We start from the raw sequence: 144,179 nt of genomic DNA on the forward strand, positions 1-144,179 counted from the left end.
TCTACTTTTTTATAACAGCAACCTTTCTATCAATATCAAACAAAATAAATGTTGTCCTTTTAGCACAGATATCTCCAGTGACTATCAGAATAAATCTGCAGCATTTGTCTCCATTGCCATGTTGTTAAGGGTTAAAGTGCAACAATTATGGCAGGGCACAAATGCAAACAAGATTAACACACAGCCAGAAAGGATTCACAGGTTTAAAGCTTAACCTCCAATAACATGCATTTCCAGAAATGTAAAAAAAACAAACAAACCTATACTTGGCTGATATTACAATCACTACATTATACTCCAGAGCCCATATCTAGACTCCTGGTGTGCAGGAGGTAGTCTCTCCTTACAGTAATAGGTGAGAGATTAGTAATATGTGAGAGACAGTAATACAGAGTGTGTAATAAAGAGTGTGTAATTCAGGCAGCAAATATAGTGCAGGGATTGGTTTGTGTCCTGGGTAACTCTTTAAACGAAACCAGACAAAAGAAACAAATAAATCTGAAATGAAATGCACTAAGAAAAGCTAAACTCAGAGATTGGCAGACAAATAAACAGTATGGAAAGGAGACAGACTCTGCCCACTTTGCTAAAATTTGGGCTGGAAGCTAATGGTTTCTGTGTTATCTGAAGCGGATTTTCAGGAGATGTGATATAAAGCATAATAAAATAAAAAATACAGACAGCCAGACAAACATGCAGCCAGACACAGATAAATACAATGCCATAGTAATACTCACAATGTATCTCCCTAGTTGTCCAAGCATTTCATTTTTTTAAAAATCAAAAGTAAATAGAAATGAGAAATAACAAGACCTGTTAAATTAGCACAAGTGATGTTGGTGCCCATAGAATCCCTTTAACTAGCTCAGTTCCAAACAGGATATCTATTTTACGAAGTGCACAGCCACATCCAAAAATGAGAAGTCTTTTGACAAGGAACCCATTTTGTTTTCAGGTCACACTGTTCGGTGAATTCAGCAGGCAGCATTCCTAGTTATTTGCCCATGTTGTTTGATTTACAGCAGCTATTAGATTTGATGAATACTACAGAAATAAGAATTTGTGTGTTTTCAAGGTGCTTTCAGTTAATAATTGAATAGAATGATAGCAGCTACCACACAAATAGGGACTCTCTACCCTATAGATTAGTACAAAAAACATGACACATGACACAACCTATAATACCGGTCTTTTACCACCTCCCCAAAATCCACAAAGATAGGATAAAACCTCCAGGGAGACCTATTGTATCTGGGATTGGGTCAATTTCCTGCAGACTATCCCAGTAAGTAGATAGGTGTCTCCAACCAGTGGTTACCAAATGTCCTAGCTACCTGAAGGATACCTCCAATATCCTCCAAGTTTTAACAGATCACAAGTGGAAGGAAAATAGTTTTTTGGTGACAGCTGACGTTAGTTCGCTGTACACCATTATTTCTCACAATAAAGGGTGTCAAGCGACAGAAATTTTTTTACAGCAGTCAGGAACATTTCCAAGTGGACAAATTGATTTTTTAGTTAAAAGTATCAGATGGATACTGAATAACAATTATTTTTGGTTTATCTTTTCTACTTACAGATATGTGGAACGGCGATGGACACGAGGTTCGCGCCAAGCTATGCAAATTTATTCATGGCTTTGTGGGAACAAGAATTAATTTACCAAGATGGTAGTTGGAGCGCAAACCTCGTTGCCTATCACCGTTACATAGGCGACATATTTTTTATTTGGCAAGGGGATGAGACATCCCTGATATCTTTTTTGGACCATCTGAATAACAACGATTGGGAATTAAATTAGTCTCGAATTATAGCAAGATTCTAGTGGAATTTCTGGACCTACAAATCTATGTTGAGGATGCAGGTTTGAAGACATGTACTTTCTTCAAACCTGTGGAAGTTAACAGCTACATTGGGGAGAATAGCTGTCATTTCTCCCCATGGTTGCTGAATGCACCCAAAGCGCAATTGCTCAGGATAAGGAGGAATTGCACAGAGGAATGCAAATTCCAGGAACAATCCCACAAAATTATGAAAGATTTTAGAGAGAAGGGATATAACGAGACATTGTTGGGGAAAGCCCTTGAAGAAGTCAAAATAAAGGACAGAAAAGATCTAATTAAATATAACACTAAAAATAAAGGAGAACCACAAACAATAGGACTTATGTGACTTTAACTGTAAAAGTAAAGAATTTAGAAAAATAGTCTCTAAATATTGGCCAATTTTAAGAAATGACCCCCTCCTTAATAGTATTCTTCCGGAGAAGCCTAAGATTGTATATAGAGGAGTAAAGAATTTAAGAAACACCTTAACATCTAACCATATACCCCCAAAAAGATGTAATAGGGACTTTTTCAACGAAACAAAAGGGTTTTATGGTTGTGGATACTGTGGCGCGTGCAAGAACTCAAAAAGTAAGAACAGACTAGTAAAAGAATTCTCACACCCTCAAAATAAAAAAGTTATGTTTAAGATCAACAAGCTTATTACTTGTCAGTCCACGAGAGTTATTTATCTCTTGATATGCCCATGTGGACTTGTATATGTAGGACGCACTAAAAAGAAAGTTGCATATTATAGTACAGGAACACAATAGGAATATTAGGAACAACTATGAAAAGCATACATATCTCCTTACATTTTAAAAATAAACATAATAGCAACCCCACCCTGTTAGAATTCCATGGAATTCAGAGGGTATCACCCGATTGGAGAGGGGGAGATTTTATTAAAAAATTAGGCCAAAGGGAGATGCAATGGATTTTTAACCTGAATACCATGCAGCCTAATGGTCTCAATGATGATTTTGAGTTATGTCATTTTTTAACTTAAATTATTTTTTATTAGTATGTTTCATACATTTTATATATTTATTCTATGGCCATACCAGTCTGAAAATGCCTGATCTTGTCAGATCTCAGAAGCCATCCAGGCTCAGGCCTGGTTAGTACTTGTATGGGAGACCAACTAGGAACCTACTATATATTTATATATTTTTTATATATATATATTTTAATTTTGACATCATCATTGAACATAAGCTGCTGATACAATAGAGATCTATTCAATAATAATCAGCATTTCTCCTAAAAGAGCACACTCCTATTCACCACCTGTCTTTATGCATGTACTGTCACTTTAAATGAAAAACACTAGATGGTTTTTATTTTTTGAAATGTACATTTTATGAATTAACTTGTAAGCAATATACAATAATACTATCCCCCTTTCTCCCTTCATTTTTTCATTTTTTCGTTTATATATCGCTCAAATTGAGCATCTGGTTTGTAAATAGGAACAGACTTGGTTGAAGGAAGGGCATTTTGCCCAACTTCAAAATGGACGATATGGAACTGTGAGCCCTACATTGAAAACACGCCCAATTTGTGATGCGGCACGTTACGCTTTGGGTCACGTGACTTGCCCCGAGACTGGAGCATTCTCATTACTAACACAGTACAGCTGTTCATGAAAAAGGACGCCAGCGGATTGGAGGGAGGGAAGTTTGAAGGACCACACAGGAGGAAGTACAAAGTATTTAAACAAGCAACAGCAGCAACTCTATTACCGATTGAAAAAGCTGTCTGGGTACAGTGAAACATGTTTCGGCTGGAGGATTGAAGATTCCACATTTTATAATTTCTCACAATTTTGTTCATACCTTATTTGTAAGTTTTTACTACTTTATTTACCGTATATACTCGAGTATAAGCCGAGTTTTTCAGCACATTTTTTGTGCTGAAAAACCCCAACTCGGCTTATACTCGAGTCAGAGTCTGTATTATGGCAATTTGCATTGCCATAATACAGACTGGGGGAGAGGGGTGTTGGCAGAGCTGTACTTACCTGTCCTGCAGCTCCTGTCAGCTCTCTCCTCCTCCGCGCCGTCCGTTCAGCACCTCGGTCAGCTCCCAGTGTAAATCTCGCGAGAGCCACGGCTCTCGCGAGATTTACACTGTGAGCTGACAGAGGGAGCTGAACGGACCGCGCGGAGGAGGAGAGAGCTGACAGGAGCTGCAGGACAGGTAAGTACAGCTCTGCCAGCACCCCTCTCCACCCCACTGAACTACCAATGACACTGGACCACCAGGGAAGGAGCCCCCCTCCCTGGCCAGCTAGCAAGCAGGGAGGGGGGACTAAAAAAAAGATAATAAAAAAAAAATTAATAATATTTAAATAATAAATAATAATACAAAAAATAATAATAATATAAAAAAATAAGAAAAAATAATAATTAATAATATATCAAATGCCCACCCCCACCAACACATACACAAACACACACTGCATCACACACTGCATCACACACTCACACTTCATTCATATACACACACTGCACTCACACACACTGCACTCACACACACTGCACTCACACACACTGCACTCATACACACACTGCACTCACACACACACTGCACTCACACACACACTGCACTCACACACACTGCACTCACACACACTGCACTCATACACACACACTGCACTCATACACGCACTGCACTCATACACGCACTGCACTTATACACACTGCACTCATACACACACACTGCATTCATTATATACACACACTGGAAATAAATATTCAATTAATATATACGCACACACACTGCACTCATACACACACACACACTGCACACACACACTGCACTCATACACATACACACACACTGCACTCACGCACTGCACTCATACACGCACTGCACTCATACACGCACTGCACTCATACACGCACTGCACTCATACGCACACTGCACTCATACACACACACTGCACTCATACACGCACTACACTCATACACACACACACTGCATTCATTATATACACACACTGAAAATAAATATTCAATTAATATATACGCACACACACTGCACTCATACACACACACACTGCACTCATACACACACACTGCACTCATACACACACACACTGCACTCATACACACACACTGCACTCACACACTGCATTCATACATGCACTGCACTCATACACGCACTGCACTCATACACGCACTGCACTCACACACTGCACTCATACACGCACTGCACTCATACACGCACGGCACACACACACTGCACTCATACACACACACTGCACTCACGCACTGCATTCATACACGCACTGCACTCAGACGCACACTGCACTCATACGCACACCCTGCATTCATACGCACACACTGCATTCATTATATACACACACTGTAAATAAATATTCAATTAATATAATTTTTTTAGGATCTAATTTTATTTAGAAATTTACCAGTAGCTGCTGCATTTCCCACCCTAGTATTATACTCGAGTCAATAAGTTTTCCCAGTTTTTTGGGGTAAAATTAGGGGCCTCGGCTTATATTCGGGTTGGCTTATACTCGAGTATATACGGTAATAAATTTTGTTTTATATTTGGAATCCATCTTCCATTGTTGCTGCTTAAAGAAGGGTAGTTGCCCCCTTAAAGGCACAGACACCTACACACCAGGAGCCAGGTATAGGGCTCACATCAGGTGAGAAGCCACTTTACCTGCACTATTTGACATTGTACATTGGGATTGATCGCACTAGGGGTTCTCCTCTTCTCCTTGTTTTCTCTCTCTCTCTCATGTATGCATAAGGATCTCCAGACGCCTAGAGAACCGATTGGGTACTGTGTCACCATAAGCACACGCAGGCCATTGAGAGCTGAGCCTATCCTATAGGACTCTGCTACATGTGAGTGAGACCATATAGAATATTCCCTCACTGCAATTATTGAAAACGTTATCTGCACTATTTCTTGCATTTACATTTGTTTCAGATTATCGCTATGAGTCACGTTTTCCATACATATGTATGTTAACCCATATGGGTGAGTCAACAAATTTGTAAGCGCTCCACATGCACACCAGTGGTGGTTTTTATTATTAATTTCCAATACTGAGTGTGCACTTTATCTTTTTTTGATGAATACTACACCTGTTCAGTCTACATGTGGTGAGTAAGAATCAAATTACAGAAATGATTGCTTTTATCAGAAGCATCAGATGAACGTGACCCTGTTTAGATATATGCTTTCTATACATGCATGGTCTTGACTTTAATATCATTGAAGAGGATGAAGGGAGCCTTACAACAAAATTAAAATGTACTTTTATCATGTATATGATGTGACTGAGAACCAGCTAAATAGATTAACCCCTTCGCTATGTTTCCAAACCTCTGGATTGTGTATACAACAATGTTAACAATTACAAGTTAATGTTCTTTTTAATAACCACCCAAACAGCAGAACTTGAGTTAACATTACAGCACTGAATCTGCTGTGATCCCCTGCAGCTGCACAGTCTGGTGGAAAGATCTACAGATTTGTAGCTGTGCAGGTCTGAATCAATGGCTAGGTGCAGATCACTACAAATTCCCTTGCCAGTGATAAACCAGAAGGGAGCATTCACGGGGGTCTGCACCCAGCGAAAGTGCAGACCTGCCTGACAACCAGCAGACCACCAGGGTGCACACTGGACCACCATAAAATTGAATATTGCTTCCCTCCTACATGCCTAAAAGTTAATTAAATAAAGCCAGCTTGAGTTCTTTCCATAACGAGTCACTAGACTCATTACAAGTTGTTGCTGATTATCTGTGTACATTCTTGATCATAATTATAGGCACCCTTTTCCCTTTTTTTAGTTTTTAAACCAATTTTTCTCATACATGTTAAAATGTAGTACTTGTTTTCTTGTGGGGTTCATACCATTCAATGCTACATTATAGGAGACACTTCAGGGCTCCATAAAATGTGAGTGCATTTCTTCTTATCTAATATCCTTCTGCTGAACATGCTACACCATATTATTCCATTTTTTTTCTTGGGATCTCCTGCCACATCCATTAGGAATTAACTATTTCTGAAACAAGCACCATAACCACAATGCCAAAATAAATCTAGGTGTACATGTGCACAATTCTGCCAGAACACTTGAAAATATTAATTGGAGCAAAAATCACAAGTCCCGCACACACATTTGAACTAATTTATTACCTGCACAAATGCATTACTCACTGAATCATTTACTAAATATAAAAAAAAGCTAATAAGTAGTAGGAACACTCAAAACAGCATAACCACTACAGTTCAGCATTGTGGTTATGGTGCTAAAACTCCCCTATCACTCCATTGTAAGAAGACAACCTGGAGTGTTCCTTTAGTACAAATGAGTGCAGATTTTTAAAATGTAAGTTTGAAATGTTGCAAGTTGTGGAATGTCTGATGGAACGTGCCTTCAAAATAGAGGATAAAACAGATAAATACAGATGGGGAGAGAGGGCGTCTTAATAGTATTATGTATGTTGAATTGTATATGCCAATCTGAATTGGAGTTACCATACTGGCAGACTGTATCATTTATGATTGGATTGAAATAATACATATATTTCAAAGATGCTTCCTTACTGCTGTTTATTAAATATCTCTCTCCCCAACATATTCAAACAGGCAGCATCCCCGAGGCCATGCTGTAATGTGATTGATAATTCTTAAGACAGTGTTCTAAGGAAAATTGTATCTTATTTTACATATTACCTTTCTTACATCACCCTTTTCACCTGTAATTTTCCACATCAGCCTTGTTTTTATAACAATTGGAGATACAGTCATTGGCTATGTTGTCGGCGTGTTGTTATTGTGTCTGACATAAATGCATATAATGCATGATTATATAAAATACATTTTTATTCATTCATGTGCCAATATAATGGGAGATTCTGATGTACAGATTTTAATATACATAAAAGGGTTTATAGTAGGCATCTCAGCTAGGTAAGTAGCAAAACATAACAAAAAACAAAAACAAATTACAGCTTTATATGGCAAGATGAAGGAAAAATATTTTATCAGTACATGCTATTTAAATTGGGAAGACAAATAAAGTTACTTAGCACAGTGTGAGGTAAAGTTCTATTGACCCAGCTAACATTTTCTAAACATTATGTTATCCCATTCTATATGTCCAAAATGTTGTACTTTTTCATTTTTTGAATGCACAGGAATTCCTGCATTATTCTTCTGCTTCCTCCTTGGCTACATTTATTCCTATTTGTTCCATCTCCACTGTTTAAAAAGATGACAGGAAGTAGGTATGCACATGCTATTACTGATCACATACACTTCTACTTGTAGACCGTGTGTGTATGGTATATGTACAGATTGTTTGTAGTGGACATTATAGATGAAATAGCTGTTACTTCATATCACAAAATAGGCAAAAATAGGTTCACAAAAGCTCAAAAGCCAAGCAAGATCGGTTTTATAGCAAAATACCAGTAGTAAGTGCAGTATCCTTTGCCTTTGCGATTTAACATTTTTCCACAACAATGCTCCACCCTCCATAATATTAAGCAGCCCACTCAGAACTGGATTACTCATTAGGCAACATAGAAAAAGACTCCTCCCAGGGTCTGGGCTAAGATACTGGCCTGCATCACTTGACCAAGTTTTACGCAGTCTGTGCCCACAGAAGCTCCTCTAGTGGCTGTCAGTATGACATTGAAGGGTCAGGGGACACGGGCATTGTAACCAGACCAGTTCATGGAGATAAAGTGATCTGGGTGACTATAGTGTTCCTTTAATAATAAAGACATGGATAAAGGAATCAACGTTTTCATTTGACATGGTGATTGTGTGAATGCAATAAATTGTTTTCCTGCAATAATAATATACCTTGAATGTTTAAAACCATTATTATAGAATGTTCTTCCTCGCCTTTCCATTTTCAGTTTTCCAGATTCCTTAAAAACATTCTCCTTCACACTTGCCCCACCTGATAACAGTGATGAATTACCTTGGTGCCTAAAATGTCACATATAGCACCTAATTCATTTAATGGTGGTTAGATATTGCTCCGTTTTGTTTTTGGTTTTTGACCCACTTACTTTAGACTGTAAGTTTGAGCAGGGTTTCCATCACCACTTGTACCCCTAAATGCCATATCCCTAAATTTACTTGTGTTTTCAAACTGTACCTTGTTTGCCTATTAACAGTGCAAAATAATATCATTGTACTTTTTAAGTAAAATTAAATAATTGTTAATCATATAAAAAGCAATTGTAATTCAACGTTAAACTGTGAATTGTTCTTTTTATCTCTATGGAAAATTCAAATACAAATTCATAAAATGAGCATAACATGTGCATGCAATGAATCTTGATTCTCAGTGAAGTCAATTTCTCCCACAGTAACCCAAAAAATAAAATATAACAAAAACAAAATTGAATAAAATAAATACTAAAAAAGAATGGTCCCAGTCCTGTCCAATATCCAGTTTGTTGTGTATTGTATCTGCATAGCTTGTCACTCAGTACAGCGCTGATACTTTGTTTGACAGATTATACAGTTTCCATGGCTTTTTAGAATTAAATATTCCAGGACTGTGATAATTTATTTGTTTTGTTTTTACACTGTATTTTCTCTCTGCGCAAAATTTTACCTTTATAGAAAAATATAGCTCTCACGTAGCGGGAAGGGACAAAACATTTTGACATTTTTACCATCAAAATGACTTTGAAATTGGCTTTTCCTGGAGAAAGTTTCCACAGAATTGGGTCATTAGAATGCAGTTTTCTTTAAATTACTTTTAAAATGCACTTTGGAAAGGGTATTGCTGTATTTTAAACTGGCTACAAGCAAACTCAGATTTTTTTTTTATCATACTACAGTTACTGGTACAGATTATTAGGTCAGTAGAAAACTAATTAACAGCATATACGGAAGAAAATAGATACATTTGTACATGTTTGATATCATTCCTTTTTCACAGCAATGTGTTTACAGCTATCAGGTTTTGTATGTACTTTCTTAGTAGTTTGTTTTTTATTTATTTATGTATGTAATGTATGTATGTAATGTCATTAATTTATGTAATACCTTGGTTATCATGCACAGTCAACACTAGAATAAATATTTTTCAGAAAAACAAACAACTTTAGTAGATTTTTTTCCAAAGAACGCAATTACTCAACCAAGCTAACAATATGGTAAACTACAAAAATACAAATGATTACACACAGGGCAAGTTTGTTGCACTCATAGAGAATCCTCAAAAATACATCAGAATAAAATCGTAGAAAGATACTAGAACAGCAGTCCTCATGTATGCTATTTTGGTCCAAGCATGTGAAAATGAAAAAAAGTTGCGCGTGAACAAAGTATAAAAAGTCCAAAATCTGAGCATGGGACCACCAGCAGCTGTTGTACAGGGGAGAGACCACCAAAGAAGCTGACCCTAAAGAAAGATTAGAGAAGCCCTGGGAGCTTTTTGCACTTTCTCAACATTGACATTTGAGAACATCTGAGAAATCAACCGGAGTAGTGCGAAATGCATCCACGGCTTCTCTAATCTTTCTACATACATCTAGTGAGGAGGGAAGTAGAGTTGGTGAAATATAAGACCAATATCTACTGTAATTATGAGGTAATGACCTCTACCATTCCCTGAAGGAAATTCACTGATTGTCTTTCTTGGTATTGAGCAGACAATGAGTCAGGATTCAGTACCTATAGAGTCTGTAACTCGAGATCCACAGGTAAGGTATAGGCAATGTATCCAGCCAGTCAAGGGTAATCTAATAGACAAGATAGTAAAAGAAAAGAGAGAAATATAGTGCCTCGGTTGTGAACGAGGAGTCACTGACAACCTACTTAGCCAACCCCTCTCCCATTAAAACTGACTAAAAAGAGGCAAAATACATCAGAGGAATATCAAAATATTAAAGTGCATGGTGTGCTAGATTAGTGCAAGGCAACTACAGCTGCATGTAATAGATATTGCACCTGGAGTGCCCTGGTTCTCCTCCATTGTAAATAGTCAAACCGCTTTTTGAATGGTTTGTCTTTTTACCTGGTGTCCACCAGTGGCTCCACTGCTAATGCTGGAGAGATGGAAATTCCGAAGCTGATTGCTTTCTACTGATTGCTCTCAACCAATAAGACAAGCTCTGCTAGGTGGGAGCTTGCAGTTCTCGAATGTTAGTAGTGGAGGCGGAGAGACCCCAGGTAATGAATTAAAGCATTCAAAAGTCATTCCTATACCCAGGCGAGGGGGAGACCGTGGCAAACTTATTCTTAATAGAGAGACACAGTGGATTTTCCAGTTAAATACGATTGCACCCAAAGGACTTAAGATGATTTCCTATCATTCATTTCTCTAAAAGTTGAACCCCTATGCAATAAGGATAATGTTTTTAATGTTTTTTAGATATTAATATTTGGTACATTAGTTCAATACTAACATTGTCTTCATGTACAAAAGTAGATGGTCTTTGTTAATATTGTACTAATATCATGATGCACATGTTTTACTTTAATATCCAAAGAATAATTTTTCCAGCACTTTCATTTTGGAATCATAGCACTTTATAAGATGGCAACATCACTTTTATATATAGCATGTTCTATAATGATAGCACTTTAATAAGTAGGAGTCCCATGCTCCAGAACACAGCTATCACTTTATTAATATATAAAGCACTTTATAATAACTTAGTAAGCACTTTAAGTTAAGTACGTTTGGTCCACTTTAAGACCTCTGAAGAAACTTAAATTTGACTTGATACAATAAAATGCCATCTCCTGCTATACTCTGTAATGGAGATAGGTTAGCCACTACCTATGTTATTAATTATATATATATATATATATACATATATGCCCATTCATTTTAATCTTAATTTTAATTTCCAATTTATCTCCTTCCCTTTCCTTTCCCATTGTTTCCTAGATTGAAGCACTGTTTTGGTTGAGGTTATAGGGACAATATCTTCACTATGGCTTGCATGATTTATAGCCAGGTAGCTATAACAACCGGGTATACACTTGTTTCACATGCATGCTACTTCCTGATTCCAGCACATGTGATTTTCGTTACCGCGGCAACGTGTGACGTCATCACGGCATGTGGTGGCGTGGCCTCGTCCGCGCATGCGCACGGGACAATGGGGGACACTAGGGGCACCACACCCACTATTCTCAGCACCAGGGGTAAGTCATTTTTCACTAATTCTACCTATGTTTACTGTATATAAATGCACTGTTTTACTCCATTGTCTATGCCTGATCCTGATGAAAGTCCCTGCTGGGACTGAAACGTTGATCTTATTTTTAATGGATTTCTAATAAACTGTAAGTTTTAACCTTCAAAAGTCCGAGAGTGCTGATCACTACCTGTATATATATTTGAATTTTCCTGGATTTTAAGCACCCGGCAAACAGTTCACTAAAGTGTGAGTGCAAGGACTTTCTACATTTTTGTTATATATATATATATATATATATATATCAATCATTAACCTTGTGATATCAGCAATTTGGTCTTGACTTCAACATGGGTAAATCCAATGCCTAATTGTTAAAATTCAGTGATGTAAATCCTGCAGTTTTTAGCAAACTAGAAACACATTTTTAGTGTGTTGCTATTATTACCATCCTTAATAAAACATTTCTTCATTCAAATCTAGATTATTCATTCCATATTCATTTCCTGCAACCACCCATATATATTTACATTTTTTTTTTTATATTTTTCCATTTCTCAAGTGAAATCAAAAGGAGTTCTCAACGAATAACAACATTAGGAAAGAAATGAAAGATGACACAGGAAAGAGTTAAAAATAAAATAAAAAAGATGACGTCATCCAAGAACCAGATAGATAATAAGATGAGGTAAAGAAAAAAGATAATAACATGCATGGAAGGAAGGATAAAATAACCTCTAAGCCATCATATGACAAGCTAATACTCTTCTACACAATAAAGAATGTATTTTCACCCTAAGGACTTATTCTCCAATCCTTTACTGGAACTTATTGGGTAACATGTAAAAACACAAATAAAAAGCAAATGCTAACAATAAAGAATATATGAATACTTTAAAATTTGGCAACAGATATGACATATGGAAGGAAAAATAGAACTGTACAATGATATATATAATTTACTGATCCGAACAGCCATAGTTCATTTCTAATAGTACGAGAGATCCACTGGGGTAACATATCTTTTTAAATATACTATCAATACTAAAATAATGTACCTCTCCCATTTTGCTGCAGGGGAAAGTGCAATATTTTTGTAACCTTTTAACCCCTTTTGTGTTGTTTCTTTTGCTAAACCTTAATATGTACCAGAGGCTACTGAGACACGACACTACACCATTACAATATTAGCATAAGGTATTTTTATTGAATCAGTAACATATACCTAAGTTTGCCACATATGCTACACAAATCCCACTAGTTACTGTAGATAAGACAGTACAGATCCCCTTACAATTTCCCTGAAAAAAAAATATCCTCCCTCTTCACATTTTCTACTCTGTAAATATATAGTGGACTTTAGAAATGAACAAAATGGTAGTAATCTTATTGCAAGCTTCCAGGACAGATAAAAAGACATACCATTTGTTTATAGTAGACATATGGATGTCTCTCAAAGTACCATTGTAGATGCAACGGTGGCTGGTAAAGTTTAAAAAAATGGTGAGTTGCTAAATGGTGGAGCAGAAGCCAACCCTATCCAATGACTGTTTGGACATTTCTCATTTAACCCCCAAAACCAACGTTCTCAACCCCTGACTCTATGAGATGCCAGCCATGTTTAACACATTAAACCTATATAGGGTTACTTACTAGAGTGAGAATTCAAAGTGATTTTCAAACTTAATCTCTAATTCAGCTGTGCTTCCAGTTCAGATACGTTGGTCTTAAATATGAAATTCACGTTGAATTCTCACTTTAGTGAATAACTCTGATAGATGCACATATTTGGAGAGAGACCTGGTTCCATCCGTATGGCAGCCCTGAAAGGCACAACTATATGCAGGCACATTACAAAAACAATGGGAAATTTAAGAAATCTCGTTATTCTTTTCTTACGTTTTTACAATTTTTCTTAAATGTAGTATGTCTATTACTTGTTTGTTTTAAACACTAATATTGTTATGTTATATAAAAAAATGTATCAATAAAAACTATTTGAAAATAAATCTTGTTAGTGCAGGTCAAGCACATCTATGGGTTCTCCATCCAGTTACTGGGGAATTTTTGTTTTTCAAAAATACCCCAAAATCTTGACATAGTTAGTTGCTCTGGTTCTTGTCTGCCTCGCTGGCCATCAATAAGGTTGGGGGAACTGAAGAGTTTTTATTTGCTATATTTATTATACTTTTATGTATCATATTGTAGTGAATCTTTTAGTAATTACCTGGCTAAGTGACTCAGTGTGCCTCTCCTACCTGCTGCCCTTCCTCTGTTAAGGGAAATCATCTAGTATGTTGTATCATATTTTTTTCTTAATTATTATTTTCATTATTTTATTATTTATAAAGTGCCAGCAAATTCCGTAGCGCTGTACAATGGGAATGATGCCACACTGATGGCAAAGTCAATGCCACACATTTTGCCTCTTTTGTTATGTTACTATCTTTGTTCGCAACAATTTTCTTCCTCTGTTGTTTTTTCCCTAACAATGTCTATAATTCTCTTTAAACAAGTTGATTGGATAATATATGTATTTATGCTAAATACACTTTTCAAGAGAAGTTAAAACCTTAAAAGACATTGTCTATCCCGGAGTAGCAGGTGAAACACTTTTTTCTTTCCTTATATGTTTAACATACTTGTCCTATGTCCAAGAGGGCTGGCAAAAAAGCAGGGGCACTATAGGCTTGTTTTAGTCTGCTGGCAAGGGCTAGTACATGGAACTGTCTTTTTGGGACATTTCTTTTCAGTCCCTGACCTATTGTGTTTTAAACACCTCTTAGTTATTATACAATCAGAACATTATCTCCCAGTGGTGAAGTGTGGGTATTACACATGTGCACCATATTTTGAGCAACTTATCAATTAGGCTACAGCACATTTGTTTTTTGCTGCAGCCCTGTGACGCCCCCGAACTACTGTCGATAGGGTGTTTTATTTTCCACTTAATTTATTTAATTTGAGTATAATCCCTTAGTAGTGATGTGTGGGTATTACTCAAAGGTATTATATTGTGGGTGACCTATTAAAAAAGCCAAAGCACATTTGTTTCTTTCTGCAGCCTCGTGACGACTTAGACGCCTAGTGACCTTAATAGGGTACTACACATAGGGATACGTTTTTATATAAACATGAACTGAACATTTTTCAATACTTGTGTGTGAAGTTTTTTGTTTTTCATACCCACTTGCATATCCAGCATAGCAATAACAAAAGCTATTATAATCCTGAGTCTCCTAACAGCTCTACTGTTTGCAGTTCTGCATTTTGTTATCAAACTATGGATTACATGTGGCATATCACACATTTCCATTTTGTTCTCAGACTGAACGCTTATATATTTCCTACTTTACACTCAAATACTGTTTTTACATATTTTATATTAAAGGAGCTTATCATCCAATTTGATGGTGGTCCTGGAACAAACTCAGACCCTTAAGGTTTGAAGACCTTCAAGCCCTTATTTATTCATTATTATTTGGCATCACCCATAAAACAAAAACAGATGCATGTTACTCAACATTGCTTACTTTACTGGATATAGATAAAACAAGCTACATGCTACAATGAGAAAATGTCTTGGGGGGGTAAATAAAATCCATATACAGATGTGAAATAAATTAGTGAATGCTCTTCAGAATATTGGTACTTGTACTTAGCATCTAGAGCTCAAATGAAAAATTGTCTAAAATTTTCCCTTCAGCTTCAGTTCAGTTCCGAAGATATAGGGCCAATATTGGTACAATCTACCATATATGGTACCAAAATCCACTTCCTATTGACACTCAGATAAATGTTCATAAAAAAATACATTTTAACCAGTGTTTAATCCTGGTGTTGCCCATTTCCCTAGTTGGTTTCTTGTGTACATTCACATTCTCCTATATAGCCAGAAGATAAAAGTAATTAATCTATGAAACTGTGATGGAGGTGATATACACTATTGTTCACAACTAAATAATTGATGCCATCTTATGTCATATTGCTGAGGCATCTAATCAGAGATATTGAGACTGTATGGTTTGGGGTAACTCTTTGTTCTACTTTCATGGAATAAGATTAACGTTTAAGTCTCATAATAATCCACATGAAACAATTATTGAGAACACTATTGTGTAAACCTCTTTTGTGCATGAGCTATCCTGTCTACCTATGGCACAACCAACTCTCATGTTCCATGCCACTTATCATTTTTATAGCACCATATTTCACAAAGCTTTGCATACTATATTGTAATACAACAAGGTTTGATATACAAAGTAATGTTGACAGAGACAAGAGGTAAAGTTTCAGTCTGAATTTACCCACCCCCCAGGCAATTGACACATAGCTTGCCTTCTTTAAATAATGGCAAGAGCCATGTTCATGCTTAATTTTACCACATTACATATTTGCATAACTTTCTTTACTATAAATCTCCAGCAGCACAGATCAATCAAGTAAGTTTACACCAATCAAAAAATTAGTAACATCCCATATATAAGATAGGACAGCCCCCAAATCTTCCTCTTTCTTTGATGTGAATGGAGATAGTCAATTTAATAGGAACAAAGAACTGATGAACTTGATAAATGTCCGGTTAAGTCTGGCAACAACTTTCTTCTGCAGCCGGAACTTGTCCACTTGGTATTACATGAGATTCACGGTAGCCATTTTGTATTTCCCCTATAGGCGACCGGTGATGGCAGAATCCAGGATTCCTGTGGGGAGAAGCTCCTAGTCTGGAGACTGCTGTGAGAGACGCAGATAGCATTAACAGGGTCTGCAGAATATTCAATAGATTTTCTACATTCACACTTTTTCAGGTGCGAATAGTTTTTTCTATCTCTTATGAAATACACAGTGGCATGTCTTTTATGTGGCTAAATGGAATAAATGGATAGTGAGTGGCTAACTGTATGGGTTGTGAATTTCAGATTATACTTGTGATTATACGTCTGGTGTGCAGACTGCCTGTCCCAGCTGCACGCAGGGGTGACCTCTACTGTCATAACACGCCCAACAGCCCTTCCCCGGCCACAGGCCTGTTGCTAGAAACTCAGTGTTATCCCTGCCAGCAGTACCAATTATTACCAACGTGCTATAGGTACCTCCTATACTTGGGACTTAGGGGTTCTCCCTTTGGCTATTGAAGCCTCTGACGCTTCCACACAATTATATGGGTTTGTTGCCCTTATACAATCTGTTGCAATATAACCAGCATTTAAACGGGCCCTCATTGCATAGTCTCTAGTGGGGATGAATTAAAATACCCTGATACCAGGCTACCCCCAATTGTTAGGAGCAAGGGGTCTACCCACCAGGCCTTGCTTATGCAAGCGTCCAAACATATACATCCTTTTCCCAAAGGACAACACTGGGTGTGATCATGTCGCATTCCTCTCCACAAAGCCAAGATTTCCAGGCGATGATCCATGGCAGCGTCCATGGAGAAGGCGATAACAAAAATGCTAGCACAAGTTCCACCTGAACCTGCTATACAGGCTGTGATGCCGACACTGCATAATGCGGAAGATATGGGCTCAGAGGCTCCTTCCAAGGCATCAGGGAAGACTCCTGCTAAATGCAGTAAACATGCCACTCAACCAATAGCACCCCCACCAGTGCTATCCTCAGAGGATGATGATATCTATCCCTTGACTGCTCTGGATGTCATTGATGAATGGCGCGCAGACACCTCTGAATCAGAAGACGAAAGTAACTTGCTGGACATGCCCGCTTCTGACTCTAAATATGTAAAAGAATCATATGGTGACAAGTTCTTCTCCGAGGAGGCACAGGACTCTTTCTTCACGGAAGACGGAGGGCTGTTTCTGGACAAGGTAGCGAATGATCCGCTACCCTCGGTCCTCAGAATGGACCCTACCACCACATCTGATAAAATTTGTCCACTACTAAATATGCAAGCCCCTAGAGCGAGGGGTGCACACCCGCATGAGAGTGGAATGCCCTCGCCCAATACTGCCAGACAAAATGGCACTTACACCCAAGTTTGACCAAACGGTAGTGGTGTTTAAGTTTAGAACTGTCCCGCAAGCCTCGCAAAGGGGTTGAGAAAGGCCAGAAGGCGGCACAGGACAAACTGCTGGACCTGCTAGGCCCTATCACAAGAATCCTATATTTCGCAGATCTGGTGTTATAACAGGGGTCCCAACTCGACCCCAGTATGATCAGGGAATAGGCCTAGCGCAGCATATGCATGTTGGGCAATGTCAACGCTGCATTAACAGAATGTATATGAGTAAATATTACTTGCTTACTGTCATGGTACTTAGATATTTAACTATTTATATTGCTAGAGTCGAATTTATTAATATATTAATATTATAATGTTATTATTTATATAACGCCAACAAATTCCGTAGCGCTTTACATTGGGTGGATGAACAGACATGTAGTTGTAACCAGACAAGTTGGACACACAGGAACAGAGGGGTTGAGGGCCCTGCTCAATGAGCTTACATACTAGAGGGAGTGGGGTAAAGTGACACAAAAGGTAAGGATAGTATTAGACTAATGACAGTTGCAAGAGAGGAATCAGTTGGGAGCTATTAACAGTTTAATTGATACGCTTTTATGAAGAAGTGGATTTTTAATGAAGGAGTGGGGACTGGGTGAGCATCTAACGGAGGAGGGAAGTGAGTTCCACAGGAATGATGCAGCCCTGGAGAAGTCTTGAAGGCGAGCATCAGAGGTGGGAGTATGGACAGAAGATAGACGTAAGTCTTCAGCAGATCGGAAGGGCCTAGACGGGACATACTTGTGTATTAGTGAGGATAGATAGGTGGGAGCAGCATTATGTAGAGATTTGAAAGCAAGAACCAGAATTTTAAATTGAGCTCTAGATTTTATAGGAAGCCAATGTAGGGACTGACAGAAGGGTGAGGCATGGGAGGTGTGGGCGGAGAGGAATATGAGCCTCACTGCCGCATTCATTATGGACTGTAATGGCGCAAGTTGGGAGCACGTAAGACCACTGAGAAGCGGATTACAATAGTCAAGGCGAGAAAGGACATTGGAATGGACCAGCACCATAGTCACATCTGGCGTTAAGTAGGGTCGGATGCGCCCAATATTTTTGAGGTGGAAATGACAGGATTTGGCGATAGACTGAACATGAAGCGTGAAGGAAAGGTCGAAGTCAAAGAGGACACCTAGGCAGCAAGCCTGCATGGTGGAGCTGATGGTAGCACCATTGACTTGGAGGGAGACAGACACAGGAGTAGCAACACTTGAGGGAGGAAATAATTGAATTTCAGTTTTGGTCAACTTGAGTTTAAGGAAGTGGGCAGCCATCCAGTTAAAAATAGCAGAGAGGCAGTCAGAGACACTAGTCAAGAGGGACGGGGAGAGATCAGGAGAGGACAGGTAGATTTGCATGTCATCTGCATAGAAATTATATTGGAAGCCAAAGGAGCTAATGAGTTTACCAAGGGAGGCAGTATAGATAGAGAACAGTAGGGTACCAAGGACTGAACCTTGGGGACACCAACAGAGAGGAGTTGGGGAGAAGAAGCAGAGCCAGAGAAAGAAACACTGAAAGAGCGCTGGAAGAGGTAGGAGGAGCACCAGGAGAGAACAATAACTTGTAGACTGATATTGCAGAAGATGAGAAGAAGCTGTTGATGATCAACAGAGTCAAAAGCTGCAGACAGGTCAAGGAGAATTAGGATAGAGTAGTGACCACGAGATTTTGCAGCGGGTAGATCATTGGATACTTTGGTCAGTGCCGTTTCCATAGAGTGCTTAGTGCGGAAACCAGACTGAAGCAGGTCTAGCAGAGAGTTAGACTCGAGGAAATCTGTCAATCTTGCATACACAACTCTTCCAAGGATCTTGGATGCAAAAGGCAGTAGCGAGATAGGACGGTAGTTGGATGGGAAGTTAGGGTCAAGGTTGGGCTTCTTTAGAATTGGGGTTACAGTTGCATGTTTGAAGGGCAATGGAAATATTCCAGAGGAGAAAGAGAGATTGAGAATTTTAGTGAGAGGTGGAGAAAGAGAAGAAGACAGAGTACGGATGAGATGCGAGGGAATTGGATCTAGGGAGCAGGTGGTGGGGCGGGAGGACTGGAGCAGACACCTCTTCCACTGTAGCACGTGTGAATGAGCATAGAATAGCAGAGGGAGTGAGGTTAGGGGAAGTATTGTAAGGGGAAGAAGAAAGATGAGAGATCTCTTCCCTGATTGTAGAGATCTTGTCAGTGAAGTGAGTTGCAAAGTCTAGGGCGGTCAAGTTAGTAGGTGGAGGAGGAACAATAGGGAGAAGAAGAGAGTTAAATGTGTGAAATAGTCGTTTGAGTTGCGGGAGAGTGTGGTTATGAGGATATTGAAGTAATTTAATTTTGCAGAGGAAAGAGCGCAGCATAAATTGATAGTTGAGAAAGTCAGATGCACAGTGACACTTTCTCCAACAGCGTTCAGCAGTTCTGGATCATTTTTGGAGGTATCGAGTCAACTTGGTGTGCCAGGGTTGTTGTTGGGGGTGCCTGCTGTGTTTAAATGTAGGAGGTGCCATGATGTCTAGTTGAGAGGAGAGGATGGAATTGTAGAAGGAGGTTGCAGAGCTAGGACAGGTGAGGTTTGAGATAGGTAAAAGGAGAGTTTGGAGATTAGTGGAGAAAGGCTCTAGGTTAAGACATTGGAGGTTTCTGTGAGATTGATGTTCAGACGGTGGTGTCAATTGGGTCTTAGGTATGCCGATGTCAAAAGTCAGCATATGGTGGTCAGATAGAGGAAATGGGATATTGGAAAGATTAGAGTCGGTACAGAGATTGGTGAAGGCAAGATCAAGAGTGTTTCCTGCTGTATGGGCTGCTAAATTGGACCATTGCGTAAGGCCAAAGGAGGAGATTACAGAGAGCAGACAAGAGGCATCAGTGCAATTGGGGTTGTTGATTGGGATATTGAAATCCCCAAGTATAAGGGAAGGAGTGCTAGATGAGAGGAAGTGGGGAAGCCAGGAAGAAAAGTGCTCAATGTATAGTCTAGGATAGCCGGGGGGGGGGGGGGGGGGGGATGTATATGATAGCAATTCTTAAAGGAGTGAGTTTAAATAGGCGGACAATGTGAACTTCAAAAGAAGAAAAGGATAGGGCAGGGGGAGTTATGATTGGTTGAAAGGTACATTGAGGGGATAGAAGGATGCCTACACCACCTCCTTTACAGTTGAGTATGGGAGTGTGAGAGAATTGTATCCCACCAAAACATAAAGAGGCAGGAGTAGCGCTATCAGAGGGGGACAGCCAGGTCTCTGTAAGTGCAAGTAGTGTGAGTGAGTTTGAGATGAAAAAGCTGTGTATGGCTGTTGATTTTAAATTACTGCAGATGCAGCAGACGTTCCAGAGTGCACACTGAATGTTGGTAAGTGTCCATATGCAAACATGGATGGGGATGAGTGAAGTGGGTGTAAGGAGAGATTTTTATACTGAGGGAGAAGGAGAAAATAAAGAGGAGAAGACAGATCATTGCTAAACTGTGAAAAAGTAAATTGGAAATAATTGGAATATCAAGAGCAGGTAAATATAAAGTTTTATGCGTTAAGAAAGTGCAGTAGTGTACTAATAAGAGACAGTGTGTACACCTGTTTTTACTTATCTAAAATTTGGGTGTGACAGACAATCTATAAATGTAATAATGAGCATGGGTATATATGGATGCTGTTCACAGTATATGAATTACATGAAGTTCACTACAAGTTCCTTTCACTTGTTTCTTCTTCTTTTCAGTATGAAATAACATGGAATACCAAGTGGACAAGTTCCGGCTGCAGAAAAAAGTTGTTTCCAGACTTAACCGGACATTTATCAAGTTCATCAGTTCTTTGTTCCTATTAAATTGACTATCTCTGTTCACATCAAAGAAAGAGGAAGATTTGGGGGCTGTCCTATATTATATATGGGATGTTACTAATTTTTTGATTGGTTTAAACTTACTTGATTGATCTGTGCTGGTAAAGATTTATAGTAAAGAAAGTTATGCAAATACTCGCCTCCTGTCATTACTAAAATTAAGATTACAAGTACACTACATTAGCATAATCTACAATTTGTTTGGATCCATGAAATCCAAAACCTTGCATATCGTTTATTTGTTGGTTTCTTTTCTCCTTATCATTTTCTTTTTGTCCCTTTTGTACATTATGTACGTATACGTGGGCAATGTGACGGACCTAGTGCTGGCAGTGTTTTCCTTTACACAAAGCCAAGACAGCTAATGAAAATATAACCTTTTTTCAGGAAACATATTTGAAATGAGGAACTAATCCAAGCTTCAAATCTAGACATTTTCCAATTGCATATCACAAATGTTATGGAGCTAAAAAGCTAGGTGTCTTCTTTCTTATCAGCAGATATGCAGTGTTTATCTTGGTTAAAAAAAGGTAATAGAGAAGGTAGATACTTATTTCTTCAAAGCTATATTAAGAATGACCCTTACATTTTGGTCTCCTTTTGTAGCCCACAAGACCATCAGATTGAGTTATTTGACAATCTACTTGTAACTACACCTGCTAACAAATTTGGCAAGGTCATTTTGGGGGAGGGGGGGGGGGGGTGACAGCAATTTGTTATTAGACCCCAGCCTAGAATCATCATCCTCTGTAATTGATCCTACCTTTACAAAATGAGACCAACTGCCAAAGCAATGAATACAGTTTTTATGTCATATGGTTATATTGATCCAGTGAAAGACTACTCATATCCACTCTCTAGTTTACAATATCTATACATGAATAGATAGATTCATATGACAATCATCTCTGTTAACTAGAGTAATCCGAATCCATCACCATGCGTTTGTTGGTTCAGTGTCCATTCAGGAGTTTGCCAATGTGGCGACTTGATGAAAACTTACTTCAGGAGAAAATGTAACTGAGGGTAGAGTTCTTAAGGGCTTTGCATGTGAATGTCATTAATTCAAATGGATCCTGAAGGGTACGGGAAGCCAATGTAAAGACTGGCAGAGGGGTGAGGTATGCGAGGTTTGGTGAGTGAGGTAGATAAGCTTTGCATCTGCATTCATAACAGATTGGAGTGGGGCACTGGTGGTTTAGGGTCAATGAGGCCTGAGATGCAATAGTCAAGGTGTGAAATAATGAGTACATGAATAAGTCCCTTTGTAGCATCTCATGTTAACTGGGGTGAATGCATGTAATATTTTTAGGATGGAAGTTGATTTGGATACAGATTAGATGTGTGGGAGAAGGTGACGTAAGAATCAATTTATTTTTTTTCAGAGTTTTGTTGCACATTTGTATATATATATATAAATTGAATATATATATATATATATATATATTCAATTGTTAATATTTCTCTTTTTTTCTGTACCATATTATATACAAATGTTAATAATAAGTAAATTAAATTAGTTCTCTTCTCCTGCAACATGAGTTTCTCTTTTTAGGTTTTTATCATTAGGAAAGAATCCTGATACAATGATACAATAGTACGAAATGTCACAAAGTAATCATCATTAGACGCTCCTCCCATGAGTAGAATTGTAATGTTCATTTGGATTATGCTCATCCCCATGATGTAGAGTGTGATGTTTGTAGCTTTACTCTGGGACTAAAAAAAAATCTATTATTGAGGCAGCCAGGTAAACCATTAATTATTGACTGTCCAATCCCATTTGCCTTTAATGGCTGCATGGACACAGGAATGGACAAACATTTTTATTTTATGTAGCCATGAGGAACTAGTATTTGCTGCATTAATATCTCTATCTCAATGAAGGGGTCTGGGTGCCATGCCCTTGTTTGTTTAACCTGGCAACTGAAAACATTGCAGTTTTGCAGGAATGGTAATGTTTTCATCAAACGGTTAACACTCCTCTTGTGGCTGTCAGAAGGGCAGCTACTAGAGGTGCTTTCATAACTATAACCAATTTAAATTGGGTTATAGCTCAAATTACTCTTATTGCGTAATGCTGGTATTTAGCCACTAGCCTCCCAATTCTTCTTTATGGGGAAGCATTGGATTGGCTGAGATCATCAACATTGATGATCTCAGTCAAAGAGGTGGAGTAACAGTAAGAAAAGCAGCAAGAGGGGGATGGGTGACGACCAAGATAGGTTGGAGAATACTATAGCTTTAAGAAAACATGTTTGTATTACTAAAGCTAGTGTCCCTTTAATATGGTTTTCCGTTTGTACTGACTGCAGCATTGGAAAGGTTAGTTTAATAGCTGATAGAAAGCTCGACTCTGGTTAAGTGAGGGTTTATGTCTTAGAAAACACATTTTATTGGCTGTCAAGATTTGTAGAGCGGGTTCGTGCAGACTCAGAAGAGGCAGTAAATTCACATGGTAATTTTATAGTACTTTAAATGTTTTGTTTTCTTTTTACATACATACATTTTATATAACTTACGCGTACTTTCTGAGTATTATAGAAGATAAATAACCCTGGTAAATTTAATGTTGCCAATTTTTCCCTGGCAGAATCACAGTCTTCCCCCCACACCTTTAGTTAGCTGGGTATTCTCCGAGTGAAAAAAGGGAACTGAGACTACAAAGAGTCACATGGTCTGAACGGTCTGCCACTGAAAACAATTAATCTAAATTATTCTGGGCATAAAAATGTTTTTAGTGGCAAACATACAGAGCACAGATTCCTTTTGAACTGTACCTTACTTTTTTTTTTAGCTCTTAAACCTAATCTCTTTAAGCAAGTTGCACATCATTTATGCAATAGCAGAGATTACTTAGAAATGCATGCTTTTCTGATTCATAACACCTGTTTTCCTTTTGTGTGCAAAAGGTGACCTCCAGGGGTGTCTCTGGAATCCCAACAAAAATCTGGAGCATCGATTGAACTGCCTGAAGGGATATAACAGAAGATTTTTTAAACATTAGTGGATAATTCTTTGAAGTGCAGCGTTTTGTGAAAACAAAATATTGCCTATATTTTATCACAATGCTTCACCTATAGATTTCACCAGATACAAAGTCTCGACATGTTTTTCCAGTGATGCATAAAAATAACAAATGTCCTAAATATAGGTTAATAGTTATATCAATATATTTAAAGCCGCTTCCAATATTGCATAGAGATAATGTATTACTAACAAGTATTATTCACTGCTGGAGAAACATGAGATGTAAAATAGGATTGATAAATATACATTGTACTTTATAGGAATATTTTCTAAAATGTACACTTTTCATAGGTAAAACAGTCCTGCAGTCTGTAAAGGTTTATACAAGCCGGCCAGTGCCTGCATTTATTTATGTGTTTGTTCTGTTTGTCTATTTGACATACTGTGGATCCAGAGCAGAACAATGAAACAGCTGTGAATTTAGTTTTCTTCATTTTTGTACTTGGTATTTTATTTGGATGCACGGTACTATAATGCCTTTAATAATTAACTTCTCTGGAAGTTACAGCATTAAATGAAACATTGAAAATCGCCTGCAACAGGTGTAAATGTTTTCATGCAATATTCTGTTTTCTTTTACATTTATATCAAAGATTTAGCAAATTATTTTGCAATCCTGCTTAGTCAAGGCACAGCCAGGGCACACAATGCAAATGAGGAAATAAATATTGTTTCATTTCTTCTTTCTATGTCCACTATTAAGTGCAAAGGTCAAATTTTATACCAATAACTGACAGAGAGCCACGATGGAGGTGCCCCATAGCAGGATAAAGTGTGGATTTCTACCTTTAATAATATTGTTGGCGCTTGACAAATATTTTTGTTAAATTTAAGAGATAAGTAAACATTATGCTAAACAGTGTGGGTTGCCATGGTCCTCTTTAATAATTGGCAATGCTGTCTTGCTACAGTTTGCTTAAAACCTAACACAAGGTAATTACCCCATCAAACAAACACTACATTAAATGACAAGACATTTTATGACATATATATATATATATATATATATATATATATATATATATATATATATATAGGTAATACAATGTTAAACCAAAATCTGCACACCAGTCAAGCCATAAGACTTGCTTTTCCCACAGAAATCACAAATTTGCAGTGATGCTACTACCGCAAAGGAGGTGAGCATATGCAAATTAGTTTAACAAAGAATCACATTTTTGCCTCATTTCATTTTAAACATGGATTCCTTTGAGCCTGTGTTTACTGTATACAACAGCTTTGAAACACAACTTAGGAAAAGATGCAAAGCCAGTGAACCACTCATGGATAGCTGTTTCATTGTTCATGCAAATCAGCAGTATGAGGTTGGTTACTGGCTAGCTTTGAGGCTCGGAGGTACTTGCCACAACCAAAGCAGTTATGGTGGGGAAAAATTGTGATTGAAAACCCCTTCCACCTGAAGTCTGTGGATAGTTAATACAATGTTAAAGCAAAAACTGCACACCAGTCAAGATATATATATATATATATATATATATATATATATATATATATATATATATATATATATATATATATTATAATAAAGTTATACAAACAGTATAAACATGATAGAATCAATTAACTTTGGAGATTCCATCAAATGTAATTCTCTGTCAAGTCAGAACATGTTCAAACTGATATTCTATTGTGTTCCCCTGCATAGATTCACATTAAATGAATGGTTAATGTAAGGACAAAACCAACAGAGACATCATTAGAATGGGCAAATATGCAAGAGGAATAATGCATATGAATTTGCATTTCCAATGCTCTTTCCTCTTGTTCCATCAGTGATTCATATTTCTTCCATTGTTGTTGTCTTTTCCCTTGTTCTCTGTCATAGATTTGCGTTCTCATGATTACCACTCCAACTAGTTTAGCATGTTTGATTTAACCCTCCCAATTGCTCTCTACCCATGCTCTTATGTTTTCTCACTCCCTTCTCTCACAACTATCCTTTCCCTTTGCAGCCTCTTAACCAGACTTAAACTTCCCAGAACACCAACTGATGGGTTCACCATAAGTTCAGTAATGAGTTTGTGGTATGCAGTAGACAAAAGAGAAAGGAGAGCATTGTAGGAGTTATCAGACGCCAAAGCCTTTCTACCCCAAGGATCATTACAGATCATGTTAACATGTAGTCAAAGCTCCAGAGCCTTCAGTGGCTTCCATAAAGATGGGGTAATTTTGCACATCATGTTGTGAAGACTGTTCTTTATTCTTTGTATAAGCTGTGTTTACATTGTCATAACATGTTCCCCAATTTTTGGGACCATGTCAGTTATTTAGAACAAAACAGCTTGGCTGGAATGCCTGTACAAGACTCATGTCAGGCGTTGTTAGTGACATCTGAGAGTGGTGAGAGAGTCAGTCGCATTATTTGATTCCCATTTTTGAAAGCATTGGGAGTTAAAGAGACTGTTTAGTGACCAAAACAACTAGCTGTCTATTACTCCCCAATGCTATCCGGGAGCTTCTTTTATATTTTATTTTATACTATACTTTATATTTTACTTACATTACTTTATATGAAAAGATCAGTAATATAAATCCTGTCTGAAGAATATTAATACAATATTACATTTCTTGATTGTAGGTCCCCCAAACCCTCTTCTCTTTAAAAGTTAAAGGGACACTATAGTCACCAAAACAACTTTAGCTTAATGAAGCAGTTGTGGTGTATAGACCATGCCCCTGTAGTCTCACTGCTCAGTTCTTTACCATTTATGAGTTAAATTGCTTTGTTTATGTAACCCTAGTCACAAGTCTAAATACTTCCTGTATAGAGAGATCTAATGTTTAAACTTTGTTTAATGCATATTCTGTTTAATTTAGAATGTCTTTTCTCCTGCTCTGTGAATAGACCTTTATTTAGAAGTATCCATTCTGAAGACTTAAAAACTAAGTGGCAAGTCTGTAATATTTCCTTTCCCCCCCCCCCTCCTTCTACCTTATTAGTCCGTATATCTAGCAAGGACCACATAGAGCCTGACATATTAAAGCTCATCTGGTGGGTCTATGATATGTATATATAGACTCTAAGACTGACTTTCATTAGGAGGGACATAGGATTACATATTCCTATCTATTATTTTTTTTTAGCTATTTTGACTTTAAAGGGATACCAATTTAATTACTATTACTATTATTATTTTTTTCATGATTTATTTATCTCTTTTGACTACTTGACTATTTCCAGACATTTGCAGTCTGTGAATAGCTTGCCAGAACCTACAGGAGCCTTCTGTGTGTAATTGAAGTTCAATTTACAGTGCAGGAGATAAAATCTTTTAACGTAAGTTACATCTGATTAATATTGAAACCATTTTGTTTTCATGCAGACTGCATTAGTCACAGCCATGGGAGGTGTGGCTAGGGCTGCATTGGACAGAAACAAAATTGATTGTTTATTGTATCAATATTTTACTTATCTCATATTGATTGTTCATCTAATTATCAAAATATTGTCTTTTTATCTGTTTAATAATAAAGAAAATGCCACTGTATGAATGGTTATTAAAGTTATTGTCCACATTATTTCACTTCGTTCAATACTGTATTTATTAATGTTGCTATGAAATAAAGAAGTTTGGGTAAATATTGCCTTGTGTCCTTTTCTGGAATTCCTGCATTAAGCTACTAATTTAAATCTACAATGTGCATTTTATGGCAGTAAAAAGTACAATAGACACAGGTGTATATAAGTGCTTTCTCTGAGAACAATGGGATGACCAGAATTGGTTGAGAATTCTGATACACTTCCTGGTCTATTACCAAACTTTTAATTTGTGGCTTTAAAGGATAATTTAATGACAAATAACTTACATTACCGGTTTCCCTCGTAATGCATTAAAAGAGATGAATTTAAGCACAGAATACCCTTTAGATTTTTTTTAACAATGGAAAAGAGATTTAATTTAGTTCTCTTTAATTTACCCCTTTGTCTTTATATTTTGCACTTTGCTGTGTCTCTCATAGCATTTTAAAGAACAAGAAGGCATTCTACGAAGCCAAGTATAGAGGTAATTGAAACCTTACAGCATAAAGTAGCAATTTTTTAATTTATTGTGGCAGATATGATAGTAACATGCAGAACATTATTCTTTAACATGTGTGCACCTTTTTTTTCAAGTATTCATTTGTTTTATCGTAGGTATTAATGTAATATAAAAAAGTAGAAGAGTTTCAAAGTGGAATTTACAACATGGTTTTATACATAATTTCTCCGCATTGCATCTTTCTCATTCCATATTCCGTCAAAGTGGAACTGATAGAAAAATCTTGGTTGCGGTTCTTATTTTAATATTATGCTTCTTCTCCTCTGTATAGTTCCTCAAACAATCCTAACTTTAACTTTCATGCTCTGAACTGTGCTTTAAACTGTGGCACCTTTCACCATAAATATAACCTTGCAATGTCGAGCAGGTATAAGCAGCTGGTGTGGACATAATCACTCCAAACAGGATCTTTAGGCACACTTGAAGGAGCAAAGGTTACACCTTGTTAACATTATTTAAACTATACCAGATGGTTTTATTTGGAAATTATAATAAAGGAATATTCATTCTCTCACTAAACAAATGTAATGCTGTTAATGAAAGAGTTCCCTTTACTAGAGGTGAGAAGGCATGGATCATCCAAGTACAAACTCAGGAACATCACAATTCTAGACTCGTTCAACACAATATCCCCAACATATACTAGCACTAGAAATGTTATGTTCCAATGTATACAATGTCATATTGTCTGTTTAATTGTGATGTTGGAGAAAGACAATGATAATTAGTAGTGTGCCTATAAATGGCCTTCATTTATAAGTAGAGATGTCCCGAACAGTTCGCCGGGAACTGTTCGCCAGCGAACAAAGCTTGTTCGCGGTCGCCGCGGCGGGTGAACATATGCTATGTTCGGTCCGCCCCCTATTCGTCATGGAGGTGGGAGGCTCTGGGAGGGTCTGCTGCTGATTGGCTGGTATGTGTCTGCTGACTGTGAGGTACAGGGTCAAAGTTTACTCAATGATGAAGAATAGGGGGCGGACCGAACATCGCATATGTTCACCCGCCGCGGCGACCGCGAACAAGCTATGTTCGCTGGTGAATAGTTCCCGGCGAACTGTTCGGGACATCTCTATTTATCAGCTTTATAAGTTATTTTATATTTTTGGATAACTTTAAATTTTTTTAAAAAAATTATTAAAATAGCAAAACATTGAGCACATATGTAAATTAATTGACACATAAAATATAAAAATATCAAAATATTTTTCAAAATATTAAATCATTTTAAGTTTATGCAAACATATTAAATCAAGGCCAATGTTAGATTTCATTTTTTTTTATTTTTTTTTAGGGTTTTAACAAAGGCAAAATATAACTGTTACTCATATTTTAATATAACACATGATATCCAACAGTTAAAATAACATATACACTGCTTCCAAGTGAGAGTACCCTCAAACTATAGAGTAGTCAAGAAATAGAAAAAAATATGGCGAATGCACAATGGCACATCTAATATGAACCTCGCAAGTTAAATCTTTTCTAATCTAGATTTTACTGGGACATTTTTTGAGATCAAACCTCCTCAGCTTTCATGGCACTGAATCCTCTTCTCCTCTTCTGCTTCCTTACCTCATTTGTCTTCGGCTAAGGAGAAGTATTTATTGAAATCTCTACATGTGACTGTTTTGATTTTGGGGACCAAAAGTATTTTTAGTAACTATTTCAGAAACATTAACCCCTTAAGGACACATGACATGTGTGACATGTCATGATTCCCTTTTATTCCAGAAGTTTGGTCCTTAAGGGGTTAAAAAAATATATACTAAGACCTTTATCACTTGCAACAACTGTCATTGTACATTGTTAAGGGTGCAAAATTATCTAACCAAAAAATGATGTTTTGCTGTTTTTATTAACGTGTTGAAGGATATGACTATTAATGAGATCAGAAAGTCAGAAAGGTTTAAGGAAGACACCGTGTACTTTTTTCAGGCCTTGGCAATTAAGTTAAAAACAACTTTGCTTGTAAGTAGACTTGTACATGGCAGAAATAAATTGGTTTGTCTGAATTACTTTATCTAGGAAAAATCTTGTTTAGTTTGGGTAGAACGATAGCTGTCCACGTGGCGGTTTGGCTTATCTAAATATTGCCCATGCAAAATATTCAGGGAAACGATTTGGATGAACCAAAAGGGTATGAAAATGAGACAATCAGTGTAATACAAAGTGTATATAACATAAATATCACATATATATTTTGCATTTGATTCACAGATCAAGTGAGAAAAAGTAAAACGCAGAAGGAAAAAGAGGAAAAGCAGTAAAAAAAACCCAAAACAACTGTATTTTTATATGTTTACTGTTCCTACCTTTCCCCCTATATTGGTTACTTGGTATGTATAAAATCAACATTTAGTGGTTGTCCCCTAACCATTAATCATCTTTTTCCCATCAATCTTTTCTCTTTTTTGCACCACCAGTGGAACTCCAAATCACAAACAACATCAAACAAACATGCTTGTTCATTGTGTGAGTTGTGTGGTTATACTTCCATATGGTGCTTCAGAGTTACAGAGTTCAGATGACCGACCAATTGCCCTAATTCTGGATGAATTGCAATACCAAAATGAATACACACATCTACTTGAAACCCTGATTAGCACTCAAAGCATTAATTTCATTTTATAACGTAGGGTTTCTCAAATTTTCAATACTTTCGGAAACAAAGGTCCCCTTTTTTTGTGTGTTAAAGTTTGTTTACTACTGTATTAACTTTTTGGGAGAGATAGCAATCTTCTGAATCAGGGCCATCTTTAATATGGATTGGACCCTGGGCAAACATTTGCTTGGGCCCCCTGAACCCTGTCGTCCCCTCCCTGGCATGCAATCATGCCCCCCACCACAACGCAGAGGCGGACGTAAAGTAGAGAGGGCTCTGGTGCATGAATTATTTTGGGCAAGAGGGGGCAAAAGGTAGATCCCCATCTGTCATGCAACTCCAACAATGCTTTGACAGCTGGGGCGCTACCATTTTCCCATGCATGCAGGGTTGTATTTAGCACTGAGCAGTATTTGTGTGTTTGAGTGTAAGCATGTTTTTGTATGGAGTATGTTTGTGTGAATGTAGGGGTGTGTTTGTATGTGGAGATGGCATTTAAAGGCAAGTATGCATTTATGTGTAGTGTTGGTTTATGAATACACTGGTGTGTTTATATATAATTTTGTTGTTTTAAAAAGAGGTGTGTTTATATGTAGTGTTGAAGTTTGAATGCAGGTGTGTATTTGCGTGTAGTGTTGAATGCTGAGATATATGCACAAATACACATGCACTGTCACAAACACACACACACTGTGATACACATACACACACAGAAACAATTGCAGATACACAGATACACACAATCATACAGATGCAGCTATACAGACACATTTACACACACTGACACACACACATACAGACACACAACCTGGCACACATGCAACACACAGATGCACACCCGCACACACACGCAGATACACTGACAACATACAGATACACAGACACACACAATGACAACATACAGACACACAGATACATAACCTGACAAATGCAGATACAAACACTGACACACATGCAGATACACACATTGGCTACATACAGATACATGCACAGGTATACACACTGGCACACACACAGATGCATACATACTGACAACATACAGATACACACTGACACACACACACACACACTGTGACAGACATACTGACACTGTGACAGACATGCATACTGACACACACACAGACTGACACACATACTGACACACACAGACATACAAACTGACACACAAACTGACACACACAGACATACTGACATACACACAGACATACATACTGACACACACACATAGACATACTGACACACACACACACACACACACACAGACATACTGACACACACAGATAGACATACTGACACACAGACAAACATACTGACACACACACAAACATACTGACACACACACACACATATTGACACACACACACAGACATACATACTAACACACACACATACATACTGACACACAGACAAACATACTGACACACACACATACATACATACTGACACACAGACAAACATACTGACACACAGACAGACACTCTTCAGTTTCCTACCTTTGAAAGAGGCTTCCTTCCCTGGGGTCCAGTGTGCTGGCTGGGGTAGTTGGGAGTTGGGGGACTGGCTCTCCTTGCTCCCCCTCCTCACTGGATGCTGGCTCAGCAGCCTCCCGCGCGGCCCGATGTCTTTGAGGTGGGAGGAAGTGATTTGCGGACGTCACTTCCTCCCATGCAGCCGTTAAGCAAGGGCCCGGTCGCGATGTTAAAGGGCCACAGCGCCGACCGGACCCCTGCTGGAACATGCTCACTGGGTGGCCCTAAGGGTATGGGCCCCGGTGCAGCCGCAATACTAGCACCGCGGGCCCATTAGGTAGGGAAATATTAAAACAAAAATTAAAAAAAATTATTGCAGGCGGCGGGGCCCACGGGGCAGCTGCTTTGGGCCCCCCATGAGTAACTGGGCCCAGGGCAGCTGCCCAGGTTGCCCCTCCTTAAAGACGGCCCTGTTCTGAATTACATTTTGGGACTTATTTATCAAGGCAAAACTGTAGTAATTTTGAACCAAAGAGCCATATTTTCAATAAACAGATTAAAATGGTAAAACAAGTTTAGAGATGATTGCTACACATTTAATTTGTTTTACCATTGTTTTTTTTTGTCTTAGAAATTACTTTTTTGTTTCTTACATAGTTAACAGAATACATTTGTATTCTAGGAGTTCCACCATTTTAAAATATCAGAGGTAGCAGTTTTATCATATGCATGCAATGCTGCTGGTTATAGGGAGAATGCCTACTACTGATAATTTAAGCTGTAATTGTGAATGAGGCTGATTAACCACTTCTATTGCAAATTTTTATGATCATCACAAAATATGGTTAAAAAATGGAAACCTGGAAACCAATCAAGACTAAAGAGTTGGCATGTTACCTGACTTAAAAATCCAAGGGTTGAGAGCAAGCACCTACTTTTATATGTTATTCAAACAGCAGAATCTTTAGAGAACGATTAATAATACCATAAAATACTGATCCCATGCTATGGTCGTGCAGGCTTTGCTTACCACCTATATATGATAACTGGCATTCACATATGTATTCTGCTTGTACTCAAACACCTGCACTCACTAGACATATGTCTGCCTCTGTTTATAACATGCCTGTGTTTATAACATAGCTCTTTTCTTTATAATCAAGACATGGAATGTTATCACAGGTGCTAAATGGAGAAGGTCACAGCACATATACTAATCTCCTCTTAAGCTGTTCTAATTATCTGTGGAGGTGTCTTTGTGTGCCATGAAATGTCTGGTAAAATCGCCATTGCTTGGTAAATATCTTTAATTGCGTCAATCTTGATATGTTGTGTTTTTGCCTGAAAAAGATGTTTCCTTCAAAAATGCTAAACCGCTTTAATAAATATCTTCAAAACTTTGGAAATATCAATTGACGATACAAATCTATGTATAGTAATGATTTAATTTGTCAATTAAATTGTTTTACCATTCAAGACATTTAGAAATGACAAATTGTGAAAATTGTGAAGTGATGCCTATTATTATTTTATTATAAAACGAATGTAGAAGATAGATATGCCAAATGCTCTGACCTTTAACTTTGGTGTCCATCCTACAATGGATAATAAAGACTACAGAATAAGATAACGTCTGAATATCACATTCTTCCTCCGTTGGAGTTAGCAAAATTTCATTTAAAATATAATTAATTTTCCTAAATGCTATCTTCTTATATGCATTAGAAAATCAGCTATGACATTATTAATATTTATAAGTTCCATATATTCTTTTCACCATGTATAGTAGACAATACATGTCCAGCCATAGGGTTTTTAAAGACTAATTATGTGTGCATAGGTAATTCTACTTCTGATCATTTAGTTAGCAAGGACAATTATTTGAATTATAATATATATGGTTCCACAGCAGAAAGCACTGAGAAGCACCTCTCAGGGATTTAGGAATAGTCCCTCTCCTAATAGAAGTTATCATGAGAACCATATTGGAAGTTATTTAACCCCTTAAGGACACATGACATGTGTGACATGTCATGATTCCCTTTTATTCCAGAAGTTTGGTCCTTAAGGGGTTAAGGAGACCATTAAAGGATGAGACAGCCTTATATAGTCTGCATTGGAGTGGATCTGAACTAGTCAGGCCAGGCTTATGTCATGGCTATTTGCCGATCATTGCAGTCATTGTCAAGTTCATTCCATATATCTGCGACATTCTCAAATCTAACCAATCTTAATTAATTCTGCAGGTTCCATTTATGTTCTTATCCATTATTTTTTTTTTTTTTGCCATATTAAGATGCAAGACATTTAGTTTATTTACCACATGACTAAATTGGAAACCTGTAATATTTTGGTTTAAAACAATATACCCAACGTAACAGCACACATATGAGTATCGATGTACTGAATGCAATCATACATTACATACTTTAAGAGAGTTGTGAACTCAATAGTGTGGGTTCAGCAAGTATAAGTGCATTGGAATCAGATTTCTATATTTTCTTTGAAAGAGGAAGTACACTTGCTGACTGAAGAAAGCAAGGTTGTATACACTGAGTCAAGAGCTGATTCATATAGTACGGACTCTTATTGTCTATGGCATGAAGGTCAACAAGGCAATTTTAAAATAGATTAGGAATAGCCAGCCCGGAGAATGGAGAATGCATTATATAACATGAATGCATGGATAGCAGTAGTGGTGGCCTAGAGCAGCATGTTTCTTATGACATTTTCTCTGATCTGAACATTTAATTCAGTTATGGATTCTACCATCCATACTGGATAGTCTTACTATACTGAAATCCCCTGGCCTTTGGTGTCACTTGTAACTGAGATATGCAAGATGATTTCATTATGATAAAATATGCAACCTTTTTTTCTTGCCTCCAGAAGATAGTTTAGGCTATAAAAAAAGGCTGTTTTAGTGCTATAATATTTCCTGAAGCTTGCATGAAAATCATCTTGATTTTTATTGCTAAAAAGATGGGCATCCAGTTGATCCAATGCATATTTTCAATATATTTCCCCAAAAAGAAGAAATTTGAATTGAGGTTTTGGTATAAATAAGGTATATTTAAGGAGGTGAATCACAACCTTTCCTGTTTGATCTTAAAATATTTTGTTTTCCAGTTATTCCAGGCTAACATTAATCTATTGTTTCAACATGTGTATACTGGTGATATGTGTAGAAGCCAAGGCACAGTCATATGTAATGGGATGCATAATGTAAAATGCACTGAAATGGGTTTAAAGTCCATCATAGAAAGTCATTTTAGGAAAACAGTAACAATGTGTCTGTGTGGTATATGGAAGATAATTTAAACACAAAAGATATCAATACTTATTCAAATATGATTGGAAAGAAAGAATAACTTCAAAAAACATTTCCTTTAACCCCTTAAGGAAACATGACATGTGTGACATGTCATGATTCCCTTTTATTCCAGAAGTTTGGTCCTTAAGGGGTTAAGTAACACAAACTTTCCTTTAGGTAACAACATGTACAAACATAATGCAGTTTTTACAACCTTAAATAAAGCTGTAATAGCAATTTTCTATGAAATTGATCTTCCAACGTTTGCATGTAACTAACAATTATAATAGTTTAATTATACATTTGTGTTTAAATGAGCCAGTTTACGCAGACCTATTTTAACACGATGCCCTAATTATTAGATCATGAAAACATTTAATTTCAGACACTATTATCTCTTTAATTGTTTCTGGAATTAAATTATACAGCCAGGCCACATTTTGGAGGAGGTTATCACAACACTAATTCTACATTACTGAAATGGTTAAAACTGTAACTACCACCTTTACATAGTGAGCAATTAAGTTATTAGTAAACATACCTACTCTTCACTCACACTATAACCATTTAGGATGCAAATTAGGATGTGTACAAGTGATATACAAATAGTGTCTTCTCTTTTTTCCTAGAGCAGAAGGAGTTAAGACAACAAGATTTGCATAGAAAGAAGAAGAAATGGTGAGATGTGATGGCAGAGATTTCAGTTTAGAAACCATCAGTTTCCAAATGCTGGACTTTGGAGATTGCTGAAACTGTGCTTTATGTTTATCACATTAGAAACAAACTCAGACTAAATTTAGGCAGCTGGACATCATAATGGAAGATGGACAGTTCAGAATAGCCAGGGCCAGGACAGAGATGTAGCCAGGTCAGCTATAATATCACTTTGATGCAGGCTTGAATACTGCTGTTGTTGGGAATAGCAGAAATATTAGACCTGCAATTTACCATGACTCCCAACCGTTACTATTTCGGCAGGGCAGTCACAATTTTCAGGTCCTGCCCCAACTTAATTCTCTGATGTCCCGCTTTTGGGGACACCAGGGAACTGCCCCCAACAATCATATCAATCATGACACCCATAGGTGTTTTTATTTTTACAAACTTGTTTTTCAGCTTCAGTAGTACAGTGAAGCTGATTGCTAAACATGCTGAAGTTTGAAGGACTGTGCGGGACAGAGACTGTCCAGGGAGAGCGTGCCTGATTCAATGAGGTGACTGGCTGTTTGGATTTTGTAAGAGTCTCTTACCTCATATATTGCACAATGGTTTTAAACTAGTCAACTGTGATGCAATTTTAACACTACATGTTATTTTATGTCACACAAGAGGAAATACACACATCATGTGAAAAGTCCCACTTTATATGGATTTGACTTTATATACTGATAACTGAAGCTGGGTGTTTTTTTTTAATTACCACTCTACACCAATCTTATTAAAGTTACCTTTCTCATATATAACTTCCTTTCCACCACTCCTGGAGATGCTATAAAGGTGTATTGGATATAGAGTGCAATGAGGTAAGTATAAAAAAACACTTACTTTTCCAGCACTTCTAGGTGTATACCTCTGTTTAATAATATGTTCTGCTCTCTCATGCGCCCATGTTCTCAGTATTATTGGAATTTTCATGATATGCCTTGATATCCTCACATATGATATAAATACAAAAAAAAAAAGTTTCTAGCCAGTATACACTTTAAAAAAATAATTTAAAAAAAGCCTATGGGGGAGGGGGAATTCAATGTGCCCTGCACATTTAGAAGATGTGCTACCATTTACCTGTTATGTCTCTTACCTATCTCCTGTCACCTCATTTCCCCACTTCCAGCAATCTCCCTTCACCTTATATTGTCTCTTCCTTTCTAATCTCTCTCTCTCCCACTTTCCCTTTTGCCTCTGTGTTAGGAAGATGTAGCTTCACATCCACCCACTCGTCCGAAGAGATTCAGTGCTAAAGAGTTCCAACTTTGGTGTGACAGCCCCTTAAGCCACCCTTTAGCAATGTGCCTGGATGCATCGAGAAGGATCTTGACAGAGAAATGCATGCATTGAGTTAGGAGGGAAGCGCTTGAGAACATATATCCTGCATCAGTGATAACAATTTTGCCTTCCCACATAAAAAACAAACAAACAAACAAAAAAAAAAAAACCTTACTGCAGTCATTGTCATAGTAAACACCAGCTCAATTCTTAGACAGGCAAATTGTCTTTACTAATAACAATTTCTGTCCCAGTGGAATGGGAAAGGATAGTCTGTCTTTACTGAAAAAAATAGAATATATTAATGTAAAGCTGAACACATTTACTTGTAAAGAATATAAGCAAAACTTTAAATACATTTAAATTAGCAAAAATTATTAAAATATTTTTGTTCTGAAAATATGTGTATATAATAGCTTGCATTTTAGTGTACTTATGGTTTCAGATTTAAAATAGATTACAAACCGGTAACCTCTGTACAGACTAAAATGGAATCTGAATTAAAAAAAAAAAAAAATCAAAGCTGCTTTGTGAATAGGAGAAAAATAATGTTGCAATTGATGGAGTTGTTGACAAACTAATTTTATTATGCATAAAAAATGGGAAGCATAGAATGAGATTAAATGAGATACCTATTTTTATTGAAATATGATACATTATGCTTAGGGCTGACTTATCAAAGTGTCTTACCTCAGTATATACATTTATGCATTTATTATTTTACATTTGATGTAACATTTCACTGTCAACTTTTGTGTAATAACAGTTTGGAAATTGCTGTTACTAAATAAATTATAACAACAAGCTTCTATCAGATGTCTTTTTATGATAAAATATGCTGTTCATGTTTAAATATACTTTTTATTTTTTAATGTGTCACATTTTCAAAAAATTGTTGAGGAAATGCAGGGACTATTTTACCCCTTTATCAATGAGTTGATTTTGGTTTAAAAACAGACATTGGGTTCATCACGAGAACATTACATGCACAGTTTTGTCTATTAAAGACTGATCAGAGATATTTCAGAACTAATGATATGTTTAAACAAGTCTTATATATAATTTATTTCTACATCTTTTGTTAAAAAGAGTATTGTACAGGTTAACGGTTAAAGTTTGGGTAGTGTAGGGGATCATGGTTAATGTTAAGGTAGTTTATAGTTTAATAATAAGTGATAGTGTGGTGTAAAGGTTAATAGATTGTGTACTGTAGTGTATTTAGTACATTTTAAGGGGAGGTATTTTCTATAAGCGCACCAATAGGATATCCATGTCTGATGTGATGAGAAGGACTGACATTCCTGACGGCAGCTGGGGTAACACCCACTAACGTCAGGCAGAGCAGGACATGTATGCCCCAGTTTGGCCTGAGTTTAGGGGCTTTAAACTACTGTATTGGTTCCCATTCATTATGAGGAAATTATAGCATGAATTATGTCACAATCTGTGCAGTGTTTGAAACTTGATGATAGATAGATAGATAGATAGATAGGTCGGAGGAACGGGTGGGCTGACGGTGGACAATAGAGAGAGAAAGAGAAAACGAGAGAGAAAGAAGTAGCTTGATGGATATTTTATCTTAAGTTAAGAATAAAAAAAAAAAAGATAACCCCTTGATAATAACAAAATACCAGAAAAATACAGTAATATGACTCCAAACATTTTGGAGAGTGAAAATCTGATTATGCTAAATGATAAGACAAGTGAAATCTAAAGTAAATTGAATAGTGTAATAGTTTCCTGTAGCAACAAGAGGAAAATGAAACTAAGGATTGAAGTGATGGAAAATAAATAGGAGTAAAATGAATCACTGTAATCAATGCCAAGGGGCTCTTCCATGTTCTAGGTAAATAACTCACAGTGGATACTGTTGGACCTTACACAATAAGTCAGCAACATATTCTTTATTTCTTTATTTATTTCTGAACTATTTTCCCAGGAATGAAGCCACTCTCAATCTCACGTATCAGCTGTTAAATGTTCTTAATAAAAAATGTAGAATATAGAAATTGCAAATCATAGAATATTCAGTGCATTTAAAAAAAAAGAAACACAAGCAACTCAGATTTTGCCATACTAATAGGTTTTGTATGTATGTTTTTATTTACCATGTTTGTAATGTATTTCCACATAATACATTACTTATTACCATCAAAGAGATACTCTGAGCACCAAAACAGCTTTAGCTTAACCCCTTCACTACCCATACCTTTTTCAATGAAAAATATTAGCATGAAGTGTATTTGAATCAAGGGATGCATAATTAGCATATAAACATATCGCAAAGCTCACCTTCTTCAAACTTTTCAATTACTGGGTCTCTGCGACTCTGTCCTCTCATGGTTTTCCTCTTATCTCTCCAAACACTCATTCAGTGTTTCCTTTTCTTATAATACCTCTTTCCTTCATCCTGTCTTGGTTGGAGTACCCCAAGGCTCTGTCCTTGGTCCCCATCTATTTTCTCTTTATACTGCCTCTATTGGCAAACTTATTACCTCATTTGGATTCCACTACCACCTGTACGCTGATGACACTCAGATACATCTCTCCTTCCAGGACCTCTCCCCTGCCATCCTGCAACGTGTCACTGCTTGCCTTTCTTCCATCTCTGACTGGATCTCCTCCCGCTTTCTTAAACAAAATCTCTCTAAAACTGAGCTCCTTGTCTTTCCTCATCCTGATACTAATCCTCCTCTTTCACTCTCCCTTCAAGTTAGTGGTATCCACATCAGTCCATCCTTGCAAGCGTTCTGTCTTTGTGCCCTACTTGATTCTGACCTCACCTTTGAGTCTCACATCCAACATGCTACCAAATCCTGTAGACCAAATGGAAGACAGGTGAAGTACCTTACGCGATTCCTCCAGCAGAGGAACCAGGGCACTCAGCTCTAAGCCTGTTACGTGCTGCCTTGCTAAGGGGGCATCTCTCCCAGGTTTCCAGGTAGCGGGCCACATGGTCCACTGGAAGTCACCTTGCTGACCTTGGATGAAATAGGTCATCCGAGTCGAACAAGGGCTCACCCAGCGGGTCCATAAGGGCAGTCACCGCAGTGATGGGTGGATCAGCCCCAGGGTAAAGTTAAAGAGGTCAAGACCCATGTCCCCGGTACCATTCTCTAAGTCACTACCAAACTCAACACCAGCCTCCTTACTAGACCCGATTTCTGAGTCGGAGTCGCTCTCAGTCTATGCTCCCACACATTTCCACTGCCGTGCCCGTTCTGCCTGGCATAGAAAGGCTCTTTTGCATGGATTGGACATGCTTTCATGGGTGACCTGAGGTACGCCATCATGGTGTTTCTGGAGGCGTAGTTTGGCTAGATTTTCAGCTAGCCTTTCTCAGTGCGTCCCCAAGTGAATCCACCTCTCCGTGGGCCCCTGTACCCGAAGGGCAAACAAACAATTCCTGGGATATAGTCTGGGACAAAGCCAAAGACATTGAACCCATAGCGGCCATAATGGTGCTGGTCACAGACCGTTGGAGTGCCAAGGACTGTGTGTCTTCCCTGCGGGGAGCAGGGTGCTCCACCGAGGGAGGGGAGCCTGCAGTAGAGAGGGCATCTCCCAAAAGTAGAGGGGAATCTATCTCCCCAGAGGTTGGGGGGCATACAGGCACCTTAGGCTTAGGCATGGCATGCAAATAGTTTAGCAATAGGCTACTGTGAATAGTGTCAGGAAAAAGCAGTGCAAGTAGTTAGGGTTAATCACCCAAACTAGCAACCCAGTAGAAGGGACAGAAGGGAACCCACCAGGGCCCATACCAGCAGTTAGAGACACGAGGCAGGAAGAGGTAGGGGCAGGTAGAAACCGAAAGTAAACAGAGTATAAATCGTGAGATTGTGTTGAAAATAATGTTAATTTGCATGAAATAACTACCGAACAGGTTAATTTGTATCGTGAATAACACGCGTTCACGAATCGAATGCACCTAGTAAGGTAAACTAGCGAACGCAGCACCAAAAACAGCCGAACGGTCGGGTAAGAATCTGCAAACGAACAGCGTTCGCGACCAGAACAGAGCCAAAAAATCAATACGCATAAAACTACCCAGCGTTCGCATGCTCACTGCCGAACGTGGGTCCCAACAAGGTACGTATTTGCCCAAAAAGAGACGCAAAATACTGCCAAAAGAGCTCCAAAACGGACCTGGTAAGGAAACAAGAGAGAGATACTCACGCAGGAAAAGACAGAGAAAGAATGGGGAAAAATCCAGGTTCTGCAGAAGGGAAAATACAAGCACTAAAGCAAGGTGAAATATGCCGGGGGGTGGGGGAGTGGCCTCAAATAACAAGGGAAAGGAAGAAAACCTTTAGCTGGTATGGGACCCTTAGTACAGAATAAACCACAAATACAGAAAACAGGTACAAAAACCCAGTAATATAGTAGTACAAGCTCAAGTAAAGTAATAAGAGACAGAAAAATAAGCAGTGCAACTAGAATCTCTAGAGACAAAAAAAGTTGGTATTTAACTGACCATGGAGCAGCAAAGAAAGAGGAAGAGTTAAGGGAGGTGCTGACTATTATACTGCGACTTGGTATGGAAGTGGCTTATATCACTATGTATACCATATTTTTCTTACTGTTTATTTGTATTCTTTGCTGCTGTTGGTGGACAGTATAGAAAAGGATATGCAATATGAGCCTCCGTGTCTTGTTATAAAATTAAATTTTCAGCAAATACAGTATATTAGCATTATATCAGTGATCGGTGGCTACTGGCAGAGAAATTAATTCCTCTAAAGTCTGGTAATTATATTGAGTATAAATGAGTGTAAGTGATGCTTTATGGACTAGATTTTAATCTGTAAAATACATGAAAATAAAAATGTTCTCATTTCATTTAGGCAGTGAAGTGGTTAATGAAGCAGTTTTTTTGCATATGCCAAAAGTTTAATTAAGCTAAAGTTGTTTTGATGCTTACTATTTCTTGAAATATTTTCTGTTCTATATAATGTCTTAAATATATGATAATATAATGAAAAAGGCAGTTTACGCTTTAACCCTGACTGGCAAAAACATAAATCATATATAGATTTATTTTCATACTGTGAGAATAACGCATTTTACCAATGCTGGAAACCACAAAATGTATTTCACATTATTTATAACAAACACCCATTGTATCGCTGTAAAACCCAAGATAATTCAGCAGTGTTTATTTCTAAAATATTTAATATATCTAACTCAAATTAGTCACGTAGACAATATTTTAATAGTTTCCTTTCGATATGGTAAATATATTGATTCGTGTCACTGATTTATTCTTATTGCAATTTAATCTGTTGAATTATTGGGAAAAAATGGTTATGTGTTTATGTTCTTATGGAAAATGACAAAAAAAAAAACATTGTACATTTTCATATAGTTAATCTGAAATTTGAGTATGTGCATTAGCACAATGAAATAAAATTGGCTGCCTTTACGTAGTTACCTTTTTTTTATACCTTTTTGTGGAATGAATAAAGATAATTTCAAAGTTCGTTTTTTTTACCTTCATTTGGATCAACAGCATAAAGAGGCGTGGGAAAATCTGAACTAGATAGGCCTCTACCTCTAATCTTATATCGGCTGGTTAGAACAATGGTAACATTATTGCCTGACTAGAAAACTCAGATTTGTTTAAGCAGGGCCTTACTCACCCCTTTTTCTTATTGCAAAGTTCTGTTGAATTTGTTGGCGTTGTAATAATACTAACAATAATAATTCATAACTAACAACAACAATAAAGAAGGCAAAAACCTTCATTTGACATAGGAGATAGATGCATTTGGTATTGTTAGATCCCTCCACTTTGCTTCAAACTAAAAAAAAAAAGTAAGACTTTATTACAGAATGCTTATGCTAAAATGTCGTATAGTAGATGGGTGGAGTGTTACATTTTCTGGGTGTGCCCCAAAATCCAATTTTTTTGTGTAAATTTGGACTTCAGACCAGATTCCTATTGGGCTGAGCACCCCTCCCATCTATAGGTGCCCCTTTGTAGGTGACAACAGGAAGGCATAAATTGAGGAATCTCTGGAAGCAGTTAAAGTTGTAACTGTTGCAAGTTAACATGTAAATCTCCCATGATAAAATTAGTGTACATCCCACCAATATTGGGGTACTGTGACGTAGTGGTGGGCTTGACACAATATAGCCATATGGTGTAACTGAATCCTGCTAAGATAGGTAGGTACGTCCGACAAAAAACGGTTCTTATTACTCACCCAAACGTGGCGGTTCAACCGCCGGCGATCGATGTTGGTCCCAGTCTGGGGGGACTGTCTGCCAGCCCAGAGAGTCCCCCCTCTGGAAATTAGGAACCCACGGGCCATGTGCATTTTTTTTTAAAATTCTTTATTTTTGGTGTAGATTTGCATGTAACATCCGTATATACTTTTACACCATGGTTATATATAGTGGATAACATCGCATGTAACATTATGTCTTAGTAGTTATGTTGGGTTAGTGTATTGCACATTTTTGTGGGTATGGTGGTCTGTTGGGTTGTAACGAACTGGTCGCTATTAGGGGTAGTTGACCCCCCCCTTTGTGTAGTGCTGCAGGGATTGTGTGCCAGTGATGGAGCTCGATCGAGGTCATTTGGGTCTAGGTAAGGGGAGAGTTGGCTTTGCAATTGCGTTGCCTTCATCTGGTGGGGGGTCTATGGGTCTTCCTAGTGTCTACATTATTTTCTGGGTAGGTTCCCCCTTTGATGAGTGGGATATCTATGGGAGATAGTCGCTAGTGTGGGCTCTGGCTTTTGGCCCAGTTCTGGAGTTCTGATCCCATGTCCCCTTACTGTTCCTTCTTTCCTGACACTTCTGTGCCCTGTGTGGGAGGGGGGGAGGGGGGGAGAGTCGCTAAGCGGTGTGTGCGTGTTTTGTATGCTGTTTGGGTGTCCCGGCAAAGCATGTGTCGGTGGGTGTGTATATGTATGTAGGTAAGGAAGTCGGAGAAGTATCACCAAACATGTTAAACATTTTAAAACTGTGATAGTCTCTTATATGTCTCTGCAGCTTGGGTCTGCTGTTTTCAGGTCGTCGGTCTACTATCTCCTCTGCGGACAGATGAATGTGTATCGGTGTCAGAGTTCATTTGAGGCTGTGTGCCTGGCATTTCGTGGGTGGCGGCGTGACCTAGAGGTAAATTCAGTGTCGCCAGGAGCGCGGGGGCGTCTGCGGGGTCTGTGGCCTTGTAGTGCTTCCCTTCTTTGGTGACCCATATTGTGTGTGGTGTTGCCCATCTGTAGGTCACCCCTTCTTTTTGTAGGGTCTGCGTGAGGGGCTGCATGGCTTTTCGCCACTTTAGTGTGGCTCTGCTGAGGTCCTGGAAGAAGGAGATTTTACATTCCTCAAAGGTATTTGGTGTTTTCCCTTTGCTCGCCGCTAGTAGGCTTAGCTTGGTAGACATCGATTGACACCTAAGGATGACGTCACGTGGTGCAGTTTTGGGGGCCCTTGGGGACTTGGTAATTCTGTATGCCCCATCAAATGCAAGGAATTTGGCCTCTTTCGCTGGCAGTAAGGATGTCACTAACCTTCTCACGAAGTGTGGCAATTCTTCTAGGGGTGTTGTCTCTGCTATTTCTCGCACCTTTATGTTTTTTCTCCTTCCCCTGTCATCCAATATGTGTATTTGCCTGTTCGTTTCAGCTTGTGTATCTTGCAGGTTTTGCACCCTGTCGCTGAGTGCTTGCAGTCCCTTTTGTAGGTCTGCCACGTTTCCCTCAGTTGTGTGTGTGTGCCGTTTAACGGCCTGTACATCTGTTGTGAGGGCTGCCAGGTCTGCCTCCCACATTGCCCTAAGATTGTTTTGGAGGCCGATGAGCATGTCTTGGAGTTCCCGTTTTGTTGCCGGGGCTTCTGTCACAGGTGGATATGGGGTCTCTCTGTGTGCCGGTCTTGGACTTCGGCTTGCGGTCCCGCTGTCGGCTCCTGAGGTCGAGGGTTCTCGGGAGAGTGAGACCTCTTGCGGTGCCGGTACCGTCGTGGGGGTTGCGTGTTGCAGCATCTGGCATATGTACTGCTGCGTTCCAGTGGTAGTCGCGAGTGACTTTTGATTTCTCCTGCCCATAGTGCCTGCCAGCAAGGTTAGAAGGTCTGGTTCGTCCCAATCCTGGAGGCTTACGAGTGCGGAGGGCTGTCTACTGGCGTGGTAGGCCTTGGAGCCTCGGCTCTGTCTTTTTTTCCCCGGGGTGTGGAGAAAAGGCATTGGCAGGTTCGGGGTGATGTGCTGCTGCGGTATCTGCCCTTTGTTCGGCCAGGTGTGCTGTGATGCCGGAGATATTTGGTGGATTCTGTGTTTTTTGTTCGGAGCTATGTAAAATGTCGTCTAATCAGTTGCGCTGCTAGGCTCCGCCCCTCCATGTGCATTTTTAACACACAAACAAATATAAATTTGTAACTAACTTTGGCCAGTGGCTACTAAAAAAGACTGGACATACCCGATATTTTATACACTGCGATGTCTATTTTAAAAAAAAAATATGTACATATTTGATGTGATTCAGAGATTTATGACAGATAACAGTGTTACAATGTCACTATTAATACATTTAAAAAATATATATTTTAGGTGGGTGGAGCCTGAATGCCGCCGTACCCTAAACGAAGATAAAACAACATTAAATAACCCCCCTTCCACCCTGACCAACAGAAACTACCCCGAGACCATATGGGGAAAAAGTCGATGAAAACGACTCCACACAAGCCCACCTCGGGGCTCACGATAGGGGAGATATGGAGGCAAACACGTGGCGGCAGCAAATCTAACATGGCGGCACTGCACGGCGGGTGCTCGGACTTCTCCGAGGAACTATCTGATGACATGGGGGAAGATTATATGCTGACACCCAATTACAAACCGGGGGGGACGCAGCGTGGAGCTGGCACGGACTCGGAGCCTGTAACCACAGCGGTCCTTAAAACGCTACTTGCAGACCTAAAGAGGCCTGACAGGCCGCATCACCACTCTAGAAGGAACCACACAAGCAGAGGCCCAGGACTTATCCAAATTACAACAATCCATACTAGAGCAGAACCAGCAATATGAACGCCGCCTCGCGGCACAAGAAGACTCCAGACGGCAAAACAATATTAAGATCAGGGGAGTCCCTGAGGAAATCCCGGATACAGATTTTCCGAAAGTTATGGGGCACCTATTGCCAGCAATCCTGACATGCAGGCAAGCCTAAATACCGGCCCCAGAGGGAGTTTTCAGGGTCCCCAAACCGGCCAATGCTCCAACAACAGCCACGAGGGATGTAATCCTCACCCTCCGCAACAGAAAAGAAAAAGCTGCAATCCTCTCTGCCCTATGGGGAAGGACCCCCCTTCGCTTTGAAGACATGGAACTGAAGTTCTATACAGACCTGTCCGGAGGCACCCTAGCCTGGCGCAGGTCACTTAAGCCGTTCACCACAGTGCTCCATCTCCAAAACATTGAATACCGCTGACGGTCCTCCAGGGCGCTGACAGTAGCACATGGGACGACCACGCAGATCATCCGAGACATACAGGAAGAGCCCAGGCCCTACTACAGACTCTGGGACTGCATCATGAACCTCTCACCCAGGGCGGGCCGGCTAATAACACCCCAGCTACCCACACCTGGACAACGGACAAGACCGCAACATTTATCCCCCGGGGCTCCACGCCAGTCTCCTATGCGGCAGTCACCTCTTAAGGGCAAGACTTCACTCACCTCAAGGTGAATCTGATATAACACTGGGCACTGCGAGGATTTCTATACATAGTAGCCACAACCACCCACAATACCACATTTTTGCCTGACCAACTACCAGGACAGCTTCAACAGTCCTATAGACTGTCAAATCTGACCCCAAACCACAGCCAGCCACATGGCTCTCATACAGACTGCCAAAGTTAGCCCTGACATATAGAAAGCTGCAAGTCTGTGTTCACAGGGGCTTTTAAATCCTAATACCTCTAGCAGGAGCTGGATGACCGGGACACTCGTCACCACAGATGAGATAAGCACCCCACATTTCCCACTGTTTTTATTTGTGACTGTTTCTGACTTGTTACCTCCGCAGGACTTTAGGTTACTTTTACATCACCGTGCTTCGTGCTTGCCACGGTGACATCTATGATATAGTAACCCATGTTCACAGGCCTAACGAAATGACAACGATCCCACTGTGTTTTTGCTTATAGTCTATCACCCACATAATGTTTGGTGGTGTACAAACTTGCAAATATCAGGGCTAGTTTATGAAGTGAAATACTGTCTCAATTGCAGTATATTCTTCTTATTATTACTATAATATTCTTATTATTTAACCCTTAGAAATAGCTGTTTCAGATAAGCTTGTAAAACACAAAGTTAGCAACTGATTTTCTGCTCTCCAAGTTAGCGTAATAACTATATGTTCGTTAGTCAGCGATGATCTACAGTCAGAGATTTCTTATGTGGCTACGCTAATTTTATTAAAGACACGGAGGCTCCTATTATGCTTCTCTTTCTTTAATACTCCCTCAGCAGCGAAGAGAGATATATGCAAAAGAGATAAAAAAGAACAAATAACATTAGCATATTGACAGTGCTATCATGGGTATCCACCCCCTTAGTATATAAGGTGTAGCACTTCCTGCTTCTTCCTCTTTCTTCGCTGCTCCCTCAGATAAGTACACTCTATTTTTATTTATGGTGTGCTCTGGTGGGTTTAGCTTGTGACATATTGTATTGATTTACTTTACTGTTGGGATAGTCTCTTCTATTATCCCTTTATCCCACCTTTACATACTCTACTTGTTTATTTACTTAATTATTATTTACTTAGGTATTTTACCTTTATTGCTGTGTTTCTACCTATCCACTGTGTGACCGGTCTGCCCTCAGTTCACCCTCTGGGCTCTGCTGTTTTCTTTTCCCCTCGCCCCCCCTCCGGGTGGGGCTCTCCCCCCGGTCACACACTACCGGGTTTCGCCGGCGGGGCTCGTCTAACACCCCGCGGCGCTTCCCGGCACTATTTGCTTTGCCGCCGGCCGGATCTACTTCATCCGCGCGGCGGTTTCGTTTCCCGCCACTCGCGAGTGGCGCGCATGCGCAGTTTGCTCGCAGCGGCCATTTTTTAGGTTTCTGTCGCCGATTAAGGCGACGGCCATTTTCTGAACCGTGTTTCACGGATTTCGTTCCTCTCACACACTGGTTATCGTTGCTCTCTCCTCTCCAGACGGGTAAAGTCTTTTCCTACCCTCTCTGACTTGGAATTACCCTCCATCTCACTGTCCTTTCCCATCCTGTATCTGGGTTAATCAATCCTGATACTGCCTGTCAATTATATTTTCATTTATTATTTTCTCACTTGCACTCATTATCCACCATGCAATCTGGTGATAAGTTCCCTCGCAAACTTAGCCCACCTATGACCAATACTAATCCTGACCCCCAGGTTGACCCTGGACTGATGGGCTCAGAGGAATTCCAATGCCTTCTGGACACCACCATGTCCAACTCTATCTCTAAGGCCATATCATCGGCTATGTCCTCTACCATATCTGACTCCATTGCACTCGCACTCAGGCAAGTACAGCCTCATACTACCCCGGACTTGGCCCAGGCCCCCCCTGTAGGGACACTACCGGGGCGCAAGTCATTGGGCAAGCGCAAACACACACAGGACCCCCCCCACGCAGGTTGATCCTGCTCTGATTGACATGCCTCAGGCTGCCCAAGATGGCGCGCAACAACCGCGCAGTAGAGCTTCTGGGAGAGCTACGGCTACCAGAGATTGGAAACGGGCAAGAGCCCAAGATATAATGTCTGACTCAGACGAGGAGGGGGATGAGGGGTCTGACGTCCCGTATTCAGATCCGTACGAGGACGAGCTCTCAGAGGGCGAAAGCCTCCAGGGAAAACAATTCCCCTTAGCACCAACACGTGCCTTGGCACATTCAGGGGCGACCGGGGCAGATACTGAACGCGACCCTAAAGAGGTTCCGCTTTTCGATCCAGACAACCTGAGACACCCACGCTCTGCTGAGTGGGAACCCTCCGAACATATCGCCCGATATCTGGCCCTCAGGGTGCGTAAGTCCCTCTCTCAAGAGGGCCGTAATAAATTAAAGCGGCACTGTCATGCCGAATTCCGTTTTTTTTTTAACCCCCCTCCCGCCTCAACTACATCCAATCGACCCCCTAGTCATCCCCAAATGCCCCTATGCCCCCACATTACCTATTTTTTATTCTTTATTTTCTGCCCCGATCTTTATTCAGGGCGCCGCCATCTTTGTGTGGGTAGGTGAAGTCCCTGTGGGACACGTCATCTACCCACACTACACAGACTGTGAGATTCCCGCACATGCCCAGTGAAACATCTGGACATGCGAACGGGAATTTCATCTATTCATTCATTCATCAGACAGACGAATGAATGAATAGAAAAAATCAGACGAACAAACTAACACTGTGAATCAGTGTTCGTTTGTTTGTTCGGTTTATTACAAGGAGGGAGCTACCGGCGTGCAGCTCCCTCCTTGCATTATGTAAAGACAGAAGCGGCAGGGAGCAGTGCTCCCCACCACTTCATTAGCCCCCCAGGTCCTCCCCTCACTCTATGGGGGTCAATATGACCCCCATAATAGCATAAGGGAGATTCAAATCTCCCCAATGCCCCTACTCGCTATACCGCGAGTAGGGGCATGTCCACTAAACAGTGAGCAGCCTGTGGCTGCTCACTGTAAAAAAAAAAAAAAAAAAAAGGGTAATAAGGGGGGGACGGGGGACCTACTGTCCTCCCCCGCCGGCCCCCACCCCTGGACGGCGGGTGGGGGCCATAATTGTAATAAGGGGGGGGGACACCTACTGTCCTCCACCCCCCGGCCCCCACCCCTGGGCGGCGGGTGGGGGCCATAATAGTAATAGGGGGGGGGACCTACTGTCCCCCCCCCCACCCCCACCCCTGGGTGGCGGGTGGGGGCCATAATAGTAATAAGGGGGGGGGGAAACCTACTGTCCTCCACCCCCCGGCCCCCACCCCTGGGCGGCGGGTGGGGGCCATAATAGTAATAGGGGGGGGGGACCTACTGTCCCCCCCCCCCGGCCCCCACCCCTGGGCGGCGGGTGGGGGCCATAATAGTAGTAGGGGGGGGGACCTACTGTCCTCCCCCGCCGGCCCCCACCCCTGGACGGCGGGTGGGGGCCATAATAGTAATAAGGGGGGGGACGGGACCTACTGTCCTCCCCCCCCGGCCCCCACCCCTGGGCGGCGGGTGGGGGCCATAACAGTAACAAGGGGGGGGACCTACTGTCCTCCCCCCTGGCCCCCACCCCTGGGCGGCGGGTGGGGGCCATAATAGTAATAAGGGGGGGGATCTACTGTCCTCCCCCCCTGGCCCCCACCCCTGGGCGGCGGGTGGGGGCCATAACGATAATGGGGGGGGACCTACTGTCCTCCCCCCGCCCCCACCCCTGGGCGGCGGGTGGGGGCACTAAGTAAATTCCCCCCCCCCCATCAAGGTGACTAGGGGTGCCCAAGCCCCTAGTCACCCACACCCCACCCAAATAAAAAATGCCCCTACCTACCCCCCTCACCCTAAAAAATAGTGAGGGGGGAATAAAATTGCTAACCTGTAAAGTAAAATTAAACTTACCATTCGACGTCTTCTTTTTTCTAAAATCTTCATTTTTCAGCCCCCAAAAAAGGCCAAATAAAAAACCATCATAGCCGTCAAACTAAAAATAAAATAAAAAACCCGAGCGCAAAAAAAAAAACCCGACGAAAAAGAAAAAACCTGAGCGCACAAAAAAATAATCCATCTTCACCCATGGAGGGCTCCGCGCAGACTGAGCTCCGCAGGGCGGGGCAAGGCTTATAAAGCCTTGCCCCGCCCTGCAATTAGCTTAAGAACACTCTGATTGGTGGGTTTAAGCCAATCAGAGTGCTCTTTGTCATTTTACAAGCGTGGGAAAGTTCTTTGGAATTTTCCCACGCTTGTAAAATGACACAGAGCACTGTGATTGGATGGCTTGAAATCCATCCAATCACAGTGCTCTGTGTCATTTTACAAGCGTGGGAAAGTTCTTTGGAACTTTCCCACGCTTGTAAAATGACACAGAGCACTGTGATTGGATGGCTTGAAATCCATCCAATCACAGTGCTCTGTGTCATTTTACAAGCGTGGGAAAATTCTTTGGAACTTTCCCACGCTTGTAAAATGACACAGAGCACTGTGATTGGATGGATTTCAAGCCATCCAATCACAGTGCTCTGTGTCATTTTACAAGCGTGGGAAAATTCTTTGGAACTTTCCCACGCTTGTAAAATGACACAGAGCACTGTGATTGGATGGATTTCAAGCCATCCAATCACAGTGCTCTGTGTCATTTTACAAGCGTGGGAAAGTTCCAAAGAATTTTCCCACGCTTGTAAAATGACACAGAGCACTGTGATTGGATGGATTTCAAGCCATCCAATCACAGTGCTCTGTGTCATTTTACAAGCGTGGGAAAATTCCAAAGAACTTTCCCACGCTTGTAAAATGACAAAGAGCACTCTGATTGGCTTAAACCCACCAATCAGAGTGTTCTTAGGCTAATTGCAGGGCGGGGCAAGGCTTTATAAGCCTTGCCCCGCCCTGCGGAGCTCAGTCTGCGCGGAGCCCTCCATGGGTGAAGATGGATTATTTTTTTGTGCGCTCGGGTTTTTTCTTTTTCGTCAGGTTTTTTTTTTTGCGCTCGGGTTTTTTATTTTATTTTTAGTTCGACGGCTGTGATGGTTTTTTATTTGGCCTTTTTTGGGGCTGAAAAATGAAGATTTTAGAAAAAAGAAGACGTCGAATGGTAAGTTTAATTTTACTTTACAGGTTAGCAATTTTATTCCCCCCTCACTATTTTTTAGGGTGAGGGGGGTAGGTAGGGGCATTTTTTATTTGGGTGGGGGGTGGGTGACTAGGGGCTTGGGCACCCCTAGTCACCTTGATGGGGGGGGGATTTACTTAGTGCCCCCACCCGCCGCCCAGGGGTGGGGGCCGGGGGGGGGGCAGTAGGCCCCCCCTTATTACTATGATGGCCCCCACCCGCCGCCCAGGGGTGGGGGCAGGGGGTGGGAGGACAGTAGGTCCCCCCCCTATTACTATTATGGCCCCCACCCGCCGGCCAGGGGTGGGGGCCGGGGGGAGGACAGTAGGTCCCCCCCCCCTACTACTATTATGGCCCCCACCCGCCGCCCAGGGGTGGGGGCCTTGGGGGGGAGGACAGTAGGTCCCCCCCCCCCCTATTACTATTATGGCCCCCACCTGCCGGCCAGGGGTGGGGGCCGGGGGGGAGGACAGTAGGTCCCCCCCCTACTACTATTATGGCCCCCACCCGCCGCCCAGGGGTGGGGGCCGTGGGGGGGAGGACAGTAGGTCCCCCCCCTCTTATTACCATTATGGCCCCCACCCGCCGGCCAGGGGTGGGGGCCGGGGGGGAGGACAGTAGGTCCCCCCCCCCTACTACTATTATGGCCCCCACCCGCCGCCCAGGGGTGGGGGCCGGGGGGGAGGACAGTAGGTCCCCCCCCCTTTATTAACATTATGGCCCCCACCCGCAGCCCAGGGGTGGGGGCCGGGGGGGGAGGACAGTAGGTCCCCCCCCTCATTATCTTTATGGCCCCCACCCACCGCTCAGGGGTGGGGGCCGGGGGGGGGGGACAATAGGTCTCCCTCCCTTATTTTACTTAACGGCCCCCACCCGTCATTTAGGGGTGGGGGGCAATATATATATATTTTTTTTTCTACAGTGAGCAGCCACAGGCTGCTCACTGCTTACTAGACATGCCCCTACTCGCGGTATAGCGAGTAGGGGCATATTATTTACTAATACTAAGTAATCTTTACTTAGTATTAGTAAATTTGGCTGAAAGACCAATTTAGGTCTTTCAGCCTTTTAGTAGATAGCTCCCTGATACCGTGGGAATTAGGGAGTTATCTACTAAGCGGCTGCAAGATGCAGCCACAGCAATGAATAGGATCGGAGTTTCATTCATTTGAATGAAATTCCGATCCGAACAAAGTACCGAATTGCATCCTAACACCAATGGAGAAACAGTGCTCATTCTGTTAGGATGCAATTCGGCAGTTTTGCCGGCGTTCTGTCTAAGTGACAGGACTTTCGGCAATACTGACAGGAAGCATTGTGGGAACAGGGAGGAAAGCTAGGGATCATGGGAAAATTGCTCTGACCAGCGGAAATGAAGCACACTTTGCTCCTCCGCTGGTCAGAGCTTGTCAAGCGGAGGAATCCTCCATAAGACAGAGTCCCTACTTTGTCTTATGATTTTAAAGAAAACTAAAGAAGAATGGAAGAAATGAATAACAGATCCCGAGAGAGGGGGAGAAGAGGAAGAGATTGAGGAAAGGTAAGTTCGGCATGACAGTGCCGCTTTAAGAGCAGAATGCCCCCGACCAATAATTCCTGATGCTGTGGCAAAAACCCCAGAAGTGGACCCCCAGATAGCCCAGTTTCTGGCCAAGACAGGCTGGAAACCTAAGAGGGGACTGGTCTATTCCCTCCGTAACTGTCAGGACAAATTCCTCGACACCCTGGGTCCCGTTACGAAACTTTATGAGATGCTGGAGGCAGCTCAGTCGGGTGAGGCAACATTAGACTTTGAGGTGGCATTTGGCTGGCTCCAACGCCTGGTCTGCATGATAGGCAACGCCAATACGGCCATGTCTACGGAGCGCAGGAAGGCTATCCTGCTAAAAATTGAGCCTAAACTGGCTAGCATGGCCTCCTCTGAACCAGGGGCCGCAGCTAAGGGTCTGTTATTTGGCGACTCCTTCGTCAAAGATCTGGGCTCCTATGTAAAAACCTTCACAGCCCTTGACAAAGCCCAATCATCTATAATGAGGGTTTTCCACCAAAAGGTTTTCGGTGGGGCCGGGAGAGGTAGGAGCCCTCGAGGTTTCTCTAGACCGGGCAGAGGCTCCTTCAACACACAGAGGCAAAGCCAGGAACGTTCCTATACACCATTATTCCCCTCTCGAGGAAGAGCTTGGAATGCCCGCGGCGGCAGAGGAACAACCCCAGGAAAACGCCCTTATGGTGAGTATAATTTTTTCCCATTTTTCCCATATAAATGTGGGGGGCAGATTGGCTTTGTTCTCACAGACTTGGGCCACAATCACATCCGACAGCTGGGTGTTACAGACTGTAGAGGGTTACCACCTAGAACTGACGGGTCTTCCCTTTCAGGATTCCCCTCCACGGGTACCACACATGCCACAGTCACACCGCGACCTCATCTCCGCAGAGATAGAGGTCCTTCACAACAAAAATGCCATAGAGGAAATCCCTCTAGATACCCCAGGTTTTGTAAGCAACCTGTTTTTGGTACCAAAGAAAGGCGGGGGTGTCCGCCCGGTTATCAACCTAAGACCCCTCAATGCCTTTATCCAATACCATCATTTCAAAATGGAGGGCATACACTGCCTCCGAGACCTCATTCTCCCAGGAGACTGGATGGTGAAACTCGATCTGCAAGATGCGTATCTCACAATCCCGATAACTCCAACACACAGGAATCTACTACAATTCCAATGGGACACAAGGAAGTGGCGCTTCCGCTGCCTTCCCTTTGGTCTATCCTCCGCCCCCTGGTGCTTTACGAAAGTATTGAAACCAGTGGTTACATTCCTCAGATTACACGGAATTCGTCTCATTATCTACCCAGACGATATCCTCATACTGTCGGGGACAAGATCTCTTCTACTATCACATCTGTCGTGGACTCTGCACCTCCTACAGAACCTAGGCTTCCTAGTGAATTGGGAGAAATCGGTGCTACAACCATCTCAACAGATGGAATTCCTGGGATTCCGAGTCGATTCGGTACAACAAATTCTATGTCTCCCTGCGGACAAGATGTCCAGCATCAAGAAGGAGATCAGGAAGATAATGCACCGTCCAAATATCTCCCTGAGACAACTGGCCCGAGTAATCGGATTACTAGCGGCCTCCATACAGGCGATCTTCCCGGGACCACTCCACTATCGGGCATTACAACGCCTGAAAGCTTCTTGCCTACGGAACGGGCAGTCATACGAGTCCAACATCACTCTAGACGAGGAATCCAAGGAGGAGCTGGACTGGTGGTTAACCCACATGGAAGCATGGAACGGACGAGCGATCTTCGGTTCCACTCCGGATATATTAATAGAGTCGGATGCAAGCTTACATGGCTGGGGCGCGCGCTGCGGCTCCATCTCCACAGGAGGCAGATGGTCAGTAAACGAATCGTTCCTCCACATAAACTCACTGGAACTACTGGCAGCCTCATTTGCCATACGCAGCCTCACTCCCAGGGGCGTCTCTTGCTTAATCCTCCTCAAGTTGGACAATATCGGTCAGATACATAAACCATCTAGGAGGTACCAAATCACGCATCCTGGCGGTTTTGGCTCGAGACTTCTGGCATTACTGCTTGCAAAACAATGTGTCGGTGACCGCGGAACACATACCAGGCCTAGACAATTACGCCGCGGACTGGAACTCCAGATACCTGAGGGATCTGGGGGATTGGAGACTCCAACCGAAGGTCTTTTCCAAGATCGCGCGGCTATGGGGTCCATTGAGTGTGGATCTCTTTGCATCCAGACTGAACACGCAACTTCCTCAATTTTTCAGCTGGCGACCGGACCCGGAAGCCTTGGCAACAGATGCTTTTCTTCAAGACTGGACCGGGGGACGAGCATACGCCTTTCCCCCGTTCAACCTGATTGCTCGGACTCTGGCGTACATTCGACGGTTCAAAGCAACAGTAGTTTTGATAACACCATGCTGGAGATCTCATCCCTGGTTCCCTCACCTTCTGGAAATGGCAATCGATTTCCCACATCTACTGCCGGATCACACGTCCCTGTTAACCAATCCGGATGGGGAGAACCACGACCTGATAGAACGGGGAATCCTCCGTCTCATGGCATGGCTCCTTTCAGGGGACCCTGGGAAATCATGGAAGTTTCGAGAACAACTACCCAACTCTTGCGAATGCATGGGCACCAGGAACACGGCGCACATATGCTGCGGCATGGAGAGTTTGGTCCGATTGGTGCCTGGAAAAATCAGTGGATCCCATATCAGCTCCTGTGAAGACGGTACTAGACTTCCTCACTCAATTATTCGAATCGGGCAAGGCGTACAGTCAACATCTACAGATCGGCTATCTCGGCAGGTCACGATAATGTAGACGGAAGTCCTCTCGGACAGAACCCCCTGATCTGTCGTCTACTCAAAGGCATATGTTTCGCACGCCCTCCAAAATCCAGATACGGGTCCTTTTGGGATGTCAACATTGTGTTCAAATTCTTAGAAGAGTGGCCCGACAACTCGGCACTCTCACTTAAACATTTGTCTGCTAAATTGCTCATGATTTTATGCTTACTATCCTGTAAACGAGTATCAGATGTACAAGCCTTAGACTGGCAAGCCCGCACATTCACTCTGGAGGGAGTGTCATTTGATATTTCACGAAGAACTAAATCAGCGACTAAGCATGTTTTCTATCCACGCCTCCCGAACCAACCGAAGCTGTGCCCAGTACTGTGCTTGAAAGAATACGAATCCCGTACTTCTTCCCTCCGACCACCAAACGAAGGCCCATTGTTTATTTCACTAAAGAAACCGCACCTCCCGGTATCTACACCTACGCTTGCCCGTTGGGCCAAGTGGTTATTAGCTTCAGCCGGGATAGACGTAGCAGTTTTCTCGGCCCACTCGGTGAGGGGCGCTATGGCTTCTAAAGCATCGACGATAGGATGTCGATTAGAGGATATCCTGAAGGCCGCAGATTGGTCTACGGAATCCACATTCTGGAATTTCTACTTTAAACCAATCCAACATTTTTCGGAAAGAGTTATTGCTCAGCTTTGAAAGAGCATAATAGGAGCCTCCGTGTCTTTAATAAAATTCCTAGATTTTACTATTAACATGACGTAAAGTCATGATTTTATTAAAGACACGGAGGCGAGTATTATTCCCTTCCTGCCGTCCCTGGGTGGAGGGATTGGATTTGGCACGGATATCCACCTCAGAGCGGAGGTAACCTTAAGTTCAAACTACCTTTTTGCAGGTTTTCATACATCCCTCAGGTAAGTCGCTCTACGTGCTACTGTGGACATAATCTGATAGATATCTTAAGTTTGACGACATGACTATAATGCTGTACACATTAAGTTATAACCTTTGTGGGGATATATGATACAACCAGTCACCAACCGAATATTACCATATTTTATCCTTTCATTTTAGCCTGAATTATACTGTCAAGGTGTCGAAGTACCGATACAAAGTTCTACAGTCCATCATCAAAGAATGGAATTTTGACTACCGCCCACTGTTCCTGTTCGGGCCAAGTTTATCGTTCAGTTATGGATCTGGTCTTCGCATCGCAGAAGAAAGAGGAAGAAGCAGGAAGTGCTACACCTTATATACTAAGGGGGTGGATACCCATGATAGCACTGTCAATATGCTAATGCTATTTGTTCTTTTTTATCTCTTTTGCATATATCTCTCTTCGCTGCTGAGGGAGAATTAAAGAAAGAGAAGCATATTAGGAGCCTCCGTGTCTTTAATAAAATCATGACTTTACGTCATGTTAATAGTAAAATCTAGGAATTCCGTATCATACTTCTGGTAAGTACAATGTTTCTCTTGTGACAGCCGACAGCTGGTAGTCAGGCTTCTATGCTGAGGTGTCTTCTAGCCTTCATGGGCCACTCTTGCATGCAAAATTTAGCTTTCCTAACAATGTCTTGCACTTTAGATTGTCCCCAGGGACCCGGACTCCAGAAAGCTGAACCAGCGATATAAAGGCACAAAAGTATAAAAGCATATATGTTTTGTTTTAGTTTAGGCTCGTTGCCCACCTATGCTGCATATCTCTTCAATGCAATAACTTGCAGCTGACCAGCAAGCTAATATAGAGTACCTAGAACCAGCCTGTCTTACTCACTTGAATGTATATATATGCATAAGCTGAGATGTAAATAGACAAACAAACACTACTCAGAACAAGCATAGATGTTTAACCCCTTAAGGACCAAATTTCTGGAATAAAAGGGAATCATGACATGTCACACATGTCATGTGTCCTTAAGGGGTTAAAGACATAAACCGGGGGATACCATTGTGACTATACATGTTAGTAATACTAACCCAGCGGGTGACGTGCCGCAAACAGCTTATTCACTTTACTATGTATAAATGGCATGAAAAATGAGGCAAGCAAATCTTATATATTAATGTTTTCTTATTAGTATACAAGCCTGATGACTTCACCGTGATGCCTCAACCAGTTATGTGTCACGTCCTGCTCTGTTCTGTGGAGATGTCTGGCAATGGCTTCTGGTATCCAGTACTCTTGTTACAATTCTTGTTTAGTTTTTCTTCTTTTTTTTTGGTTTTCTTTTCCATGTCTGGTTTTCTTTATGCCGGGATTTCTGGGTTAATTCCTATAGTCTGTCCCTGGATTTTCCAGTCTCTTGGATTCATTTACATGTTTGTTTTATGTTGCCACACCCGTTTGTTTTCCATCATTCCTTTTTGTTTCAGTGTCCTGCAGGCAGCTACTCACGGCTTCTGACCTTTCTTGCAGGTAAGTGTTATATATGTGTTCTTTGGAGGTTTTAGCATACATTAGGCAGTGTAGGACCTGCCAGATATGGGGCACATTGGCGTTGTTGGCAGGCTTATGCAATGTATGATCATATAGTGTGACTAAATCCCCATGATTTCCATATGTAGTACTTAGTTATTTCTCCTCTTGTTTTGCCTGTTATCTTGTCTTGTTTTAGTTTGTATACCCAGTCCATGTACAGTCCTGTCCAGTCATGCTGATGCCGTTGGGGCGAAACAGGCACTGTTGTACCTACCTGCATACCAAAAATAGCAATGTCCTACTTGTACTTGTAGCCCTATAACTTGCAAAAAAAAGCTACGAACATGTTAACATTGGGTATTTCTAAACTCAAGACAAAATTGAGAAACTTTTTAGAATGGGTATTTTTTAGTGGTTGTAGATGCATAACAAGAGTGGGGGGGTCAAAGTTCGAAAAAGTAATATCATTTTTTTATAGTAAATTATATGATATGAAAATAATGGAATCTTTAGAAAGACCATTTAATGGTGAGAAAACGGTATATAATATGTGTGGGTACAGTAAATGAGTAAGAGGAAATTACAGCGAAACACAAACGTGCAGAAATGTAAAAACAGCCCTGGTCCTTAATGGTAAGAAAATTGAAAAAACGGTCTGGTCACTAAAGGGTTAAGGTAGTCTTGTTATAAAAAAAAAAAAAAAAATTATGAGCGCTGTTCTTTAATCTGTGTTTTGTATAGATTTTGGTTTCATTACGGCAGCACCACTACTTAAAAATGCAAGTTCTGGGTGCGCCCCAATTCCCAATTTTTCGATGCTGAAGTTTTAAACTGCTTCTGAATTGGAATTAGGCCATGGTCATTGTTCTAATGAGCTTTTCAGTTATTCCTAACGGTATCTTTTTAATAGAGTGGTGCATTGATATTGCATTTAGGATTAGAATTTGTTGATAAAAATGTCCAACACTGTTTTTTGTGCATCTGTGTATTGTGTGAAATATTTTCTTACCTATACTTCCATTAAAAATTGGAGTTGTAATTTAAAACGCTTAACATTAACAGAGTTATTTACTAAAGTGAAAATTTTAAGTAAATTCTAAGTGAATTTCAAACTCAAGCTACAGTAGCCAAACTAAAAGCATAGCTGTCTTAGATCATTTTTCTATTTTTGCTATTTTGACCTTAAATTGTAATATCACTTTGAGTTCACTTTGAATTCTCATTTTAGTAAATAACCCTGCAAGTGTTTTTAATCCTGTAATTTCCTGTATTTATAAATTTTCTCAGATATATAACCTCTTTTTTTTTTTTTTTTTTACTAATCAAAAAGTATAAACTGTTGAGTGAAGTTGTGTCCATTTCTTTTCAGCCACGTGGAGTATTAATTGTTTACAAATAGCAATAATCTCACTGTCAGTTTGTACCCAGATTTTCTATGTTTAATACTGATATTTATTAATTGAGAGGTTGCGATGCCTTAAAAGAAATTACATTCTTCCATAAACTCATGATTACCTTTAGCAAAAGTGGGAGTTTTTGCAAATTACAATCCTCTAGGGATGTTTTCTTTTCTTTTGACATCTCTTTCCTATGTTTATATTCCACTCTTGATTTTGAATTCTTTTTAAAAAAATTTTTTCAAAACTTTAAAAAGTTTTAACACTTTAGTATAGCTCCCAATATTATGGTTGTAATTCTCACTATCAAAAAAAATGAATCATCATTATAGCAAAATGTATTCCTGTCTGTGTAAATGAACATTGTTTGCCAATAATTACAACACTCAGAATTAAGACTAGCAGCCATAACATAAAAAGAAACAATCTAAAGTACAAGTCAAGTGAACAGACATTTGTAAACAATGTGTGAATTGCTCACGAACACCTACACACAGCTGCGGAAAAGCTTGTGCCAAATTCCCTCGAATAGTGCCATACAAACAGTGTACATTTGTATCAGAATAGGTTCTTTGCTAGAAAATATATAAAATAAATAAAATGTACGTAATTATTTTATCATGGGAACAGATCGAAAAATCAAGATCATATATAGTCCACATAACAATTCCGTATATTTTCAACATTAGGCTCTATGTTGTAAGTGTCATGGGAAAAGACATCTACTGCAAACATGCGTAAGCTGGTCCTTATTCTGTACATGTCATTACATGGAGATATGTAAAACATTGTCAAGTTTCTCTGTGCAAACAGATTAATTGCTTATATAAACGTATTTCACTTCATTTTCTCATTACAAATTTATTATATGGCTTTGGGTACTGCTGAAGCCCTCTCTGTATGCTATCACTTGATGATTGAGGAATATCTTCTGATGACCTTGTGATGATGTGTTTGGTTCATGGCATATCAGACTTCTTTCTTTTCATTTTCTTCTGATGAAGGAGTCCATATCCCCACCGTCAAACATGGATGTGGAAACAATATGCCTTGGGGGTGTTTTTCTGCTAAGGGGACAGGACAACTGCACCGCATCAAAGGGAGGATGGACTGGGCCATATTCCATCAAATCTTGGGTGAGAACCTTCTTCCCTCAGCCAAGGCATTGAATATGGGTGGTGGATGAGTATTCCAGGATGACAATGACTCAAAACACACAGCCAAGGCAACAAAGGAGTAGCTCAAGAAGAAGCACATTAAGGTCCTGGAGTGGCCTAGCCAGTCTTCAGACCTTAGTCCTATAGAAAATTTGTGGAGGGAGCTGAAGGTTGCCAAACATCAGCCTCAAAACCATAGTGACTTTGAGAGGATCGGCAAAGAGGAGTGGGACAAAACCCCTCTTGAGATGTGTGCAAACCTGGTGGCCAACTACAAGAAATGTCTGACCTCTGTGATTGCCAACAAGGGTTTTGCCACCAAGTATTAAGTCAAAGGGGTGAAATACCTTTTTAGCTCATTGACATGGAAATCAATTTGTAACTTTTTTGACATGCGTTTTTCTGGATTTTTTTTTGTTATTCTGTCTCTCACTGTTAAAATACACCTACAATTAAAACTATAGACTGATAATTTCTTTGTCAGTGGGCAAAAGTTCAAAATCAGCAGGGGATCAAATAATTTTTTCCCTCCCTGTAGGTGGTATGTGTGTGTCAAAGTAGCATCCACATGAATGCCAGGACCTAAGGTTCCCAGCAGAACATTGCCAGAGCATAACACTGCCTCGACTGGCCTGCCTTCTTCCCATGGTGCATCCTGCTGCCATTTTGTCCCCAGGTAAATGATGTACACACACCCGGCCATAAACCTGATCTAAAACAAAACATGATTCATCAGACCAGGCAACCATGTTCCATTGCTCCAGACCAGGCAACCATGTTCCATTGCATGTTCCATTGCTCTATGGTCCAGTTCTGATCCTCCCATTCCATTGATGGCACTTTAGGTGGTGGACAGGGGGTCATCATGGCCACTTTCACCTATGTGGCTACCCAGGCCTATATGCAGCATACTGTGATGCACTGTGTGTTCTGACACCTTTCTTTCATGGCCAGCTTTAAGTTGTCAGCAATTTGAGCTACGGTAACTATACTATGCGATTGGGCCAGACGAGCTAGCCTTTACTCCCCATGTGCATCATTGAGCTTTGGGTGCCTAAAAATATGATGCCAACTCACTGGTTGTCCTTCCTTGCATCACTTTTGGTAAGTACTAAGTAGTGCATACCGGGAACAACCCACAAGACTTGCTGTTTGAGAGATGCTCTGACCCAATCGTCTAGCTATCACTATTTGGCCCTTGTCAAAGTCACTCTGTTCACTTGCACATTTTTCCTCCTTTCAATAACTGACTGTTCACATGCTGCCTAATATATCCACCACTTGATAGGTGCCATTGTAATCAATGTTATTCACTTGCAGCTGTCAGTGGTTCAAATTTTGTAACTGATCAGTGTAGAATACCCTTGGTACACAAAGCCACCAAACAGTCACGATTCCTAAACACATTTCACTAAATCAGAGAAATGTACTTGTATTTGACTAAAATCTTGGTCAACATTATGTCCCTACTAATATCCTCTAGAATGTTAATAAAAGCTTGTTGTTAACTAAATAAAAATGTATTGTGAATTAGTTCACTAATTTACTTTAACTCAGCTTTGACTTCTGAACAAAGTTACCTACAGTCATTCTTTAACACATTGGAAAAGCTTGGGCTCAATATCCATGCCTATTACTATAACCTATTAATGTAAACTTGGTCCCCAAAAACACATTATTGTTTCGACTAATCCTATTTCTTCTGAAATTAATTATACCTTATCATTTATTGATTTATTGAGAGTAAAGAAAACAATTCTTCCCAAAAGAATGAACAAATCCAAATCAAATCTGGAACAATTAAGGAAAGCATAGATATATCTAAATATAGTTCCTTACTAAAATGGTATATGAAGTTAAAGCGACAGTAGAGGTCACCAAAACAACTTTAGCTTAAGATTAAGCAGTTTTGGTGTATAGATCACGCCCCTGCAGTCTTACTGCTCAATTCTTTGCCATTTAGGAGTTAAATCATTCTGTTCATGCAGTTCTAGTCACACCGCTCCGCATGTGACTTGCACAGCCTTCCTAAAGACTTCCTGTAAAGAGTCATCTAATGTATACACTTCCTTTATTGCAAATTATTTTTCATTTAGAATTTCTTATCTCCTGCTCTGTTAATAACTTGCTAGATTCTGCAGGAGCCTCCTGCATGCCATTAAAGTTCATTTTACAGAGCAGGAGATAAAAAAACTTTTAGAGTAAGTAACATCTGATTAAAAATGAAACAATTTTGTTTTCATGCAGGCTGTGCCAGTCACAGCCAGGGGAGGTGTGGCTACGGCTGCACAAACAAAAACAAAAGTGATTTAACTACTCAATGGAAGAAAATTGAGCAGTGAGACTGCAGGGGCATGATCTATATAGAAAAACTGCTTCATTAAGCAAAAGTTGCTTTTGTGACCATAGTGTTCCTTTAAAGCCAAAAGAGCTTCCTGAAATATTGGAAGGGTAACTTATTAGACTGTGATACAAGAAAACTCCTCATATTACACACCCCATATCTATAATAAATAAATAAAGATTAGTTCCTAGTGGAAATACAGGAAGAGCACACCAGAAATGCTAATTTCTTTGATTTAAGTATAAATGGAGATATACCGTTTTTTAAGTTTTTTTTATTTTTTATAAAAAGAAAGGATGAGTATTTATTTGTTTTTCCTTCTCATCATTGGTAATTTTAAATAAATTCTGTTTCTTAAATGCATGATCAATTTCTTAAATAAATTATCATGTAAGCTGTGTATTTACTTTTTTTGATTGCTGTTAATTATATAAATTAAATGATAAATATCCCATGCCTTTTTGTGCTTTTACTTGAACATTATGGAGTTCTGTGGATCCACTAGTTAATGCTAAACATAAAAACAACATAAAAAAACAACATAGAAGTATCTCAAAGTCAAATTATGCTCTGTTTAGGTTAATATTAATAATATTTTAGTTTTTCTTGAGTTCAGTTTTTAGGCACAACATAACCTCTAGCTTGTCATGACATGGGAGATAGCAGCACTCTAAAGTACTCTTATACTAGAATAGATTTTTATTTAAATTAACTTCACACAATGTCTATTGTGTGAGCAGTTTGCTATTTTAAGAAAATCAGGACCATTAAGATCTTGAGGATACAAGCTCTAGCCTATTTTTTTTTAAATTCTTTATTTTTTATTGTGCACAAGTTAACAGATCGTTCTGCACTGTCACAAAAACAAATGCGAGAACATGCATAATTCACAATGAAACATGTCATATTAAGGTTTATACATTTAAAGCGAATTCTGAGTTTCATTTTGTTTAGTCGGCACATTTTTGTATTAAGGTTAATGTACGTTTGAGACAGTCGTGTATATTGTGATTGAAGTAGTTTGGGCTTAGGTCAGTCATGCATATCCTGTATGTTTTGTTACATGGCAAGCAAATGGTATGTGAAGCTCAGATATGTACGGTTATATGTGTGCTTAAATACAGTGTGTGCCTATGTGGCTTGAGTATATAACAGGTGAGGTAAGCACAGATAGTGCCAGGCAAGCGGGCTTGTCGTCAGTAAATTAGCAGGTGACAGGCAATCTAAGAGCTTAGCTGAAGCTTGTGTGAAGGCCTTATACAGTCGTTGGAAGGCTATTATGAGATTGCTAGACAAAACGTAAATAAAGAGCATGGCTAAACAACGTAAATAAAGTAAATTAAAACGACCAAGCAGTGGATATTACGTTAGAGTTCCATGTTGTTAGTAAGTCCCGGTTTAGGAGGCTGCAATATGGTTTCATGTTGGATCTCTTTCAGCCTTTACCCTTCTTAGGGAAGGGTGACAAGGATGCTTGGAAGTCCTGCTGGTGCAAGGCAAGATGCGGTATTGTAGGTTTCGGTGGTTGTCCCCTCCACCTGCTGCTGTGGGAGCCTGCATTGACATTGCAGGTGAGCAGTGTCTCTGACTAACTTTGTGGCTCTCCATGTCAGTGTCTGGGCTCGGTGCAGTGAGGGGAGCTTGCTTGCCTTTAGTTGCTTTGCGGTTCTCGATTTCAGGCAGGGTCTGGCGGGTGCCAGCTGGCCCCCTCGCATCACTGTGCGGCGTGGTCTTGCCTGGTTGTGTGTATGCGGGAAATGTCTCCGTTGTCGGCGCCATCTTTTAGTTCTTGTTGGGCGGGAGACGCCGCGGCTGTGACAGGTACGTGCGGGATTTTGCTGGGTAGGTGTACCAGTGCTTTGGGCTGCCGTTCTATCTGTACCTTTGCCATCTGCCGTCCACTCGTTGTACTGCTGCTGTTAGGGAGTATCCTGTGGAGGCTCTGGCCTCGCCGCCTTTACATGTGGCCTCCGCCATCTTGGTGACAGTGCCAGGGGTGTGCGTCTTGGCGGCCCTGCAGCTTCACCTGTCGTGCTTGCGGTGGTTGGGTCCTGAGCGTGGATGACTCTGGTGGTATAAGCCTCTGGACCATTTGGGGGTTGTCCAGACCCTTCTTTGGCAGCGTGCTGGATGTTGAGTGATTTCTTTTGTGCCTTTCTGACTGGTTTCCAAATAGGAATAAATACCCAGTGTGTCAGGATTCTTAAAAAACGATTTATTCCAAAGAAATGTAAGAACAAGATATATATAATAAAAAAAATATACTTATCACAGGTAATACTGGGTAGACTCAATAGTCCCAAGTTCAAGTTGATAGTCCAAAACGCGTTTCGCCTTCTCATAAGGCTTCCTCAGTTGGCTGTTCTGTATTCCGTCTGTTCCAATGGCTTTTTAAATGCCTCGTTTGCCGGTTTCACTGATTTCGTCTTTTACTTCTGGGTTTCGTCACTTCCGGTTTGCGTCCTTTTGGAACGCAACGTGCGTTCCAACATCAGTTCCGTCATCGGACTTCCGTGTGTGGGCAATTCAACAAGCTTTATTGATATAGGGAAGTGTCCCATGTATGCGAAATACTTCATATAGGAATAATTAAGTAAGGACGTTCGCATATTCATGTAAAATTAGTGAAATATGGACTCATACATATAATGTAATATTCATATTAATAAAAATGGATTTAAAAGGTGGTTCCTTACATTTTTCGACACAGTGTCCTGATGAAAGCTCCTGTGAGGAGCTGAAACGTCGATTTTGTTCCCTTCGAAATAAATGAAGATTTAAGCAACTTTCAATCCTTGAGTGCCGGTAATTTTGTATCCTATATATATATATATATATATATATATATATATATAAAAATAAATATCATTTGTATCTTGTAATACCTTTTTTATTGGACTAACAGAATTGTTTAATGACAAACTTTCGGGAGAACCTCCCTTACTCAAGTCTGAAGCATTTCTGAGCAAGACGACACATAGAAGTTGAGTTGTGATACAGGGGTTAAAACGACATGAGTGTAGATAAGACACAGGTTTGATAGAAAATAGACAACATTTTTACAGAGGGTCGTAAATATCTTTCTGAAGATCAGTGAGGGGAAGAGGGAGATAAAAAACAAACAAACAAGCAGACAGTGCAGAAGATGGTACACTTTATAGATACACACACAAATATATATATATATATATATGTGCAAACACAAACACATATGCATACACATACATGCACATGAACACATATACACAAATATAAATGCACACTCACATATATAAGCATACATGCATAAGAGTATGGGAAAGCAAGAAGTACAACTATATATGTATATGTATATTTTTTACACAATTTAATTTTTTGATGATTGTATACTTATAAAATGCAATCTTTATATGTTTGGTAAAATGAAAAGGCTTCAACGAATAGCATTCTATTAATATATTCTACTCTTTGATGAACTGATGTGTATTACTTTATAAGAAAGAAGCAGTGTTGACTAATTAGTCTATCCTATTAGTATCAATATATATCACCTTTTTAGGAAATTTGAAGTCTATGGCTTTGAATATTAGTCAAGGAAATGGCAGTTGAGGCAGTTTCCCTTCACTTTCTCTCTTCAACATAGAAATGCCTCAGGCCTTCAATATTTAATCGAGCTTGGTTAGCATGTAAGCCCTCAACACCACTTAGCTCTATTTTTCACACATTTTACTTAATAACATCTCAGATACATCATTTTTTACACACACTCCCAGTTATATACACAAGCTAAAATATCTAATTAGCACATGTTCATCTTTATTCAGAAATTGAACTAATTCTTATATTCTAGAATGCCTAATGGAACAAGAACTCATATACACATTGTGAGCCTTAAGCTAATATTTATGAAAATGTCCTTGTTATTTCTTGTCTTAAAGTACTTTTATTTTTACATAATGCCAATGTGGAGAGTGGATGCAAGCAATATTTATTTATTATTACTTATTACTTATTTATTATTACTTATTACTAATTTTCCACACATTTCTCAAATTACAAATGTTTAGTGTAGCATATTATTGTCCATCTACTGCTATAAATTTGTAACAAAAGCAAAATAAATATAAAACACACATTAACGTGCATATGAGAGGTGAGGACACTGAACAGTGCACTAAAATAACATGATCAAGAGGTCGTGGAGGCATTAAAAGCAACAAGAAATGTGGAGCAGTTTTTGAAGGTCTCCACTTCCTACTTCCTTAACCTTAGCAGTAACCCAAACCTTAAACCTCTCCCTAACCATAACTCTCGCTTTAAACCTAGATTATTATATATGCAATTATTATTATTTAGGTTTAGGGCTCGAGTTATGGTTAGGGAGAGGTTTGAGGCTTGTGTTAATGCTAAGGTTAAGTATTTACGAGGTATAAAAATAAAATAAAAAGCAGATATCCACACCCTGGTATCGTGGATCTGGACACCTCCGTGGTAGCTCAATGTCAATCATTGTCATAAGCTCTGTCCTCTACACCTAGCAGTTAGCATAGAGAAGGAATACGCAGAAGAGAAGAAATTAAACAATGTTTCTATTTCTCCAGTTTGTCTTCAATGTTTGCTCTTTCTTTGCCTTGACCCAACTAGATTAGGAGCATCACATGAAACAAGAGGATACAACTTTGAGGTGATTTTTCAATGGTTTATCTAGTTGTGTTATGTCCAGAGAAGTGGCGAAAAAAGGCAGAAATTAGACATGGGGCTATAGAGTAATGGGAGGATATATATTCCATAGGACAGTTATCAAGCGGTAACGTCAGTTCTTGAATTGCAACACTCATGATGTTTGGCCAGTAAATGACATCCAGCTTGTTACCGTTCTGTACCTTTAAAAGAGATTAATGTAAATAGAATTAACCAATTATTCTCAAATTAGTGGTATTAAAGTTATAAATTACCAAAGGGAAGTGATACAGATTTTTTACTGTGATACGACCCCATTGGTGCAAGTATTTATCCAATTATAATTCAATTGCCATTAAGCTGTTATTGGGCTGCATTTCCCATCATTTCGTAATGCCTGGCAGAGAATTGTGTATATTGTGGTCCATCATCATATCAAGCATCAGAGATGGAAAATAGTGCTTATTAGTGATGTACCGAACTGTTCCGGGGCAAATAGTTCCCGGCGGGCGAACACATGCGCGGTTCGATCCGCCCCCTATTCGTCATCATTGAGTAAACTTTGACCCTGTGCCTCACGGTCAGCAGACACATTCCAGCAAATTAGCAGCAGACCCTCCCTTCTAGACGCTCCCACCTCCTGTACAGCATCCATTTTAGATTAATTCTGAAGTTGCATTCTAAGATAAAGGAGTGTAGCTGCTGCTCATTTGATAGGGAAATTGATAGCTAGGCTAGGGTATTCAGTGTCCACTACAGTCCTGAAGGACTCATCTGATCTCTGCTGTAAGGACAGCACCCCAAAAAGCCCTTTTTAGGGCAAGAACATCAGTCTGCTTTTTCTTTCTTTTTTTTTTCTGTGTAATGTAATTGCAGTTGCCTGCCTGCCAGCTTCTGTGTCAGGCTCACAGTGGATACTGTGCCCACTTGCCCAGTGCCACCACTCATATCTGGTGTCACAATAGCTTAAGCTTGCATTTAAAAACAATTTTTTTTTTACTGTAATAGATTGAATAGCAGTTAGTTGTCTGCCAGCTTCCGTGTCAGGCTCACAGTGGATACTGTGCCCACTTGCCCAGTGCCACCACTCATATCTGGTGTCACAATAGCTTAAGCTTGCATTTAAAAACACAATTTTTTTTCACTGTAATAGATTGAATAGCAGTTAGTTGTCTGCCAGTTTCTGTGTCAGGCTCACAGTGGATACTGTGCCCACTTGCCCAGTGCCACCACTCATATCTGGTGTCACAATAGCTTAAGCTTGCATTTAAAAAAAAAATCACTGTAATAGATTAAATAGCAGTTAGTTGTCTGCCAGCTTCTGTGTCAGGCTCACAGTGGATACTGTGCCCACTTGCCCAGTGCCACCACTCATATCTGGTGTCACAATAGCTTAAGCTTGCATTTAAAAACAAAAAAAATATTTTCACTGTAATAGATTGAATAGCAGTTAGTTGTCTGCCAGCTTCTGTGTCAGGCTCACAGTGGAAACTGTGCCCACTTGCCCAGTGCCACCACTCATATCTGGTGTCACAATAGCTTAAGCTTGCATTTAAAAAATATATATATATTTTCACTGTAATAGATTGAATAGCAGTTAGTTGTCTGCCAGCTTCTGTGTCAGGCTCACAGTGGAAACTGTGCCCACTTGCCCAGTGCCACCACTCATATCTGGTGTCACAATAGCTTAAGCTTGCATTTAAAAACCAAAACATTTTTTTTCACTGTAATAGATTGAATAGCAGTTAGTTGTCTGCCAGCTTCTGTGTCAGGCTCACAGTGGATACTGTGCCCACTTGCCCAGTGCCACCACTCATATCTGGTGTCACAATAGCTTAAGCTTGCATTTAGAAACACATTTTTTTTTACTGTAATAGATTGAATAGCAGTTAGTTGTCTGCCAGCTTCCGTGTCAGGCTCACAGTGGATACTGTGCCCACTTGCCCAGTGCCACCACTCATATCTGGTGTCACAATAGCTTAAGCTTGCATTTAAAAACACAATTTTTTTTCACTGTAATAGATTGAATAGCAGTTAGTTGTCTGCCAGCTTTTGTGTCAGGCTCACAGTGAATACTGTGCCCACTTGCCCAGTGCCACCACTCATATCTGGTGTCACAATAGCTCAAGCTTGCATTTAAAAACAAAACAATTTTTTCACTGTAATAGATTGAATAGCAGTTAGTTGTCTGCCAGTTTCTGTGTCAGGCTCACAGTGGATACTGTGCCCACTTGCCCAGTGCCACCACTCATATCTGGTGTCACAATAGCTTAAGCTTGCATTTTAAAAAAAAATTCACTGTAATAGATTGAATAGCAGTTAGTTGTCTGCCAGCTTCTGTGTCAGGCTCACAGTGGATACTGTGCCCACTTGCCCAGTGCCACCACTCATATCTGGTGTCACAATAGCTTAAGCTTGCATTTAAAAACAAAAAAAATATTTTCACTGTAATAGATTGAATAGCAGTTAGTTGTCTGCCAGCTTCTGTGTCAGGCTCACAGTGGAAACTGTGCCCACTTGCCCAGTGCCACCACTCATATCTGGTGTCACAATAGCTTAAGCTTGCATTTAAAAACCAAAACATTTTTTTTCACTGTAATAGATTGAATAGCAGTTAGTTGTCTGCCAGCTTCTGTGTCAGGCTCACAGTGGATACTGTGCCCACTTGCCCAGTGCCACCACTCATATCTGGTGTCACAATAGCTTAAGCTTGAATTTAAAAACAAAAAAATGCTTTCACTGTAATAGATTGAATAGCAGTTAGTTGTCTGCCAGCTTCTGTGTCAGGCTCACAGTGGATACTGTGCCCACATGCCCAGTGCCACCACTCATATCTGGTGTCACAATAGCTTAAGCTTGCATTTAAGAACAATTTTTCTTTCACTGTAATAGATTGAATAGCAGTTAGTTGTCTGCAAGCGTCTGGGTGTCAGGCCTTCAGCGTGTACTCTGCCAACCTCTGCAAGTGCACTTTGCCACTCAAATCTGGTGTCACAATAGCGTGCCTTTAAAAAGCAAAAAAGTTTTTCACTGTAAGCTAATAGCAGTCAGTGTCCTTCAAGCGGGTGGCAGGCCTTCAGCGTGCACTTTGCCACTCATATCTGGTGTCACAATAGCGTGCCTTTAAAAAGCAAAAAGTGTTTCACTGTAAGCTAATAGCAGTCAGTGTACTTCAAGTGGGTGTCAGGCCTTCAGCGTGTACTCTGCCAACCTCTGCAAGTGCACTTTGCCACTCATATCTGGTGTCACAATAGCGTGCCTTTAAAAAGCAAAAAAGTTTTTCACTGTAAGCTAATAGCAGTCAGTGTCCTTCAAGCGGGTGTCAGGCCTTCAGCGTGCACTTTGCCACTCATATCTGGTGTCACAATAGCGTGCCTTTAAAAAGCAAAAAGTGTTTCACTGTAAGCTAATAGCAGTCAGTGTACTTCAAGTGGGTGTCAGGCCATCAGCGTGTACTCTGCCAACCTCTGCAAGTGCACTTTGCCACTAATATCTGGTGTCACTATAGCGTGCATTTAAAAAGAAAAACGTTTTTCACTGTTATAGATTGAATAGCAGTTAGTTGTCTTCAAGGGGGTGTCAGGCCTACAGCGTGTGCTCAGCCAACCTCTACTAGGGCACATTGCCACTCATATCTGGTCTCACAGTAGCTTGCACGCATAGTACCACTAATCCAAAAAAAAAAATGACAGGCAGAGGCAGGCCACCCCGCAGGGGCCATCGTGGTCACACGTGCAACAATACCTAATTTTTCAGGCATGTGTACATGCCTAATTTTTTGGCCCTCTGGTGCTGCACTGTTGCTTCAAAAAACAAACCAGAAAAAAGGCGCATAACAGGGATTAAACTGATAGGAATAGTACTACTAACACACCACTCCTATCTGGTGGCACATTAGATTGCACGCGCAGTGCCCCAAATTTGAAGTAGGAGGACCGAACAAGCATCTTTTTCCATCTCCCGGTTCCTAAAATCGATGCCATATACACGTCCCCTGATAGGGCGCCAGCTCGTTATTATCTTGGGCGCCAGCTCGTTATTCTCTTTTTCACTTCACTAGGGACACTTTACTGCACTATGGGCACTTATAGCCCTTCTACCTATCCAGCATTTCTGGAAACTAGCTAAGAGAAAGGGTGGCTGTTTGTCTGTGATACATTTAACTTTATATCACCTTATTGACACTTTATCTCTCCGTTCTCCATACTCTTTGCCTATACCCATCTATTTAGAGGGAATTTTCTTGCCCCTGCCAATATTATATAATAGGTAATAGTATTACCATTATTACACAATTAGGTCTCTGAGGACAGGGGTCAATCCATATCTGCCAAGTGACCCTATGTAGGGGGAACAGTCCCTATTCTGCTCTGTGTCAGTGTGTATCAGGGACTCTGAGGACAGGTGCCAATCCATATCTGCCAAGTGACCCTATGTAGGGGGAACATTCTCTATTCTGCTCTGTGTCAGTGTGTATCATGGTCTCTGAGGACAGGTGTCAATCCATATCTGCCAAGTGACCCTATGTAGGGGGAACAGTCTCTATTCTGCTCTGTGTTAGTGTGTATCAGGGACTCTGAGGACAGGTGCCAATCCATATCTGCCAAGTGACCCTATGTAGGGGGAACATTCTCTATTCTGCTCTGTGTCAGTGTGTATCATGGTCTCTGAGGACAGGTGTCAATCCATATCTGCCAAGTGACCCTATGTAGGGGGAACAGTCTCTATTCTGTTCTGTGTCAGTGTGTATCATGGTCTCTGAGGACAGGTGTCAATAAATATCTGCCAAGTGACCCTATGTAGGGGGAACAGTCTCTATTCTGTTCTGTGTCAGTGTGTATCATGGTCTCTGAGGACAGGTGTCAATAAATATCTGCCAAGTGACCCTATGTAGGGGGAACAGTCTCTATTCTGCTCTGTGTCAGTGTGTATCATGGTCTCTGAGGACAGGTGTCAATCCATACCTGCCAAGTGACCCTATGTAGGGTGAACAGTCTCTATTCTGCTCTGTGTCAGTGTGTATCAGGGTCTCTGAGGACAGGTGTCAATCCATATGTCAAAGTATCAATATGTCATATGTCAGGTGTCAATCCATATCCATTGTGATTTAGGAATGTTAGGTGATTTATGCCCTTTATGGATTTAAACCAGACTCTGCATCAACTGTGTAATCTTCCATGGGAGTTTTGCCATGGATCCCCCTCCGGCATGCCACAGTCCAGGTGTTAGTCCCCTTGAAACAACTTTTCCATCACTTTTGTGGCCAGAAAGAGTCCCTGTGGGTTTTAAAATTCGCCTGCCCATTGAAGTCAATGGCGATTTGCCCGGTCGCGAACGTTTGCGGAAGTTCCTGTTCGCTGTTCGCGAACGGAAAATTTCGTGTTTGCGACATCACTAGTGCTTACCGGTACAAAAGAAGACATCTGCTAACTCGCACTGTCACTATCCCAAGGTCTTAGGGAAACCCTTGCTTGTGTATTTTTTCTTTTTGTTGGTCGTTGTACTGCAGTTCCATTCGTATTTATTTTTAAATCAATTTTTATGTCATAAAAAGAATGTTACAGAAAGTTTTTGTTATCCAAGATTTCTTTTGCACCCTCATATGGCACTTTAAACTGTCTACATCTTGTATTCTTAAGTGTTAAACCTGTTAAGCAGTTTGTTTTATTAAAATGGAGTAAAACATTAAAATAAAACAAAAAATGGCCAGAGAAGTGAACATTTACCTTTACTCTTAGGTGTAGGGTTAGACTTCCTTAAATTTTAAAACAGCTTTAACAGATACATGTTCTTATCTACCCAAGACTGGTGAAAGATGGACAATATAGCAGAAAATTGAGGGCCTATCAGTTATCTTATTGTTCATAATTGGCTGGGATCTCATGAACCAAATAAATGATCCACGACAGGAATTGGGGCACTGCCCACATTGAGATTGTGCCAGGAAACCAAAAATATATCTAATAATTATATTTTCCTCCCCCAACTTCACTTTAATAGCGTGGCTGACTGGCATTGAATTGACAATCCTGAGAGTGATCATGCCTTCTCAGAATGCCTCAATAGGACACCGGCAGCTGAGTTGAAGGGGCAGGGTATGATGTCATATCCTTGATCTGTCAGCGCTCAAAGCTGACGGTGCCCCAGTTATGAATTTTGAGAGAGCATGATCATTCTCTGGACTGTCATTTTAATGGTATTTGGCTGTGCTACTAAAATGCTATTTCTGGGGGACACTGGCATTTACCTGAATCTGCCCCTGTTATTGCTGCAACGGAGCAAAGACATTTTGTTGTTTTTTATTGTCTGCCATGTTTTCTCCTTGTTTTATGCGAACTCCAAAACATATGCAGGAATAGGTGAGGTGCACTAGGAAGTACGCTCTGAATCCATACTAGAAAAAAATTAAGGAAGCAGGAATATGAATGAGCATAAGGCAATAAGGAATAATCCAAATTAGGAATCATTACAGGATGGAACTCAAAGCCAAATGAACAATGATACATCAGACGTTAGGGGTTGTACGGTTTAAAATAGGGAAACAATGCTGTGTCCAGTGTCACACAGAGAGGCACAAGCAAGCATGTTGCCTAAATGATGTAGCATGTTTACAGAATGTGCAAATTTAGGTTGCATCTGTCATCTGTCATAAGTAACATGAAATGCCACGTGCGCTAAATCCATGAAATACTTGTATTGGAAGCATACAAACCAAATTAATTTTAAAAAGTGCATATATCATGTTTATTTAAGTCATTTAATGCAATAATTTGTATTTTGTAATGTTAAATTCTTGTTTTTTGTGTGGCTTAGTTCAATTTCATCCGCATTTTAGCTATGTGTGGTTAGTCACGTGTGCACTAATTGATTCACTTTTGTACTATTTAATGGACCATCTGTGTGCGGTAATTAAGGTCTACGATTAAATGCTGCATGTGAAATGTTAGTTTGAGTGATGCATTTCTTTTTGTTTTATACTTACAGCTTTTTGTAGCTCATTTAGCAGTGTGGATTTTACCACAATTCAGTAAATGAATAGTTTATATGTAGGTTGTTCATTATGCTTTTTGGCACTTTTGCTTTGTGTTTATTTCACCATTATTAACCCCTTAAGGACACAACTTCTGGAATAAAAGGAATCATGAATATTTCCGTCATGTGTCCTTAAGGGGTTAAACACTTTCTTTTAAGTTTATCTTTTTATATATATATATATATATATATATATATATATACATATATATTTTTTTTATTAAAGGCAAGTAGGGCTGTCTTATTAATATCATCAGATAATATCAATATACAAATCAACATTTAGTGGCTGTCCCCCTATCAATCATTTTTTTCACATCAATCATGTCTTTTTTTTTTTTTTTTTTAGTGCCACAGACGGAACCCTGAATACCAAATCAAAGGAACATGCTCAGCCATTCTACTAGTTGTTCAGTTATACGTTCACATAGCACTTCGGAGATACGGAATCCAGATGCAAAACAGATTAGGCCATTTTTGCTAGAATCGCAATTTGGCCAAATCCGAATGTGCAAGTCTAATAGGTATGCATAGTACAACATCACATGTGAACAAAATATTAAAAAAAATAGACATTTTTGTTTTCATTGTTTTGCTTATAATAATTTTTACACAGCTAGTACAACTATAAAAAAACGTTTCAACCTATTTTTACTTATTAGTATTGATTGTTCAAATTCCCTATATGTTCATCATTTCAAATATGTTTTGGAAGTTATAGGGCAACTATTACAATGAGTGAATTATCATTAGTTATGTGTCTGCAGTGCATACTGAGTTGTAAGTTCATGAAGTATTTTTCTATTTTTCAAATTCAAGACATTTTGTGCATGGCACTCATATTGATTTAAAGCGGCACTGTCATGCCGAATCCCGTTTTTTTTTTAACCCCCCTCCCGCCTCCACTACATCCAATCGACCCCCTAGTCACCCCCAAATGCCCCTAAGCCCCCCACATTACCTCTTTTTAATTCTTTATCTTCTGCCCCGATCTATATTCAGGGCGCCGCCATCTTTGTGTGGGTAGGTGAAGTCCCTGTGGGACACGTCATCTACCCACACTACATAGCACTGAGATTCCCGCACATGCCCAGTGAAACACCTGGACATGCGAACGGGAATTTCATCTATTCATTCATTCATCAGACAGACGAATGAATGAATAGAAAAAATCAGATGAACAAACTAACACTGAGTATCAGTGTTAGTTTGTTCGTTCAGTTTATTACAAGGAGGGAGCTACCGGCGTGCAGCTCCCTCCTTGTAATATGTAACTATAGAAGCGGCAGGGAGCAGTGCTCCTCGCCACTTCCTAAGCCCCCCATGTCCCCCCCTCACTCTATGGGGGTCAATATGACCCCCATAATAGCACAAGGGAGATTAAAATCTCCCCAATACCCCTACTCGCTATACCGCGAGTAGGGGCATGTCCACTAAACAGTGAGCAGCCTGTGGCTGCTCACTGTAAAAAAAAAAAAAAAATGGTAATAAGGGGGGGGCCTACTGTCCCCCCCCCGGCCCCCACCCCTGCGCGGTGGGTGGGGGCCCTAATAAAACAATAAGGGGGGGGGGACCTTCTGTCCTCCCCCCACCCCTGAGCGGTGGGTGGGGGCCCTAATAAAACAATAAGGGGGGGGGACCTATTGTCCTCCCCCCCTGGCCCCCACCCCTGCACGGTGGGTGGGGGCCCTAATAAAACAATAAGGGGGGACCTACTGTCCTCCCCCCCCTGGCCCCCACCCCTGAGCGGTGGGTGGGAGCCCTAATAAAACAATAAGGGGGGGGACCTACTGTCCTCCCCCCCCTGGCCCCCACCCCTGCGCGGTGGGTGGGGGCCCTAATAAAACAATAAGGGGGGGGGACCTATTGTCCTCCCCCCCGGCCCCCACCCCTGAGCGGTGGGTGGGGCCCTAATAAAACAATAAGGGGGGGGGACCTATTGTCCTCCCCCCCTGGCCCCCACCCCTGCGCGTTGGGTGGGGGCCCTAATAAAACAATAAGGGGGGGGGACCTACTGTCCTCCCCCCCTGGCCCCCACCCTTGCGCGGTGGGTGGGGGCCCTAAATGACCCCCCCCCCATCAGGGTGACTAGGGGTCCCAAGCCCCTAGTCACCCCCCACCCAAAACATTCTATCCCCTACCTACCCCCCTCACCCTAAAAATAGTGAGGGGGGAATAAAATAACTAACCTGTAAAAAAAAAAAAATTAAACTTACCATTTGACGTCTTCTTTTTTCTAAATTCTTCTTACTTCAGCCCCCCAAAAGGCCAAATAAAAATCCATAAACCCGTCGCACTTTAAAAAAAAAACAAAAAAAAAACGAGCGCAAACAAAAATTAATCCATCTTCACCCATGGAGGGCACGCCGCGTACTGAGCTCCGCAGGGCGGGCCACGCTGTGTAAAATGACACAGAGCACTGTGATTGGATGGTTTGAAATCCTTCCAATCACACTGCTCTGTGTCATTTTACAAGCGTGGGAAAGTTCTTTGGAATTTTCCCACGCTTGTAAAATGACACATAGCACTGTGATTGGATGGTTTGAAAACCATCCAATCACAGTGATCTGTCATTTTACACAGCGTGGGAAAGTTCTTTTGAATTTTCCCACGCTGTGTAAAATGACACAGAGCACTCTGATTGGCTTAAACCAACCAATCATTGTGTTCTAAGCCTAATTGCAGGGCGGGGCAAGGCTTTATAAGCCGTGACCCGCCCTGCGGAGCTCAGTACGCGGCGTGCCCTCCATGGGTGAAGATGGATTAATTTTTGTTTGCGCTCGTTTTTTTTTTTTTTTTTTTTTTTTAAAGTGCGACGGGTTTATGGATTTTTATTTGGCCTTTTGGGGGGCTGAAGTAAGAAGAATTTAGAAAAAAGAAGACGTCAAATGGTAGGTTTAATTTTTTTTTTTTTTACAGGTTAGTTATTTTATTCCCCCCTCACTATTTTTAGGGTGAGGGGGGTAGGTAGGGGATAGAATGTTTTGGGTGGGGGGTGACTAGGGGCTTGGGACCCCTAGTCACCCTGATGGGGGGGGTCATTTAGGGCCCCCACCCACCGCGCAAGGGTGGGGGCCAGGGGGGGAGGACAGTAGGTCCCCCCCCCCTTATTGTTTTTTTAGGGCCCTCACCCACCGCGCAGGGGTGGGGGCCAGGGGGGGAGGACAATAGGTCCCCCCTTATTGTTTTATTAGGGCCCCCACCCACCGCTCAGGGGTGGGGGCCGGGGGGGAGGACAATAGGTCCCCCCCCTTATTGTTTTATTAGGGCCCCCACCCACCGCGCAGGGGTGGGGGCCAGGGGGGGAGGACAGTAGGTCCCCCCCCTTATTGTTTTATTAGGGCCCCCACCCACCGCTCAGGGGTGGGGGCCAGGGGGGGAGGACAGTAGGTCCCCCCCTTATTGTTTTATTAGGGCCCCCACCCACCGCGCAGGGGTGGGGGCCGGGGGGGAGGACAATAGGTCCCCCCCTTATTGTTTTATTAGGGCCCCCACCCACCGCACAGGGGTGGGGGCCAGGGGGGGAGGACAATAGGTCCCCCCCCTTATTGTTTTATTAGGGCCCCCACCCACCGCGCAGGGGTGGGGGCCGGGGGGGGAGGACAGTAGGTCCCCCCCTTATTGTTTTATTAGGGCCCCCACCCACCGCGCAGGGGTGGGGGCCAGGGGGGGAGGACAATAGGTCCCCCCCTTATTGTTTTATTAGGGCCCCCACCCACCGCACAGGGGTGGGGGCCAGGGGGGGAGGACAGTAGGTCCCCCCCCCCTTATTGTTTTATTAGGGCCCCCACCCACCGCGCAGGGGTGGGGGCCGGGGGGGGAGGACAGTAGGTCCCCCCCTTATTGTTTTATTAGGGCCCCCACCCACCGCGCAGGGGTGGGGGCCAGGGGGGGAGGACAGTAGGTCCCCCCCATTATTGTTTTATTAGGGCCCCCACCCACCGCGCAGGGGTGGGGGCCAGGAGGGAAGACAGTAGGTCCCCCCCCCCCAATTTTTAACCCCCGCGCAGGGGAGGGGGGTGTTTATTAGTTTTTTTTTTTTTTTTCACTGCTTACTAGACATGCCCCTACTTGCAGTATAGCGAGTAGGGGCATATTATTTACTAATACTAAGTAATCTTTACTTAGTATTAGTAAAGTTGGCTGAAAGACCAATTCAGGTCTTTCAGCCTTTTAGTAGATAGCTCCCTGATACCGTGGGAATTAGGGAGTTATCTACTAAGCGGCTGCAAGATGCAGCCGCGGCAATGAATAGGATCGGAGTTTCATTCATTAGAATGAAATTCCGATACGAACAAAGTACCGAATTGCATCCTAACACCAATGGAGAAACTCTTCTCATTCTGTTAGGATGCAATTCGGCAGTTTTGCCGGCGTTCTGTCTAAGTGACAGGACTTTCGGCAATACTGACAGGAAGCATTGTGGGAACTGGGAGGAAAGCTAGGGATCATGGGAAAATTGCTCTGACCAGCGGAAATGAAGCACACTTTGCTCCTCCGCTGGTCAGAGCTGGTCAAGCGGAGGAATCCCATAAGACAAAGAGTCCCTACGTTGTCTTATGGTTTTAAAGAAAACTAAAGAAGACAGGAAGAAAAGAAGAACAGATCCTGAGAGAGGGGGAGAAGAGGAAGAGATTGAGGAAAGGTAAGTTCGGCATGACAGTGCCGCTTTAAATTGTGTTTATTTTTCAAAAGCCTTGCCAGTTATTTTGATTTCCCTGTATAACCTTGCTGCAGATTTTCCAGAATAGTTTACTAAGCTGCCTGATAGAATAAACTCTAATTTGTCTTTTATGTTTCAATGTAAGGTTTTCTATAGTGTTATTTTCTATATTTTTCCATGTAAATGCTATTCTTTATAAGATTCTTAAGGTACATATCTCTTGTTTGCACTCTAACATGTTTTTCTCATATAGTGTTCTATCTAATGTGGACCATTCATGTTATTGTTATATGAATGTAAAAAAAATAATAATATTACATTCTTTTCATAATTGCAATATCAGGTGTTGACTCTTACTGTTGTGTAAAAGTAAAAAGAGTGCTTCCCAAATTAAAATAATTGAATATTTTCTATCTGAGCCTTGTAGAGTTTTTACAGCCTTATGGCTGTCCCTTTTTAGGAGGGTCAGTCCCTATATTGGGCCAACATACCTTGGCTCCTTTTTTCTTGGAGCTCCTGCCTGTTGATGTGTCTGAGTGTATAACAGAGCAGCAATAATACTTCCACTAATGTGTCTTTAAGGTATGATAAATATGTTTAGAAATTGGTCTGCTTAAATAACATACATTGTTCTTGTTTTGAATTACACTTTTTTTCATAACTTGTTGTTAGCAAGTCACCTAACAATTCTCAGGACAGCCCACCCCTGACCACACTCCTACTGACATTCTTAAAATTAAAGTGTCCTTCTTTGTCCATTTAAAACATTGGGAGGCATGCCTTATGGAGGCTGCACATATTAAAATAGTTCCTTAGCAATAACTTTAAATTTGACACAGTTTGGAATAAAAAAATCTAAATAAATAAAGATAAATTTTTTTTTTTTATTTTAGAAATTCTTTATTTATGTATTTTGACAATTTTTTTATATGAAGAAATCAGGTTACAGAATGAAGAAGAAATGTAAAAAATAAAAATAAAGGATTTGTCAAGACATTTGAGTGGAAACATAGTACATCACATTTCATTCTTACATGAGATTTAACTTTGTCTAATGAGTGGGAGGGTTCCCCAGCAGAGGAGATAGTTTGTTGTGGTTCAATATTTCAGTGTAGTGGTAAAATTAGCTCCCGTGTTGTGAGGCAGGTATTGTGGGGCATAATAGAGATAGAAGCTGGGGGGTCCATCTCCCCTCCTTTGGTATTGAAAGCCCAGGGGGGGTTACCCCTGCTAGTATTTGGAATTGGGCCATTGTGCGTTTAGGCGAGATCTATAATTGTGAAGTCTGGTAGCAAGATTTAGTGCTCTGAGACCCCCGCACATTATGGGGCAGGATGTACGTGTTGTTGCTGATAGGGTATGTTCAGAGTGTCAGGTTTTTGAATGGGGAGACTAGAAAAGAATGAGCGGAATGAGAGTAGAGAGAAGAAGAGAGAAAAAGAGGAGCGAGAGAGAGGGGAAAAAAAGGAAGAAAAGAAAAAGAGGGAGGAAGTAGGAGGCTGAGAGAGAAGGAAGGGAATAAAGTGTGTGGGGGGGGGGGGGGTGAGGGGTTAGATAAGAAGAGATCCAGAGTGAGACCCCAGTCTCTGTTCTGTGCCCATGAAAGGGGTATTTTAGGTGGGAAGCGGAATCTCGAATAGCCATGGCTCCCAGATTTTGCTGTAGTGTTTCGTGGTGTCGTTGATTAGAGCGGAAAGGCTGTCCATTTTCCAAGCTTCATTCACTTTACGTTTTGTTGTGTCCAAAGAGGGAAAAGATAAATACTTTTGTAATACTATGTATAGGTTTTAAAAGTATGTTTTATGTGATTATAAAAGGTTTAACCAGGGGTGTTGGTGGGGGCTTACCCAGGCTAAAGCCCAAAGTCTAAATTTCTTACTTTTAGCCCAGAGTCCTCTGTTCTGTGCTCGGATATTAGGCAATCAGTGATCAATGAGAAATTGCGATAATATGGGAGAGGAGGGGGACATTGCTTGTGGTTAACTGTATGCATAAGCAGTTAGAGCCTAGAGTTCCAGTTGGCACTTTACTTATAAATATGGACCATGAACCTGCAGTCTAGGGACAAAAATATGATGCCTGGTTCTTGTCAGGCAGAATATAGATATATCAAATAGATATCACTCTAGGACTTCATAAAAAATAAAACTTAACTTTTAAGTTAAGCGTGTCTTAAAATGTCAATGTTCGAGTTTCTAAACAAAACTTTCATCAGGACATCATCTTTATATCAATATCTATCTCTCTCAACATATGTTGATGGAAAGGTTTCTAGCTCAGAGGAAGTTTAACCTTGATTTTTCATGTTAGGTCCCAATCATCATGCAGATACTTTACAAGTAAGCAATATACATATATTTACGCAATTTTCAGACAATTTCCATTTCTTGTTTAATCTTAAGGAAGATTTACTTTAATTATATGAAGCAGTCTCCAGATTGTTGCACAGCGGTGTGCTAACTTTTATTTTAAGCATATGTATGGTGGATATCATCATCTTGATGACTTTTAATTAACATGTATTAGCCGTCCTCTCATTTTCGACCTCTCTATAGTTAACTGTGGATTTCCAGCTCTACCAGGGTTATTTACTATAGTGAGAATTCAAAGTGAATTTAAAATTTAAGGTAAAATAGTCAAACTTAAAAAAAAAAAGAAAAAAAAAAAAAAAGAATTATCTGTCGTCTATGCTTCCAGTTTGGTTACTTTGACTTTAAATTTGAAATTCACTTTGTAAATAACCCTTTAATAACCCTTCAACCCTTTAACTTCTGTTTGGAAGTTATGAAGATGCAGTTAAGAACACAAGCGTTACTGCACATATATCTCATCCGGGGAATAACTGTACCTGAAAAGCATATGTAGCAATTCCCCAGATTATTATGATAATATTATGCCTAGTAAGCAGCATTGGTGTACTCAAGGCTTGAAGTGATATTATGTAAATCTGATGTGATAATGACTTTATCACTTGATGCCTGTTACCAGCTCATTTATATATGTATGTCATGGTTCACCAAAAATCCTGGTGTCCGTTCCGATTATTCTGACATCGTATCTAGAAACAAATTGCTATAACTTACATTCACACCATATGCTCCGAGAATCGTATACAGAGATGAGCTAAACCACAGGAGATACTTGCATTAACAAAATACACTGTTATTGGCACTTATTTGCTGGGGTAAATGATCAGATATTTTAGTCTAGATCTAAGGAGCAAAACGACATCAGTATAATGGAGGAATGTCATTAAGATACCAGTTTGCATTACAGTCTAGAAAATAAAAATAAAAGTTTAAATGATTAAATAACAAGATAATGTCATAAAACTCAAATAATTAACCATGTGTATACATGTGTGTGTATGTATATGTATATATATATATATATATACACACACACACACACACACACAGAGATATACTCAATATATTATATAAATATATATTATTTATTTATTTATTTATAAAACATTTTACCAGGAAGGATACATTGAGATTTCTCTTGTTTTCAAGTATGTCCTGGGTCCACAAAACATTGAATTAATACAATAGGGTAATAAAATACAAAAATAATATATTTTTTTATAAATTCTTTATTTTCGTTTTCAGTATTGTGTGGGTAGGGGGTACAGAAGAAAAAGAAGGGTATGGGGTGGGTAGGGGTAACATGTTGCAACCACAGTTTGTAATCCCTGCGTCTCCGGTCGGGCTCAACTACTCGGAACCGATGTCGGGTTTGGTCGTGGGTTAGCTGCTACCTGTGCTGTCCCTTACCCTAATGCTTGTATGTGTGCCTGTTTCTGGGGTCAATGTGCGGTCGGATCTTGTTGGTTCCGGTAGGGCCGATTCTCAAGGCTTTGATCGTGTGTGGTACCACTGGTCTTTGGGAGTGCGTGTTAGCATGTTATCGGGTGGTTCCTTTGGTTAGGTAGCCTTGTCTGGTGTTCTGTGTTTGGTTCTAGGGACTAAGGTATACCCTTGTTTGGTTTGTTGCATTAGTGGTTTAAAGGTCTAGCGTGTTGTCTGTTGGAGCGGGGTGGGTTCGTCTAGGGGTAGTGGGTTGTGGTGTAAGGTGGATGGTGATTGGTGTGTTGTGTGGGTCTGGGGACTGTGCCCCCTGTGGGCCTGGTTCATGTCCTATCCCCACTCTTACGCTAATCTGCTGATGATCTTGGTGTCCTCCTTCTGGTTGGGGTTGACCGTTTTGGCCCAGGGTGCAGGGTTCGTGTTGTCGCGTGGTCTATTGTGAAGATGTTGTCTTGTGATTGTGCTGGTGTGGGCGTGGTGGCGTTTCTACCTCTCAGTGCCCTCCCTCGTTCCTCTTTCTCTCTATTAGTGACCTGAGTGTGTGGTGCGTGGTTGGTGGGTTCCACCCCGACCGTGCCCCTGGACCGCTGAGGGCCGTCAGGGCTCTCTGGTTTGGCTGTTGTCTGTCTCTGTCGGTGGGGGTTGAGTTGGTGGGCTTAGGGGGGGCAGCAGGGTTGTGTCATGGGGTTCGCGTAAGCAGTGGTCGTTAGAGTCGGGCCTGTCTGTCTTTTGCATGGCGGTCATGTGCAGGGTCGCCTCTCGGTCTTATTTCGATGGCGTTCGGTTGTGGGTGGCTATCTGGGCTGTGGTTCGCCTTTTTGTTGGGATTGCAGGAGGGGTGTGTTTGGGTGGGCTTCTCGGGAGGAGCTGATGGTTCTGGTGGGTTTTTCTATGGAGGAGTTGTACCCGTGGCTTAGTAATTTGTGTCCCAGAGGTCCCATGTTCGGTGGAAAGCCTTATAGGAGTCGTGGATTTGCGCGGTGAGTTCGTCTAAATCTCTTGTTTCTCTGATTTTACGGATGACTATCCCTAGTTCGGGTGTCCGCTGGTCTGCCCATAGTTCTGCGATTGCCCTGCGTGTGGCTAGTGTTATGCGGGCCACCAACTTGTTTTCCTGTCTTGTGAGGGTGTCCAGAGGTTTGTTAAGTAGCATTGTCCATGGCTGTATTTGGATGGATTTCCCTATCACCTGTTCTATGAGGCCCTGTGTCTCCGTCCAGATCTTTTTTAGTTTAGGGCATGTCCACCAACAGTGGAGGTAGGTGCCCTTCTCTCCGCATAGTTTCCAACATTCGTCGGTAGGTTTCTGTCCCATTTGGTATAGTTTTTGCGGTGTCAGTTACCAACGGAAGATGGTTTTATAGGCCTGTTCTTTATGTGTGACACAAGTGGTGAGGGAGTTTGTGGCTGCCCATATCTCGGTCTAGTCGTTCGGGTCTTCCGGCGGTCCGATGTCCCTTTCCCATGCTGTGATGTAAGTTAGGTTGATTTGGGAAGTGTGCGTTGTTAGCGTGGTGTAGATGTCCAAGATTTGACCTCTCCGAAGTGGTGCGTCAAAACATTGTTTTTCGAATGGTGTTGGCGGTGCCAGTCCTGCTTGTTTAACTATTGGCTGTTGTGCTAGGTCTCTCAATTGAATGTAGCGGAAGAAGTCCGCCGAGGTCAAGGCTTCTGCATTTGGAAGTTCGGAGTATTTGAAGGTTTCCCCTTGTTGGTACAGGTGCAGGAGCCGGGAGATGTCTCTCTGGTCGAAAGCGGTGAAATGTTTTGCTGTCATTCCTGGTGGGAAAATTTTGTTACGGTAGATCGGTGTTACCGGGGAGAGGAAGGAGGACAGGTCGAACTTGTGGTTTAGTTTGTCCCATAGAGCTATGGCGTGCGTGATTGCTGGGGAGGTTGGTGGTGGTAGTGGCCTGAGTTTCGGCGGTACCCACATGTAGGAAGTTGGAAGGTCCCATCCCATGGCGTCATGTTCCATGTCGACCCATCTTTTGGTGCCTGGTGGTGCGTGCCATTGTTGGATGTGGGACAGTTGTGCTGCGTTGTAGTAGTGGAGAAAGTTTGGGAGCCCCAGTCCTCCCGAGAGTCTGGGGACATACATCGTTGACTACGGACTCGGGGCTTCCGGGACTTCCAGACGAACTTGTCGATAGCTGCTTGTAAATGTTTGAAGTCCGTTTTTGTAGTGGGATTGGCAGTGTCTGGAATAGGTAGAGGAACCTTGGTAGCAGGTTCATTTTAATGGTAGTGACTCTACCCAGCCATGACACCCCTAGTTTATCCCATCTTTGTAAGTCTTGTTGTGCAGTCGTAAGTAGTGGTTTATAGTTTATTTCATATGATTCCTCTAATTTGGTGGTTAGTTTGATGCCTAGATATGTGAGGGAGGTGGTGGTGATGCGGAAGGGGAATAATTGTCTCAGGAGGGTGATTTGGGTGTGTTTCATTGCCATTGGCATGAGGATGGATTTTGAGAGATTCATTTTGCATCCTGAAAAGGTGGAGTATTGGGCGATAAGGTCAATTGTTGCCTGAAGAGATTGTATGGGGTCTGCTAGGGTTAAGAGGACATCGTCCGCGTATTCCGCTACCGCGTATGTCTCCCTCCGGATCCGGATGCCCTGGATTTCTGGGTGGGTACGGATGGCCTGTAAGAGGGGTTCTAGTGAGATTGCGAACAGCAGTGGGGACAGGGGGCAGCCCTGTCTGGTCCCGTTCGCGATGGTGAATGTCTGCGCTTCGGTGTTCGGGATCAAGAGTCGACCTGTGGGGTGGTCGTAGATTGCGGTGAGGATATTGATGAATCCTTCCGGGAATCCTTGATGCTTAAGGACGCTGAAGAGATAGGGCCAGAGAAGGCGATCGAATGCCTTCTCTGCGTCCAGGGATAGCATTACTGAGGGTATGTTGCGGTGTTGGACATACCAGATTGTATTCTAGGCTCTCCTCGTGTTATCTGCTGCTTGTCTTTTGGGGATGAAGCCGACTTGGTCGGGGTGGATCATGTGGGGCAGGTACCTGTTGAGACAGTTGGCTAGCGCTTTCGTGAGGATTTTAAGGTCGGCATTTAGGCGCGATATCGGGCGGTAGTGTCCTGGGTCTAGTTGTTCTTTTCCTGGTTTGGATAGGAGGCACACGTCGGCTGCTAGCATGTCTGGGGGAAGTCGTTGTCCCTGTAGCAGTGAATTAAACGTTGCGCATAGATGTGGGATGAGCACCGCCTGAAACGTTTTATAGTATAGTGTTGTGAAGCCGTCTGGTCCCGGGCTCTTCAGTGGTTTCAGTGTCTTAAGGATTAGCGCAAGTTCCTCTGTTTCGATGGGTGCCTCTAGTGCTTCTGTAGCCCTGGTTGACAGGGCTGGCAAGCCAAGAGGTTCCAGGAACGCGGCGATGGTTTCTGCTCGCGTCGAGGGGTTTGCGTGTGGTGGGGCGTCGTGGTTGTATAGGTTTGTGTAGTACCGTACAAATTCTGAAGCTATTTGTTCCGGTTTGTTCGTAATTTCCCCAGTGCGGGTGCGAATCTTCGATATCCTTTTCGTGTCTTGACGTTTCTTCAGACAATGTGCGAGGAGGGAGTCTGCTTTGTTACCCTTCTCGTAAAACCTCTGCTTTGTCCACATGAGGTTCCTTGCCACGTCTATTCTCGAAAGTTGCCGGATTTGTTCTCGGGTTTCTGTAAGCTGGGTTTGGAGCTGGTCCGATGGGGTTTGTTTGTGGCGCGTTTCTAGTGCCGTCAGTTCTGTTAGGGCGTTGGTCAGGTCTTTTAGGCGTTGTTTTTTAGTTGCTGTAGCTATCGCTATTAATTTCCCTCGGATCACGGTTTTATGGGCTGCCCATACAGTTGCTTGGGACACGTCCGTCGTTGTGTTAATTTCGAAGTAGTTTTTAATATATTCTGTCACCGTGTGTACGGTCGCTTTGTCTCGGAGGATCCATGGGTTGAGGCGCCATCGCCACTTCTCGGGACAGATTTGGATGGTCATTGCCACCTCTGCATGGTCGGACCATGCTATGTTGCCTATGGTTGTCTGAACCGTCCATGGTTGAGTTGCCTGCGAGGTTAAGAAGCTGTCGATCCTGGAGTACGATCTGTGTATGTGCGAGTAGAAGGTGTAGTTCCTGGATGACGGATGGTGCGCTCTCCAAGCGTCTATGAGGGACGTGTCTTTGAGAAAGCTAGCGTATAGCTTGTCGTTTCTGGTTGTGGTCGGTGGTTTGTCTGGGTGTGCTTTACGGTCCGTGGCCAGGGATTGTGTCGCATTGAAGTCGCCGCCGAGAATTACGTGTCTGTGGTCTAGGCTAGCGATATGGGTTCGGAGGGAGTCCCAGAACCGAGTGTCCGGGGTGTTGGGGGCGTAGATGGAACCAATGGTTATTGGGGTAGCTCCCACTCGCCCTGAGAGGAATAGGAATTGTCCATTGGGATCTTTGGTCACTTGAATTTCGTCCAGTGGGCATGAGTTGCGCAATAGGATTGCTACTCCTTTAGTTTTGGGGGCTGGGGAATTTGCCAGGTAGTATCTTTTATAATGTCTGTTGGCTAGTGGGAAGTGTTTGTGGTCTGTAAAGTGGGTTTCCTGGAGAGGTATGATATCGGAGCCCGTGCGGTTGGCCCACCGCAATATCCCATGGCGTTTGCCCAGTGTATTCAGACCTTTTACGTTGAGGGAGGTGAGGCTGAGTCTTAGGTTAGGGGGTGCCATGGGGGTGTCTCCGTTCGTGGGTGTCTAGTCAGAGGGGGTGTGTGGGGATCAGTGGTTAGAGATGTCTTCCATGGGGGCAGGGGGGATGACGTGGGTCTTGTCCGTTGGCAGGTGTCTGCCGGGAGTGTTTTGTTATGTTTTTGTGGGGGGGGGGGGAGGGCAGGGGAAGGGCAAGTCTCCGTCTAGGTAGGTCCGGTGCGTGTGGACGCAGCAGCCCTCCGCGGCGGGTTCCCGGGTTAGGTTCGGGGTTAACTGGGCTTATCGCTCTGGCCAGTTACCAGTTAGGCGGGGAACACCTTCTCCAAGTCGGGGGTCCTTGTAGTGGTCCCGAAGGAGACAGGTGTAGAACAGAAGGTGTGAAAAGGTGTGTACAAGTCATGGCGCGGCCTGCCCTTGGCCTGCCCGACATGTGTGTGTGATGGCTGAGCCTTGTGTGACATGGGGGGGAGGGGGAAGAGGGAGGAAAGGAACAGAGGGAAGCCCCGGGCGGGAGAGTCCGGGGTCTATGGTGCTCTAGTGGTGGGCTCTAGTGGTGGGTCTCCCATCTAGGCTGGTTCCAGCTAGAGCGTCCTACTGTTTGTGTTTGTGTTAACACTAACTTTAACTTCAACTATGGCGGTATGAACTATTATAACTTTTGCTTTGTGAGCTTTTTGCGGTGTAACCCTTGGTGGTGTGTCTCACCCTGGTAGTGTAGTGAGTGTGTTATCAGAGTGGTAATGGTCCGTGTGTTTATCGCGTCGTCCTCGCCTCCCTGCGTTTCCTCCATTCTCAGATGGTATGTCATGTGGCTATGTGTGCGGTGTACCTTCGAGCTACGTGTGATTGAGTCTGTGTCGATGGTGGGGTCGTCTTGTGGGTGCTCTGTCTCCTGATCTGTGCATGCCGTTCTCAAAATTATGTTGATGTGGTGTTTGTCTGGGGTTTCTGTTTGGTAGGAGTTTGGTAGGAGTTGTAGTCAGTGCTCGTCACAGTGCTGCTTGTGTTAGCCAGGTTTGGTTACTGGGCTGTCATATGGGGAGGGGGTTTGCCGTTCCCGTGCTGTGGCATCGGCGGTTGCATCTCTTGTGGCGGGTCACTATGGTGTTCTGGTTCTAGTGTCGTTGCTGGGGCGGTTTGGCTTTCGGGTAGCGTTGTACGCTATGCATGTCGCCCTTGGGGCTGAGTGTCCTAGGTATTGTGGGTCCTGTTCAGGGGGTCTCTGCCATCTTGTGAGGTGTCCCATTCCGTCCAGTGTCCCCCCCCCTCTCTGTACTGGGGTATTACCCACTACTGTCCTTTAGAGAGCTGAAGTGCTCGGGTGTTCCTGTCTCAGTTCATGTGTTGTAGTGATGTGCCCCAGCTGGGAGTGTGCTTGTCGTCCGCAGGTCGTCACTATGGTAGCTTAGTGTTGTGGGGTTTTTGGTTCTTAGCCCCATGTCTGTACTGGTCTATATTTGTGGCTTCCTGTGGGTTCTCACTACATGTCTCGTGGGTCTGTTCGGGGAATTTTGCCATCCTGTGGGGTCTGTCTCGTATCCCCCCCCCATCTAGTCCCCCCCCCCACCAAATCCCCAACCCCCCCCCCCCCCACAGTTCAGATGTGGACCCTTGGAGGGCTAATGTTCTCATGTGCCCCAGTCCCAGTATGTGGTCCAAGATTCAATAACGATTCAATAACAATGGAGGTGGGGTGCCCCATCTGGGGGTGGGTCTGCGGCCCACGGGTACAGCTGTGACAGCAGTGAATTGTGGGGTATTGTGGCCCCCGGACCCAGTACCTGTTCTGGTCTCTGTCCTTTGCCCCCAGCGGGCACTGGTTGTGACTCTTTATGTCTCTTTTGGTGTGCTGCTGGCTGGGGTCGGATCGGTGTTCCGGCTGTTGGCCCATGGGGGTGTTCGATCCTTGCTCTTGATCGGCTGAGGTCTGTTGAGGTCGGCTGTACTTCTGTGTTCGTGCTGTATTGCTGCTCGGTCTTTTTCGGTTGGTGTGTCATGGAGGTCGTGTGTGGGTGCTGTGGAGGGTGAGTTTTCTTACGGGTTCGCTGCTTCACTGTAGTGCTTCATCCGTGTGCTTCGAGAAGGAGGTGCTGGAACACGTTGGAGATAGTGTCCGTGAGGAGCTCAGCGGTTACTGACTCCGGGATGCCTCTTACCCGGATATTTTTGTTCTATTATTGAGGTCCTCATTTGTGTCTTCTAGGATGCGCATCTGTTCTCTGATGTCCTGCAGGGCTCAGTCATGTGAATGCACTTTGTCCTGCACCTCCGCCATATTGTCTTCTGTGACTTGAGCGCGGGCTGAGAGGTCCGCCATGCTTTCCAAAATGGGGTTGAGCCTTTTGTCTAGTTCCTCCGCTACCGACTTACGAAAATCCGCCAGGAATCCCCGCATGTCTCTGCGGGTGAGAGGGGCCTCCGTTCTCTCTGACGGGGTTTGGCTGCTCATTTCTGAGTCGGATTCTGACTGTGATTGTTCCGATGCCGGTGTCTGGGCCTTCTCTTTCGTCCGTCGGAAGATTGGAGCTACAGCGGATTGTCGTTTTTTTTTTCCTCCGCCCATGGAGGGGGAAGGTGCGGGTGTACGGGAGAGGGATTTTAGGGGGTTTAGGGGGCTCAGGTGCTATTGATTGCTTTGGATTCGGGCTAGGCCTTGGCAGAGCTCAGGGATTAAGCTGCCATTCACTTGCGCGGTCAGGCTTCGCCCACAAACAAAAATAATATTAATACACAATATATACAGAATTTAACATAGAATAGGTAGGAAATATATAATCAACCATGACAGTTGCATTCTGTTTTGAGATATGTGGAGAGGAATCTCTTAAAGGACTTTAGGCTTGGGGAAAATTTGAAAGTGTGCGGGAGGTCGTTCCATAATTGTGGTGCTCTGTAGGAAAAGGAGTATGGAGCTGCTTTCTTTTTGCATTGAAGTAGACTAAATAAAGGGCTGGTACTGGATTGGAGGTTATAGGAGGTGGGAACAGCCGAGGAGAGCATTTTGCTCAGGTAGGGTGGGAGCTTCCCAGAAACGCTCTTAAACACAAGGCTGGAAAGATAAAGGGTGCTTCTGGATTCCAGTTACAGCCAGTTTAGTTCTTTTAGCATGTCACAATGGTGGGTCCTGTAATTACGTTGTAGCACAAATCGGCAGAACGAGTTATACAATGTATTAAGTTTATTAAGGTGGGTTTGCGGTGCAGGTCCATATACTGCATCCCCATAATCATTGATTGGCATTAGCATTTGCTGTACAATCGTTTCCTTTACTGTAGGGCTTAGGCAGTATTTGCCTAGGGCAGCACAAAACCAGGATACACCACTGACAACATATACAAGTATTTGAAAGAATGTACTGCGATCAGCGTGCTATTTGATTTTGTTTTGATGCATAGATGTGAATTTTGTAATTTGTGTAATTTAGGTACTGTTCCAAAGATCATTTTGACAGTTTTGTCAGTGTTTAGGAAGAGTTTGTTTTTTGCGATCCACTTTTCTACCTCTGTGAACTGGACTTGGAGCACAGCCTCAAGCTGCGGTAGATTGGATATGCTTGCATAGATTACTGTGTCGTCTGCATACATGTGTACATTTGAGGATTTGCAGACATTAGGCAGATCATTTATAAATAATGTGAATAGTAGGGGGCCGAGAATGGAACCTTGGGGAACACCACATGTGACTGGGAGAGGGAGGGAGTCGCTGTCAGAAATGGACACATACTGTGATCGATCCGATACATATGATCTAAACCAGGTTAGCGGACGATCACCAATACCTGAGTTTTTTAGTTTGTGCAGTATAGTGGTCTACTGTGTCAAAGGCCTTTGCATGCGAGTATGGATGTCATTGCAAACTTTTAAGATGGCAGTGGTAGCGGAGTGATTCAGGCAAAAACCTGATTGATCAGGGGCCAGATAGTTAGATTGTTGGTAGTACTCACATAGTTACGTATGGACGCTTTTTTCTAAGACTTTTGACAATACTGGGAGCAATGATATTGGGCTATAGTTAGAAACCAAAGTAATGTACCGATTTTATGGATAGGCACTACTTTTGCAGTCTTCCAAAGTTTGCATATATATCCAGACACCAAGGATTTGTTAATCAGGGTTGTGACAGGTTGGTTTTGACAGGTCCAGATTGGTTTTTCATTTTATCTAATAGATACAGGTCTAAAATTTAACTTGTCTGTATTGGGTCTTTGCAAAACTAGTGGGGCCTGAACCACATTTTTAGTTTCAGGGTGTGTGTCATTTATTATCTTTGAAATCAGGGTGGTGGAGCATCTGACAAAATAATTGTTAAAGTCATTTGCTACTTCAAAGGGAAGTTGCAGGATTTGGTTGTCCACTTTGACACACACACACACATATATATATTCACAGAACCCTGTATGTTATTGGCTTTATAGACTCACAGTGGTTCCCAAACTTTTTAGGTTTAAGGTGCCCTTAATATTTAAATATTTTTACAAGGCATATCTGTACAGCGCTGCGGCATTTACTGGCGCTATAGTGTAATGTACAGTGTTTGTGTTTGAAGGGGTGGTTGTATATAGTTATTATGTTTTAATACAGGGGTGTGTTTGTGTATAATGTTTGTGTTTGATTGCAGGGGTGTGTCTGAAAGTAATGTTCACTTTTAAATGCGGATGTACATTTGTGTGAAGTATTTGTGTTTGAGTGAAGGGGTGTGTGTATGTAATATTTTAGCTAGATTGCAGGAGTGTTCTTGTATGTTGTGCTGGTGTTTGACTGCTTGGATATATGCACATACTCTACCACATACATACATACATACATACATACTTAGACAGATATTCATGTACATTAACACACAGATACATATAAATACACCGACACATACACACACATAGATACACACAGACACATACATACACATAGATACACACCGACATATACACACATGCACCCTGACACACAAACATTGATACATGTCCACACCATGACAAAGATACACACACTGACATAAAAACACACACCCTGACACACAGACGCGCATAAACAGATGTGTGCGCCAACACAGAAGCACACTGACATAAAAAAACATACACACACACACCCTGACACACTCACACACTCATACACACACACACACACAAAATCATACACACACTCAAACTCATACACACACACACAAACTCATACACACATACACACACTTATACACACATACACACACTTATACACACACTCATACTCACAATCACAAACTCATACATACACTCATACACACTCATACTCACACAAACTCATAAACGTGATTTTTTAAAAATATCTCCAGCCACCCTCCTGTTAGCTTACCTTATGTCCCAGGAGGGTGGCTTGGAGTGAGGGGTCTGGAGCTCTTTATGCTCCTCATCCCTCAAGCTGTGGCTGCCTCCTCCCACGCTCCCTGCAGGATGCTGGAAGGGGGTCTAGTCGGCGTCTTAAAGGACCGCGTAATCATAGCACCGGGGAAACATTCCATGGCACCCCTGTGTGCATGTTGCGGCACCCTGGCACACTGTTTGGGAACCACTAGACTATCAGCATGATTAGTAAAAAAGGAAAATTTACAGAAAGGGTGTATTCAGAGAATTTCAGTAATGAGACGCAATCAATATTGATTGATTGAATACAATGTATATAGAATTAAACATTTCTGTACATGGACATTTAATTATAAAGTACAAGTATAATAATAAACATGTTTAAGAAAACTTAGATTATTATTATTGGCATTTATATAGTGCCAGCTTATTCTGCAGTGCTTTACAATAGTTTAAAAGGGTGACATTTTTCAATAAATGAGACAGTTACAAAACGTTACAGAAGCAATAGGTTGGGGAGGAGTTATAAAAACACAATAGGATGGGAATCAATGGAGACAGCAAACAAACAAGATGGGAAAGTAATAGAACTGAAGGTGAGAGTTGAGTGTGACCCTTTAGGAGAGAGCAAGAGACACGTTTGTAAAATAGAAGTTACTCTGGGCTGCCATAAGCATTTCTGAAAATATTGGGTTTGAGGAACATTTGAAGACTAGGAGTCTGATGGGGGTAGCCAGTCTGTTCCAAAGGAAAGGAGCCACCTGCAAGAAGTCCTGCAAGCGAGAATTAGCAGTAAGGGTATGAGCAGCGGATAGTAGAAGGTCACCGGCAGAGTGGGGAGACTGAGAAGGGGCATATCTATGAATCAGTGTTTAAATATAACATGGTCTATAGGATACAGGAAGCCAGTGTAAGCACTGACAGAGGGGCGAGGTGTGAGAGGAGCGACAAGAGAGACATCTCAGCCTGGTGGTAGAGTTCATTACAGATTGTAACGAGGCAGTATGGCTTCTGGGGAGACCAATTAGGAGAGAATTACAGTAATCAATGTTAGAAATTACTAGAGAATTAACAATTTCCTTGACAGCATCTTGTGTAAGAAAGGGGAGGACGTGGGCAATGTTTTTGAGGTGGGATTGACAGGTTTTAGCAACAGACTAGACCTGAGGTGCAAAGGTGAGGCCACTATCAAAGATAACACCAAGACAGATAGCTTGCATAGACGAGCTGATGCAGGTACCATCAGGAAAAATAGAATAACTTATTTTTCTAATTGTATCAAAATATAATATACACAAATGAAAATAAAATATAAGGAGGTATAAATGACAGAAAAAGGAAAAAATATATGTATTATAAAATAAAATAAAAAAAATGGATGTAGCACAGGACAATTGAGCAATGAAGGCTCAGATGTTCTAGGTTCAAATAGTGCCAGATTGAAAGTCCGCCTACTTTGACAAGCCTCTATAACACCCTATTGGTGTATAGGGCTGTCTATCATCCAGGATTACCATGGGGAGTGACTGCCTTCTTGTATGTTCCAGCCATGCTGTTCTGTTGGTAGCCTAATGCTAAGTAAAATCATTATTCCCAGAGATGATTTATGAGACCACAACAAAATGATGGAAACCTTCCTTAAATATTTTTGCACATATGCTTACATATAAACAGAGTGAAGCAGGATCAGACATCTTGCCAGTGAGCCAAACTTTCCAGTTTATAATAACAGTGAAATGGTGAAAAGGTACACTGGAGCTACTAGGTCTTGAAATCGCCCATGCTTTTAATTGCATTATGTATTTTATAGTAAATGGAATACCATCGGCATCCAGACTACTTTATCTCATTGAGTATGAAGTAGTCCGGATGCCCCATTTTAACATTGTGGCTGAAAACATTGCCATTCCACAGGGATGGCAAAGTTCTCATTTCAGGGTCAACCTGCTTCTAGTGGTTGTCCTACTGACCACCACCAGAGGCAAGGGCATGAAATAGTGGAGTAAAACTCTATTAAAAACTTACTATCGAATTCGAATTGGTTTCCAAATGCTTTCCTAGTTTGAATTTGCGTTCAAGTTTAAAGGCCACAGAGACATTTACATTGTTCAGAAATATTAAAATTTTCCAGAAAGCTAATTAATTAAAACGTGTGTATGTGTATTTTTATAGAATTATGAATACATGATATATTGTTATTATTTTGCATGGTCACTCCTATCACTGATTTAATATATTATCCAGTAAGACTAAAATAGCAAAGCCTAATGCTTTTCTCCATTTTTGATTTATTCCTTGGGAGCTAACCCTTCAGAAGAATGAGTGTTTCCTGGGCACATGGGAAATATTTTCCGAGTTGTCTGTTCGTACATGTTTTGATGGTGATTTGTTATTTCCTCAGGAATTCTACAGCTGCAATTCATAACAGAAGGTAGAAGACAATTATTTTACAGCACTGCGTTCATCCTATTCATAACTTATTTATTTCAGATTTTTTTTTTATAGATTATTTTGTTGTCTCAAATACTGTTTATTTGCTAAAAATGTTTTAAATAATAAATGAAAACTCTTAACATTATTAACTATTAACAAATAATTTCTAATAAAGCATGCAACACAATTTTTTCTTTCTTTCTTTCTTTATATATATATATATATATATATATATATATATAATATCAAAATTATTTTCAATTATACTGTTTTACTACTTGCAAGAAAAGCTTTCAAAGCTCCTTTTTTGGTGAAAATGAAATAAAATCTATCCAGAGTTAGCATCTCCATACTTATTTCTTTTGAAAAGTGCAGTTAGTTTGTATCATTATCATTTAATAGAAATGTCGCAAACATAAAATTTGCCGTTCGCGAACGGCGAACGCGAATTTTCGCAAACGGGCGAACCGGGCGAACCGCCATAGACTTCAATAGGCAGGCAAATTTTAAAACCCACAGGGACTCTTTCTGGCCACAATAGTGATGGAAAAGTTGTTTCAAGGGGACTAACACCTGGACTGTGGCATGCCGGAGGGGGATTCATGGCAAAACTCCCATGGAAAATTACATAGTTGATGCAGAGTCTGGTTTTAATCCATAAAGGGCATAAATCACCTAACATTCCTAAATTGTTTGGAATAACGTGCTTTAAAACATCAGGTATGATGTTGTATCAATCAGGTAGTGTAAGGGTTACACTTGCTTCACAGTGACAGACCAAACTCCCCGTTTAACGCACCGCAAACAACCGCAAACAGTCTATTTGCACAACCGCAAACTCCCCATTTGCACAAGGTTGGATACCAATCTAGCCATGTCCCGTTCCTTGTCCTTACTGATGTCATTGAAGGTCTCTTCCTCCACCTAGCCACGTACAACACCAAGGGTCCCCGAAAGGAGACAACAAGCCCCCTGGGACGCCTGCTGTGTTTGGTCTTCCACCTCCTCAAAGCCACCTTCCTCCTCTGACTCCTCTTCTTCAGACTCCTCTCTCTGTATTGCCTCTCTCTGTGTTATTATAAGGTGTGTTAAGTAGTACTATTCGTATCAGTTTAATCCCTGTTATGTCCCCTATCAGGGGACGTGTATATGGCATCGAGTTTAGGAACCGGGAGATGGAAAAAGATGCTTGGTTGGTCCTCCTACTTCAAATTTGGGGCACTGCGCATGTAATCTAATGTGCCACCAGATAGGAGTGGTGTGTTAAGTAGTACTATTCTTATCAGTTTAATCCCTGTTACGTCCCCTATCAGGGGACGTGTATATGGCATCGATTTTAGGAACCGGGAGATGGAAAAAGATGCTTGGTCGGTCCTCCTTCTTCAAATTTGGGGCACTGCGCGTGCAATCTAATGTGCCACCAGATAGGAGTGTTGTGTTAAGTAGTACTATTCTTATCAGTTTAATCCCTGTTACGTCCCCCTCATCAGGCCATTTTTAGTCGAATGTATCGCCCACTGTCAGTCCCTTCGGGATCCATCCCTCATTCATCTTAATAAAGGTGAGGTAATCTAGACTTTTTTGACCTAGGCGACTTCTCTTCTCAGTGACAATACCTCCTGCTGCACTGAAGGTCCTTTCTGTGTCAAGCCTGCACACCCAGTAGTCAACGGTTCATCGCTCCTCAGAGTGTCGATATCTGCAGTTAAGGTGAGGTAGTCTGCTACCTGTCGGTCGAGTCGTTCTCTGAGGGTGGACCCCAAAGGGCTGTGGCAAAACGTAGGACTTAAAAAGCTCCGCATGTCCTCCATCAACAACACGTCTGTAAAGCATCCTGTCCTTGCCGGCGTGGTCGTGGGAGGAGGAGGATTACTTTCACCTCTTCCCCTGTTAGATTCTCGTTGTGCTGTGACATCACCCTTATACGCTGTGTAAAGCATACTTTTTAATTTATTTTGGAACTGCTGCATCCTTTCTGACTTGCGGTAATTCTGTAACATTTCAGGCACTTTCTGCTTATACCGGGGTCTAGTATCGTGGACACCCAGTACAGGTAGTTCACCTTCAGCCTTTTTATACGAGGGTACCTCAACAGGCACGACAGCATGAAAGACCCCATTTGGACAAGGTTGGATGCCGAGCTACTCATGTCTCGTTCCTCGTCCTCAGTGATCTCACTGAAGGTATGTTCTTCCCCCCAGCCACGTACAATACCACGGGTACCAGATAGGTGACAACGAGCACCCTGGGATGCCTGTTGTGGTTGGTCTTCCTCCTACTCCTCAAAGCCACATTTCTCCTCAGACTCCTCTTCCTCACAATCCTCTTCCAGCGTTGCCGCAGGTCCAGCAAGCGATGCTGATAAGGCTGTTTCTGGTGGTGATGGTGACCACAACTCTTCCTCTTCCTCTTCACGCTCATCTACGGCCTGATCCAGCATTCTTCACAGGGCATGCTCCAGGAAGAAAACAAATGGTATGATGTCGCTGATGGTACCTTCGGTGCGACTGACTAGGCAAGTGGGCACAGTATACGCTGTGAGCCTGACACACACGCTGGCAGGCAGGCAACAATGTGAAAGCATTGTAAATGGCTCAAAGAATCATTTCTGATGATGTCAGCCAAGCAAGCCAATCAGGGGCAAAGATAGCAGCTGCAGATTGGAATACAAGTAAGATTTTACTATATTTATGGGAGCAAGGTGTGACCAGGTAGGCTAGATGGTAGTTTTAACATTATAGCGACAGGAATACATGTTTAAGTTAGATAATTATTATCATCTAAATATTAAAGGTTTTTTTTCCTAATTTTAATGCAATTTATTGTTAAGTGAATAACCCATTTGCTTTAATTTTTAGATGTTGAAAATCATGCTAAAAGATTTATATGGAATTAAGATATGACCCTAATAAACATCAATATTATTTTACCAAATATATTTTGATTGTGAAGTTCAGTACAATGTCTAACTGCATTTTTTTTCTTAGCAATAGCTTCAGTATATTTGAAATATATTTAAAAAAAACTAATAAAAGCACATAAAAGGTACATTTTATTCAGAAATAACATGATACAACTGTAAACACATTGCTATATTATTGTAATTCAGAAAACGCTTTGGCTAGCTCTTTCACAAATACTAACATTATCCAGATAAAAAAAAGCTGTGCTCTTTAGACAGTAATGGCTATGACCTCTTTATCATATATCTATTGGCTTTGCTACCTTTAACTAGGGGTTCGTGACAGTTTTGACCCTATTACACAAGTTCTTGTAAACTTTTGTGGCAGGGTTTAGAGGTGCTGTCTTGGTTACTATTACATCATGATGTTAAATGCTGTGACTTTAACCTTGATAGACATATCAGTTTTGTTTACACAGAAGGTAAAAAGATTGTAAAGTGGTTTCTATAGTTGTTTTTAAATGAACTATTATAGAGAACATGTTCTGTCTGCATTGTATTTGTGTCAATTGTATAATACACAATAAAACATTTAAATAATCTGTTGCCATTGTCTTCTGTATAATTTTTTGAAATTAACCAGTCATCTTCTAATTTTTTTATTAATACAAAAGGATATATATATATATATATTTTACAGAAGCCAATAGTGAGATAGCACTCTGTTGAATAAATACAATTTTACTTTAATTGCTTTTAAAAAAAAAAAAAATCAACGTTTCAGTCTGCCATTACCAACTTTCATCAGAAATATACAGAGAAGTCGTACTCACCCATCCACAGTAACATGAGTTGCTCAGAGGAATATGTGTAACAGTAGTCCCAAAGTGAACACGTTGCCAAGTGATCCCCGGCTCTGTGATGTGCCCCGAGATTGTTACTGTGGTAAGTAATGAAAACAAAGATAAAACTAAGAATTAACTGTGAGTTAAAAACCATTACTTAACACAATCTCTGCATAGTGAATATATACATACATACGTTTGTAACAGTAAGGCTTTGCTCCCCGAATCCCAACTTGCTCAAGTTATCAATAATGCTATAGAACCACGGCTCGTAACAGCCGCACACGTTCACACGGCTCTGAGATTTAGTAGAACTTTTAGCATAGAGGACTGCTTTGAAACTCCTTGGGTGGATATTCCACAAAGATGGGTCACAGTGGGCCATCTAATGAGTTTAGCAATATGTGCATCTTTCATTACACGTGGCTTACTATTTGTCTCAGAGCCGGTATGAACTTGAGCGGCTGTTACAAGCCACAGTTCTACAGCGTTATTAAAAACATGAGCAGGTTGGGATTCGGGGAGAAAGCCTTACTGCTACCAATGTATGTATATATATTTACTATACATAGATTGTATTAAGTAAGCATTTTAAACCCACGTGTTCGTTTTTAATTTTATCTTAATTTTACATTTTCATAATTGCAGAGGAAGCTGAGCAGAAACATATAAACTAATATACATTCATAGGTGTTTTTTTAACATACCTCACAAAAGCCAGCAATCATTAAATTTATGAGACAAGCCAAGCTTATGGTAATCTCATTTTATTTTTATTTTTGTGTTGTTTTTATTTTTTTAAAAAACTGTGAACTGCATATCCCTGATTTACCATGACATATATCTAGATGAAAATATACTTAGCAAATTGCCTGTAGGAGTCATCCTTTATTAAGTGTTTGATGAGTATAGAAATGTACATATCTATTCCAACAGATGAGGAATACTGATGTCGGATTTTACAAATATGATCATCACATTTATTTGATTTGCTTACATTTTTAGCATCTGATTTTGTCATTCAAAATATACATTTTGCAAAGCTTTTTAGACTGACAGCGAGTGAGGTACTAGATAAAAATGTAAATTTAGTTATCTTTAGTGCGGCATCATTAAAATCTGAGATGTTCGAGAAAAAGATTTGTTTTGTCAAATATCTATTTTTTTTTTATCCAAGATTGCTGTAAAATATTTCATGTACCGATGAGTGCATTCATTTTGCTTTTTTTTTTTTCTATTTATCCTCTCAGCCCCAGAAGGGAGAGAATCGTTTTCTGTTCCTTCTTTAAAACTCAAGAACTCAAACATTTAAAATAATGGTGCAACGGCAGGGCTGGCGCGTATTATAGGCCAACTAGGCGGCTGCCTAGGGCGCTGCTTAAAGGGTGGCGCCGGTAGGAGCTTTACTGCTCTGCTCGTTTGGCCGCCCCTCTATGTTTTACAAATCGTGCCGCCGGACATGTTACCGAGCACTATGGACACTTACATGTTTGCTGACTAGTGCCCGGTGTAACACAGGTCCGGCGGCAGCCACTTCAACCTGCTCAGCCAGGCCCCCCACAAGCACTCCCATTGCCGCAAGGGCACTTCAATTCCTCACTCCCGCACCTTGCCCTGTACGTGGGGACAAGTGGGCGGGACCATAGCAGGGGCCAGGCTGACACGGAGTGAAGGAGGCCAGGCACAGGGAAGCGGCTCGGAATACATAACAAGCAGTCAAATATGAAGAAAGGTCAGTGAGTCAATGGGGAATGTGTATTTGGGAAGAATTTGTGTTTGTGTATGTCAGTCTGTATGGGTCAGTGTTTGTCTGTATGGGTCAGTGTTTGTCTGTATGGGTCAGTATTTGTCTGTATGGGCCAGTGTGTGCCTGTATGGGTCAGTGTGTGTCTGTATGGGTCAGTGTGTGTCTGTATGGGTCACTGTTTGTCTGTATGGGTCAGTGGGTGTCTGTATATGTGTGAATGGGTCAGTGTGTGTCTGTATGGGTCAGTGGGTGTCTGTATATGTGTGAATGGGTCAGTGTGTGTCTGTATGGGTCAGTGTGTCTGTATGTGTGTGCATGGGTCAGTGTGTGTCTGCATGGGTCAGAGTGTGTCATGCAGACACACATACTGGCCCATGCAGACACATACACTGACACACACTGATACATGCAGACACATACACTGATACAGTGTATGTCTGCATGGGTCAGTGTATGTGTGCACGTCAGTCTGCATTCATCAGTGTGTGTGCATCAGTCTGCTTGGGTCAGTGTATGTCAGTCTGCATGAGTGGGTGGAGCAAATGGGACGGCAAATTCTTTTTTGCCTAGGGTGGTAATAATCCTTGCACCGGCCCTGTGCAATGATGGTGTAAAGTTACGTTTTCACTCTAATTCCAATGTGTGACATTATTTCAGCAAGGATCACAGCATATTGACTATTCTGCATAAACTGAACTGAAAAAGAAATTGTTGGATTAGCTAGTTATTTCAACATACTGGCTCTAGGTTGCACCCGGAAATGGAAATTTAATGTAGTCCACATATTGTATGGCACATGACGAAACTAAGAATGCAATGCGCATGCTCTGTAAAATTTACTTGCAGTCCCTTTGTGGCTACCTGGAAAATTAATAAAAGATGTTATGCTTGTGTCTCCATTTTGTATAATAAATACATAAAGAAACGTAATACGTAAAGCTAAGAGCATTTTCACTAGTATAAAATATATAAGATATATGTGAAATTTAACATCCTCTAGCACAGTGGTTTTCAACCAGTCTGCCTTGACATACATGTGTGTCAAGACACCTCAAAGTGTGACATTAACACTTGGACGCTGGATTTTAATATTACGTTTCCTTATCTCTATATTTAGCAAATATGTATTTGTAAAGTGTGAAAAATAAAATTAAATGTACAAATTCACACCTCTTTATCATGCAACTGGATGATTCCATCTTAGCTTCCTGTCAATCAATGTTATATGCTTGGTCCTTTGCACATGGCTGCTAGCACTGAGAATGCATAAAGATAAGAGGAGAAATTAAACAATGCTTCTATTTCACCTCTTGATTTGCAATGTTTGTTCTGGATTTACCTTGCATAACCTGGATTCTAAAAAAATTTAAAATAGACTTGTGCACAGTGGAAATTTTTTTGCTGTTGTTCAAATCCCTTCTGCTGAAAAATAAAATGTGGGTCAGCTGTTATTAGCCACATGGCAGTTGGCCGAATTTTGTTAACAAACAAAGATTTGGGAGAAAAAAAGTTATCAGACAAACCAAAAGGCAAGAAAATGGCCAATCAGTGTAGTGCAATACATGTCCATAATCTAAATATTAGGTATATATTTTACAGTAGGTGACATTGATAGGAGCATTTTCTCAACGTTTGGTTTGCTGATCTAGTGAGAAAAAGTAACAAAGAGAGGGAAAAATAAGATAATCTAGTTTTATTTTTTTTTATATATTTATTTTTATTAAAGTTTTCACAATTAATTACATATAAACAATACAAAGCTTGCATAAAGTGTCGATATGCTTAATCCTATTGGCGATAAACAATACAATACATACAAAACATCTAGACAAAAGACAAAACTAGCTCGGAAGACCATACCGTTATCAGTTTCTGGGGATCCGCTACATGGATTCAGAATGCATTTTCTATCAAGCATATTTCCACAAAAAAAAAGCAAATAGACAAAATAAGTAAACCATTCATGGTGTTGCCTCCAAGATCTCAATCCACTTATTCCATATCTTATACTTTTATGGGTTAACACAATGCCTTATTCCATCTTCCATTGATGTTTTACAACCTCTTTTATAAATTGCCAGGATTCTACTCGTACCGATTTCCAATTTCTTGCTATTCAAATTTTGAAGGCTAGAAGTATATGGATAAGTATGCATTTTTTATTAAAATATAAGGATGGCATTTTAAGATGTAGCAACACCATCTCAGGTGTCCATATTTGTCTGATTCCTAAGAGCCTATTAATATTTGCGAGGATTGCGGTCCATCCCATTTGTATCAGAGGGCAATACCACCAGATATGACTTTCATTTGCATCCAAATGCCCACATCTCCAATAAAAGAGAACATATTTTCGGGACATTTTTGCCATTCGTGTAGGTGTTAATTACCATCTATTTAGCAGTTTATACTGCATTTCTGCATAATTTCAAACAGTGTAGCGTAGAATATACTGTCTGCAGCGAGGCATGACACTCCGATAAAGTAATATCTATTTGGAGATCTATTTCCTAGCTATTAACCCCTTAACGCCGTTACGACGTTCTATGCCGTCGCGGCTTTAAAGGGCTTAGAACGCTGTAACGGCTTGCAGCCCCTGGAGGTCCGGCGTACTCACCTACGCCGCGATCCTCTTCTGGAGGGCTGCCTGACAGCCCAGGCAGCCCCCCCTGGCAAATCAGGCAACCTGGGGCCATGTGATCGCTCTCAAAGAGCGGTCACATGGTCCCCTATAGCTGGCTGTGGATCTGCCAGCAGGGGGACTGTCTAAAATATCAGACAGTCCCCCTGCTGGTAGGTAGTGTAAAAAAAATTATTAAACATGTTATAAAATAAATTAAATGCATTTTTATATATATTATGTATATATATTATATTTATAATATAAATACATATTATATATATACAACGTCATACGTAATGTATTTTAATATTAGTATATATTAGTATTAAAATACACTTAGAATGACGTTACATATATATTATATATATATATATACACGTATAATTACAATAATAAATAAATAAAATAATTAAATAAATAAAATATTGAAACAAAATTTAAAATTATATATTCATATGTAATTTCATTCTCACTGTATCTTGTTATTAATAAATATATTGGTAACAAGATACACTTAGAATGACATTCTATATATATCTATCTATATATAAAATACAAACAACTGCAAATATATATATATATAGAGATAAATACATATAATTACATAAAAAATTACATTAGTATACACGTAGAATTTAAATACCTATAAATGCATATATATTAAAATATTACGTGTATATTTAAGTAATTTTTAAACATAATTATGTCATTTGATTAATTAAAATTTGATTGACATGCCTGACAACACAGGGAGAATGTGCAGAGAATTTAATTCGCAAGCATTATATTTGACCCTGTAACTCTCCAAGACACCATAAAACCTGTACATAGGGGGTACTGTTTTACTCGGGAGACTTTGCTGAACTCAGATATTAGTGTTTAAAACTGGTAAATTGTATTACAACGATGATATTCTAAGTAAAAGTGAAGTTTTTTGCATTTTTTATAAACAAACAGCACTTTTATGGACTATATTATTGTTGTAATATGTTTTGCTGATTTAAAACACTAATATTTGTGTTTAGTGAAGTCTCCCAAGAATAACAGTACCCCCCATGTATAGGTTTTATGGTGTTTTGGAAAGTTAGGAAGTCACATATAAGGCTTGCATTTCATTTTTTTTACATTGGAATTTGCCAGATTGGTTATGTTGCCTTTGAGAGCGTATGGTAGCCCAGGAATGAGAATTACCCCCATGATGGCATACCATTTGCAAAAGTAGACAACCCGAGGTATTGCAAGTGGGGTATGTCCAGTCTTTCTTAGTAGCCACTTAGTCACAAACACTGGCCAAATATTAGTTTTTTGCTTTTTTTCACACAAAAACAAATATGAACGCTAACTTTGGCCAGTGTTTGTGACTAAGTGGCTACTAAAAAAGACTAAACATACCCCACTTTCAATACCTTGGCATGTCTACTTTTTCAAGTGGTATGCCATTATGGGGGTAATTCTCATTCCTGGGCTACCACACCGTCTCAAAGGTAACATTACTAATCTGGAAAATCTCAATTTGAAAATGGAACGTTCTATATTTGACTCTGTAACTTTCCAAAACACCATAAAACCTGTTAATGGGGGGTACTGTTGTACTCGTGCGACATCGCTGATTACAAATATGTGCTTTTTTTTGCAGTAAAACAGTATTATGACATTTACAGCTAAAATGTGAGGCGGAACTACAAATTTTGATTTTGTTTTTTAATTTCTCAGTTTTTTAAATTTTATTCATAATAAATTATGTTTCATATATAAATATTTGATATGAAATGAAAGCCCTGTTTCTCCTGAACAAAATGACAAAAATAATAAGTGTGGGTACATTTAATATGAAAGAGGTGAATTATGGTTGAACAGACATATAGCGCAAATTCCAGTTTTTGTTTTGTTTTTATCAGAACGTGCACTATTGACTCCGTCCTGAAGGGGTTAATAGGTCAGTGTTTGTCTGTATGGGCGAATTTTTTTTTTTTTTTATAGTTTTCATTATTTCTAAACATCTTGCAAGTTTACAGTCCTTTCCTAACATTATAATATTATTAATAATCTGAGTATATTTCCCTTGGAAGTGTTGCATTCAAGAAACATCTAACCCTAATGTAGTTAAATAACTGTTCCTTTGGCAAGTTGTATAGCTGTTGTAGATTTCGAAAAGATCTAAGACTTGTGCCATGAGGTAATGAGGAAAATATTTTATTTCTCAAATGTATTTGTATTTTATAGGCTAAAAATGGAGATATGGTGATTGCGCACACATTGGATGATATTCTTGTGTTAAGTGAAAGTTCCCTAGGTTCTGTGGGTATAAAAAGCCAACATAGAGTGATATATCTTTAACACAAATAAAGTAGTAAGCAACTTGGAACACTCACAATATTTAGAGCCAGAAATGCACCTGAGGAAGACCTATTGCACTAGGTCAAAACGTGTTGTGCTTTTTTTACCTAATTTATTTTATATTGTTAAATAAAAAGTACTTACCTTTTATTTATTTGGTTACCTTGTTCCTGATTTCTAAACAGAGGACTTCTGACACCTTCTGAGGGACCTGATCCTATACCTACATATTTACATCTGATTGATGTACCTGCTGTCATAGTTTAGAGCCAACTCATAAAGGATCTAAATATTGTGAGTGTTCCAAGTTACTTACTACTTTATTTGTGTTAAAGATATATTACCCTATGTTGGCTTTTTATACCCACAGAACATAGGGAACTTTTACTTAACCCAAGAATATCATCCAATGTGTGCGCAATCACCATATCTCCATTTTTAGCTTATGAATGTAATGTAATTCAGTGACTATATACTTTGGTGATTTTTGTATGCTGTACTGGGTTTACCTGTGATATTTTCTCTAGTGCCACGTTTTTCCCTGATATTTGTCTTATACTGTATTTGTATTATGTAGATTATCAAGCATTAAACTATGTTCTTCTCCTTCGAGGTATTTTCGATTAGACTTTGTATCCCACAAGGCATTGATCAGCTTATATGGGGATTTAAATATGGCTTCTTCCAGTGTATACCATGGCTGTGTTTTATACTTCTCTAAATGTATATGTATAATATGTGACAACAGAGCCACCCTGTGATATAGAAAAATGTTTGGGAAACTTATTTTGCCTTGCTTCTTGTTCAGATATAAGGTATTAATGCTTATGTTTGGTTTTCTACCCAACCAAAATAATTTTGAAAAGGCTGTATCAAGCATCTTTAACCAAGAGGTGGGTACTTCTAACGGAACCATTTGAAAAAAATAAATACATTTTGGTAACATAAATGAACCCTACCCCTCCAAGAGATCTCCAATGTTTTCCATAATTTAAAGAATGATAGGTTCCTCTTAACCCCTTCAGGACGGAGTCAATAGTGCAAGTTCTGATCAAAACAAAACGTAAACAAAAACTGGAATTTGCGCTATATGTCTGTTCACCCATAGTTCCCCTCTTTCATATTATATGCACCCACACTTATTATATATCATTTTGTTCAGGATAAACAGGGCTTCAATTTATCATTAACGATTCATATATAGAACATAATTTATTATTGAATACAATTTAAAACAAATTTGAGAAAATAAGATTGTTTTTAACATTTGTATTGCCATCTGACATTTTAGCTGTGAATGTCATAATACTGTTAGGTTTTACTGCAAAAAAATGCACATATTTGTAATCAGCGATGTCTCACGAGTACAACAGTACCCCCCATTAACAGGTTTTATGGTGTTTTGGAAAGTTACAGGGTCAAATTTAGAACGTTCCATTTTCAAATTGAAATTTGCCAGATTAGTAATGTTACCTTTGAGACGGTGTGGTAGCCCAGGAATGAGAATTACCCCCATGATGGCATACCATTTGAAAAAAGTAGACAACCAGAGGTATTGAAAGTGGGGTATCCAGTAAAAAGAAGGGATAGGGTCGCCTTCACTGACCCCATGGGCTACTAAATTGAGCTATACATTATTAGCTCTCTAAAGTGTGAGTGGGAATTTTTCACTCTTATGTTGAAATAATTTTCATTGTCACAGTTTACACTATGTTTGGTATATTCTGTTTATCTTTAAGGTATTGAATATCAACTTAGGACACTTTTTGAATACCTAGAAGGTATTGTTTATTTACATTTACACTTAAAGTCTACTCACAACTGTTATAAATTGTATAGCGCTTCACCAGCACTCTACCACTGAAAGTGCGGTATGTTTAGTCTTTTTTAGTAGCCACTTAGTCACAAACACTGGCCAAAGTTAGCGTTCATATTTGTTTTTGTGTGAAAAAAGCAAAAAACGAATATTTGGCCAGTGTTTATGACTATGTGGCTTCTAAGAAAGACTGGACATACCCCACTTGCAATACCTTGGGTTGTCTACTTTTGCAAATGGTATGCCATCATGGGGGTAATTCTCATTCCTGGGCTACCATACGGTCTCAAAGGCAACATAACCAATCTGGCAAATTTCAATGCAAAAAAAATGAAATGCAAGCCTTATATGTGACTCCCCTGGTATACATACATATCACTTGTTTTGCCAAAGGGAATTTATGCAATAAAGATTCTATTTTTGCCTTTATGCAAATGTTTCAAACCATGTCTGAAATATTACAGAGAGAGCATGTAGTTTATAAAACAACTTATCTCCCAATATATCTATAATGGATATTAATAAATAAATATAAAAATGTGTACATTTGCACAGTTTATGTTTTAGGACTTAAGATTTTTGTCATTGATTAGTTATCTACACCTAAAAGTTGCTATTTAACTCTGCATTTATATGCTAATTATTATACATCCCACATTTCAAATAAACATTGTTAGTTTGAGAGTTAAATAAATAAGCTCCTCTTTCCCATGAATATGTTTTTACTAAATGTGTTGATGCTTCACAAGTCAATAACGCTGGCATTTCATAGTGAAAAATAATAAACTGTATCACAGGCTGTTTATTTTACATTAACAGTTGTTCATTTTCTAAAATATTTTATTTTGCTACAATTAAGCAAATTAAAACCAAACCGAATCAAAGTTCTTATGTAAAACCAGACAAACAAGGCCTACGTTTAAAATAACATTATAAAATAAATACGCAATGGATGAACTATGAAAAATAAAAGCCCTAGTCTCTAGTATTTGGATATCTGTAGAGAAAGAAACAGCCGACAGTAAATTGAAACAGATGAATTCAGGCTAGAACTACGGCCTGTGATTAAAATAAACACTGAACTGTAGATAAATAAAACAGTGACGTATTGCTAAATTAGAACTTAAGTAATACTGCATTCATTTGAAGTGAAATCCTAACTCTTTTCTTTTCTACCTGGTGGGGATTCTTTTGTTTGTTTTAGAAAAAAAAAAGTGTCTTGTTGCATGGCTACCTTGGAATTGTGGCTTACATCCATTCAACTTGTTGACTAGAATAAAGCACATCTAATGGAGGAAGTTACAAGCAAAAATCAAGAATCTCCCTGGACACTAAGGAAGATAGAACGTGACTGCTGGACAGCCTAAGGGACTGGGACTAAGATGGATACTTTTGTAGCAATAAAGGGTACAAGAAGAGGGGGGACTCACCAGTTGACGACAAAGTGTTGAATGAACCTAACTTCCCCACCTTCCCTCCTGTCTATTATATATGTTCCTGTTGGTTTTTGGTTTGAGCTGTCTGTTGTTTCTTGTTTTGTCACACCTTGCGGTATACCTGGGCAGTGCAGGAACTGACAAATTGGCTGATGGTGGTGGGCAAGCTTCCCTGGACTCTTGGATGGACGGTTTAAGCTGTCTATGGGAGAAACACCCCAACAGCTGACAGATCAAATGCTGGCACTGTTTTTGTTATCTAAATAAAGCTGTGACTGTTGCCCTTGCCCAAATATATGTCTCATACGTTTTATTGGGTAATGGGGTTTTGGTAGGATCAGCAGTAAAGTGAAGGACAATATAGCACAGCATAGAGCAAAGGAAAAAGGTCAGGGTGAAAAAGGAGCATCAGCAGATTTTTTTTTTTACAAGCATTTGGTGTGCCATGCAAGAGTGCATCAAGGGCATTTGGCACCTAAGGTGGAGTGGTCTGTTTGCGACAGTTTATTGTAGTGGTTATGGTCCTAGGAAGCTATGGATACAGACCCCCTAATTTTTATTAGAACTTTGTCCTATCCAAAGCCAAGCCTGTCCAGATTTGAATGACATAACATAGAACCTGTCCTTTCTTATTATCAGTCCAAAACATTTGTGCATCGAGTGGCAGGATTCTGTTGTGTGGATTTCTACAACATTTATTGCACAACCTTTAATATTTTCTAGTGCCATTGACTTAATACAGGGTCCTTTATTTGTATGTTTTGTCACTGTGTCTAAAATATTTGAATTGTGTGTACCATGTGAATGTACTATTTTTGATTGTGGCCCCAACTGCTGTATATTTCACAACCTCTCACTTGTGTTTTTCTCCCCCTTTTATATCCTTTCAATTGTCGGGTGGTTTTAGTGTAAAACTAATGCCTGTACACTGAAATAATGATTGCATACAGAAGGTTAAGTTGTGTGCCAAATAAAGCCTAGAGTGTGCCTGCAGTATTTCATCACTCCTAAACATCTTTTATTGATAAAATGCAACTGATGTACTGTGAGTCATAGAAGCTTTGCAGTCTCTGTTAAATGAACCCTATAGCATTAAAAAGTTATATAATGTTGTGCCCATTCACAAGAAAGGTAGTAGGGAGGAGTCGGGCAACTATAAGCCAGTAAGCCATACTTCAGTAGTGGGGAAAGTAATGGAAACCATGTTAAAGGATAAGATTGTTGAACATCTAAAATCACATGGATTTCAAGATCAGGGACAACATGGGTTTTCTTCAGGGAGATCATGCCAAGCTAATCTTATTGGTTTTTTTGATAGGGTAACTTATATAATAGATCAGGGTGGTGCAGAAGGCATTGCTTACCTAGATTTCAGTAAGGCTTTTGACACTGTTGCACATTGAAGACTTATTAATAAACTGCAATTTTCAAGTTTGGATACCAATATTCTTGAATGGGTAAGGCAGTAGCTGAGTGACAGGCAACCGAGGGTTGTAGTCAATGGAGTATAGTCAAAGGATGGTCTTGTCACCATCGGGGTACCAGTGGGGTATCTCAGGGATCTTTAATATTTTTATTAGTGATATTGCAGAAGTCTTGATGGTAAGGTATATCTTTTTGCTGATGATACTAAGATATGTAACAGGGTTGATGTTCTAGGAGGGATAAGCCAAATGGCAAATGATTTAGGTAAACTAGAAAAAAATGGTTGTAAGTTGTAAGATTTAATGTGGATAAGTGCAAGATAATGAATCTTGGATGTAAAAACATAAGGGCAAACTACAGAATATGTGATAGAGTCCTAACCTCAACATCTGAGGAAAGGGATTTAAGAGTAGTTATTTCAGATGACTTAAAGGTAGGCAGACAATGTAATAGAGCAGCAGGAAATGCTAGCAGAATGCTTGGTTTTATAGGGAGAGGTATTAGCAGTAGAAAGAGGGAAGTGCTCATGCCATTGTACAGAACACTGGTGAGACCTCACTTGGAGTATTGTACGCAGTACTGGTGACCGTATCTCCAGAAGGATATTGATACTTTAGAGAGAGTTCAGAGAAGGGCTAATAAATTGGTTCATGGATTGCAGGATAAAATGTACAAGGAAAGGTTAAAGGATCTTAACCCCTTAAGGACTTAGGACGGTTCAGGACCGTCATCGGCATTTTTGCGTTGCCGACCGATGACGGTCCTGAACCGTCCTAACTTTAAGATGTACTTACCCGATCGCCGTCGTTCCCCCGGCGGCGATCGGCAGTGCTCCCGTTGTGGGGAGACTGCCTGCAGCCCACACAGTCTCCCCATGGCGAATTAGGACCCCTGGGGCCATGTGATTGCTCAACAGGGCGACCACATGGTCACAATAGGTGTCCATGTTTCTGCACTGCAGGGGGACTGTCTGTGCTGACAGGCAGTCTCCCTGCAACTGTAAAATCATAAAAATAAAATAAAATTAATGTTAATAAAAAAAAATGATATATGTGTGTGTATATATATATATATATATATATATATATATGATATATAGACATATATTATATCTATATAATATGTCTATATATCATTTATATAATGTCATGCTAAGTGTATTTTTATATTAATATGTACATATATTAATATAAAAATACACTTATAATTAAATTACACACGTGTGTATATATATATAATATATATAATAACTATATATAGTGTATATATATATATTATAAAATACAAATAATAAGTAAATTAAATTCAATTTTTTAAAAATAATAATAAAAAATGTAAAAAAATTATATATCTATATGAAATGTTATTCTAACTATATTTTGATATTAAAATATATACATTTATATCAAAATACACTTAGAATGAAATTGTATATATAAATAAATAAAAATAATACGAAATATACATTTGTTTAAATACAAAATGACATAAATAATTATATAAATATACACGTAGACTTCAAATATATAAATGTGCATATATATTTAAATTCTACGTGTGTATTTATGTAATATTTTTACATAATTTAATAATTTTATTAATTGCAATTTGAGGGACCTGCCTGCCAACCCAGGCCGAAATTGCAGAGAATTTAATTTGCTAGCACTGTATTTTACCCTGTAACTTTCTATGACACCCTAAAACCTGTACATGGGGGGTACTGTTTTACTCGGGAGACTTTGCTGAACACAAATATTAGTGATTCCAAACAGTAAAACCTATCACAGCGATGATATTGTCAGTGAAAGTGACTTTTTTTCAAATTTTTCACACACAAACAGCACTTTTACTGATGATATAATTGTTGTGATACTTTTTCCTGTTTTGAAACACTAATATTTGTGTTCAGCAAAGTCTCCCGAGTTTAACAGTACCCCCATGTACAGATTTGATACCGTTTTTGAAAGTTACAGGGTCAAATATATGGGTCAAATATTTTTACATTGAAAAAGGCCAGGTTGGTTACGTTGCCTTTGAGAGTGTATGGTAGCCCAGGAATGAGAATTACGCCCATGATTGCATACCATTTGCAAAAGAAGACAGCCCAAGGTATTGCAAATGGGGTATGTCCAGTCTTTTTTAGTAGCCACTTAGTCACAAACACTGGCCAAAATTAGCGTTCAATTTAGTTTTTTACTTTTTCACACAGAAACAAATATGAACGCTAACTTTGGCCAGTGTTTGCGACTAGGTGGCTACTAAAAAAGACTGGACATACCCCATATTGAATACCCTGGGTTGTCTACTTTAAAAAAAATATATACATGTGGGGTGTTATTCAGAGAATTTTGACAGATAATAGTGTTACAATGTCACTATTGATAAATTTGAAAAAATGTATGTTTTGAAACCACAATATCCTACCTGTACCTATAGCCCTATAACTTGCAAAAAAGCATGTAAACACTGGATATTTTAAAACTCAGGACAAAATTTCGAATCTATTTAGCAGTTTTTTTTATTCGCTTTTGTAGATTAGTAAAAGATTTTTCAAGTAAAAGTCAAAAAACATGTATTTTTTTCATTTTTTTCATCATATTTTTTTATTTTTTTTAAATTAAATTACATGAGATGATATAAATAATAGTATGTAAAGAGAGCCTTTTTTGTCCTGAAAAAAACAACATATAATTTGTATAGGAACAGTAAATGAGAGAGCGGAAAATTACAGCTAAACACAAACACCACAAAAGTGTAAAAAGAGGCCTGGTCGCAAATGTACAACATCGCAAAAACAGTCCAGTCCTTAAGGGGTTAACATGTATAGCTTGGAGGAAAGACGATATAGGGGGGATATGATAGAACCATTTAAATACATAAAGGGAAAGAACACAGTAAAGGATGAGACTATATTTAAATGAAGAAAAACTACAACAATAAGAGGACATAGTCTTAAATTAGAGGGGCAAAGGTTTAAAAATAAATTCTGAAAGTATTACTTTACTGAGAGGGTGGTGGATGCATGGGATAGCCTTCCAGCTGAAGTGGTAGAGGTTAACACAGTAAAGGAGTTTAAGCATGCATGGGGTAGGCATAAGGCTATTCTAACTATAAGATGAGACGAGGGACTAATGAAAGTATTTAGAAAATTGGGCAGACTAGATGGGCTGAATGGTTCTTATCTGCTGTCACATTCTATGTTTCTATATTTTCTATTTTTCTATGAAAACATGTATTCCTAACACTATAGTTTTCTGTTACATCTTTGATGTTTACCCTCCTCCATTTAGTGTGAGGATTTGAAAAGGGAGATTTTACATACATTTCAGTCTTCATGGCGCAAGTCTCTATAATGCCATTCTGACTTCCTGGCTGAGATCATCAAGACCAGGAAGCATTGGAAGGCTAGTGCGCATGCATGGAAAAACACCGTGGTGTGTCAATCAAATGCTGCTCTAGGAGCAGAACTTGATCTATAATCAAGGCTTCCAGGTTTGGAAAGAAAGGTACACTGCAACCTGACCACTTCATTGATTATAAAGTGGTCTGGCTGCCTTTAGTTGTCTGGCTGCCTTTAGTGTCCCGTTTAGTGTAAAAAGGAAATGGCCAGTGTTCCAGTGAAGGAATGTGTCTGTCTGTTGTGTAAAGACTTGTGTCTGAACAGAGGGGCAAAGGAAATACTTCACAAAGGAGAATATGAAAGTTCAACTAAAACATTAGTGCTCCATGGCAAGGATCCACAATGTAATGCAAAGTGAGTGAGTTTATTGCATCGTAACATCAAAATGTTGATACAACTTTTCGGCCACATTATTAAATGCTGTATCTACATGTTGTCCTTATGAGCCAATAAACCCCTCACTTTGCATAACATTGTGATACCTATGGATTCCTTTCTAATAAATCAAGAGACCAGTTTATAGAGCTTTGCAGATTGTTTTAAAAATAAATAGTAATTACTTAAAACGCCATTTGTTACTAATTACTCCTTTTCTTCCCAATTCCAGTCTAATTTAGTTTATTGTTGTACCCAAGCTCCAGACTATGATTCTCTTTTTAAATAAAACTTAAATAACGTAGTTTAAATAACTAAAAAGTGTATTTTTAGGCTACATAACTACATTCATATATGCAACTAACAAATGTTGCAAAGACGGTTAATGATTTGGTATGGAACACTAATTACAACAAATTATCCATGAGTCACTTTCAGAAATATACCCCAAAGATGTTTTATTTAGGATTTGTCAGACCAGAGAGTACTTACAAAACCATAAACTGCAAAACTATAATAGTTTTTTCATAATTGCAACACATTTTCATCCGAAAAGGGGTAAATCTCCCATCATCCCTTTAAGTAGTAAACAACGAAACCAGTCCAACCTCCACTCCCAGAAATCCCTTTCCAAATCGCTAACATTAATAAATGACACAGGTAAAACAGATTGAGAGTAAAAGCCATCACCAACTACTTTAATGGCAATTGATGAAATCTATAAATGATAGCTTACAACATTATTATGGCAGCACCGCGGCCCTAACTTTACACCTCAGACCACAAAAGGATGCGGCACCAAACTAGACCTTCAGCAGAATTAGGCCATCATGGGGCATTCACTAAATGTCGAAGTATTTGGAACGCACAAAGGAAATGCACATTTTAGATCACAATAGCTTGAATTTCCAATTCTATGTATCTTATTAAGTTATTTCTTGGCCTAAAATGTACAATTCCTTGGGAAATTCTTGAAAATATCTAGTTTTATGTAACCCTGATATGTTAGTTGTTCTGCAATTTACATCCTTTTCAACTCTTATTAAATTTTATGTGCTTGTGTCTGTGTGTTTGTGACGGAGTAGTGAGTATTTTTTTCTGCTTAACATTTCTATGTGAAAGGGACTTAGGCCAGTAGATCAGAAGCACATATGGTTGATACTCTATACATTTAAATTCACTCATTTATAATTCTGTCCATCAACGGTTTCCATTTATCCGTGTTCATTAATGTATATTTTTTATCCGCTCTATGTCTTAAGGCCAATATTGTATATTGCCTTTAAGACAATTACATTTAGATTAAGGCAGTTTCTTAATCTAGGTGGTGATGCATCAGTTTTATAGCTACTAGACATCCCAGTTCAACCTCATGCATAAAACATCTTTGAGCAAATTGTCAATGAATTTCAATGAATCATCCCAACATATATCTGTTCAAAGAATGGAATGCATATTATACAATACTAAACTTCCATTGCATGCATTTTTAAGCATAAAGGCACTTGAGCATTTAGGAAGAGTCTTTATACAAATAACTCTTTTAAATTTCAGATATATTGGGCTTCTTCTGAGACATCCAAGCAATCAGACTTTACTGGGAGAAATTACATTTGCGGCAAGTAAAGCTTTTTACCTGTTAAAAAAAAAAAGGGGGAAAAAATGAAATTGAAGAAAATTTTCTTTCTGTATTCCGCTGCATACATTTCTTGTGTAAGGTATTAAATATCCTCTAATATGTGCTGTTAGTCATGAAGCTGTACTTTACTTCAATCAGCAAAGAATGTTCTATAATATAGCTGTGATAAATTGAAATGTAGAAAATGGACATTACATTTAGACATTAACTTTTCAACTTTTTTAATAGAGGCAAAACTTAAAAATACTTTTTCACCTGGGCACAGTAAACCAGACATGCAGCGGTGCTGATACGTGTCGATTTTTACCATAACTGGATCTCACTGCTGCTTAACTGCTGATAAGCCTCGAGGTAAGTGATAAAAGTAATAACGTTGCTTAGCCAATCAGCAGTGACTGTTTCATTTCATATGAAATTGGTACAGGTGTCTAATTAAAGTCCCTTTATCAATTCCTTACAAACTTGGCACATCACAGTTATTAAAATTTGGTCACTTTGATGGCATGCATGCTTCCTGTTTAAGTATGGAAACCCCCTGCTTTGAATAAATTTGGATATATTTTTTAAAAAACTTCATATCATCTCACACTTACTCTGCGTGCATCCTGTTTCAGCCTTGGCTTCGAAAAAAGTAAGTTAAAAAGAAACATATATAAAAACTTTAGCGGTTCTTTAAGAATTCAATTTCCAGCCAAGAAATTCTACAAATGGAGGCAATTTCATCACCGAGCAAGTTAAAAGTAAAATTATTAATGCTGAAACACATCGTGTAATCAGAAACAAAAAAAAAAAACGTAATGTAAAGATCACAGCGATAGCCTGGGGACTACTAATTTAAGGCGCAAGATTAGAAAGGTTATCTAAAATATTAAACACACCTAGAATTCATTGCTGTATCTGTACAGTGGATATTACCACTACAGTCCTCTCCATGGGGAATACGTACTCGAAATCCTTAGAGGCAAAAGCACTTAACTGCTTCTGCGTTCCATGATTTCCAGCAAAATCCCTGCAGATACCTGAAGAAAACCACAATTAGGGGATAGGCTTTCTATGTTTATTATTGTATGCTTCAGAAAAGTATCAATCGCAAGAGCAGTGGGACATATTAAATTTCAAGACTTTTGTAAATGAAATAAAAATATATCTACATCTTTGTAAACTGCTAGAGAATATATTTGATTGTTAAAGAAAAATGTTTCCACTTCAGTGTGTTAAGATACTCGCACATATTTTGCAGATTTTATTTTAACGCTTGGAATTTACAATTTGCCTTTTATGCTTTTTTTATTGTCAGTTCGGTTTTGAGCTCTTTAAAGACAATTTACTGATTGGAATGCACAGCATAATTATATTACAGCAAATTAGCTCTGCATTTCTAATATAATTAGGGTTTGTTTACCTGAATTCCTATCTTGCTTCAAAATTCATGAAAAACCTATAATGATTCTCTGAAACTCTGAGGTACTAATATTCACTCTCCTCTTAAAATTTGCAAGATCAACTTAGAATTGATCTAAATGAGCTCTAAGTTGAACACATGCAAGCTGCTTGTGTCCAGTAAAATGGCTTGAAAATTGTCTAACTTAAAAATTGCTCAATAGTAAACAATCTTCTCTGGAATGGATGATAATAACTGTAAAATAATAGTAGTAATAATAATCATCACCATGTTTAATTAAGCTCTATGTAGATAACATGAAAGTCTCAGTGATAAAATGTCTACCACTTGCAGCCATTTTGTGGACCTCCCAATCAGACACAATATACACAATGTACAATGATGATTGGATGTCTCAGCACTGAGACTTCCTAAAATGGCTCAGCAAGGCAGTTTAATGTAATAGAATTGCTGGGACAGCCTGCCACAGTGATTCTGTGGTGTTAGTGTCAACTGATCCCTGGATTCAGGGGTGCATGGTGGAATCATCTGGAACTCACCTATTAGTGGGGTCCTTTAGCATTGAGGTAGTTCAATAATAGGTATTGCTTGCCTTCTCCCCTCTCTCCTCCCCCCAAGTTTCCTGATAGCCTTGGAAGCCAAACACTGTGCAGATAAGTCATAACTGCTACTTGTCTTCACAGTGACTGTCTCTTTTGAATATTTCTAGAAATTTTTATTTTGTAGCTTGTGGTGAGACATGGCCAGGCATGGCCCAAAGATAGCTGCATGGCACAAGAGTAAGGTGCATGGTCAAGAGGCAGTTATTGTATTTGACTCAGGGATAGGGTTTAACCCCTTAAGGACCAAACTTCTGGAATAAAAGGGAATCATGACATGTCACACATGTCATGTGTCCTTAAGGGGTTAAAACTATGGAATTCCTTGCACATATGCGAAAGAAAGTTGACTTCTCTGCCCAAAAACCTATGGAAGGAGCAAGAGATTTTATCATACCTAGAGAGTTCCGTTATGAAAAGAATCTTTGTAAGATTGCAATTTAAGAAAAGTGCCTATTATACCACTGCAAACAGAAGATTCCCTTATTAAATGATTAATTGCAGACAGTGTTTATGGTTTTTTTTTTCATTTTTTGTTCATTCAAATTTAAATAACATTTTTTTTTTTTTTTTAGATAAATAATTACCCCCACATTGACAGGCATTGTTTTATCTCTGACACACTGTCTGAGCGATACAAATTAAGAGAACAAACTGTGTTCCAACAAAGATAATGGCTATGACTTTAATTTACTCTTTGAGTTCAGAATACCTTTTCAGAGGGCTAATAGACAAAGCCTACATCAGCTGCTTTTAAGAAAACTAACAGTAAAAGTACTCATACTGATTGAACTCTATCAGACTGAACAGCAGCTGCACCTTCCTGCCTGCTTTTATAGGAACAAAGGGACCAATTAGAACTTCGATAAATCCGTAACACCTCATATTAACTTTCTTTTGGGAAAGAACAAAAGCGAAATCATTACTAACTCTCATATTAAGGACTCAGCTCATTCCCATTCAGATTGTAAACTCTGCATGACAAGATTCTCCTATCGAAATGCATGCATATGTTTTCCCCCTCCCACTTATAATCTACATAACAACTGCATTTACTGTACCTCCCATCTACCATGGTATAGTCTGTGAAGTGCTATGTACCTTAGTTCTCTTGATATTAAATATATTGGTATCGTGCAGCATGAGTTATTCCTGGTACATCAACAAAATTTGTCCCATCCATTTAAGTTCCACCTCAGGCATCAAATTTTGTTGCGTAGGTATCAATCTTCTGCTGTTTTACTATAGGTTCTGTGGCTTTTAAATATGTTGGCTCTGGAACTAATGGAGATTTAGCTTCAAGGCAAGGAAAACAAAAAGTTTCAGGAAAATAAAAGATGAAATAATGATGATCTATTATTAAACATGTTCAATGCAGATAATGTAGGAAGGATGAGGAATGTTTTGGTGTTGAATAGGTGGTAAATAAACTGGGGGTAGTGTTAGAGCTAGGGTCCAATAGAGGCAATCCTATATATCTGCTCTAAGAGTAGGCATACCATTACTGTGGGATATGATGATAATAATCTCATTTCTATGGACCCTAGTTTGGTCTCCATCTTATTATAAATGACTAGCTCCCAGAATCCATTGGAATTCTACCATCTTTGTCAAGGAAGACTTGGGAGGTTGATTACTGTGTAAACTCTTAATCTTAAACAGACAATGCCAAAATCACTTTATCTTAATGAAGAGGTTTTGGTGCATAGACTGACACTCTTTTGGACATATAGAGCATATAGAGCACAGCATCTATAAGAATAATTTGATTGGGAAAGCTCCACAATTGCCATGCATGTCTGCAAGAAGTATTGGATTGGACAATAGTCATCATAAATAATGTTTTACTCTAAGGAGGAGCAGCTGCAGAGATGAGATTGTTCTGGAGCTGGAATAAATGTAAATGATTTGGTGTTTTTTGTACTGTTCTCTTAAATAGGGGAAGGGATCTAAATATCAATAGGAACACTTACATTACAATAACTAGATTTATTTTTAACTTTAGAGTATTTCTTCGCATTGACAGCTGTTATGAGATAAGATTCTTCGAAACAGAGGTCCCAGGAAAGGTGCTGATAATATAGGAAGGTTGAGCCTGTAGCCAGAGTCTGAAGTTGTGCGATGGGTTACCTGGCCTATAAATACACAGGCTGCTACTTTTTCTTGACCCACTGCTCCCTTTATAAAGCAATTCAATTTTGGCGGGCCCTCTTTTTACAGGCCTGCCTGAAAGTCGGTTTTGGCACACCCTAACCAACTTACACCACTACTATAACTTGGCTTATTGTCCCTGACCACAAATATATATATATATATGTGTGTGTGTGTTCAAAAGTTTCCATACCCTGCCAGAAATTGTGAAATTTTTGTATTGATTTTGATTATTATCACACCTTTGTTTGGCTCCTTTTTAAAGCACAATGATACCAGAAATCACCCAAATGGCCCTGATCAAAAGTTTACATACCCTTGAATATTTGGCCATGTGGCAGATACACAAGATGAAACACACAGGTTAAAATGGCAATTAGGGGGGCAGGGCCTGGCAGTCAAGATGGCCAGACAAGCATTCTGAATGCTCCTGCTAATATGCCTCATAAATCATAATTCCTCGGGTGCAACACACCACCCATGACAGGCAAGCATGAAACCCAGCTGGAAGTAGAGCACAACATGGGGGCATACAGCGATACGAGTCCAAGCTTATTTGTGGACTCTCTAACATGGCCTACATGTGGCATAGGATAGACCTTCCTGATTACCACTAGCTACTCCTGTTCTCGCAGGGACATCTTGCTTTTGCTATCTCTATTATGTATTCTCTTTTTTTATGCCTTCATCCTGGTGGTGTTTTTCCAGTGGCACTAAGCTACATTGCTAATGCTGGCTGGGTATACAGCTACTCAGCTTAATTTAAATCTATACTGAAACATGCACCGTATTAATAACACACTCTTATGAAACCTTTCATGCTGTCTTCACATAGACTATTATGTTAAATCTTGTTTAGACATGAGCACTCGACCTGACTATGCAGCTTGTCTGTACTCTTTTCTTTTTTATATTTAAAAATTTGAGCAATTGTTTTCCATATACCATGAAAACTCATGTTTGTGACGTACTTCTTACTGTGGCATTTGAGGCAAAACTGTCATCTCCTGCTCAATAAAAATAAAGAATTAAAAAAAATGTCAATTAAAAGTTAATTTCCCAAACCTGTGGCTTTTTAAATTGCAATTATTGTCTGTGTATAAATAGATAATGAGTTTGTTAGCTCTCACGTGGATGCACCGAGCAGGCTAGATACTGAGCCATGGGGAGCAGAAAAGAACTGTCAAAAAAGACCTGCATAACAAGGTAATGGAACTTTATAAAGATAGAAAAGGATATAAAAAGATATCCAAAGCCTTGAAAATGCCAGTCAGTACTGTTCAATCACTTATTAAGAAGTGGAAAATTTGGGGATCTCCTGATACCAAGCCAAGGTCAGGTAGACCAAGAAATATTTCAGCCACAACTGCCAATTACTGCACCAATGCCACAAAAATGCACGGTTACAATATGCCCAACACCTTGACATGCCTCACAGCTTCTGGCATACTGTAATTTGGAGTAACGAGACCAAAATAGACCTTTATGGTCACAACCATAAGTGCTATGTTTGGAGAGGGGTCAACAAGGCCTATAGTAAAAAGAATACCATCACCACTGTGAAGCATGATGGTGGCTCACTGATTTTTTTTTGGGGGGGAGGGGTGTGAGTTCTAAAGGCACAGGGAATCTTTTGAAAATGTATGGCAAGATGAATGCATCATATTATCACAAAATACTGGCAGACAATTAGCACGAAGGTTGTGCATGGGACGCTCTTGCACTTTCCAGCATGACAATGACCCTAAACACAAGGCCAAGTTGACCCTCCAGTGCTTACAGCAGAAAAAGGTGAAGGTTTTGGAGTGGCCATCACAGTCTCCTGACCTTAATATCATCAAGCCACTCTGGGGAGATCTCAAACATGCAGGTTATGCAATACAACCAAAGACTTTGCAAGGGCAACTATACCACCTGTAAGAATTAGGGGCCTCATAGATAACTATTACAAAAGACTGCACACTGTCATTGATGCCATAGGGGGCAATACACAATATTAAGAACTTGGGTATGCAGACAGAACAGGGGTCATTTCATTTTCGTTGTTCCATGTTTTGTTTTATGATTGTGCCATTTTGTTATAACCTACAGTTGAATATAAATCACATAAGAAATAAAAGAAATGTGTTTTGTCTGCTCACTCATGTTTTCTTTAAAAATGGTACATATATTACCAATTCTCCATGGGTATGCAAACTTTTGAGCAATAAAATTCATATCTTGTAATACCTTTTTTTTTTTTTGGACTAACAGATTTTTTTTTATGAATTTAGTCTAGTGATGTAGATGTAAAAAAAAGATAAAATACCAGTTGTAGCGGACCACGGTAACTCGACCAGTTACCTCCACTGTTACCTTTCTTCAGCCCCTCAGGAACTCTTAGAACAGGCATACAGCCATTCCCCCTGTAACTGGATGAGACACAGTTCTGGGAGTACAACAGCCTTTTATTGAGCCACATGCGGCTTATATGCATAGCCCCATGCAAGGGGTCTTAATTCCAAACACCCAAGAGTGTATATTTGTTGTGACTACAACAGATTACGCACAAATCCATCTGCAAGTTTTATTTCATATTGTAACCTTTATGGGTGTATCCATGCTATGAGGTAGATTTATCAGAGAAAAACAATTGCTGTTCTGGGGCACAGTGTTAATTAGGAACAATTACCATGAAAACCAATAGAAAGTTTACTATTTAGCACCCAGAATAACATCTGTCTGTATTTGAAAACAAATTACTATTAATTAAATTGCAGTAAATGGATCATGTGCTTTTATTGTTTTTGTTTTATCAGTCCATACAGAGTTCCAGGCTGTCAAAATTGCATGTACCAGGGGTGTAACTAGACTCTGGCACAAAGGTGAAAATATCCCTGGATTTGCAGTGGAATAAACAAAAACACTGAACATACAGATTCCTTTCTCCACAACCACTTTTAAAAAGCAGAAGTGGTTATGGACATTGGAATAACCTTTTAATTAACCAGTTTATGACAATAGAAAGTGTAACAAGTGGTCATTAAGGGGTCAAACACTAAGATTAGAAGAGATTAGAAGTACTCTGGCTCAGTGATGGTTGGTCTATAGGGACCATTGGGGCAGCGCCTTTTCCCCAACCAGCTTTGATTACAATAGAAAGAAATTAAATCTATTTTATAATATGGATTTACGAAAAAGCAAATATGTTCTGTCATGATTAGTGCAGCAGTTTAGTTCCCATCGATTATTGATGGCTTAATAGACTGTTGAAAAGTTAAACAATGAATTGCCAGGATTTTGTGGCATTTAGAAAAAAAAGTCAATTTCTTGGTACATACCTCTCAGACATGCTTAATCTGCTCACAATATAAAAGTTACAATGATTTTTTATTAGCCGTCATACCTTGGACACCCTAATTGCTAGGCTTGTGTGCTGTTCTCTCTTTTTTTTCCTGTCACTTGGTAACATCATCAGGGTGTGCAGTCAAATCTCTTATCCCTTAACCAAATGAAGGTCTATGCTGTCATGCAGTGCAGGGTTTAACATCGGTGACATCATAGACCATCTTGCATTAAAAGTACCAGCAGGTTTAAATGCCAGGATCAGCAGATACCTATGGGTCCCCTCAGTAAGCTGAAGCCCCAGTTAGTGGCCCTAGACTGACAGATGAGCTATGTGCAGTGCTCAAAGTGAGTGCTGCATTTAAATACCATGACTGATTGATCGCACTTAGCCACAGTAATTATGAGCCTGTACCCAGCTTAAAACAGGGAGTCCCAGGTATCTTTTGATCCCTGAGGTTCCCATCTATCCTCTGAGGCCAAACTTAGTGACACCAAACTGACAGATGAGCTTTGAGCTGTGCTCAAAATGATGGTTTGTGCTCAGCCACAGGGAGTGTGAGTCTACCACAGCAATGAATGAGACCCACAGGGTTTGCATGCCCCTCTGTCCAGTAATTCGTGTTTGGTGTTGCAAGTAGCCCAGCCCTGAGCACAGTGAGAGTGAGATCATTGCTGATGTCAGTACTGAGGTAGGATTAGGGTGTAATTATGGGTAGAATTATTGGTAGAATAATGGGTATGATTATGGGTTGGATTATGGGTAGGATTGAAAAAAAGGATTATGGGTTGGTTTATGGTTTGTGCTAAGGATTAGATTAAAGTCTTGATTAGAGCTTCAATAAGGGGCAAGATTAGGGATAGGTTTAGGGGTAAAGGTATATATGGGAGGTATCATAGTATTCAAGAACAGTAGCAGAATACAAATATGGTAAATTTACAACACTGTAGCACATGTGGCATATACATTTCCTCAAAATAAAAACAGGTGTGAAAAACACAAAAAATATTTTTACAGAGATTCATGATAAAATCTTTAAACGAAAACTGTCATCTGCTCTTAGTTAAATAGCCTGTGGAATGTACTTTCTACAAATATATACTTTTTGCGCAGCAGTTTGGGATTATGTGACTACTATAAAAATTGTAATCTCAGCGTGTTCAATTTTGCAAAGTGTTAGCCTTAAAACCATAATTTACTCCGTGCAATATTTGTTTTATAATTTAGACCTAATTTAAGACCTAATTTAAAAACCTAGACATATTGGAAATGTAAACAATCAGGAGTAATTATTTTAACTAAATTATAAAATAGGCAGAAACCAAGAAGCCAGGGGGGCAACAGTCAAATTCTAACGGTAGAGTCTAGAACTCCTTTATCAGTAAACTTCATGAGCCTCCAATGCTGTGGCCAGAATTAATTAATATGTCAGAATTGGAGTCAAACCTCAACCAACACAGAACCTACTTTGTAATTTGTATAAGGTTTTTTATTTATTTTTTTATTGTGAAAATGTGTTCCTACTCCAAAGAATGTATTTTGTGTATCTTGACAATATATACTTTAAAAAAAATTAATAAATATAATTTGAAAGATGTAAAAATGTAAATTGTGTATTGAACCAGAACTACTTTAAAGGAAATATTCAGTCATTTAGGTGTAATACTATAGCCTGTTAATGCTTGTTTACATTAGGAATTCCTACATTAACTTTGGACTTTTTATACTTCTCTCTGAATTAGATTCTAGGTGATTTGTTTTTTCAAATAAATTGGTTAATTGCGTTCTTTAAAAGCTTTGATAGATGTAAGAGACATTTTAATTGGGGGGACCTGCAACATGTATTATGCTTGGAATTAAGCTTGTTTCTCTTTTACGTGCAGGCAGTGCTCAGGACATGCAACTCTATATGTTTCTTTACTAGTAATAATTTCACTTTCAAATGTGGTGGATTTGTGGTATGAGATCAGTAAGTGTCATCATTGGGCAGAGTACAAATTCATTAGTAATGTCATGGTTAATTGTTATGCTTTTTTTCTGGAGGTAACCTAAAACATTGGAGTGGGTCTGTTCTGTTTCTTTTGAAAAGTTGTACAAACATGGTAAAATGGTGAAGTCACCAATGCATGTTCCTGCTTATTCTACAGGATTCCATGATGACCGCTCCACTTTTAATACTTGGCCACTTTCCAAACTACTTTTCATACATAATTCACACTGTTTCCTATACCATCTCTCATTTGATCTATCTCGCCATCTTTCTGTCCAGCTATCTGTCACATATACTATTTGCCTGTCTGTCTGTCTATCTCTGAATCAGAAACAAGACATCCATGGTATTGCAAGGACCCCAAAGGACCAGGACAGTGGTAAGTGTGGCCTAAAAGCTGAATAACCTAAGTGCCTGACTATAAGACAACTATATATAACTATATATAACTATAAGATAAGGCCAGAGACTAATGAAAGTATTTAGAAAATTGGGCAGACTAGATGGGCCGAATGGTTCTTATCTGCCGTCACATTCTATGTTTCTATGTTCCTATGTTTCTATGTTTCTGATGATAATGTATAACATAATTCCAGTTCAGGTTGGCACAATTAACTTTTTGGGAAACACAAAACGTAGTATTCCACAAGAACATAACTAGCGGTAACATGTATTGCAAACAGTAAAGCATGTTCAGAAATTCAGGTAAGAAAAATAATTTGTCTGCTTCGGCAATTTGGACCAATGGCATTCGGTTCAGTTTGGCACTTTCGAAATTCGGGACTTCAGCAATTCGGAACTTCGGCAATTCGGAACTTCTGTAATTTGGACCCTAACCCTATGCCCTAACCCCTAAACCCTAACCCCTAAACTCTAACCCCTAACCCCTAAACCCCAACCCCTAAACACTAACCCCCTAAACACTAACCCCCTAAACACTAACTTCTAACCCTAAACCCTAACCCACTTCTGAACTTCGGCAATTCGGAACTTCGGACATTCATAAGCATCCGAATGTCCAAATTTCATCCAAATGTAAACGAGTTGAACATGTCTATCAGATACATTTCTAAAATGGTACACATGCATTAAGAAAAGTGCAAAAGCAGACAATCCACAGTAAAATTAGGAGACACACATAAGAAATTGTCAATGTAAGAATGCTGTCATATATCCATATATATCTAACAAACTTGTTAGATAGTAGATAGTAACTAGACATATTAAGTGGAATTGATTACAATTTGCAAAAGGGTATCATGCAAATTGTATTAACAAGCCAATATTCAAGGGGACCTGAGACTTCACAAAGCAAAAGTACATGTGAACTAAAAATTTTTTACAAATCCATCAAACAATGCCAAAAGTTGAAAACCTGTATTCAGTAATTAGTTGCCTGATAACAAAACCAAGGTGGAAAAATAAACAAAGTTGTCATAAAACAAGATAATTGGACCAAAAGATCAGGTAAGGAACCTATCAATACGTCCTGGTAATTATAGATCCAATAAAAACTGGCAATGCCAATGGCAACAGTCCTGGCAATTGTCCATTGTAGCAGATTACATAGAAAAAAAAACAAATAAAACAGAACACTAACTAAATTTGCATTTAGCACTGCTAAAAACCCTCAAACATAATTTTGTTTTTTTCCCTAATTCTAATTCATGAAGCACATACAACAGAAAACACATACATATATATTTATTACATCAATTTTTTTTAATACAATCAATAAAAAAAATTGTTCTACAATCAATATATTTTTCATTTTTACATGTTAATGGTGTAGAATGTACACACATTATTGAAGAAGAATTAGTCAATGCAAAGTAATCTAAGTGTGACCACTTCTTTACCAGACTATGTATGCTGTGTATCTCTGTTTAGTTATGCATCTATAAATATCTAAATTTAAGAATTGTATTGGAAGCACAAGCACATAAGTGTCACAGCTCATTTATGATTGATTTGTGGTACAGCAAACAAATCCCATTAAGTTTTTAACTTTTTCCTCAGAGGACCCTTTTTTATTACTTCTAATATATGGGAGGATTGAGTTTATTTTTTAGTAAGTTTGCTTGCTCCTTTCATAAATTATTTATGCCACCTTTGACCTGGTAGAATCGCATTTTCATTTTTGAAGGAGAAATTAAGGTTGTTTTGGTTATTTTATATGCCACTGGAAGTGCTTTTAAAAAATTCCGTTTTTCCATCATGCATTTCCTTCCTTTTTTTTTATTCTTCCTATTTTGTGTTCTATTTTGCACTCTCGCCTTGCTGTACACTATGGATCACAAAAAAGTATTCTTACACATCTATCATTCAAATACTTTTTGGCTTATGTGTGCATTTAGAAAAAAACATTTAAAAATATATATATATATATTTTTTATCAATAAATAATGAAGAGTATAATCTCATAAAATTACATCATCTTGAACATGAAAGAGGAACTCTTGGAAAAACTAATCAGAAAAAAAATAGTAAAAAAAAGAAAATGGGTATATTTTGCTCTGTTGGGAAGAATTGGGTTAGTAGGGCAGGACATATGGCAAACATTGTATGGCTGCTTTACTGTAGTAATTTGTAAAATGACAAGGTTTATAACCTAGTCCCTGGAGATGTAAAGTTTTATAATGGGCCGACTGCACAGCAATGCTATAGAACAGGTAACTGATTAGTCAGTGATATTAAAATGAGGAAAGGAGGTGTTCTAGTTCCCAGCCATGGTAGAAAGTCTTCATATGACACTTTTAATTATTCATGTCAACACTCGTGTATACATGATTGCCAGGGTCTGCACCCATACCCTACAAACGTGTGTACACAATTATAAGTATTGAAATTACATTTTTTAATTACAAACAAATGTAATTTGCAATGATTGCGCTAATTGCAGAGTTAGGGCTACCTCCATTGCAACCCCCAACCCCACGCTGCATGGGCCGTTCGGGAGATGTAGAGATCACCCTGAGCAGTGCTCGGCAAATGCTCCCTCCCAGTCAGAGGCAAGAATGGGTCATTCTGAGCGGTCTGCTCTCAGCCGGAGGGGCAGATCCAGCTGGCAGTCCACTGGACTTTATACTGTAAATAGTATGACCCAGCTGGCAGTCCACTGGACTTTATACTGTAAATAATATGACCCAGCTGGCAGTCCACTGGACTTTATACTGTAAATAGTATGACCCAGCTGGCAGTCCACTGGACTTTATACTGTAAATAGTATGACCCAGCTGGCAGTCCACTGGACTTTATACTGTAAATAGTATGACCCAGCTGGCAGTCCACTGGACTTTATACTGTAAATAGTATGACCCAGCTGGCAGTCCACTGGACTTTATACTGTAAATAGTATGACCCAGCTGGCAGTCCACTGGACTTTATACTGTAAACGGTATGCCTTATCCTAAATTATTTTACACAGGAGTCTTACGTTTTAGTAAAAAAGCAAATATACATTGTTTTTCGCATACAGTAGGTGTGACAAAAATAGTTTGGCTTACTTGGCAGGTGGCCTGGTGTGTATTCATGCCTGGCTGACCTGCAACACCAGTGATGTAACTAGCATCACTGGTTTGCCTCATCTACCTCCCGCCAACCACCATTCCGGGAGTTAAGACATACTGAAAATAGCAGCTTGATGCAAAAAGGATGTCTGCATTTGAACATTATGCCCACGTGTGGTAAGTGCAGTTGTATTAAACATTTCTAAAAAACAAACAAAAAAAGCATTAGAAAACTGAAATATCAATCTTCATTAATCACTGGAATGCTAATGTAATGATAACAGTGAAATGAGAGAGCTCATTCAATCCTCTTCTCCCTGATTACAGGAATGGTATGAGCCACTTAAACTTGAGTTACTGTTTGGAAGCGGCACATTCGTGGAAATCAAATGGTTCCTGACAGAGAAATGTATTCCTGTTGATTAAACTTTATGGATTAAATTTAGTTTTTCAAAGTAAATGAAGGTAAAAATGTGTGTACACATGGGGAGTGAAGAGGTTAAAACATGTGTTTGTTAAGAATCGTGAAATGTGGAAAATAAAGCTAAGTGCATACTTTCAAATAAATAATATTGGTCATTTTTACAATTAATTGCCATCCTGTTATGCAACTGCATTTTAGCGGTTTCCATTTTTTATCATTCTAGATGGTCTAATTTTTGCACAAAATATTTTGCATACTTTTATAGATTAAAATATGAGTATACCTAAAAGAAAAAATACTAAAATCTTGTTTTACAAGCCAACATTAAATAGTAAAACCTCTTCAGCCCTGGACAGAGGCAAAGCTCAGACGAGGCTCAGCAGTAAAGTGGTTAAGCCTGACCATTGCCATACTTTTTTATTTTGTGTTTAAACATTTATATCCCACAATGTAATGTAAAATATGTAACTTATTTGTCTATTAAAAAGACATTTTGTTTTTTTTAATCGTTATTTAAAATACTTTTATCCTTTTTAATATCACATATTTTATATAAAAATAGGATTTTGCATTTTTAGAGGGATGGCTAGACTAGTTTAATTTTGATCAAATATGACTATTTCAATAACTGTGTAACTCCAACACCATGTTGAGCATTATAATACTTCATATATCTAACTATATTTTGATCTGCGACCAAATTAATGCAATGTTCCTCTTTAGATAAGATTTCAATAAACCTAGTTTTGCTTTTCCATAGATGAGTGAAACAAGTTAATTTTAATTCACTTCCGGGTCTTATTTTATTCTTTACATTGTTTTTATAGAAACTTGCCGTGTGTGTTCCGCTTGTTCCTGCTTTATTTAATCAACTTAATAACGAGAAACACCACCTCTCAATATATTCTCAATAAAAAGTCGATTAAACAATGAGCCAAGGCAGCATGCCATCTATGGTTTTCTTATCAAAGCCTTTCAGATGGCTTTTAGGTGCAGATATTAGAGAAACTGACAGCGTGTGCCTTGGGAATAATCTAAATCTGATGTGTAGTACCCTATATGTGATTTAAATGCATCAGAGACTGATCTAAAATAATATATTCATTGCATTTTTAGGCTCGTCTGTTCTTTAAGAAATAGGGAAACTGTTATGTTAATCTACGGTTCCTAATTAACATCTTGAAAATAACACTCTTTAAAATAACGTGGTACTTACATTCTATACCTCTCTTCTCTAATGTGTCTCTGTAAGTCAAAATGATATCTTCAATGGTGTTGGTTATCATTAAAAAAATAAAAAAAACTCTTGTTACTCTTGTTGCAACTTAAAATATTATTTAACTCACAATTAGTCTTTTCCATATATCATATATTTTTTATGTTATTCTTTTTAAATAAAAAATGTAGGTCACAATCTAGTGCAGTATTACTTAGAAACACTAGATGTTGGCTAATATTTGACCACTGAAAAGAGAGCAGTGTGATTTTATCCAGAACAAAACATTTTCAAGGCTCGTGTGCTCCTGCTTTATGTATAATCAAGATGGAATATCCATTACAGAAAATATCACAGAACTTTATTCATAATCATAGAACTCCGGCCATCTGGATCTCTTTTATTAGTGTTATCCATCAATGCCATTAAAGGTTAGTCATGGGAGTATGTTAGCTATCTGTTTGAGATCTTAGCCCTATTGTTGGAATGGTGATATAAATACTATAAGCATGTTATCATCTTAAGCCTATGCACCAGAGACAGCAGCACCCCATTTATGCATGTTCAGGTGAGTGCAGCCTCCCCCTCCCCCAGTTTTATATATATATATATATATATATATATATATATATACACACACACACACACACATTGTAGTTTTCAATTGTACATTAATACTTTATTAATTGAGATTTTATGCTATTAGTAATCTTGCAATTGAAGTAACAACAATCAGAAAAACTGATAAAAAAAGACCAGTAGCTGATATAAGACATATACTGATACATTACATATATACCAGTTAAAAATATGGTAATAATATATTCAAATAAAGTCTATTCAAGATACACAGATACATATAAAAAAAAGTCCCGAGTCCTCTGTTTAGTTGGTGATAGTGGTATTAGGAACACTGTAGTAAACTGTACTTAAATACTACAAAATGAACATATACTGTAGCAATAGTAAACGCACCTCTTGATAAATTATATAGTACTTAATGTGCCAGGAACATGTATTTTAATGTTATTGTCTTTAAATAATTATCTTCTTTCCCTTTAAGTTCACAGAGGCACTAAAAATATAGAGCCTATTTAAGACCGCCCTGTCAGTGAACATGCCCACTCTTAATAAGCTGACATGAATCTGTTATGCTCATGTGCCTTGCATGTTTCTACTAACAAATTTTTCAGGTCTCAGGATCCCCACCTCATCTTGGGACTGATTTTCCACTTACCTCACCAGGAATTAGCCATGAACTACCAAAACATATAGGTATTCAAAAATTCTTTAACTAATGCCACCCAATGGGGCAATTCAGAATTAAATGGCAATATTTATTTTTTCAAATGATCTATTATTCAATTTTATGAAACGTGTCCAAATTGAACTACAAATACTAAAGCAGATCATGTCTGAAAATCAAGAATCCATTGTAAATATCTTTTAGAGTAGAGAGTAAGCTAATTACTGTCATTTGGACGTCTTGTTGAATAAAGCATTTTAAATTAAGCAAAAGGTATTTTACGTTATATTTCATTAATTATTCCAAAATAGTTATTTTTGTTATTTTTTTGGCATCCGATCTTGAACTATAAAAATCTTTCTTTGTGTTTCTTTTCTTATTTTTTTTAATTGAAAATTAGTAATATCAGTTATTCTCTTTTTTCTCTTGCTCAATAATTTCTTATAAACTATCTGTGATCAGGAATAAAACAATGCTTGTATTTAAGCATAACTCCAACAATAGAAGCAACCAATCCATGCTTTGATCAGCATAATTTCATTAGCATAACCTAGTCAACTCTTCCCTCTTGGGATAACACTTGATTAGGCTTCTTCATAATGGTTGTGCAGTAATTAATTGGATCTGATTACTAAATTCTTTATATAGTCCACTAAATAAATTACACTGAAATTAAATTTTTGCATATGACTATTAAATAAATATAAAATGAGTAAAATATATGCAAAACCATCAACTGCAATAATTATACTAAAATTAACCTTTGAAATAATGGAATTATGAGATATGCATATGAAAACATATTTTTGCCACAATGTTGAAATATGGTCTACACATCAATAAAATCTATTTTTTAACGCTTCCATTCTTTCAGTCTTTAGAACTAAATATAGATTATATATGGCCAAAGTGAGAGTTCTGAGCAAGTGGCATGAGTGAAATTATGATAAATTAATATAATATTTTCAGCTCTAATATTAGAGACAATATAGACTGAGCCTTGAACAGAAGAAAAACAATGTAGGGACCCCTCTTATTTCTGCTAATTGTGCTGCTCAGTGTTTTTCCTCTCTTCTTGATACTGAAAACTCCTCCTATGTAGGCAAGAACCATCTGAAACAACAATGGATGGTCCTCAAAATATTGCTAATCACCTGTAGCAAGAAGATAGATGTACTAGATCTGCAATTCTGCATCCATGGCAACAGTTTCATTTTCTAAACCATGCTACCTATATGCACTGAATTATCTATTACCACTTTGTTATAACTATATCATTGAAACTTTAAATGATACACAATGATTTATCACAAAAAATACTTAATAATGATACATTAAGGTTGGAATAACATTAACTCCCACACCTTGAACAAAAATGTCTCCTTGCTAGAAATGAGATGTGAGAGCCATCCCACATGGTAACATGTAGGAGCTGGAATAATATGAAGTTATGAGAATTCAACATGCCTCAATAATTCTATTTCTTAACTCTTTCTTGTGATATAGCTATCCTTTATAGCCTTGGAACCTTACATTTTTCCATTCACTACTAAAAATCACATGAATAAAAAAACAACTAATTTTGCATTTATACCCATCAAACAAGCCCAACACTGATGACAGACGAGCTTGGAGTTGCAATGCACTTGTTCTGTGTGTGGTACATAGTTCCTCGTCATTCACTTTGTATTAATTTAAGGGATCTACAAATAAGGGAAGTGATTTTTATTACCAAATGCAAAGCATATTGACGATTCGTGTGTGAAGTGGAGCTTGTGATGCTCTGGGTCTTTCTTGCTTTGTGCATGTGTGTGTTAATGTTCCCATATAACACCATCTCCCCGTATGTGTGTATATCCCTTTGTGATTGTGTATCCCTTTGTGTTTATATGTTTCTAGCAGTGTGTCTTCCTTTGTGTGTTTTATTGCTACAATAAGTGTAGCAATATTGAAGCAATATGTCCACACAGGGAGGTAATAAAGGGGTGATGTTTAGAAACATAGTGTAAATATTAGAGCAAGTAGGGGACAATGTTGGAGCAATATGAAAACAAATATGTGGCCCAATGTTGGATAATATAAAAATCTATTGGAGGCATATAATTGGAATATAACTACTCATGGAAGCATATTAAACCAATGAAAGCATACAGGACACAGTATATATAATATGGGTCAATGTGATAACGTTGTATGGGGTAAAATAAAAGGGTAATTTAACAATATATATATATATATTAACTACTAAAATTGGGTTAAGAACTGTCCAATGCATTATTAAAAACTGGAAGGATAGTGGGGAACCACCAGTGATGGCGCATCAGGGTAAGAAGAGAGGCAGATGAAGTGATGCACCCATCATGCCTAGTGCCTACTGTACAAGCCTGTGGGGGCAGTTGGTCAGGTCTAGGCTCAGCAACATTATGTGCCTAAAGAATGAGGTCAGCTGACTACCTGCATATACTGAATGACCAGGTTATTCCATCAATGTATTTTTTCTTCCCTGATGGCACGGGCATATTCCAAGATGACAATGCCAGGATTCATCAGGCTCAATTGTGAAAGAGTGGTTCAGGGAGCATGAGACATAATTTTCACATATGGATTGGCCACCACAGAGTCCAGACCTTAACCCCATTGAGAATCTTTGAGGGATGTGCTGGAGAAAGGTTTGCGCAGTGGTCCGACTCTCCCATCATCGATACAAGATCTTGGCAAAAAATGATTTCAACACTGACTGAAATAAATCTTGTGACATTGCAGAAGCTTATCGAAACAATGCCACAGCGAATGCGTGTCGTAATCAAAGCTAAAGGCGGTCCAACAAAATATTAGACTGTGTGACCTTTTTTTTGGTGGCGATTTTTTATGGGCCAGGCAGTGTAATTCAATTTTGATTTAATATACATTACAGAATCTAGAGTATACAGACTTGCCTTCAATGAATTTCTTATTTACTTTCAGACTTTCTGTTGGTTGTTAGTAATACCTTTATAACCCCTACGTCTAACTCAAGCCCCCAGATATCGTGAGTAATTAACTTGTATTCTTCTGAAAAGGGGGTGTTCAATGAGAGAGTGTACAACTAAGAATGCTGGAATGCTGACCAATATTGATCATTAACTCCTAATTCACCACACATAGATGAAGAGTAGAGTGAAGCACTTTAGAGGTCTTTTCTAGCAATATAGGTTTCCCTGGACCCCTTAGTTTTACTTAAGCTTTTAAACATGGGAAGACTAGATTTTGGTCTAAAATGTTCTATTTGTAGCCACTAAAACGAATGTTGTACTCTTGGTAACAAATATTTCCTCCTGTGAACAGTTTTTAGTATTGTAGATTGATGTGTTAAATTTCCTTGCTTCCGTTTTACACTAAGGTCTTTTTTTCTAGTTTCACCTTAAACTTCAATCACACATTGATAAGTAGCAAACATCTGTGTTGAGCTAAAACTTTGCCCCTCGTAACTTGATAGTTTACTTCAATTCACATAGTGTAATGCCAGACCTTTTTACACTTGTATTGGGTGATTTGACTGGAGATGCTAAAAAATACTACATAATTATAAAGTTTTACTTTGAAGAACACAAGTTAAATATTAATTTGTCATATGTAAACACAATTACAGCCATGACTTGTTTGATGTCTAGATCTAACAACTTGCTATATAAATTGAACATAAAAATGCAAAAAATGTTTTAAAAACTGATAATATCAATGGACGTAATGAGAAATAATTGTAGTTGGCTATGCATGAAGGAATGCTTTTTCTTGGTTCTGATTCTAGCAGTGGGACATGAATAACCCATTCATGTGAATTTGTCAGGTTCACAGTCAAGTTTCTCCCTCAACACAATTTCTTTGATGCTAGGAATGATTCAGTGTCTGATCAGAGACACTGAATTCACTACAGGCACAAGTCTTAATGAGTTTCATTAGTTCACTGATGTATTGCTCTCTGGTTTTGTGACTTTGTTTTGTGCTAGAAATGTTGTTGTGTAGAATTATTTAAACATTGCCAGTGTCTTCATAAAAAAATGCATGCCTAGATATTGCGTAGAAGTTTTAAGAAATGTTTTTTAATCTGTTGTCTTTGTATAATGTTATTTGTTTCTAGTTTGTTCCAGGAACGAATATAATTTTTGCATTTCACAACACTAACCTTTCCAAATGCTATGATTAAACAGAGAAGGAGCTTACTCCATGTTGTCCCCAAAGTCTTAGATAGATATATTCATGTGCATACAGATATTACAGATTGTCTATTTTTCTGATAACTTTGCCTTCTGACTTTGGTTAAAATCTGGAATTATAGCCATCATAAATGATTGCAATGAAATCTAGTGTGACATAGAAGAGATTAACTTATTGCTGGAGCCATGTTTGTTGAATTACAACATTTTTTAACACTACTAATGGCTTAGCTCAATGCAGAGAGCTCAGTGCTTCCGCATTAGCCCAAGCTGCAGAGATGGGATGAACAGTTGGGGTCTCTTGTTTTGCATTAAAGCATTAGAAATTGTTTAATGCTGAATGGAAGGACAACACAAGGGGATTCCAGACACATTAACAGCTTTGAAACTCAACTCAGGAAGAGGTGCAAAGCCAGTGAACCACACTCCTCTTTCTTAGTTGTGTTTCAAAGCTGTATGTGTATACACCAGACACATACTCCAAGGAATCCATGTATACATTGTAATTGAGGCAAAAATTGAGTTCTTTGTTGAGCTCATTTGCATACTCCTACCCAGAATCCCTTGCAGTAGTGAGAGCACTGTTAAAGTGAGATTTCTGTGGGAAAAGCAAGTCTTATTGCTTGACTGGTGTATGTATTTGTGTTTTGCAATGTATTAACTATCTACTTACTTTTTCCCCACCACAAATCTTACAAAAAAAACACTCATCAAAAATATCACATAATCACCATACTCCTGAAGAGCACAGAAATACAATACCGTCTAAAAGATCAGAACCATACGTATCCAAATCGAGATACCAACCAAACACAATACGAAGAAAAACACATATCACTGACAATGCTTCACATAAGACAACTGGATTAGAAGTAATACATCACAGAGAAAATTTACACAATAGGATAGAAACTCAAAGACAATCTCCACCAGTGGTTAGACCCAAGACCTACAGATTTGTACAAGAATCAAAGTCTCGTAGAGAAATCACAAGAAGAGAAAATAGGTCTGCTTTGGAAAGAGAGAATAGAAGAACATATACAAGACGTGATGACTTAAGACCTAGTACACCAGATGATTCAATAAGGAATAACAGATGATATCATGCCTTCTCTTTCACTGAACAACTAGATGAGATGACGTTTTTTTAGAGATTCCAACACACAGAGAAAGACATACACATTTAGCCCACTCAAATGTCGCAAAATAATTTTAGAGGAAGAAGGTCGGGACGAAGACAATAAAAAAGGAAGTGTAGAGAGATCATGAGTCAAAGCAATAATGATGAAGAAAGTCAAGGGATCTTTAATCTATCTGGCAAACCTCTAACTAACATACAATAAAAAGTATTAAATAAAGGGTTAAAATATGCCCCAACAAAAATGTTTAACCCTTTTTTAGAATTTATTGATATAAATAGGTTCATATGCAACGCCACTTTAAAAAGATTTTATGTAAGTAGAGAAAATAACAGTAGTGAACAAAGGTATGAAGAAAATTTAACTAACACAATTATTAATGAGACTAACACTGCCACAAACTTATACATTAAAAGTCTTTTAAAGAATAAAAGTCCATTTTACCCATCCAGTTTTAAATCTAGTGCACATGATATGTTTGAGAAAAAAAGTATGTAAGGAGATAAGGTTTTTAAACAATGGAAAAACTAAAGGAGACAAATTCAATATCACTAAAAAAGAAAAAGACACTATGAGAGAACTGTCATTTTATCAAAAGCGATATATGAAAAAGAAGCATACAAACAAATGACTCTACAACATATATACATTTAAAAGGAGACCCCACCTCAGGTATTGCAATATCACTGACTACATTTTTAAATAAAGGGAAAACTTATAATATACTAGACTCTGATGAATACAATTATCTTAATATTAAACATCCAAAAGTACCGGTAATATACTTCTTACCAAAGATGCACAAGAATGCCGAAAACCCTCGTGGACGACCTATAGTTTAACCCCTTAAGGACACATGACGTGTGTGACACGTCATGATTCCCTTTTATTCCAGAAGTTTGGTCCTTAAGGGGTTAAGGCATTGGCTCCATCCTTTCAAATTTATCAGAGTATATTGATATTATGCTTCAACCATATGGCAAGACAACCAAGTCATATTTAAAAGACACCATCGACCTTCTGAACAAACTATCACATATCAATTGGAAAGATGGCTACACACTAATTACGTGTGATGTACAATTCTTGTACACCATAATCCCACATAACAAAGGATGTCAAACCGTTAGAGATATCCTAACAAGAGATGGATCCATGCCTGAAAATCAAATAGATTTTATTGTTAAAGGAATTGATGTGATTTTAAAAAATAACTATTTTTAGTTTGGTGACTCTTTTTATCAGCAGATCAACGGCACAACAATGGGCACCAGGTTAGCAAACGGCTATGCCAATCTTTTTATGACGGAATGGGAAGAGAAAGTGGTGTGGAGGGAGCATGGCTGGGTAGAGAGCCTGGTATCCTATTATAGATTTATTGATGACTCGTTTTTCACCTGGATTTTATTACTTTTTTTAAACAATAATGATGACGGAATAATACAGCTGATTTTAGTACTACTAATGTAACTTTTTTAGATTTAGATATATTAAAAATAATGTAATCCACACTAAAACACATTTTAGAAAAGTTAATTGAAATAATGTTATAAGTATGGACAGCTGCCACTATGATAGTTGGCCTAAGAGTATACCAAAGAGCCAACTACTAAGATTCACAAGGAATTGTTCAGAGTTGGATATATTTAATAATCAAGCAAATGAAATCAAAGACATTTTTTTAGAAAAGGAACATAACACTAGCACTTTAGATAAAATTATTGAAGAAACCCGACATACACAGAGAGAAAATTAAAATTTAAGTACAAACAAAAAACGAAAGTGAAAAAAGACTTCAAATTACCCATAGTTTTGGACTACAACAACAAAAATAAACAACTAAAGAAAATAATAAAAACTAATTGGTGCCTCCTAAAAGAAGACAAACTCTTAAAGGATATCATCCCAGAGTGCCAAAAAATAGTCTTCAGAGGTGCCCCAAATTTAAAGATGCAATGAACTAAAGATTATACAAAAAACAAGCATCCGGTAAATATTAATAGTTTTTTTAACTGAAACAAGATTTCTATAGGTGCAATAGCTGTAAGGAATGCAAAAGAAAACAATAAAAATGGACAAGTGCACATCAAATTTTAAATCAAATAGAACTAATAAAATTTACAAAAGAAGGAACACCATAACTCATAATAGTGAAAATTTAATATATTTATTGGAGTGCTCTTGTGGCCTCCAATATATAGGAAGAACAATAAGACAGCTGAAAACAAGAATTAGAGAACACTGTCGCAACATAAAAATTGATTTTAAAAATCATTTGGTTTCCTCACACTTTCTTTCCCATAATAAAGATCCTAGTAACTTCAAATTTATGGGTATTGCAAAACTTGCACACCAGTGGAGAGGTGGCAATATCATTAATAAACTTGGTCAAAATGAGATGGAATGGGTATACTATTTAGATACCCTCCTCCCCAATGGTTTAAATGCAGACTTTGATCTGTATAATTTCTTATTATCTAATAATTATTTTTTATATATATCTACACCCCTTAACTCCTATCCACTTTTATCTAATTTTTTCTATTTTATCCTCTTTTACTTTACTTTTTTTTTTAGTACTATTTTTCTTACTTGATTGCTTCTTTAAAAGTTTTTATTTTATATGGTGTATTTGTTATCGAAATCCCTATGCTTATTAACATATTGATAATTTTATATGTATGTAAATTACAATTTAAATATGACTTTTTGTTTTCTGTATTTTACTTCCCCTTTTTTATATTTCTCCTATATGGAGCTTGTGGGACCATATACTGTTGCATTTTAAAATGATTTACTACGAACTACATCTACCATGAACCTTTGTGCTATGCGTCATTTCTGGTTTACGCATAGAACACAAACACTACAAGAAGAACTACATACCCCAAGGTCCATAGCGATGTATTAGCCGTGATATGTCACTTCCGGGTGTGACACACATGGCTGAAAATGGAGAAAGAACTACATGTCCCATAAATGCTATACTGAGTGCGTTTCGTCACTTCCGGGTAACGCACTCAAACCCGGAAATTGAATCCCACGCACCTGATTCCATTAAAGACAGATACCACATATAAACCAGGACTTGACAGGACTACCTACACTTCTGAGGAAGCCTAGCTGGGTTAAACGCGTTAAGTGTTGGTACTGGAAGAATTTACTCCCTATTTACTCTCTCTCTATATATTTCTCTGAGAATAAAGTATTTATAATTTTAAAGGTATATTTCCATTTTATTTTTTATTTTTTTATCATCATATTACTGTCATCATCTCCTGGTGTATCCTGCATATCTTAGGTGGGGATAATGCCACCAACGTTCTTCATACCAGAGCAGGCCATTGCTCGGTATATTGTAAGTAGGATACCACTTTTTATCCTTTACTTTGTGTATATACATACTATACCATGAGACCTTTTTATTGTGTTTTCTCATATACACTGGGTGCAAAGAACCACCAAGCAGAACTACAAATATCCATAGACGGGGATTGTACCGTCCAGGCGCATTACAGCAGAGTAGGCTGAAACATTGATTGTTTTGCTATTCTGGTTTCCAGCCCTGTATTACTCTTTTGAGGTAACACTGTATGTACAGACTGTATCTTCTATGATTTCATTTATATTTATTGTAATTTCTTTTTGTGCTTATTTTCTGCATATGCATTTTTGAGTAACATGATGAATTATGTAAGGAACACTGCATTTCAATTTAAATATTATTATTTTTCATATTTTCGTATTAATAAAGAATAGTTTTATATTATTTTTGCTATTTGGTGTGCAGCAGGCATTTTGTCTTTTGGGCATTCTAAGTTTGCCAGACTCTCCTGTAAAGAGAGTATTATTGAACTTATTTAGTGGAAGTTTTGAAAATGAGAAAGGTACATCAGAAATGCAAATAGTGCTCTCAGGGTGCACTCATGCTGCACATACTAAAATAACACTAAAGGCACCCAGACGACTCCATCTCAATTAAGTCATCTGGAATGCTATGTCCCCCTCCCCCTGTGTTAAAACCTGCAGCTGAAAACATTGTTTTAGTTGTAGGGTTAAAATGCCTCTTTTGGCTGTCACTCAGATTCTTCCGTGAAGTAGCAGAGAAATGAGAGACTTACTACACTGGCTTAGTGTGACATTTTGCCACACATGCACACTATCTTTCCAGTACTTTCCTATGGGAAATCATTGGATTGGCTGAGATCATTGATCTCACTGATCTCAGCTAAGGAAGGAAGAACTATCCCACAGAGACAGGTGCTACAAGAGAAAAAAGGTAACAGAAATACCTTTTTTACTCCCTGCAAGTGGGAGCCAGGGAACCTAACTACCACGAGGGCACTATAGCGTTATGAATACATTTTTGTATTCCTAATGTCACAGTGTTTCTCTAATGAAGGGAAAAAATTGTACAGACATATTTACCTCCCTTAATTAAGTTTTAAGTCATTACGTTGCATCATAAATGCAGATTTTAGTTTCAAGTGTCCAAAGCTATACAATCCCTCTAGAATATTTTTTAAAACCTATAAGAATTCTTGACGTAGCCTAGTTCCATTATATGCCAGATTGATGTGTCAACCATTACAGTATTTTTTGGACTATTTCTTTACTAGCTTGCATGTCAATTGTTATACGCAATTTTCAAACTTGACATTGAACTTTAACTTTTTTGCGTACTCCAACGATAAAAACACAAAAACAGATCTTGTGTGTCAAGGGGATTTTTCTGAACTACACCTCTTTGCTAAGGATCACGATGAACAACCACAGCTTTATTTACTTGACTTTCCATTACCTTAGGATACTCTCATCTGCAATCATATTATAACAATTTTACTGTGGCATTCCTAAGGGTAAATCTTCAATAAAAAATCCAAAAATAATACTTGTTCTTTTTACCATGATTACTGTAGAGATTTGAAGTAAATTTCTAAGTGAAAGACGCGTTTCAGTAAAATCATTAAAAGGAAAACTAAAACTATGTTCTGCTGAATGTATGTGGAGATCATCCCCTTCTCCATGGAA

Source organism: Pelobates fuscus, chromosome 4 (genome assembly GCF_036172605.1).
Source record: "Pelobates fuscus isolate aPelFus1 chromosome 4, aPelFus1.pri, whole genome shotgun sequence".
NCBI lineage: Eukaryota > Metazoa > Chordata > Amphibia > Anura > Pelobatidae > Pelobates > Pelobates fuscus.